The sequence below is a fragment of the Manis pentadactyla genome, chromosome 2 (genome assembly GCF_030020395.1).
Source record: "Manis pentadactyla isolate mManPen7 chromosome 2, mManPen7.hap1, whole genome shotgun sequence".
Taxonomy (NCBI): Eukaryota; Metazoa; Chordata; class Mammalia; order Pholidota; family Manidae; genus Manis; species Manis pentadactyla.
The window spans coordinates 206,651,014-206,795,192 of NC_080020.1; the positions used below are offsets into that span (position 1 = coordinate 206,651,014).

General features: G+C 43.2%; 1 protein-coding gene across 2 annotated transcripts; it reads right to left on the reverse strand.

The window, feature by feature from the left end:
• Positions 1-1,507: 1,507 nt before the first annotated feature.
• VIT (vitrin) lies at positions 1,508-100,771 on the reverse strand. 2 transcript variants are annotated; one of them, XM_036931639.2, is made up of 15 exons: positions 100,542-100,771; positions 82,413-82,482; positions 74,751-74,816; positions 60,059-60,215; positions 54,153-54,286; positions 49,498-49,575; positions 42,658-42,849; positions 38,826-38,882; positions 37,600-37,665; positions 30,555-30,617; positions 25,008-25,155; positions 12,791-12,894; positions 8,890-9,116; positions 5,831-6,344; positions 1,508-2,878 (listed from the first exon to the last, which is right to left on the reverse strand). In XM_036931639.2, exons 2-15 carry the CDS (start codon positions 82,462-82,464, stop codon positions 2,700-2,702), a joined length of 2,037 nt encoding a protein of 678 aa, XP_036787534.1. In that variant the 5' UTR covers positions 82,465-82,482; positions 100,542-100,771; the 3' UTR covers positions 1,508-2,699. The 2 variants fall into 2 exon arrangements, with proteins under 2 accessions (XP_036787534.1, XP_036787535.1); XM_036931640.2 differs by lacking the exon at positions 30,555-30,617.
• Positions 100,772-144,179: the final 43,408 nt, after the last annotated feature.

Sequence of the window (144,179 nt, forward strand, 5' to 3'; positions counted from 1 at the left end):
CAGGAAGGATGATTAGGAGTTTGACAAGAGGATGGGGGGCCCAATGTGTTCAGGGAGCTACAGGGACTATGAACTGTAGATTAGAATCACCCATCATAAGTGAGGGCGGGGTGGCTGTCCAGAGGATCAGGAGGAGCAGAGCAGGAAGTGCAGTTTGCACTGGAAATGTGACAGACTTCCCTTTGTACATCTGCTAGAACTGAAGAGCATACTTTGCAGAATGACATGTATATTTTAAACTGTCAAGCTTCCTAGAGGACCCCCTATGCAGCTACTTTGGTTATTTCATGACCACCAACATAACAAGCAAAGTGGTGAAGTATAGAGACCCTGTGGTCAGATTGTCTGGGTTTAATTCCCAGATCTGCCTTTATCAGCTCTATGAGCTTGGCTAAGTTACTTGACCTCTCCATGCCTTGTCTGTATGATCTGTAAAATGAGAATAATAGTATCTCTCTCAGCGAGTCAAAGGGATAATGAGTTACTACACATGAAGCCTTTCGTACAGTGCCCAGCATGCCACAAACCCTTGCTGTTAGGGACTATTACAATCTTATTTCACATGAGGTTGTTTGCAATCACTAGTCATGCCCTTTGTGCACAATCCCACGATATTAATCATATGATTTTCATTGTTCATCTGTGTGTGGTTTTCACATTGGGCTGTGAATTTCTTAAAGGCTTTAGTTGAATAAATGTGTCTCCACCGTAACTGAAATTCCTGCTTCCAAACATATTTCCCACTTACTACATTTATGTGCTGGTAATCTAAGGGGAGAACTTTTCTTAGGGCTATGACTGGAACAGAACATCATTGGTTAAAAATTCTGTGACGCTGAAAAAATCCTGGGACACTGAAGCATCGTCTTCTTTATTAACCCATGCCAGGCCCTCTGGGCTTGCCTCATGGAGGTTTTGTCCTGCTCAAAATGGTTTAAGGAGCCCAGAGAAACAAGATATAGCTGAGCCCTGAACCCTATTGGTTTGGCTGGAAACTTGTAGCTGAGCTTTGTTGCAAAACATTTAGCAAATAAACCTCTTTCAAAGGGTCCTAACCCCCGGGAGGTGGGAAAATTAAGTTGAGTGGATGTCAGATACCATATGCATCGAGAGAAGCTGGCCCAAAGCTCCTTGTCTGCTTGTTTGGGTTGCCTTAGAGGAGAAAGGGCATGGAAGAGTTGAGACCATGGTATGAAAGATATCTTCCTGGAGAATTTCCTTTTTGAAAATATTTTTGATTTTGAGGTTTATGAAAAATCCTTCCATAATTGTGCTCAAAGTAAAATTTACGGTTAATAAATTTGAAATTGCTGACACCTTTAGTTGGTTCTCCTCTGTGGACCTCAATGTTTTTAATTGATGATATCCTCTCTCCAGGCACTGACAGATTTGGTAAGCTCAGTGAAAATTCTGTCAAATGGACAACATCTTCAGGATTTTATGTACCTATTTTGTCCAAAGTATTGACACAGGAGCTGTCTTTTTGCCTCCATTCAGAGTCTCATTCCCCAACACATATTTTTACAAAACATAGCTTGTCAAGTAAGTCATTTTTATTTATGATTCCTTTGAATGTTCCCCATTTTACATGTATTTCACACCCAAAGAGATGAGTCCTTGGCAGAAGCTGGAAGTAAAACATGGAGTTCAACCAAACCCCATCCTGATTCATTTTAATGTAACTATTAATAATAATATCTATTAACAAATGAAAACTCCAGGATAAATGCTAAACTGGGTGGGACCCAAGAAACAGGTGTAACCAGGGGCTTTCCCAGGAAACAGCTGTTGCACTGACCCCACAGCAGTGGCTCGGTGGTTCTCAATCCGGTACATACCTGTGTCACCAGGGGGCTCTTCTCACATGCCAGGGTCCAGGCTCCATTCCAACAGACTCAGGTGTCACTGGTGTTGGGGTTGGGCCTGGGAATGAGAATTTTAGTCTCCCAAGAGATTCTAGTGTGCAGCGGAGGCTAAGAATGTCTGCACCAGCCTAATGCACTGCCTCTAAGCCAGACCAACTTGGTCCTCCGGGGCTGCTCCCCACCCACCCCTAAAGCTGTGAACTGCAGGTACATAGCATTCAGAGAACAGATAAATGGGAGATAAGTGAGGAGCAGCCATGCGGCTGGTACATTTTCTCCTCATTCCCATGGTGTGTTGTCACCTTGGGCCAGGACTGAGTGCACAGCAGGTCCTCTGGGGAACATGAAGAGCAGAAGGTGGCCCTGCCACACACCCTGTGAGCGCTACCCACAACACAGTCAGAGTGATTACATGTAATCCTGTTAGACAGTTAACTAAGCAACTCCTATATTGTCATGACAAAAATGAAACTTGCTGGGGGTTACAGATTCTGATGAGAAATAAAGATTTTAAAACCTCACCAAAGCTTTAGTTAAGCCTGTCAAAGTACTGCACTCTATGCTGAACATTTATTTTGCAAACACTTCTCAAAATGTAAAATCCTCAGTACCCTCAAAATGATGTCTCATTTTGCTTCATTCTATAAATTTATGATCATCTTTCTAACTCCAAGTTTTGAAGTATGAAGAACCACACCGGCAAAAAATAGCAACAGTGCTTCCATTTCCCGAGCCCCACGTGCTTTGCTGCCCCGTGCACCCCACAGAGCACTCGGGGTTGTCCCAGGGCCAGTCAGGAACACCGCATTCGCTGGTGCTCGGCCTGCTCTGAACTCAGTTCCGAGGTTGGGAGTTGAACTCTGTACAAATGTTCTGGATGACCTTGGGGACAAATTTGTAGAGGTGGTCAAACTCATCCACAAAGAAGGAGTGGTCCTTGGCAGGGTGAGTGGCGATGATATCCAGCTCGTCCAGTGCGGCCCACGCAACGCCGATCGCATAGGTGATCACTCCTGCGGGGACAAGGGTGACATGAAGCAAACGTGCCCAAGAACAGGCACTGCCAATGAATCGTTGTTCTGTTGGCTGTTGCATTTGAATGCAACCAAATCCACAATCAGAAATGTGCCTCAAAGCATGGATGCCTGCTATATGCCAACAGTAACAAAAGTGGTACAGCTGCTATATGCCAACAGTAACAAAAGTGGTACAGCTGCTATCTCTTAGGAGTTTATAGTCTTCAGGGGAAAAAAAATAGACAAAATGGAGTAAATACATGATAAGAAATCCATGTCCAGGAGCAGCGGAGGGGGAGATATTTTGGGACATTTTTGGTGCCATGCAAATCACACCACATGCATGTGTCTGCTCTCCCTGTGTGTAGAGCCAAACAAAATCTCAGGGAGTCTCAAATGTATCAAGATTCAGCTCAAGATCTTTTTAACTAAGCAGTGGAATTGAATCACTGTAGGCTTGAGGGTGACTTTACAAGCTGTAGAGTGCAACCTCATAGCCAGGCAGACACAACCTGGAGAGATGGTCACCCAGCATCTGCTCCATCACCACCCAGGTTTTCAATGCAAGGGAGTGACCAACAGTGCTGAATGCTGCAGGAGGTCATGTAAGATGAAAATGAAAATGTGCTCGTTGGATTTAGAAGAGACAAGGCATGGGTGAGAGCAGTTTCAGGGGAGTAGGTGCCACAGAAACCAAATGAATTGCTGTGAGTTGAGAATGAAAAAGAAGTGAAGCTGTGGGGACAGCACACAGAGCTAATCCTTTCCAGACATTGGGCTGGGAAGAGGAGGAGGCAGGTAGGAACTGGAACAGAACATGGAGTCAAAGGGACTTTGGTTTTTTTTTAGGGAGGGACTGGAGGATGTCGAGATGCAAATGGGAAAGAGTGTAATGGGATTAAAGGTGTTGCCCTCCGCCATGGAGTGAGATGCCCTAGGGAGGAAAGGGCAGATTCAGAGACTAGGCATCTACTGTCAGCGGGAAGACTGGGAGACTGCCTGACGGGTGGTTCTTCATTTGGATTGGAGCAGCTGGTCAGCAGGTACTTGACCTTACTCTACACAAGCCCATTCTCACGCCACCGTCAGGCAGGCCAGAGTAGGGTGAGCAAGATGGCCACGAAAGAGAGGCCTTCCTGCCCAGGCTTCTGTCTCCCAGCTACTGATAGTGGTGTCTCTATCTCCAGCATCTTCTGGATCCCTGTCCTGCTGATCGGACAGCCAGCCACACCTCATATGGTTCTGGTGTAAGCTGCTTTTCATTTGTGGCTCATTAAGCTGCATTTAAGCCGCCAGTCTCTTCTCTAAATATTGTCTACATTGGGAAAAGCCAACTTAGGGCTTTAATATGCTGCCAAGTGGCAGTGGGAACAGCTTTGCTGCAGAATGGGGCTCAGACTGACAAGGCCCCTGTTTTCTGCTCAAAGATGGAAAGGCTGCCCTTCAGTAAAGACAACACAAACAATATCATAAATTAACTTTTTGTATCCTTAAATCCACCGTTGCTATACGGGAGCTTCTACTGGCAGTTCTGACAGACGTCACCCAGCCTGGCGTGGACACTCCCAGGGACACAATGCTCATTGCCGCCAGGTCATTTGCGGCTATTGGTCCTAGTTCTTAAAAGCTGCCCAGAACATGGCAGACCTGATCACCTCCAGGATATCTCCCTCAGTCTTCACTTCTGATGAGGAGGCTGAGGACACCCTCTGGGTGAGGCCCAAAGGAGGTCATTTTAGAAAAATAAGTGGGAGTGGAGCTGGCGCTGGAGTATGAGCTGGAGACAGATGTTTGGAGAAAGCAGGAGAGCCCTAGGCTTGCAGCCAAGAGCTGGTCCACCTGGCTCTGCCCACTTACTTGGGAACTTTGGGTAGGTTGTCTCTGAGTCTTAAACCATCTTCACTCGGCTGACATGTACCCAAGGAACATGGTGATTACTGGCACGCAGGCCATCTGCCATCCAGCCATTGTGACTGCACCCCACGGGCTCCGCAGGATAAATCGCTGGGAAGACTGCCTGAACCTGGTGTCTGGGTACTTTGGTTTCCAGAAGCTAGAACTGCTGGTTTGGGAAGGCTTGTTTATGTTCACCCTTCCTTGTTTGAGGAAGGATTAAAAGCAGCTGTAAAGAACACCCCAAATCCTTCAAACTGACCCAAACTAAGTATTGGCCCCAAAGAAGAAAAAATCCAGGACCCTGAATGTGTCATGCCTGGCAGACCTTATCTATAGGTCTTTGCTGGCCGCTAAGCACTGGGTGTGTCACTATCACCAGGGACTTGCTTCAGGCTGTTGTAGTTTTATGGTATTTTATGGCACTTTTCAAAATTGTGATCAAACATCAATTCTATGAAAAAGGCATAAAATGTGACTGATTTTCTAAACATTTACAAAAACATTTTGTTTATTTTTCACATTTTTAAGCCTCCTGTTGCATTCATGCAACCCTACATATGGAAATATCTCTTTAAATATTTTGAAGGACACTTTCTTTGAGGTCTCTCCAGAATCCTCAACATCTGGTTAGCAGCTGCTTTCAAAAGTAGTGCTTTTTTTTTAAAACATTAGTTTTCTTCATATTTCCAACACAGTTTGGGGATCTTCAGTAGAGATTAAAGTAATGAGTCCAGTTTTCTTTAATGTGTCACACCTTCGTGTGCAACACCTCAGGATGCAGGATGTAAAGGGGAGGGTGAATGTTCCCCATCACCTGCAGGCCTTGGCGTTTGCCATGGCAGTTTGGAAACTACCCAGACGCTCCCCACCGTGTTCCTTTTTCACCACTCGGGGCCTGCAGTGTTTGACTCCACCCCGAATGCTCTCCCTATGGTTTTGAACATTTAAGTGGCAGACAAAACCAGTGCATAAAGACAGCCCCTTTCTTGTCCCCCTGGCCCACCAAGCCTCGGAGAGGTGCTCAGCCCCAGACTAGTCGGGAGATGGGCTCACCCTGGTGATGGGCAGTGATGGCTGGTATTCGGACATCATCGTAGGACCTCCCGTCAGTGATGAGGATCATTAGCTTCCTCTTGTTGGGCTTGGACTTCTTGAAGAGCTGTTCTAGGGCATAATTGATGGCAGCCCCCGTACTGGTGCCCCCGCTCCAGTACCCCACCCTCTTGATGGCGTTGAGGATGTCAGGCTTGGAGCTGTACTGGTCGAACCCAAACTCCAGCCGCTGCTCATAGGTGTACTGCACAGCCCCAATGCGTGTGTCTGTGTCTGAAATCTCAAACTCTCTGCTGAGGTTGGCCACAAACTGGAGAACCGTGCGGAAGTTGCCTGTCCCCACGCTGCTGGAGCCGTCAATGACGAAGCCAATGTCTGCTGAGTTTAGGCAGGTCTTGCTGCAAGCCAGACGGTCGGTGTCACAGACTCGCTTCACCAGGGGCTGCACGGTCTTGTGGAGGCTGAGCCAGCTCTGCACGTTGAGTGAATAAAAGCCGTTTGTTCTGCACACAGCCTGGAAGACAGAGGGGAGGGACACTCGCCAAGTCAGGGTTAAATGCTCCAGTCTACCAACATTACCCTTGACCCTCAGGGCAGGTGGAGAAGCAAACAGACCCTTGTTCTCTGTACTCTTCCTCCTAAAGTTCCTTCTCCATCTCAGTTCACCCAGTCAGGCACTCACTGGGGCAAAGACCCCTCAGGTCATCCCTGGACTCACTCTTACTCCTGCTGGGGTTTCTGTTTGAGCAGAGAGCCATCAGTTAAGCAAATCCAGAGGGGGATGTGAATCACTAGTTTCAGCTTCAGACTTATGCCTCTCTAGGCCCCTCAGTCTTTTTGTCCCAGCAGCCAGCCGTAAGATTGGCCCTGTTGGGTGTCAATATATGTGAAGATTAAGGAAAGCTTTTGTTCTGATTAGGAAAACAAGGCACACATGAGAAATAGCTAAAGCAATGTTTGCAGAGCAGCTCTGCACCTGCCAAGAAGAGGTTCCACACAGGTGTCAGGCTCACGCTGGATGTTTATGGAGAGATTCTCTCCTTAACACCCACCTAGCCCTACAAGGTGGAACCCCCCCCGCCCCACTTCATGAAGGATGAAACAGGCCCAGCTGCGAGGGACATCCCCGAGTCCTTGAGTCTGGAACAAAAACCTCTTTGCCTTCTAAACTTAAGCTCTGTCCTCCAGACAACCCTGCATCCAGGAAAATGAGTATTTATTTACTTGTGCCCAAGATTCTTCCAGAAAAAACTTAAGGCAGCTGCAAATAGACATGGGGCCACCTGGTTGGTGTGTTGCTGGAAGCGAATGGGCTGATTTCCCGAAGTGAAGTGTTTCCTCCTTGCCATCGACTCTGGGGTCACAGAGAGAATCATAGACCTGAAGACTACAGATGAAGCTGTATAATCAGAAATGTATTTTAAAGCAAGAAATGACTTAGAACGGCCTAAGAAATCTTTTTAAATTGGTCTGTAAAAATCGCAAAGGGTTTATAAAACTTTCCACGGTGAGTGTTGAGGTAGAGCTGCATTCTAGCCGACAGTCGGAGAGGAGTGGTCCCTCCAGGCAGCCTGAGGGAGGCCATGGTGGGAGAGAGTGGTGCTGGGCGTGGACAGGAGACCAGCGGGCTGGAGTATGGGGCCCATGGGGGGGTTGCAGTAGATGGGCCACGGAGGTGGTTTAGGACCACATTTCAGAGGCCTCAGGAGTAATGGGGAGTCATAAGGATTTGGAGCAAGGACCCCATAGGACTGGAAGAACTCTTAATAAACATGAGTTGGGCTTCAGTATGAAACCCAAGCTTAACTGGAAGATCAGGGAGGGAAACAGACCAGATGTGGAGTACTGCTTGAACTGGGGAGGGCACACCAGGTGGCAGAGAGTAACAGATGTGACATAGGTGACGGGTGGCTAATGAGGCATCCTGGGATGACACAGGGCCTCTGGGGTGGCAGAGGGCCATTAATGTAAAGTCCAAAGGAGGAACCAATTTAGGTGGGAAAGATGATGATGCACTTGGCTTTGTACATGTAAGATTTAAGGTTCTTAGGGACATCAAGTGGAGAAAGTCAGTTCCCTGGAAACTGACGGCAGTAGAGCTCAAGAGACCAGGGGTGCAGACGGGTGGCGCCGCTGTGCGTGAAGGCAGCAACTGTGTGCCGGCCCGGATTCTGGAGGAGAAAGCCTAGGGGGCAAAGAGGAGAGGGCCAAGATCAAGTCATGCACAAGTCTACCCCAAGGGTGCAAGACAGAAAAGAGGGGAGGGAAAATGGGGTAAGAGCTACACTGTGTCCTGGAAGTCAAGGGAGACTAGAATTTCAAAGGACAATGAAGGGGTCAGCTGTTCAATATGGCGCAGGAGGTTGAGTGCCATCAGATCTAGAAACATTGACTATTTCAGCCGGAAGGGCATCCAGAACAAGCCAGTACATGGCCTTCCTTTTCTTCCCTCCCTTCCTTCCTAAAGCTGAAGTCTTTTCTTTGGAGGAAGGTTTATGTGGAGTCCCAGTGGGTAAAACACATAAAAGGTGGGCTGCTTGGCAGAGTGCACGTGGAGGCCTAGATCCCCATCTGTTCTGCCGCCTTCTCCTGCCAGGCATCTCCACAGAACCCAACAGCAGTGTTTGAAAACCTGATCTCCCTGACCTGATTCAAGACCTTCCTTTTTCTTGTTTATCAGTTCGGTTAATTTGCAGTGTGTGTACATGTGTGTGAGAGTGTGTGTGTGGCCGTGTGCATGCTTGTGTGAAGGCTCCTTCGGCTGCCAGGCTGAGGTACCTGTGGGCTGTGGGAGTTGCCCAGGGAGCCTCTGTGTGAGGCCTGGGGACCCTGCTCCTCCCAAGCTGCTGATCCTGGCCTCAGTTTCCCAGGTGGGTTGGGGTCTTGCTTTGAGAGAGTAATTCCAGGTTCCAGACTTCGTAGACCCTCACTGGAGGCCCTCCTTCTTGGAAGTAGGCTCAACGCCCATTTGAAGGAATGAGAAACAGCCTCGATGGCTGTTCCGCTCTGAAAAGTGCATGGAATCCTTATGTTGGTTGGGTTTCTGGGCAATCACATACCTTGTTTGAAAAGTTGGGCTCCACCACATACTGCTTCTCCTTTTCAGCAGCACCTTCAATGGTGATGAAGAAAATGTTGATTCCTGACTCTCTTGCGAGCCTTGAGGCCTCCTCCACCTTGTCTGTGGGCCAGCCGTCCACCATCACCACGGCCACGTTGGGAGCGGCGCCTCTGTTTCCATTAGCTTTGGAAAAGAAGTTCTTGGTCACAGACGAGATGGCCCGGCCTAGGAGACAAAGAAAACTCACGCTCAGTGATGATGACCATGCCGATTATAAAGAAAGGCCCAGATCACAGCAGCATAAAGAGGTCACAAAAACACTCATTCACTCCCTTTGTTTCTTTTCTTTCTTCTTTCTTTACCACATTAATTCTTTCAGTGCACAATTCAGAGGTACTAAGTGTGTTCCTCATGCTGTGAAATCACCACCACCATCTACTTCCCTCCTCAGTTTCACTCTAAACCTTTAAACTTCTAATTCTGTTGTTGTTTTTTTAAAATGTATTTTAGGCACCAGCAGACAGGTGAGAGAGACTTTCATGCGAGTGAAAGGGTCCCTCTTTGCCTGGGTGCTGGAGCCACACTAAGACCCTTGGCAGCCCCCTTCATTTCTTGGAGCCGTGGGTGGGAGGAGTTAACCTGGGTGCTGGAGCTGCTTCTTGGCCTCCTGCAGTTTCAGAGGAGGCAGGTGCTCCAGGAGCTGCTGGGTGAAGAGGGCTACCTTCTGGGAGCAGTGGTGTATTTTGTCTAGTTCCATGCCAGGGGTACAGGTCTGGCTGGCCACCTGAAACTAAGAAACTGTGTTTTCACCCTGGCTGCATCGCCCACTGGCTGTGTGGGCTCAGGTAGGTCATTGTGTCTAAATTCCCATGACAATGACCTGCTTCAGCTGAGAGTGTCAGTTGTGAGCTATAAGAAGCCTCCCAACATGCCTTTCCCAAGTACATATTTCACACTGTCTAGGGCCTCAGGAAATTTTCGGGACCCAGTAGGGTGACCAACTCTCCCAGTTTGCTGAGACTTCTCCAGTTTTAGCACTGAAAGCTCCACATACCCCTGGGCAAACTGGGGTAACCGGTCACCTTATGTCAGCATAGCTGCATATATTAAGGCTCATAAACTGAGCTCTGTGGTTGCTTGAGACCCTGCTGGTGTGTATCCACAGATCCCCTGAAATTAGACACAGTATTTTGTGTATATAAATATTTATTTGGGTAGAAGGGCCATAGCTTTCAGGAGATTGTCAAAGGGGTCCTCAATCTAAATAAAAGTTAACAATCACCTTCTTAAGATTTTAGGATTAATGTCATTTTTTGGTTTTGGCCAGCATCCTGGCTTCACTGACTAGTATAATCCTATCTGTCAAATGAAAAGGACCAAATGGTTACATACACAGTTGCTGGAGAAACGTCTTAGCCAACCCATGTGAACTGGCTGCATAGAGCACAGTTGCTAAAGGAAAAACCAGGCTTCTGGAAACTGCTTTCATAGCCAAGGGATCATTTTCTCAAGGCCCAAGGCACCCAGCAGTACCCCCTGGCTTAATGTTGGAGCCCAGGGTGGCATAAAATCACCATGGCCTTGTGCCATCTGAAATCGGAGGCCATGGTCGATTGGTGCTCGATGCACATTCTGTCCACCTTCTAGCATGCCTTGAAAGCAGAGGCTACAAGTCTGAAAACCTCATTGTTGAGACGCCCTGGCAACTGCAGCTCTGGATTTGTTTTACTTTCATGAATTGATGCGTGCATGTGAGATTTAGAGGATGCAGATGAGGCAGAGACTGTGTTCTCAGTCCTGCTACTTCTGCTGGCCGGTCCCTGTAGCGCACTGGCTTCTTGGGGGCTGTGCACAGTGCCTGCGTTGGGTCGCTAGCTGTGCTGGTGTTGGGCTAGCAGGGTGCAGGACATTCGGTTGGTGGGTGTGCGTGGAGCAGGCGAGGCGTGGCTTTGGAGTGGGCAGCCGTAGCAGAGGCTTCTGATCACAGCAGCTGCCTGGCTGAAGCAGATTCCTGAAGGGGCTGGGGTGGCAGACTCAAGAACGTGCCCCTGACCTTGGAAGAGGCGGCAGCATGCTGGCTGTCCCGGTTCCAAAGAATGCCTTTAGAGGCCGTCTCTGAACGCTCGGCCTGCAGCTCGTGTCTTTGGCCCTTTCAGTAATTCTCAAAACCATTTAATACCTTGAAATAAACCCCTTTCTGCTTAAATCAGCTGACCTACATTCTGTTCTCTGAACCCCAGCTCTGATTAATATAGGGCAGAGATAGAACATGCTACCCACTAGAAAGATTTGCTGATTTTATTAAGATAACCTCTCTAATCCCATCAAGGAAATAGTGTCTTCTGAAGTTTTTAAGATTTTCTCCATGATACATTACTGGGATGTTACTGATCTAAGTATTAAATTGAAAACAAGTCAGAAATCCACTCTATCATGTTTGTGGTGAGGTAATACAGTTGACCCCTGAACAGCTTGGGGTTGGGGCACCGACCTCCAGCATAGTTGAAAATCCTCCATCATGTAACTTTTGACTCCCCCAAAACTTAACTATTACTAGCTTTTTACTGTCTATAGAATGGGTCAATTAAGTTCAGCTGCAGCAAAGAGTAGACAAGTAGAAAGGAAATGGGAGGGTTGTGGAGTCCAACAGAGAAAAGAGAGCAAGCAGAGCGTGGATTAGCTGCTCTGTTGTCCCTGCCAGAGCGGGTCCGGCCTGGCCAGGAGGGACAGCGGTTTCCTGCCTCCTTCGTCTGAGTTACCCCACCAGGGCCTCAGCTCCTCCCCGTTGCTCAGATCCCAGCATTCTCTCTGGCCCAGGCAGTGGCCAGTCAGCTCAGTTGCTTAGAGCACGTGTTAAGAACCACCAGGTGTCCTTTTTCCTTTTCCATTTCTATTGACCACATCACTTGTGGCATCCTCTGTCTTGCATCCAATGACAAGTGTTGATATATTCATTGAAAAAAATCCACGTATAAGTGGACCCAAGTAGTTCAAACTTGTGTCATTCAAGGGTCAACTGTATTAATTTGGGACCCCAGAGAGCAGTGACATGGCGGGTGTTTATTTAACATTGCTCAAAGATCAAAGGCTCTTCATTTGCCAGATTCTAATGCACTGGTCTATAGAGATTGACACTGAGGTAGGGGAGGAAATAATCAGACTTACTGTAACTTTAAAAGTATTCCTTTGAAGACAGTTCTATATCCTGTATGTGCATCATGCTGAATAACTGTGGCTCACTTCTCTATGTCCTTGGATTTTGATAGTATAAACAGGTTCCCTAAGAAGTAGATAGCCCTTCCAGTGACCCCAAAGCCAGACTACCATTTATAAATTGATACATTGGCACAGGCTCATTGGCATCCTTTGAGCTAGGTTACATGAAACTTGTTTCCTAATGCCTGGGCACCTCCATATCAACTGACAAAATGAGATTTCTGGACCTGTCCCACTGAAGGCTGGGCCTTGAACTTCTGGTAAACTGCCCCCCCGCCAAGGCTCAGACATCACAGGAAACTCAGTGTGACACAAAGAACATGTGTCTCTGCACGGTCCTCACTATAACAGGAGCTGATTGGAAGATGATACCCAAGGGGCGCCGTGGAGCTTCCTGAACAGAACTGGTAACAAAATTTAATGTTAAATAGGTGAGACTTGTAAACAAGTCCTGCTTGTCCTGAAGAAAGCTGCCATCCCAGGAACCAGGCATACTGGAATGCTCCAGAATATGTGCGATAACAATTGTTGGCCCCTAAATCCATGGTAATATTTTTGAAAGAACAGATAGCATGTGAGTCATTTTTTGATGGATTATCATTACATTTTCCTCCTCCTACACTGAATGTTAGAAGACAACCACATAGAAAGTGGTAAGAAGGATTTGAATCTGGATCACTTACCTACATTAGAAAGCCCTCCTCTCTGGGTAATTTTCTCTATGGCTGTCTTCAGATCCCAGGAATTCATGTGAGTCTTGAGGTTAAACTGGGTAGCAGGGTTGTCTCTGAAGAGTCAAAAAGAGAAATAAAAATTAGCTGGAAACTTACTGCCTTTGGATGAAAGCGGAAATCAGAGCTGATTCTTTCATGAACAAATAGAATGGAAGCTGCTTCAAAGCCTTAAGCTATGGTTTATAAAATGCCCCAGTGTGGACAGAAGTAATGGTGAGATAGGAGGGCTGGGGTCCTCCTCGGTGTGGACCTCACCTTCAGTTCCCTCATCTTGATAAAAACAAAGACCGTAACATTCCTATTGCTACTGAGCAGGACTGTTGTCAAGTGGGACTTTGCAAATGTAAGGATGTCCCCAGGCTTCCCCAGACTCTTCTCTCCAGAAAGAAAATCTCGGCTGATAGCCACTCTCTGGGTTGTGCATAGCCCTGGAATGGCATCCTAACAGGGTGTCAAGGCTGTCTTCTGTTTTGTGGCTCTTGTGTCTATGTGAGAATATTCAAATCTTACCCAGAAGGTCAACATCTATTTCACTGAAGCATGGAAAAGGTTAGGTGGAGAGGATTTTGAGTGAATTAAGTGGAGAAATAGAGAATCCTTCTCTAGAGCCGGTCTCCTTGGTTAAGCAGTGTGAACAGGCTTGGGAGCAGCCAAGAGGGTGAGGATGCCTTTGACACCAGGTGGACGGTGTGCTGGGAGGCACGAGGGCTCTGTCAGGAGGAGGTGGGGATGTGCTGAAAAATCACTGTCTCCCGAAGCACTGACCCTCAGCCAGCTGCAGGGCCTCACTCCTTGTGGCCTCGAGGCCCGCAGCCCACACTCCAGAACGGTCCACACTTGCTTCAGTGCTCTGATGCTGATGTCTTGAAATTCTTAATGCTTTTTGAAAACAGGGCCCTGCAAATTATGTAGCTGTGTAATTTGCTGGTCCTGGCCGCAGGTTACCATGTCTTCAAGGAGCAGGAGCAGGAGCAGGAGACGTTTCAAAAGCAGCCTTTCCACAAACACCAGGGAGAGATTCAGGAAGAGGCAGCTTCAGGTGGGAGCGACGAGGGGGTGACAGCAGATTCTCAGTGAGTCCTTCGGGGGACCTGGCAGGGCAGTCACCAGGAAGCTGGCTCCCTAGGACCTGAGAGGAGATACGCTTTGCCTGCCTGGTAAAGAGGCTGGAAGGATGCCTCTCTGTCCTCTGTTCCTTTAGTGAAGGTGAGGGGCATGGGCCGATTCTTACACGACAACAAAGCAAAATGCCCAGAAGTCCTGCCTCTGCCAATGAGAGGGGACCTGAGCTACCTTCAGGGAAGACAAGGATAGTTTAAAACAAGCTCAACCAAGGAGAGTGGTAGGGCACAACACAACCAGGTGAAATTCCATCAGATGAAAACCTAGTTCTAGTTTAGGAATAGAAAAAGGCAATAAAAACATCAACAAAGCCAACTGCAGGATGGGGAACCGTGGATGAGTTAGCTGAGCTCCACCTTATGACCCACCAGCAGCGGAAAAGCCCATGAACCCAGGCTACAGTGACCCAACCTGCGAGCAGGTCACAGGGAGGAGGAACCACAGCCCACGCGCTCCCACCGGTAATCTTTCCCTTTGGGTTTGAGGGCTTATGGGTTTATATTCTTACAAATAGATTGCAGTGAATGCTCTAGTATTTAGACCCCAAACCTTCTGTTTAGCCACGTAGCCTCAAAACCTGGACTCTACCTTTACTTGCTCAGTCCCAGAACCCGTCCCTCCTGTCATTCAAGTTCAGGCAGTTCCTCTATATACAATCACTTGCTGTTATTCTAATGAACAGGATGAGGTGCTCATAATTTCCTGCTTTTCTAGCACTCTGCCTTTGCTCATCAATTTCCTCATTTGGAAAACCCCAATGGTGCCCACCCTCCAAGCTCCAGCTTCCTGTCCCCTTGACCCAAAACGCATAAGCTTCACAATCCTCAAACTCTTGTGACCAAAGAATATGAACTTTTTCAGGGCCTAAAGAAAAAAAAATGAGTTGAAACAAACAAAAATTATTGGCTACCAAATTAAAAATTGTGAAATTGATAATCGATAATATTAAATAAGTGGTTGACTACCAAACACAATGCTATATATGCATGGTTAATTGTAAAAGTTTTAACTCATAAAACTTTACATTTGTAACTGACTTATGGGCTAGATTTCCTAAGTATATCTGATGATTGTGAAGAAATCATAGCTAATTATAAATTAAGTGTTGCTCATAGACAAGTAATTTAAAAAGCAAAAACATAAAATTTTCTTTCAAAAGCTTTTACAGGAAAAAAGAAGTTTTTTAATGTGGAACCTAGTCACCTGGTCGCATCCATGGGGTACCCCTGAAACCCTGCTCAGGAGGCTTAATGACTTAATGGTGATCACTTGTAAACTGATTGGTTTCCTGTTTCTCATACTTCATATACAGTCAAGTCTCATTATTTGCAGCAGTTACATTCTTTATAGTTGTTCTGAACAGCAAATTAGCAAATACTGAGCCATTGCTTCTAGGGGAAATAGAGGGTTAGGTTTCTGTGGGCCTCTGCTCACAACATTTCATCAATAGCTCAATATATAAATTTGTTTTATGTAGGTTTCTGTTTGAAGACACCTAATTTAATGTATGTTTCTTATAAATAATTAACGATATGCAATATTTCTGTTTAAAAAACCCTAGCTGAGGAGGGTTTAGCATTTTCCTGATTGGGTAATGTTACCATAAATTTCTTTGGTTTTCAGGCTTACAGTGCTGTCCGCTATGCTTTTTTTTCCCCAGTCATCATCTCATGAATTCATGAGTTCAATCAGTTTTCCATGTTTTCCATAGCTCCGTCATGCATTATAGATATTACTGAAGCACTTTCCAGAGCAGACTCCCATACGGATTGGCCATTTTCTTCTTTTTCTTAATGTACCAAATCATTGATTCATTAACATGAACTCACGACCAACAGCACTGTAACTCGTCATTGAAGGAAACTTATCTAACACTTGTAGTTTCTCCATAAGCACATCCCAGCCTTCTTGTGCTTAGGACACTAGATAGCATTTCAGCATACACTCAGGGGCCATTTAAAATAGTGAAATCACTAGCGAAAAGCACAAAAACGTGAAAAAGGTGGCATTAAATAGGTGGTGAAATGGATACTTGTTTATAGTATGAGAGCTGAGACAGAGCTTGTCTGACCTCAGCTGGGAATGAGTGTGAAGCAACTCAAATGTCCTCTGGTGCATGTCTGCACATGGCTGCCATGAGTATTGGTTGTGAAGTTACAAATAAATTTTAGTAAGTAGGTGAATTTACAAATATAGAATTCACAAGTCATGAAGATCGACTGTAACCTACTTGAGAATAGGCAAGGTGTCCTAGTATTTCCTATTCCTAGTACTCATTATACAGGGGAGAATAGATAACAATGTGATAAACAAATGAAAGCAAGCAAGTTCAAATGTCCTCTTCTCTCTTGGGTCCCAGAGGAGTTGAACACTCCACCTCCAAGCTCACGCTCATCACTCTCTCCCTCTGTTACATCACAGAGGTGGATGAATTCATCTTCAGAGGCAGACAGATGGGCTATTCATACACGCAATGAATGGATGCTTTTAATTTTGTTTAATGTTATTTATTTTAAAAATATTGCTTCTCTTACTAGATGGTGGAGTCCCAAAGAACAGAGTCTCTATCACATTTATTTGTTTTTAATGGATTGAAAAGTTGGTTGCATCAGAGGACCTCTGAAACTCTTTCCAATTGCTAAAATTATGATTAGAGACAAAGCCACAGAATTCATCCACCAGCAAATGTAATCAAACCACTTAGATGAATTAGCGCTCAGTGCTTAGTGCATGGTAAACACTCAATAAATCTTTGTTAAATTTATTTATGTTAAATGTAATGTAATTAGATCATAGGAATGAATGATAAGTCTTTAACCTGCAGACTGTTGGAGCTCTTGGTACCAGAGGCCCTGGGTGTATGCATCCTTTTTCAGGCTATATGGGCTGTTGCCTGATTCCCTAGCCTGGTTACTTTGCAGAGACGGAGTCTATTTAAAAAGTTCAAAGAGGTATGTCACTGTATTTTTATGTGAGCAATGCTTTAATTTGAAATTTTATTACAAGATCTCATTAAAAGAAAAACTATTTTTCTCAGCAGTATCAAAGATTTGCTTTGAAAATAAAATGAAACAAACAGGTTTATAGCTCAAGGAGGAAATAAATTGTTCTGTGCTTGCAAGAAGAGCAAGGATTAATGGGAAATTATAGGGAGCCAGAATTTGTGCATAGAAAGGGATAACATTCGATAGGAAATGACAACTGCAAGTATTTCAGAAGAATGAAGAGCACCTGTCAGAAGCAGGCACAGGTGATTCCTAGGACAGCTTGGGGCTGGGGGCATGGAATGGGACTGATCATCAGTATTTCCAGACCTCCTTGATGGTAGGCTCACCTAAGGCACTCTTTAAACCATATAGGTTATAAGACTCCTCTGGGCAGAAATTCAGTAGGTTTAGACTGGTACTGGGCATTTTAAAATAAAAAAAAACAAGAGATCCAGGTGACTCTTATCCTCAGGAGAATTTGGGAGGCCCTGGATTCTAGAGTGCTTCTGAGGTCCTTTCAGTCCTAAGACTCCAATTTGTTTCAAGTCCCAGAGTCTACTAGGTCATCCCAGAATACTTGCAGTCTCATGGAGTGAGCCTCTCAGATGAATTTTTTATGCCAGTAGAGACATATTAACTAATCGTATTCCCTGTAGCAAGAACCTTTCAAAACTTTCCTCTGGCAAGGCACAACCTTAAGGTTACAATAAAATAACCTGATGTGGGGAAAAGGGAAGTTCCTATGGCCAGGATCCTTACCTGACCCTAAACTACTTGATGATGTAAGTGGCCTACTGCTAGGCTAATGCTCGCCTCCACACCCTTTAGCAATGAGCTGTTATTGACTGAGTCACTATATAAAGAACTCCATCCAGCTCTCTGGGCAAAGGCAGAGACGGAGGTGGATTATGGACCTGCAGACTGCTGGATGCAGATGTGAATCTGGTGCTCAACCTACTGCTGTGAGAATTCAGCCGGGTATAAACCCTTTTACCTCAAGAATGTTCTGTTGTCATTTCTCCGTCTCACCGAATCTATAGTAAACTTGCCTGGGGCTGAAACCCTCAGGCAAGACACCTGACTATATTTAGCCTTTTAATTTTCTTAGTGCTAAAATGTGATGATTTACGGACTTAAGCACTGAGATGAACCATGCTGTGGAATCAGGAGGATGTTCTCGGGTGACCCTGGTGCGTAAGGACATGCCAGCAGCTGCAGGCTGGGTGGCAGGTTCATCCCTTGAGGTCATTATCTGGCTCCAAATGAAATCATTCTACCCGGCCCCCAAAACACCAAACAGCTATGGCTAACCCAGTGGCCTGGGCCAGCCTGCCAAGGAACTTGATTGGAGATGGGGAGCAGAGTCTTAAAAGAAAAATTTGTTTTTAGATGAGCATTTCTTTGTAGTTAGTATTTCCACTCATCCACCAAAAAGTAGAAAATTAACCAGTATGCCTCTTTCAGCTGGAGGAAGTGTGGACATGCAATCTGCTGATCTGAAAATTACCCTGGAACCAACAGGATCAGGTTCACTGGTCTGTAACCACATCACACGGCTGGAAACATTCAATGTCTTGGCAACAGACAGTTTGGCACTTCTCAAACTCAGCCATGCATCTGATCACCTGGGGATCTTGTTAAAATGTAGATTCTGATTCTGTAGGTCCTGAGTAAGGTCTGAGGTTTTGCCTTTCTAACAACCTCCCAGATGGTACTGTGGGTCATACTGTGAGTATCAATGTCTTAGAGGATGTTGTAAGAATCAAGAAAATAAGTGGTAGGGCTGCCAGTGATGAGGATGGGAGGGCAATAAAAAGTCTGGAGAAGCTCCAAGAAAAGATGATAAGAGGTGAGATGGTGCTCCCACATCCCTCTAAGCTGGTAACCTCGGAGGGGGTGGTGGAAGGGGACAGGGGTCTGGCATTCACCAGATGAGAACACAGGCCCCTGGGAATACTTGTGCTTTCACCTTCTGGTTGCACGATAGAATCACCCAGGGAGCTCTGAAAATTAATCATGCCTCGGGCCCATACTCAGAAATTCTGATTTAATCTGTCTGAGGTTTGGTCTGAACACTGGGATTTCCAAAAACTCCCCAAGTGGTTCTAATTTGCATTGGGGTGACCATCTGCTTCTCTAGAAGAATGATCTAGAGGTGTAGGGGTCTAGGGAGAATGATCTTAGGGGGGCTCTGGGATAAGCCCAGTCAATAGGAGATGGGAGGAACCACTGAGTAGAAGTGGTGAAGTCAAGTGCAGTCTGTGTTTTGTTTGTATATCAGGTAAAATTGTATGTTGGGGAATAAAAAATGCATAAGATTCTTGTGCAAATTGTACTCACAGCTCTCTGAGCCTTGAGACTGTCCCTGAGGAGCCAAGGGCTCCCTGCCTGTCCCTCGGAGGAGCGGAGCAGCATGGTGGGGTCTTTGCAAGTGCCATTAGGCCCTGGAGAGCCCTCCAGGTGGGTGACAGGTGCTGCTCTGGGTGCTGTGAATTTAGTAAAGGCACTGTGGACTGAGGCCCTGGACAGGGGGTGGGGCAGGTGTTGGAGTGACCTGTGTTCTGGCCCGGTGCTGCCCCTCTACCTCCAGGAAGCTGAGCTGTCCTTTCCCCTCTAGTAAGGTTGTGATTCTCAACCTTGGCAACAGATTGGAATTATAGACTAAAATACCAACTTCTTTGTAATTGCCAGATTCCAGTTAAATAGATCTGTGATGGGGCCTGGGCATGAGCATTTGAAAAGCTCTCCAGGTATTGCCAACGTGAGTCAGGGCCCAGGCAGTCTCTCCACTCTCTCCTTCGCTGCAGACTCAAGAGAATGCGACAGAATGATTCTTGTGTTAATTTCCTATTTCTTCTGTAACTAAGGGCCATAAACTCAGTGGTCTAAACAACACATACTTGTTAGGTTACAGCTCTGAAGGTCAGAAGTCTGAAATGGGTCTCCCTGGCAGAGCTGCGTGCTTTTGGGAAGGTGTGGGGAAGTTGGGGTTCCTATGGCCAGGATCTTCACTGAACTTAAACCACCTGATGGTGTACCTGGCCTGTTGCTAGGCTACCGCTTCCACACCTTTAGGCAATAAGCTATTATTGTGCTATATAGAGAGCTCGGCCCAGTGCTCTGGGCAGAGGCAGAGATGCTAGTGCTCCACCTACCACCAGGAGAACAAGCCGGGTAATAAACCCTTTCACCCCAAAGAATGTTTTCCTGTCAATTTCTTTGGTCACATTGAATCCATAGCGAACTTGCCTGGAGCTGAAACCCACTGGCAAGACAGAAGGTTCTAAAGGTGGGTCCATTTCCTTGTCTTCCCCAGTTTCTAGAGGCCACCTGCATCCCTTGTTCATGTCCCCCTCCCTCCATCTCCAAAGCCAGCAGGGGTCCCTCTGACCATTCTTCTGTAGTCACATCTCCCTCTGACTGACAATAGCTGGGAAAGGGAGTCTGCTTTTAAGGACTCATTTGATTAGATCAGGATCACGGATAACTTCCCCATCTTGTGGTCCTTAATTTAATCACACCTACAAAGTCCCTTTGGCCACATGAGGTAAGATATTCACAGGTTCCGAGGATTCAGACATGGACAGCCTCAGGGAGCATTCTTCTGTTCCCCACACAAGATCTGACACCAGGGGCTTCAGTCTGGGGCTGAGATTGGGTTGGCAGAGAAGTAAGGAGAGTAAGGAGACGCAGTTCAACTCAGAGCCACTCCCTAAAACACAGGGCACCTGTCGTAGAGACATGAGCAGAAAAAAAGTCTATTTCATTGGGAAATGAAGACAAACCAACGTTTCACTTTATTCTGTAACTGCTTTCCAATGTTGATATCCCAGGGTTGATTATGAAGTTCAAAAGAACATGTGCAATTCTGTTCCATTTATAGTGAAATTGGGGACTTAAATGAAATCATATTAGCACCTGTGGATCTGGGTGGCAGTAAACATGCAAGCTGCTTGCTTCACTCATTTCCGTTTGCTAGAGTTCATTTACTAGCTCTGTGCTCTGCCTGTTCGTTCATTTAGCCTTTTAGTGTTCCTGTTGATAGTAAGTGCAATCCTGAGCCTGTTGGCTGTGTAATTCTAAATTTAAATACATTTGCAAGACAAGGGCTTGGTCTGTGACTTTGTTCAAGCACAGCGTCTCAGTTTTCAGTTGATGGAAAGCTTCAAGGATTAGAAGCTTTCTGGGTGGATGAGCAAAATCTTTGCTTTGAAGTCCATTTTTTTTGACATTTTAGGGACTAACCCAAGATTTCATATCTACCCTCTTCCAGTGGTCGTTCAGCAGTGTGCTCTTGGGAAAGTCACTCACCCTCTCTGAGGACAATGCCACCTGTCTTACTGGAGGTGTGTGATGATCGTGGAGAGAAGATTAATGAGATTGTGGGTTACCAGTCTCTGCATGTGGAGAAAAGGGTGATGTGGAGGAGGAGGCATGGCAGAACCACAGTGGTTGAGATTCTCCCCCTGACTTGGGCCAGAAGTAGGAACTCAGGCAGAGCAAGTATGGAGGAGCAGAAAGCATGAGCCTGGCAGAGGACAATGCTGGTCTGCTGGGAGGAGAGTGGAGGGGACAAGCAGAGAGACATGGCCATGCCAGGAAAACAGGGCATGACCAACCCCTTGTCAGTCCTGTGACATAAATTTCCCTTCACCTGGGCTACCTGCATTGGTTTTCTGATTCTTGCACCTGAAATATCTTTGTGTGGGAGTCTTCAGAATCAGGATGCAGAATGAGTGCTGTATTTCATAATTAGATCATTTTTATTTCTTATTTGCTTTTTGTTTCCTGTTAATAGTTAGTATGAGTCTTTTAAATTCTAAAAGTCTAGATTAAGATGTATACATCTAAATTCTGACTCAGCCCTGGGGGAGCTGTGGGCCGGCAGCAGCGGTAACGGAGCAGAGGGGAACTGCAGGACCGGAGCCCTCCCGCCTGGCCGGCTGCTTCCCAGGCCAAGCCTCTGCTCTGAGCGCTCGCTCTTGGGGTGGTCATTTCCTTTAGAGCTTCATTTCCTCACTGTAACTCAAGGAGGGGGAACCAGGAGCTTTCTGAGGCCCCGATGCTCTGCTCTGTGGTTCCCCAAGAGAAGGGCCGGTCCCCAGTGTTCTCAAGGCGGCCTTAGAATCTGGTGAAAGCCCAGAATGCCCCGACAGGAATCGGATCCCAACTGGCTAAGCACCAGCCCCTCAGCTTTTTCTTTTCCAAAAAGACAGGTCCCCTGTTGGCATCTACTTCTGCCTTCTTACTTTTTCCTGCCCCATTCCCTCCCTGTCTGTGCACCAAACTGTTTGGTGAAGCAGGGATTGAAGGGAGGCGCCCCAGGTGAGGAAGCCCCGTGTCTGAAATCGCAAGTGAGAGCAGCTGAGTACACGGAGTTCCTCTTCAGCCTCCTCCCACCCTGCTGAGCCACTCTCCAATTTATTTTGTTTGCATATTCCACTGATGGATATATAACATCCATGCAACCCATCACTTTACTACTGACCATCCACCTAATGGAGCCTGTGGATAAAATGAGAGTTCCTGTGGCCAAGATTCTCACCTGGCCCTGGTTGACTAGCTCACTGCACACCTGTGGGCAATACATGGCTGTTGACTCTATAAAAAGAGCTCCGCCCAGTGCTCTGGGCATGGCATGGTGGCAGGGCTGCAAGGCTGCAGACGAGCAGAGCAGAGGCTGGAGTGGTGGCAGCGCTGAGGACAGAGGCCCAGAGGACAGTTGTGCAGATGATTGTGCAGAGAGCCCCAGAGGACGGCTGTGCAGACAGAGGGGCCCTGAGGCAGAGACCCGCTTGCTGCCTGCAGATTTGCTCTGAGTGAAAGGGATTCTAGTGACTGACCTGCCACCTGGAAATAAAGTTGGGTATAACCCTCTCACCCCAAGAACGTTTTGCTGTCAATTTCTTTGGTTACTTTGAATCCATAGCGAACTTGCCTGGGTCTGAGACCCATTGGCAAGATAAGCCTGAGGCTGGAGGGAAGGGAGAAGCAGCCTGTCTCATCTGTTAGCCCAACATTCAGTTATTTGGTGTCTTGGAGGACAGAGCCAGCCACTGACCTGCAGAGCATCAGAGCCCTAATAAATCATCTGGTCTGGCCCCTGTCTCCCATCCTTTATAGATGGCAGCACTCACATGGAGAGGTTAAGTGACTTGCTTATGGTCACACAGCAGAGCTAAGGGCAGAATTCAAGATACCCTGTCTTGGTTCATGGTTCCACTCCACCCTGTGGCCCAAGGAGGGTAAAGATGATAGATGAGCTTCTATAAGCATAAAGAGAAGGAAAACAGACACACATATCCTTTCAGTCCTCCAAATTAATAAGGACCCTGGATGGGAAAGAAAAAGATGAATAGCAAAGGCATTTTTAGAAAGTGAAATCGGAAAGCATGGAGGTAAATGCTTTTCTCCAAGACCACATCAGGAAAACATGGTGAAATATTTCTTTGAAGGGATGGAGTCTTTATGGAATTGTTTTTCCTTCTTTGCTACTTTCATTCTTTAATCCGTGTTCTCATCAGCACACAACACTTTTCTCCTGCCATTTTTCTTCTTGCATCTTTATCACCTTATTTTCATATTATACTATCAACCTTGGTATACAGAGCTTTTAAAGCAGCTATTTTTAATGCAAGATGGCACACCAAGCATCAACCCTCCAGTAAAACTGACTGGGACATCTGGCACTAAAACACTTATGTGCCTTCCCTAAAGAAGCCTGCTAACCCATTTGCTATCTTTAAAAAGTAATGCGGGAATGATAACAGGTTGACATTTTGAAAACAAGAAAACGGTGTCTAAAAAATCTTATTTTCCTATTTCAAATTAAAGTCCTCATGATAGATCATTTGACATGGAAAGCTGGCATTTGCAACAATTGGTGATTTTCATATATTTGACTCTGACTACATACAAATGCCAGTAAACCCATCTACTAATTTTTCTTCACAGGAACAGAAGATAGTACTCAATGTGTTATTGGAATTTAATGCTAAAATATAAATGTTTTAGGTTCTTATGAAAATAAAGTGCTTTTGATGATTTCTTCTGACCATGCAGAAATAAATATTCTAGTGTCTGATGTAACAACTTTGGTTAATATGTTACTCCTGGAGATCCTTGGGGAAATTGTGAAGTGTCTATAGACCCTCTGGATGTTGTCACATATAAATGCTTTTACTTTTCAGGAAGGATCATGGTGTGTCTGAGGGTCCTTTGTGGAAAGTGAGATAATTATCCTGCCCTTCATGGTTCTTGGTCAAAAGTCCACCTACTATATGAGATTTGTGCTTGCTCATTTTTTTTGATTGCTTATTATTCATCAAAATATGTGTTTTAGGGAGAAACCTATTCATATCTGAAATAAGATTGATTTATTATCCCGAATAAGAGAAAAGATTGAGATTGGGTGTCAGTGTGAACCTTCAGTTTCTAACCTAAGAGAATAAAATGGATTGGGGGCAGTCACCTGGATGCCCAGCTGACTGATAGAGTCAGTCCCCATCCCGCCCCGTCTCCTGCACTGGCCTGGTGAACCTTTCCAGTACCAGGGGAGAGGCCTAAGGTTACCCAGAGAAAAGAGAAAGTTCAATCCAAAGCATCATGTTCTATAGGTGTCTGACCTGTAGGTGGATGGGTGGGAGCACAGGACGCTGTCCGTCAAACAAATGCTCTAGTAGTTGAGGTTGGAAGGGGTCCACCTTCTTGATCTACAGATGGAGAAACTGAGGGCCAGAGAGATGAAGGCCTAGCCTGAGGCCACTCTGCTTGGCAGTGGCTGGGCTGAGACTTCAATCCAGCTCTCTCAGTTCCCAAATATTATCCTCTCTACCAATCCGGAGTGCAAATGCCACTTGTTTACAAGTACTTATTAACTGTCCTTCCCTTCTGGAAGACTCGGATTTCTTAAATGGCATCTGGATTGTGTGTTTCTTTCATCTATATTTGTATTAGAGAAAAGAATGGATTTCTGTACTCTGGTGTATTGGTATGATCTGTGGCACAAAAGCAAGCGTGAGACATCACTTGGCTTCTGGATTCCGAGCAGCACTTACCCATATTGAACAACACCCATCAGTGGGCCGGCAGGACCAATGTCAAGAGCTTGGGCAACATCAGTCAGGAACTGTTTCTGGATTCGGAATCGACGTTTGCCAATGCTTGAGCTCCCGTCAATTAGAAATGACAAGTCAACTTTGCAGTCTGAGGAACAGGAAAGGACTCCGTTACTCTGATTATCTCTCCTTACATTCGCTCCCCTCTTTCTCCACCAGAACCCCCTGAGATTCCAATAAAAAGAAAGTAAGAAGTATCAAGATGCACGGTGTATTCATTTATTTATATCAGTAACAGATTTTCACTGGGCACCAAGTTCCTGGTGCTTGGGCCAGGACTCATATCCACAATGGCTTTGGAATTCTCTGTAGCAGCCACAATTATGGACTTCAGAAGCAGTGACCTTCCAGTCCAACTGGGGAAGGCCCTCAGGATGGTTTCCTATGCTCAGACCCCCAGAGGTGGGGATCCACCGAGACTGAGTCTCTGGAGCTTGTGGCTTTTCACTCTTATCCTAACATTTTAGAATTAAGTATTGTGTCTTTGTAAAGGTGGGAAAGGTCAGTGCTGAAGGGAGGGCAGGAATTGTAGAAAGAGGAATTGATACCAATCTTCACCTCCCTGGGTGAGGCAATCATAGAAATTATCTATATGTATCTATAGATATCAGTACTTGTTTATAGCCATCTTAAGATTTTTTTCCCTCTCTTTTAGTTGTGATAAAGATGAGGACAGTTGTTTTGGCTAGGTTCTCTGGATCTCTGCAAATATATGAAGGCTATATTCTCCGTCATTTGGAAGATGGAGGTGGGAGGAATGGTGGGGCTGCAAGCTGCTTTCAACCCTTGACACTAATAAGAATTGGTAGGAAGTCACATTCATGAGTAGAATTTAGTCTCTTCTTTGCTCTTGACTGAAATTATAGCATTTCAGTTTAGAACTGATTATTCAGTGTTGATCAGAAGTTCTTATTAGGAGGTATATATTTCTTTGATTAATAAAAAATGAGGAATGAATTATTTAACAACTGCAATTTGGGAGACAAAAATATTTCAAAACAGAGTTCTATGGAGAAAAAAACAAGAGAGAGACAGTAAAGTTAGGAATTTGTGGTCGGGAGTGTCCTCTATGGGTGGGGGCGCAGCTGCCGAGGTGAGCCCGGATCCCTCTCAGCTGCTGCCCAGTCGTCCCTGAGGCTGCCCCGGGGCTCTGTCCCCTGCACTCAGCTGCGCTGCTGCCATGTGCCTGGGGTCCTCCCGTTCCCCAGGAGGAGAGGGTCCACAGGCAGGGAGGGATTTTTTTTTTTTAATGAAAGCAAGAAATGGACAGACCTTGACAGTTTTAAGTGGAATATTTACTGCAGAGTGATACTATAGAACTGGCAGATAAAGGGGAAAAGTTAAATTTGAGATGTGCTTTATAATCTTGCAGTGGCACGCAGCAATGAAAACCAGAGAAGTAAGCGATGACAAAGACTACTCCGGGCCTGACTGACTGCATCTGGAATGGTGCCTCGGCTCCTTAGCAGATCTGGCAAGCTTTTAACCTCCTGTCTGCCTGGACATTCAGTGTCTACCAACTCTTCCTGTTCCGCTGGCTTTCCCTGTACTTTGTCGCCTTAAAACTGCTACATCCAAACGTGATCCTTGACGTGAAGATTAGAAGAAGCAACTAGAATCAAGAAGTACAGCTTACAGTTGTCACTAAAGCCTCGGATAAAACAAAAGTGAAGCAGAACTGCTCTATGGCTTGTCCTGTTGTACTGCAAACGGCCAACTCATCCTTTCCCAGGCCTAAGCTTGCAATATGAATTGTTGCCAGCAGGTGGCAGTGGTGTTCTTCAGGGCTCGTTGCCCACTGGCACCTGTGCTTGAAATGCTGACCCCAGGTCCCACCCACACCTACAGAATCGGACCCGCATTTTAAGATCTCCAGGTGATGTGTGTGCACATTAAAGTTTGAGAAGCACTCCTGAAGAGGGGTTCTCCCTCCTGATGTCAGTAGTTTAGTTCACTATGCCTTTTAAAATGAAAACTATTGCTTAATATTGTTAATTAGAATAAAGGCCAAAAGGGATTTTCTTTTTAAATGAAGAAAGTACATGGATTTTTGTAGCCTTCTGTGGATAAAATGAAAGTTCCTGTGGCCGGGATTCTCACCTGGTCCTGGTTGACTGGCTCACTACACACGTGTGGGCAATACGTTTCTATTAACTCTATGTAAAGAGCTCCGCCCAGTGCTCTGGGCGACATGGTGGCAGGGCTGCATTTCGAGAGCAGAGCAGAGGCTGGAGTGGTGGCAGCGCCGAGGACAGAGGCCCAGAGGCTGAGACCGGCTTGCTGCACGCAGACTCGCTCTGAGTGAACGGGATTTTAGTGATTCACCTGCCATCGTGGAAATAAACTTGGGTATAACCCTTTCACCCCAAGAACTCTCTACTGTCATTTCTTTAGTCACATTGAATCCATAGTGAATTTGCCCAGGGCTGAAACCCATTAGCAAGACAATTAGCAACAGTTGGCAGGGTTTATTGGTGACCAAGGAAAAAGAACAGGCTGCCCTCATGGAAGGAGTGTTTCAGCGGGCTTTACTTATGGACGGGGAGACGTTCGAGTATCCCCCTGTGGACATGTGTACTGTGAAGGGGTGAAGGACTGGGGTCCACCCCAAGAGAAAGCTGACTGAAATGGCGTCACTACAAAGCGCTGTGGCCTGAGAGAAAGCAGCACGAGAAGAAGCAGTGTGGGAGCGCAGGCTGCCAGGTGCATGCCGTGGGGCAGGTGAAGGATGCAGTGGAGCCGTCAGCCCCAGAAATGGAGGAGCAGAGCCTTGACGAACAGGTCGGGGTGAAGGCCCTGCCAGTGCCAGAGGCATCAGCCCCTCCTCGGTTGAGAACGCCACCTGGTTGAAAGCTGGTGGGAAGCCAGAGGGACTAGGCAACCGCAGGTTCCTCCAGGAGCGGTGCAGCCGCCTCCCTGTGCTCTGCTTCTATCCTCAGGCTCAAGCACAAAAGGAAATACAGTCTGCTTCTCAAAGGAAGAATTTAAAGGGCCTCGTGAAGGTCACAAGGACCCAGATGTATGCTGGTTGGAAAAGGCAGGAGCAGACAGAAATAAATTGGACTGGAGCTGTGGCAGTTGAGACCAGAGCAGCGGTTCCGGCCGCTGAGGAGAAAGCAGAAGACAGAGATAAAGCAACAAGATTGGCCTGTGTGTCTGTAAGACTTTCTGCTGGAGAGGCTAGAGAAGGTGGGTATTGTAAGGCCCACCCACGGTCCTTTTGGTTAACTCCTTTGAGTAGAACTGGTTTGAATACAGCCAGGATGCAATGGATCTCCTCAGGTTTGATGGTCATTATAATTTGTTGTGATTTTTGTTATTTGTATATTGTCATAGCCTCTGTTGCTATGAATTTGGTTACAATGCTCCAGCTTTTTCACACAGGGACCATTGCAGAGGACTGAGGGCACATAGATTGAGAGGAGAGAATCCTGGAGGGGTGGAATGTGGCTAAAATGAAAGTTCCTGTGGCCAGGATTCTCACCTGGCCCTGGTCAGCTAGCTCACTACACACGTGTGGGCAATACGCTGCTACTGACTCTATATAAAGAGCTCCACCAAGTGCTCTGGGCGACTGGGTGGCACGGCTGCAAGGCTGCAAGAGAGCAGAGCAGAGGACAGAGGCCCAGAGGCAGAGACCAGCTTGCTGTACGCAGACTCACTCTGAGTGGACGGGATTTTAGTGATAGAACTGCCACCGTGGGTATAAGCCTTTCACCCCAATAACATTCTACTGTCATTTCTTTGGTCACATTGAATCCATAGTGAACTTGCCCAGGGCTGAAACCCATTGGCAGGACACCTTGATTACGGTTTTCAATGGACAGTTTTTCTCCTTATTTCTTACATCTTGAACTGTGTTCAGGATTGATGTGCTTATTTCATAGCTAGGTTTTAAGAAGGTGAGATGTTTCTCTTTTTGTTTAGTTCTCTTTATCACTAGCCTGGTGGCTGGCATCAGGTCACCTCTGCTCCCCCTTTCCCAGAAGGTTTTAATGACAGTGGTCATGGCTCAGGGCGCATGCTCACTGAGACCTAGTGACTTTCTCATACAGAGACGGAAACATGCTGATTTGAAGATAACATCAGTACCAAAGGGTAGAACTGGGTTATGAAATGCTCAGCCTAAGTGATTTATTTTGGGTCACAGGGAGAGAGGTTGGAGGATGAGGAAGAAAAAGTAAGGTATAGAGTCTGCAGGAATCAGTCTATCAATTTTCTGGATTGCTTTGGTTTTCTCCAACACAGTACAACTGTATAGATCAATGCCTTTGTGTTGTCCGATACATTAAGCCAGTATTTCTTAACTCTGGGTACGTATCAGAGTTGCTTATGCAGCTTCAACCAGTAAAGATGCGTGGGGATCTCTCTGGGCTGTGCTTCTCAAGGGTTAGTGTGCAAAGGAGCCACTTGATTCGGTAGGTCTGGGGTACAGCCTGAGATTTTGCATCTCTGACAAGCTTCCAGGTAATGCTGCTGGTCCTCAGACCACATTTTGTGTAACAAGATCCAGGGATTCACTGAAGATGAGACAGGAACTGGGCATGTTTGTGTCTTTAAAATGCCTTCAGATGCTTCTCATACACACTGACTTGAGGCTCACTGCCCACTGGGTGCTGCCTGGTACTGACTTTCTGAGGGAATTCACAGGCACTCTTCTAAGTTTATCACCCACACTACTCCCCTCTGGTTTTCCTCTTCTCCTGGGGTCCCTCTTTCTGGTATCCTCCGGGGGCTCCTGTCCCACCTATTCAGTATGGAAGTTCTTCAGGGTTAAGTCCTCTGGTTCTTCTTACTCTATCCTGTCTCCCTAGGTCACATCTCTTCTCATAGCCTTGATTTTGAACCATAGCTCATCAACTTCCAACTCTAAATTTCTAGCTAGGATGTTTTTGGTTTTGTTTTTGTTTTCCTTGAATGTCAGATGTGGATAGTCAACTCTTTACTAACCCCAATGTCTCAGGGGAGATGATAGACATAAATGATCTCCCTGTCTCTCCACCTGCTCTGTCCGCAGGCATCCTCATGGCAGTACCGTTTATCCCAGTTGCTCATGTCTTTAACTGCTTCCTCCCTTGCACCTCCACTTCCAGCCCTCTAGAGTCTTCCTTCCCTGTCCCTTGAATCTGCCTATTTCTTGCATTTCCACTTCCAACTCAGAGCTCTGTCTACCACTGTCCCCACTGGACCAGCATCCCTGCTGGCCAGCCAGTCTCCTCCTTTCATCCACCCTTGCCTCCCATTCCATCCCACCCTGTTGCCATAGAGATGTTTTAAAACTCTGATCCCCTCCCCCTCATGCACACAGACAGTTTAAATCCTTCCAAAGTTTCTCTTTCCCTCTTAGAACAAAGTGACAGAGGAGAGGAGATAAATAGACCCAGGGTAGGAGAGAGAAGGATTTGGGTGGGGAGTGAGTGGGTGGAGAGGAGAGAGCAGATAGGATGTCAGAGCCACAGTGGCGTTTCTAGTTGTCAGTTAACTTACTGGGATCTCCCTGGGATACTGGCTCCGAAGACTGTGTGCTTAATTCTTCTTTCGGAACAAATCCTGGGAAGAGCAGTAAAACTTTTGGTGACTCACAAGAACAGGAAGCATCTGGCTTTACCCCAGGGATGGGGACATACTGGATATTCACACCCAGCTCAGGGTCTTGGCTTGCTGCTAACTTGCTCCTCCCCACAGCACCCCCATCATAAGAAACAAGAGTAATTTGCCGAAACCCCACTAAAGACTCAGTACAGTACTCTCCTGGGTGCTCAGACGGATTTGAAGTCAGAGGACTTGAGTTCTGTTCCCTGCTAACTTAGTCCATCTGAGACTTAGTTTCCTTATCTGAAAGCATTAAGCACTCTGCCAGTGTAAAACTCTGAAGTTCTCAAGGTCAGGACATGTGTCTTGCTCATCTTATAAACCCTCACTGTGCCCACCACCTGCAGGTTCTCCGTCAACATTTCGTGGTTGAGTCAATGAACAATGAGTGAGATGCAAGAAGACAATCTAATGAAGGTTGGGTGGAGGTGGCAGAGGAGAGGCAAGATAAAGCGATGCCAACGAGGATGAGTCTCAGATGCAGCCCATCCTCCTCCAGGAACTCCAGGAATTTAGAGGTAAAGATGCAAAAGGGTTTCATTTTTTGAAAGGCACTGTATGTGTGTGTGAAATTTCAGCTTCAAGGGTTTTCTTTAGATCCATTTACGTGGGAGCCAGTTCACAAATATATCATTTAAGAAAATGAACACATAAGAATTAATAAATAAGAATCTTTTTAGGCTTGGTAAGGTCAATAAGTTTCTCAGGCAGATGGAAACTTGCAGCCCCAGAAGAGAGTCTCCTTGTGTCCAGGACGCCCAGCAGAGGAAGGTATGGGGGCTCTCTCTTGCCTGCAGTGGGCTTTCTCCAGGCATGGTAGTGCTTCCAACCTGCAAAGCACATGATTTCCTCTTCCCATGTAAGTTCAGTTTGCTCATCCCTACTTCCTCAAATCATTTACAAGATTCCCTTTGGGTGTCCAAGGGCATTTCTCAGGCAAGCCTCTCAGGGAAGCAGCCCAAGGCTGTACGTGGAGGGAGGGGAAGAAATGCAAGTCCAGGGACCTGAGTTCTTCCTCCGCTCTGCCTCTCGCCTCCCAGTAAAATCTGCTCTTGAACCAAGAGCTGGAACCCAGTGTTTCTTATTGGGTTTCAAACACTTAATGCAGTAAACAGGGAACAACACTCACTCAGGTGGAAAACCCAAACATCATTTTGCAAAGAAGGAAGGATAAATAGAAAGTCAAAGCCTGCTCCTGGAAGGACTGAGTGTCTCAACCTATTTTGGGTGGGGAACTCGCTTCCTCTGGCTCCTTGTCTTCACGCCTCCCTGTGGGGGTTTCAGTGTGGCCCCTCACATGGTCCTCAGACCCTAACACCAGGGGTGAAAGCCCCTGGAAAGGCTGTTCCAGCTGAGCTTGGCCTCTGAACCACCAGCTGTATTATTAGATCCTTCTAGTTCTGTGATCCTATGAAAAGCCTGGTACCTTCATGACCAGGAGGCTGGGCTGTATAATTACCTGTATCTAAAAGAGCCCATCCATGTTTCCACAAGTCAATTGCCCCTGATTGTCAAAATTAAAAAGAAACAAATTTGTTATTTGAATCAAACTAGCAGACCCTCTCAAGTGAACTACCAGGAGGATAAGTGTTCGAACTGTGGCAGTTCAATAAAGGGGCGTGGGACCAGACTTTTGGAAGAAGCAACCTGAAATTTGTGTGATTTTCTCACTTAGAGCTCTTAAAGCCAAAGACATCTTGCCCTTCTCTTTTTTTCATTGTGCACCAAGAATAATGGAATAATAGGGATCCTGGGACTTAGGGGGACCTAAAAGCTCATCCAATCCAAACCAACACCCCCAGCATGCTTCTACAACATCCCTACCAAGTGAGTAGATGGCTGGTGCTTGAACACCTCCAGAGACAGGGAACTCATTACATACCCAACCAAGGTAGCATGCCCCTTCTTAGACTATTGAGACTCTGACAAAATTTTTCACTGGGGTTTGAAGTCTTTCTCCCTCCATCACTCCATCCCTCCATCCCTCCATCCCTCCATCCCTCCATCCCTCCATCCCTCCATCCCTCCATCCCTCCATCCACATTTCATAAGCACCAATATGCACCAACATCATGTAGGTGTAGGCATGTTTGGCTCACCAATCCATTATGTTCTCCTCTGTGGAACTACACAGGACAAATGTGGCGCCTACAGGGACTGGCTGTGCACTCAGTAACTGACATTCTGCTGCTCACTGTGCCTCAAGCAGGATAAAGCAAAGTGGTACCTGGCATTCTATGTAGAGTAATATGTTTACCACCCTCCCTGCACACTGGTGCTGAAGAAGTGGAAGGCAAGATTCTTACCCAATAGTCCCTGATCTTTTCTGAGGAATCACGGTTGGGAGGGGCTCAGAGGCAGCACCAGCATATTAGGAAGCCTCATAAGGATACCAAAATGGCTGTTTCTCTCCATTTCCAGCACAGAAAGCTGAAAACTGAGGGCGTAATCAACTGTTCCTTAAAGGCCATCAGTTTTGCTGCATGCTGGAATTATTAACACACTCAAAAGAAGTGATATTTTTCGTCACATGATTAAGATGCCAGGCTATTTTGAAAGGCAGTCTTGCTCTCTTGCACAATCTGATTTAATGGTGAGAATTGGTTTAATTTGGCTCAGCCATTAACCAGGTGTATGACCTTAAACAAGTCAGATACTCTCTATGAACCTTAATTTCTTTGTGAATAACATTAGCACATGGGTGAAATGACCTCCATGTTCAAAATATTTGTGATTTATATGTTTAAACATTTTGCTTTTTTAGGCCTATTACTCTATTGCCATCTGCTGGTGAAAATCCCCGCTTTGCCCTTTCTCTAGTAAAGCGGGCTGCTGACATCTGTTTTAGGCCAAGGCTTTCAGCACCCTTGAATGTTTTCAAGAATTAGAATGCTGCATGCTCTGTTGCAGGAGATAAATAATGCCTGGACATGAGAGATTTCCAAGCCTCTTCCTCCGGTCTTGGAAGCCTGTCTTTCTATTAATGGCACGTTCATTTGTTTGGGACAACTTTGAAACACATCACTTTTATTCAAAAGCCAAGGGCTGGAAAATATCTGGACAGCTGAGACCTGGTGTTTTTGGACTTGATAGTAATGGGGAGTAAACGTGTGAGCACATTTGTGGAGGAGTTTGGGTGGCATGGGGAAAAGGAAATGGGAAGACATGCCCTGGGTCTACTGAACACAAGGTGGGGGGCTTGTGGGACTTCCCCACCTTCTCTCATCTTAAGTTTTCTCCTGTGTAAAGCGGAGGTCACAAAGCCTTGTCCTGCCTTGTCTCACAGCAAGGTAAATGCATACAAAATCACTCTGAAAAGTGTAAGGCAGTCGAATCACTTTTATGACGATCCTTGCTTGGTCATCTTAGAAAATAGTGTCTAAGAGAACTACTGATTCTGAATGATTTCCATGCTAAAAATGTACATTACCATTTACTGAGCACACGCTTCATGCCAGGCACTGACCACACTTTATCAGGTTACGTCACAATAGCCCTGTGAGTTAGGGACAACTGTGGCCCCATTTTACAGGTGAGAAACTGATGCACAGGGTGGCAGAGCTGATGCTGTGACCCCGACAGGCAGGCTCCAGGGCCTGCACTTAACCACCACTGATCATCACTCACGAGGAGCACAGTTGTGGGAGCTCAGGCCCCCGAAAGGCACGCTCTCTGGACCTCCCATAAAGTGAGGGCCCAGAGCCGTCCCTGCTCTAAGGCACATCTGGGAGACACAGCACAGACCCAAGTGGGCGCTGCCACACACAGCCATTAGGACCCTAAAGTTTTATGGGGCGGCAGCATCGGTGGCCCATCAGCTCCCTGGTTTCTCCCCAGTGGCTTCCCTGAGGTGCAGGTTTTAGGAGGAGGTGGCAGTCTGAGGGGCAGCAGTCCTGGGGGGCTGGAGGAATCCCCACACCTCCCTTCCCTCGGCCTGGCTTCATGCCCCGAGAGCTGCACGTTTCTCATGGAGGGTTCCTCCTGCAGCAGACAGCAGCTGCAGCTGCGCGGAAGCCAGCACACAGGGGCTGCTGGGGGGTGGGGGGCGGCTGAGCACAGGGTGAGGCCCTGGCCGCGAGCCATCTGCCAGAGGAACGATTGCCCCAGGTCCCCAGTGGGTTATCCTCCAAAACTGTGGGTGGGATATTTGGCACCTGGCAGCCTTTTCTCATGGAAACACTAATGCCACAGTTAAATGTCCAGGCCAGCGAAGCTTATTTGATTAAACAGACTCGTGGTACCATGGAGCCAACAGCAAAGGCATGGTGCTGAAGAGAAGTCACCCAGCAATCACTTAAATCGTCAGGAGCACGCCCGCCCTGCCTCTCCCTGGGAGTACGGTTGGAACAGCCATGCTAAGCGGGCCCTGGTAGGAGGGGTGGGGGCCTGGCAGTGGGCCTGGGAGGCAGTGGCGTTGCTGTTGCTCCCGGAGAAGGAGCGTGTGGACCCCTGAGGGCAGAAGTTCTAACAGCAGAATTCTAAACCCTAGAAGTGTCTGATTTGCCTTTGTCATTCTAACACATTACCCAGTGTCAGATATACAGCATGTTCAGTAAATATATACATTTATCAAAGAGCATTCCTCTGCAGTGGGGGCGGTAGCTTAAATTGGGGATGTGTGAAGTTACACCTGTGGGTGAGGGCAGAGGGGAGGGGGTCGCAGGAATCACTCGTGCATTGTAAATCTGGTGTCCCGTGCAGGAAAGGATGAAATACAGAGGCCAATGGCAACATCATTAGATCCGTACATAGCTGCGTGTGCCTGGCAGGGGGGTGCAGTAAACACACATGAAGTGTTTAGTGGGGCTCATGAGACTCAGTCCCATGTGATATATTTTTATTGGTGACTAGAATGGGGACAGGTGCATGTTAATTTCGTGGAAGACAGAAAAGATGGAAGGATAGTTACTATACTCCATGAGAGTTAGGACTCAGGAAGATGGCAACAGACTAGACTACGGGAGAGTTTACTAGAGATAAGTGTGATATAATAAAATGGGTGCAAAGACTCAATCGCACAAAGACAGGACTGGTGTGAGCTGCTTCTGTAGAGTGCAAGAGGAAAAATCCTGGGACTTTAGTTTTTGCCAGTTCAGTAAGAGATGGGCCGATGGTGAGGCAGAGCTTCCCCCAAATGGTACTTGGGATGTCCTAATGGAGGCAGAGCATTTAGAACAAAAGTGGCAATTTCCCCGGCACACAACCCCGTGGCACTGTGTTCTGCTCCAGATGTCCTGTTCCGAGTCATTAACAGACAGAAGTGTAGTTAAGAGAATGCACTGCCAGGTCACGTGAGGAACTGGGGAAATTTATCCTAGAAAAGATGAGCCATACAGGAGGGCATGAAAGCTCCTTTCATATATTTGAAAGTCTCTCAAACTTACATTCTTAAAAATTATTGAAGACCCAGAAGAGCTGTTGTTTGTATGGGTATATCTATTGATTTTTCTCATATTGGAAATTAAAACTGTGCATTCTTCCATTTGAAACAGAATATTAACTAATTCACTATTCATTCATTTAAAAATAAGAATTCTATTTCAGCTTTTTTATGAAGAACAACTGTTTCCAAAACAGGAGTACAGTGAGAAGACAGGCAAATTTCTTCAATGTCTGGTACAATAAAAGGCAGCTCGAATCTTATATCAGTTCCTTCAATCTCTTGTAATTGGTTTTCTTGGTTGAAGTATAGGAAGAAAATCTGGCCTCACACAGGTATGTAGTTGGAGAAGGGAGGGCTTCCCAGAATCCCTGAAAGCAGGGTCCTCGGACCGCACTTTGAGGAGCAGTAGATTAGACGAATTAGCAACAGTGGTTTTAAATTCTAGATAGTTCTAACAATGAATGGGCTTGGGAATCCCCAACCACTCAGAGTTATCTGATATCGAGGAAAAACCTCTATCTGGCATGCCATTAAGGATTCATTTTTTTAGTGAGAAATTAGGTGTACTTTATATGGTTTTTTTCTCATTCCATGATGATGATTTTCCAGCTGATAGGCATGATTATAACTAGGTGAGGGCCAGTTGAAGGATATCCAAGAGGCCCAGACGTCCTGACCTGCCTTTCCTCGTGGTGTGCCAGGGATTCCCCCACCTGGAGGAGCCCACCGGGTTCACAGCCAGGTCTGCGTTCCCTGGGAGTTGGTGGAGGGTCTGAGGCGCTCAGAGCAAAGTTGCAGGGATGATGGTAGAGGGAGAGGAACAGCAGAAATGGGTAGAATTTGAAGGTAAAAAAGTAGCTGGGAGCATCTCTTGGGCCACCAAGAAACAGTGGAGTTATTGGGAGCATGAAGGAGAAACAGAGACTCAGAGCCAGAGACCTGGTGTAACTGCTGCAGGAAAGCGTGTTCCCACCCGGGGCAAATAAGCCTGAAGCTGTAATCAGTCAAGGGGAAAAAACCCCAAACAACTTCTCTCCGCGCCCCTCAGAAACACCTATTGATATGGACATGGACTAAGGCCAGGCAGGAGACTCTGGAAATAGTGCAATTTTACCCACACCTGCAAACAGTGAGGTCAGAAAAGGGGATAGGGTCACATGCTGCAAATACCCTCGAGTTTTTGGGCAGTGGAAAGGTCATGTGCCTTGCTGCGAACCACCCCCAAGCCCCGTCTGAATCATGTGGTGTGCCTGGTATTTGTGCTTTGTCCCAGAGGCGGGTCCTGGGGCGGACAAAGTGGGGACATGGGCTGCCCCCATCTGGGGCCTTCTCAAGCAGACCCAAACCCATGGGAGCCCTTGGATGCCTGGACTGGCAGAAAGTTTCTCTGTGACACCCCCAGGACAGACAAAGAAGAGACATCTTCTAGAGGTTAAAACAAGTTGGCAGCCCCCAGATTCTGGTGCCCCATCGTGGTGCCTCGGAGGACAGTCGTGGGTGGGGCGCGGGGAGGCGTTTGCAGAGCCGCGGGGCAGCAATGTTAAGCAGCAGGCTTACCCAGGCTGACAGGCACTCCGGCAGATTTCTGGAAAGCAGCTCCGGGCGAATCCTGCCTTTGGATTCCTGAGGGGATTCCACAGTGTCAGCTGATTTGCATGCAGTCAGCAATCTGCCTTCTTCCCTTCCCTTTGCCCCCTGATGAAAATGCCCCTTGTTCAGATTCTTCTTGGATGTCACCTAAGCTCTCCGTGGTTGGCTCTACTTTTGGAGGTGGCAGAGGAGGCGAGGATCCTGGCCAACGGGACAAGAGGAGGGAGTGCCCCGTGCTTGGCTGCCTGAACAGTCCCATAGGCCAGCTGAAGCCTAGGATGGCCTTGAGTCCTTGCCCTGCCCAACAATCTGATTCTTAAGCTCTTTGTCCAGGCTGACAGCATGTACATTGGCAAAGGTGCAATTGTGAAGCTCTGGGAAGCTGCTAACCCTGTGCAAGGGACCACGTGGTGCCCTTGCTCCCATCCGGTGTCAAAGCAAACAGTACCTGCAATCACTAGAAATCTTTTAACACATGGAGGACACACAGGTATCCCCCAGCAAGAGTAAGACCTGAACTCTTTCTTTGGAGGCCCAGATCCCCATCCTAGTGCCCTAGGGCTGCAGAGGAAATCATGCACTTCTAATCAAGTGTTTCAGCTCATGGTCCAGGCCCTGAGCAGAGTTTGTGGAAAAGCATCTAACCCTGCCTGATTTTCCTTTCTAATCTCTGCAGGCCTCAACAGCATCGCAGAGAACATTCTTCATCCCTGAGCATTCCCAGTGATTGGGCCAAACCTTTAAGGCAGGGACACAGAAGTGAAGAAAGAGGAGCCAGGGAGTGTCCTAATGCACAGGAGAATTCCTGGGGGAGAAAGTATTTCTATTCCCCATATCATAGGAGTAGCCAAGCACTTCCTGGGAAGTGACGAACATTTCTTCCTTTTACCCTACTTCCTCAGGTATCAACCCCAAAGAGTTCCTTTTCAGCTTTATAAAAGCCTAGTTATTGAATGTTTAGGAATTTCTGTCAACCTCCACAAAAAGGGATTGACGACAGGTGAGCCGTTTGCTTACTTAATGGCTTCCTTACTTTACCTACAACTTTCCTTGAGCAGTATCTTCTGTTGACATCACTGGCTTAATATTTCTATCCAAATCTAAACCAAATGGCAAAGATTTGGAAAGACAAACCCCATGTATACAAGCTTCATTTCCATCAGTAGCTAGAAAAGGGGAGTTCAGGTTCTTACCTGCAGTGGCTCGGGGGTTCTTTTGCCTGCTCACATAGGTGGTGGTGGACCAGCGATCTGTAATAACATACGACTGGTCAGAGCATAAATTTTAAAATAACTGTTTTCATTGTTTCCAAGTTTCTCCTCTCTACTGGACTCCAGGTTCCTATGTCCTGTCAGAGAAGCAGCTGTTTACCTCATTGCAGAGCATGATCCAGTCTGGCAAGACATTACCAAGGTCAGAACTAAGGTAAAACTTTATCCTCAGGCAGTCTGGACCTGCCCTGAGGAGGCACTGAAAGGTTAAAAAAAAATGGATTTAACTCAAAACACTGCCTGGAAATTCCAGGTAATAACAACCCTTGTATTTCAGTTGTTAAATTAAGTGTCTTTTACTAAAGTGCCATATATCTTTACACTACATTATTCTTAGAATAATTCTCCTTAACTGCGCCACTCCTGAGGAGGTCAAAGTAATTCTTCAACAGAAATGTCACTTAACATTTAGCGATTTGCTTGAACTGCATTAACACGGTACTGATGCAAAGTAGCATTAGCTTTCAGTCATTTTTAAAGGTACACAATGGGTTATCCTTAATTACTTTGGGAGAGAATCACGTATACTTCAGCATTCATTATTTACTGGGCAATTCCTGTGAAGCAAGGTCTAAATGGGAGAAGGGGCCTGGAGGATTCTGAAGAGAGATGCAAAGCCCGTTTTAGGGGAAAGGGGCCCATGTAAAAACCAGCTGAGAGGAAGAACCAAGTTTCAAGGAGAGGAAGAGATAAGAGGTCATGAAAAAATACCTGTTTCTCCTACAACCAAATCTGTCATAATCAACTTTTCACTTCTTTTATCTTCGTTCCAATTGTATGGGTACAAACCCTGAGCATCTCTATTTTCTAAAGATGACACATTCTCATTGCACATATTAAGTAAGAAATCACCTGCAATCCCTCTATCCAGCAGTCACCAGTATATAATTTTGGCATAAAGTGTTGTATCCTTTTTTCTATGCCTACCTCCTCTTCGTGGGCTGGGAGAAACCCTGTCTTTTCCTGCTCCAAAGTTTCTCCTCTCTACTGGACTCCAAGTTCCTATGTCCTGTCGGAGAAGCAGCTCTCTACCTCACTGTAGAGCAAAGATAACTCATAGACCCCCAAAACAGCCGCTCCTGTCCGGCCACACACTTCTCAGGTGTCCTGTGCCGGAGTGACCTACTGCAGGGACCTTGTTAGGCTGTGTTCACTAATGTGGCCTAAAATCGTAGAACAGTGCCTGACTCATAGGAGGTACTCAAGAAATATTTGTTGAATAAATAAATGAATTAGGTCTTACTTGATCACCCCATCCACAACCATTTCTGGAATCTTTTGACTATAGTCACATATAAAAGAGAAAAAGAAAACCTTTAATAAATGCAGAAACAGCAACTTATTTGTCTATCAGCAGTCAGAGAGTTGCTGTCTTATAGTTGGAGGAATATTTTCAGCTCATTTGAAGAAAAAAAGACATCTATATACTAAATATTATTTAATATAGTTGGGCTAAAATACCACAGTAAGTATCTGTGGTCATACATTAAGATCAGCATTTGTGATAGTAGATTGGGGTTACCTAGGGCTGGGGGTCGGGGTGAGTTCTTGGGTTGGGTAATGGGGTTTACTTTTAGGGTGATGAACATATTCTGGAGTTGGTCTGGTGATGGTCGGTCTGTGAATATACTAAAAACCATTGAATTGTCCACTTTAAATGGGTGAATTGTATGGTCTGAGGAAAGTATCTCAATAAAGCTGTTATTAAAAAAAAAACACAGGCGTTCAACCATCAGTTCCACTTCTCTTCATTCCTACAGAAAATCCTTTCAGTAGGCAATACTATTTTTTACAGGTCCTCCCTCCCTCCCTCCCTAGTTTGGCTCCTTTCTTGGCAATCTCGGAGCAGCCACCCCAAGTGCTTGCCTGGAGTGTTTGCCCAGCCGCCTGGGCGGCAGCACGGGCGTGGGTGCTGGCCCAGGATGAAGAAGGAGCAGACGGGCTGGGAGGCTGCTGGCCAAGGCCCCTGTCCCCCGGCCAGGAATAACGAAGCTTTGCCAGGGTGGGAGCCACTACTTCAAGTTGCTTGGGGTTTCCACAAGCACAGGCACAACTTGTCACAGGATTTCCAAGCTCCCAGCATAGGCAAATAAATATGCCACGTGTTTACTTATATGCATTATGTAAAAATTGACTCTAAGGAGACACTGGGAGCAAACAACTTAGTTATTCAAAAATCTTGGAAAGAATCGATGTTTCTAGAAGTCAAGAGCCTGAAGTGAAGAAAAATGGAAACTTCTGGCTATTCCTGACACCAGTGTCCCTCCTCACTCTCTCTCTTTTGCCACCAGATGTTGTGTGTCTGTGCTCATATCAGCCTGAGTCGAAGAAGAATAAGATGGTGGTGGTGGTAGTGGTGGGGGCGTCTAATGCATTTCAGAAATTATTTTTATGGTATTTTTAGTTTGGCATTTTCTATCACAGCTGCTTCTATGAGTCATTCATCGGGTGGAATAATATAATCCCTATTCAGCAGAGTGTTGGGAAGAGTAAATAAAAGAATGCATATGCTGTATGCCCGGCCCAGGGAAGGCGTGGACCATGGGTGTTCTGTCATTATTATTAGTCGCGGTGGGAGCTGGCTGGGTCTAACACCCCCTAATCTTGCCACCCCACCCTTGTCAAGGCAGGTCAGGCCTCTGTTTCGGTGATGCCTCGTTAGTGCCCGGGGTGTTCGTGTGGGGCAGAGACTCCTACGAGGGGAGTCGCGGGAGAGCCGGGCTGCCGGGGTCTGGATCTCGGCTCTGCTGCTTCCCAGCAATATGGGGTTACTTTGAGGACTTCATAGGCTAATACTTGTAAGGCGCTCGGAAATGTGTCTAGCACACTGAAAGTGCTTATTCATATTTGTTCAAGAAGAAGATGACTAGAGAGCTGGGCTCTGATACAGAAGGGAGGTAGGCCCGTGCTATGCAGCGGTGAGGCTGAAAGGAACAAGTTCTGGGCACTTCTTCCTAGAACGAAAAAGGGACACCAGGTGGGAAATATTTAGAAAAAGGGGCTGTGACAATAACGGCACTCCAGCTGAGCAGATTTCCACACCTCTGCCGCAAGACCTTTAGAAATGAGATAGGCCCTTATTAGCCCAGGATGGCTTATGTATAAGCCTGTGTAAAAACTGGAAATTGGATTATCAAATGAGCTCTTAATGCTGTATTTGATGTGATGGTGAGATTAATTCCATAAACTGGGCTTTGGTAAAATCTAAAATACAGTTTATGAAATGGATACAAGTGATAAGATAAAAAGTAATCAGAAAAGGAATAAAGATTTTTATTTATCTGACTTTTCCTAAAGGGGTTCTTCTGGGTTTGTTTGCTTCTAATATTTGAAGGTTTCCAGGAATATACAAGTTGTCACTGGAAGCAAAACAAAACTCAGCAATGTTTACATAGGAACCTACTATCCCTTTAACTGAGCCTGTGGAGAAATGAGGAATTTGCGATGAGAGTTTCATGTAATAGCTGACCTTCCAAAGGAAAACAGCAGTCTTATTTTTAAATCTACCTTAAGCCCCTTCTACCTGGTTTGCATAGCTCTTAGCTTGGCCCTGAATTATTATGGGGCTCAAGTTTACTCCTTGAATCTGGGAGGACGCGACCACGTACTCCTGGCCCAATCTCAGGCACCCCCCGTCGCCCACAGCTCAAAAGGTGGTGTGACACTATTCACAGGCATTCAGACAGAGCCATCGCTCTAAAAACCCAGTCTCCCACTCTTCTAGCACATGGCAACACACAGTCTACCTACTGACCCCGCTCCCAGCTTCGGTGGCCCACAGGCTGCGGCCTGAGGCTGCTGGTGGGAGAGCCCGCAGACAGGGACGGCTTTGGCAAGGAGCTCTGGGCGGTTCCGGCTGGGCTGGGCCCCAGCACCTGCATCCGGGTGACCGGCTGTGCGGTTGTCCCTGGAACTGATGGCTTTGGATAGGTTTCTGTGGTCTCACCTGTAAGAAAATGGAATTACACTGGGGCCTGCATAAAGCTGGTAAGCCCTTCAGGGCAGAAAGAAGATAAATGTTTAATGAATATTAGCAATGAGCAAAGACCTATGCTAGCTGCTGTGGAAGGTGAACTCCACCTGCCCTACAAGAATGGAGCAATAAGCCAATAAACAAACCAAAGTTAAAAAAAGAATAAATTTTTAATTGATAGTTCAAAACTATAGCAACATAGACAAAGCAGAACATGATTAACTACCAAATTAATTTGCCGGACACCAGAAGCAATGGTTCATGAACATACATTTTTGCTGTTATGGGGTGCATTGGCCAGAGGCTGGGAGATACTCCTGGGCTTTCACTATGACTTACTTTTAGGGAATGTGTTCTAGATATTCTAGTTTAGGTTGGTTCATGACTAGTCAACCAACCTCCTCTGGACCCCAGTTTCCTCATCTGCAAAATGGGCTAATGCAACTAATTAGATGGTAAGGATCATCTAGGTTCCACTTTAAACTGTGTTCTTCATCCATGTGTGATGATTTAGAATGCTGCCACAGTTTTAAATAAGTCTCAGTTTGTTAGCACTCTGGGTGCCGTGACAGTTTCTCTCAAGGCTTTGGGCATGGGGGCAGGTGGCTACCCACTGAGCATTGGGGCTGGTATTGAGAACTGCAGGTCTGTGCCAGAAGGAGACATAAAATGGCCCCAAAAGTGAATAGCTCCCCAGTGCTGGAAGGAACAACAGCCACCAGTCACAGTGCCTCCTGGGCCCCACGGTGGGTACACCGCAGCTCTGCCTGTGCCTCTGGATTACATTCCTAGGACTGCTGTGCCAAATTACCACCAACCCGAGCCCAGTAAGAATTCAGTGGCTTAAAACAACAGCAATTGATTCTCTCACAGTTCTGGAGGCCAGCAGCTGGCAATCAGTACGCCTGGGCTGAACTCGAGGTGTCGGCGGGGCTGAGCACCCTTGGGGGGGAGCTTCACATCAGCAAAGCCTCCCTGCCTGCCTCCCCCACATCCCCCTACCCTTTGGCATTTTTTTTGCAATTTAAGTGTTCACGTCTCCAGGGATTAGGAAAGGATATGTTTTGCTAGGGAGGTGGGGTGAAGAGGGGTTGCTTTGTAGCCTGCACAGCACTCCACCTCTAGCCTTCACTCTGCTCAGGGATGATGCGCCTTTGGTACATGGGACAGCAGACCAGGGGATAGTGCCTGAAATAAGGAGCTGTGCTCTTTGCAGTAAACACCCAACTTCCTCTGTGCCAGTACAGCCTGCTGGGGAAACAGAGTCAGCACCAGATCCCTGGACCAGCCATGCAGAGAAACCTGTGGTGGGGTGTTCAGAACCCCTGCCCAGCGCTGGCAGCTGCTCATTTCCCCACCCTGCCACTGTCATCTTGTGTGGGGATCACAGCATTGACTGGGGACAGCAGGTCAGCAAACAGCGCCTTGGGTCTGGGGTGGAGCTGGGCCTTTCAGTCTGCTCCTGTAGGCATTAGCCCATCAGAGCAGGAAGCAGCTCCCTCATTTACCCTGTTTCTTGCTAACAGTTGGTCACCTTTAAATCTGCCTATAGACTGTGCCAGACAAATTGCTAGCAAGCTGGCAGCAGCTGTGGAGGTTCAGCCAGTCTTCACACCATCCTTGGGCAAAGCCAAACCTGGGGGATTTATGACATTTCCATTACTTCAAAGGAATTGAGCTTTCATAACAAGTCCTAGGGAAGTTTCTAATTTCTCTAAAGTACTCTTTGTCTTCTACTCTGGTAAATACTACCAAGCATTAATGCCTCATTAGGGAGATGCACACCCAGGTTTGACCTACTTATATAGGGGGAAAAAAAAACCCATTTAATAGAATCACTTGTGTGTTTTATGAAATGGAATACAATTATTGATTTGGAGAGAAATATATAAATAAACTGAGAGTGCATTTTACTGGCAAATTATTTCAATGAACCACAATTAAATTAAAAATAAAACTTCTACTAGCAAATAGTGAATGTTTTTGCTACCTTAAACTTACTAGGTATAGAAAATCTAAATTATCTTTTTCCTATACCTTTGGTTAATTCTGAGGGTTTTTTAATTCATCTTCCTTTGCTAATGTTGATTACTAGAGAGCAGATTAAATATCCAAAGGGCAGCCATTTGTGTTACTTGCTTAGAACACAGATGTTTTCAGGCATATCATAAATTCAACCAACAGAGCCATCCCCCTGGTTTTCCACAGTCTTCCAGGCTGTTCCTGCCTCCTCTCCTTCATGGAAGAGAACCGTCTTTAAGGAGACAGAAAAAAAAACTCTATCCCAAGTGCTCTCAATGCCTTACTGTACATAATGCCTAATGTGACCCAAAGTGAATTCTTCATGGGACCAGGTTCCTTTTAAGCAATTTGAAATGAAACTAGTAAGATACCATCTCAGATACATGAAAGTTTGTCTCTCTCCAAAGATGTTCCTGGGAAACATATTAAAACTTTAAAACTTCCCATAGGCTGTTGACATATTACTCTGGACAAGGTCAAGAACAGCTCCAGACAATCGCTTTCTTTAGCAGCAGGAGGTCCTCGGAGCCTCCCTGCACCTGGCTCCTCATTAGGATTACAGTGGAGGTGTTAAAATGCAGGTTCCAGGGCCCTAATCACTCAGAGATTTGATTCACTGGGTCTGGGGTGGAAATCTGATTTGAGAAGCACAGCCAACCAGGCCGGATTCCTGGCTCCAGCCCGCGTGAGCCTGCCTGGCCGCTAAAGGCTTTTGAGCCTGGCTCCCTTTGCTGACGTGGGGATGGTTAGACCTTCTTGGCAGGAATGTTGTGGCCTGCACAGTGCTTGGTTCATGGTAGGCATTTGACAAACGGCAGGAGCTGACATTTATCATTGTGTTATGCCTCCCCCTCCCGCAGTGAAAAACAGTGCTTTCAGCAGGTGTCAGATGTGAGGTGATGGGAAGGACACTGAAGCCTGGTTGGCAACAATGCCTGGAGGTCAGAGTGATGGGGGAGAATTTGGCCCTTCTCACTGCTAACTCATTACTTGCCTCAGGGTTATAGATGAGGACAGGAAATCTAATATTCATTGATCATCTACTATGCCCCAGACACTATGCAGGCCTCTTGGACATAAGCATTCACATTTGACATTAATCACGCTCCTGGAAGTTGATCCAAGTATTCCCATTTTTAAGTTAAGGAATATATTTTCTGAGAGCCCAGTAATGTGGTTCATGTCACACAGATAATAGGTAGCAGAGCCAGGATTTGGACCCACATTTATTTGATTCCGAAGTTCATACTTTCTTCCTCAAAAGGGGAACAAAGTGGAACACAAGTCACGGGTAGCCTCAAGGTTCCTGAGTTGGTTCCCATGGGAGGGTGGCCTGAGCGCTCTCTAGAGTTCTGGTGGAAGCCGGATGGCGGCAGGGGGTGGCCTCGGTGGGCGCAGGCATAAGGGCAGGAGCTTCCGGGGAAGGCGAACTTACTGCCATAAACTTGGGCTTGATTTAGTTGCAGACTGAGGGGCTGCAGGGGTTTTCCTGACACTGTTGCTCAGCAGCCTTTAATATAAAGAGTTACCTCCCCTTCTCTTGCTGCAGTGCCAGTCCTGTGCCTTCCCAGTTTTTGAAGAAACTCTACAAACCAACATGTCCTTGTTTTTACTTAGCTCAGAGTAGCTTGAGGCTCTAGCCAAAATGACAGCTGCCTGCCTAATGGATGCTAAGGGCCTGGGGAAGCAGCATTTAAATCTCAGGAATGTCAGTCCTCAGCATGAGATGCACAAGGCAAATCAAGATGCTTTCTATTTCCTGAGTGAGATACTTTTCCGAGGAAGAAGGGTGTTACTCTTTGGGGGTCATCCTACCCTGATATACCTGTTCACTCACATTCTTGGGGAGATTAGGAAGCCTTTTGTAGAGGCTTGCTTAGGCCTGAACAACTGGTGGCCCTCACAGCTCCACCTTCTGCTCCCCGCCCAAATTCTGCAGGGATTTTATCACTTAAAGGAAAGTAGCAACAAAGGGGGCCACCCTTTCATTGTTCTCACTGGAATTTTTTGTTGAATCGGTGAAAACTTACTCCTTGATGGGATTATAACTTTAAGGGGAGGTTCCTCTATCCTGAAGCTGGGTAAGACCCCAAGCATCCCTTTGAGGTTGCAATCCTTAGAGTTTAGCTCAGGGTCTGGTCCATAAAAGGTGCTCAGTACGTGGTCATTGAGTGAGTGAAAGAATGAACTTAATTTTTCAGACTCTGACAACAATGGGTGATCTTATAATAGGAGGCTGATTGTAAGGCCTGGTGAGAGTGTCATTGAAAGGTGAGGTGTTTTGGTAGAGAGGACAAGTGACATCAGCAATGAGTAAGTTATGGCCTTTGCTAATTTTTAATTAGCAACAAAGTGTGGGAAAGGTGCCCTGGCTCACCCATGCTCCTCCTGGATGTCAGTGAGTCAGGCCTACGGGACAGGTGCTTGCTGGAGGTGGCAGCGGTGAGCCGGGCCGTGTGCTGGGGGTACGTAGTGACGCTTTAGAAGTGAGCTCTGCTGTGCGGGACCTAGAAACCAAGTGGGTTTTATATTCTACATTGGCTGGAGTTTCTCGCCCCTGCCCTCTCCTCTGGCCTTACCTGCTCTGAGGGGATGCAGTCGGAGTGTGAGTGCTGTATGAGCCAGTGAGAATCGTGCCATTGGGCAAAGTGCTAAACCTCTGCAGAGTCAGCTTCCTTCTCTGGAAACAGGTGGGTTCTCTGCCTCAGTGTCTGTGTGGAGCACAGGGTGTGGCGCAGAGAAAACCCTCGGTGACTGATGGCTGCAGGCCCAGCAGGTTGTATGGGGCTCTACCTGCTGTCCAGATTCCGGCTAAGGCCCAAAGCTGGAGCCAGAAGGCCCAGGCCCTCTCCGCCCCCTTCTAAAAGGGCAGAGGTGCCCTGAACTGCCCACGGGGGCCGTTCCCGTAGAACCTGCACAATCCCCAACCCCACCTGGCCCAGGCTGCTTAGCAGAAGGAAAGGAGAGTAGGGGGTGAGTAGCCACCTTTCGGGAGAGCGGTGTGTAGGATGAAAGGATATTCCTTCTCGTCCTTCATGCTTTGTCCTCCCCAAGCCAAAAGAAGGGGCCTCACAAGAATCTCTCCTCCTGATTGCAGGGGCCTGCAGGGGGGCAGCTGGGCCTCTCGCTCCCCTGACCCACGGTGCCCCCAGGCCCACCAGGCACCCTGCAGGAGTGGGGCTGGCAGAGACAATCTGGGGGAGTCTCCTGGGAGTCCAGAGGTACTCTCCCTCCCTGGGTCACCTACTCAGATCACCGCCAACTGCCAGCCTAGAGGAGACAACTGAGAGGCCAGGACACCCTCCCTCCACCACCGGGTCAGTCCCTTAGGGAGATGTCTGTCCCTCTCCCTCCCCCTGCTCCCACATGGCTAGATGATAGGCTATATCTCAGGAACAGTCCACGAGGCACCACCATCTGCTACCAGCCTGAGGGTGTGGGGTGGGGAGCATTTGTATTTTTGCAATAAAAAAAACAAAACAGGTCTAGATTGCTGGAATAATTAAGAAAGTCAGTAAAAATATAGTTGGAGCAGTAGCTGTGGGAAAAAATGAGAAATAGTCTGTATTTGTATACCAAGGTCCTCAAACCAGGACTCTTCATATGCACTGCTATTAGCATGAGAAAATTCAAGATAATGGTGTAGAGAGGAGTTTCTGAAGCCAGACTGTCTGGGTTTGATTCTTAGCTCTGCTATTTAATAGCTGTGTGGCAAAGAGCAAGTTACTAAACTTCTCTGTGTTGCATTTTCCTTAAACTGTAAATGAGGGCTAAGGATAGTACATACCCACGGTATTGTTAGGGTGATTAAGTTCAATAATCAGGTAAAGCTCATGGAGCAGAGCCTGGCACACAGCAAATGCTCAAAAAATGCTAGCTTTTATTGCTATTTTTAAACCAGGTTCACCTTAAGTATGTGAGCAAAATCAGGTAAGCCCCTCAAGTTTCTGGAAGCAATGCAAAATTCCATTATAAAGCAGCTCACAGCTTCTTTTTGTGTAGGAAATCAAAGTACCCTGAAGACAAGCATGCACAGCACAGTTCTGGCTTTAACACAGAAGCCTTTTAGAAAAAGGCATTTTCCTGGTCTGAGAGCTACCTGTACTCCCTTTGTGGTCCCCACGCAGCTGGGGTGGCACAACTCAGTGTATCTTTGGCCTGGGCGATTCAGATTAGCTGTTGGCTGTTATCACATAAACCACACCATCCTCTTTGCTTCCCTTCAGTTCACCCTAAGTAGAGACAGCCTTTGCCCTTCCAGCTGCCAGGGAACGTTTCCAGACAGAATGTCATGTCATCTTCTAATGCAACAGAACAATAATATTCAAGGCAACAGTCATTCTGAGTTAAAATGATGGAAACACAGAGATAATCTTGGAAATGCAAAAACCAAAACTAAAAAATAAAACCTCACTCTTCAGCCCCAGCCATCTGATCCCATTGAGTTATGTGCCCGTGTTCCTGGCATTTGTTAAAATATTGCTGGGCTCAGTGAAGCGTGACCAGTTAAGAAGTTAATTTCTACACTATCTCCTAAAACACAATATTGTGTGTTTAAGGACCCAAAAGATTTCGATGAAATCACACATGAACACTTGCCTGCCTTGGCAGCCGGGCTTTTAGATGATGAATATGTAAGAGCTGATGGGTAGGTTACACCCTTTTGGGGTTTACCTTCTGCAAAAAAAAGAAGGAAAAAAAGATTTACTTCTTTAGCCAGAGGTTTTAGATGGTTCTGTTCTGATAAGTTAATTCCCTCCCTCCAGTACATCTCTCATGTTCAATAAAATCAGAGTCCCCCAAGCTGAATTGTTGATTACAATGAGAAAGTCAAGTGACATTTTGTTTTCCTGTGTGGCCTGTGTTTTATTAATATTAGAAGAGAAGCAATAAAATCTCTGACTCGGATTTAATGTTAGCAACCCTTATTTTGCCCATGAAGATGTGACATGTAAGCTGAGGTTTTCATATATGTGCCTTTGAATGTTTCATTAACTCAGCAGATGAATTCAAAACACCCCCATGCTCTCCTTCTGGATGTTGGAGGGTTCTGGTCCCAGGCTGGCCCTGCATAAATGGCTGCCTCTCACTTTCACGGACCCTGTGGGATCCATTTGAATTCCATGGCACTAGAGAAACCTGAAAGTAGGTAAATATAGATCAGCCTGGAAAATAACCATTTGTTGCCCACCCAGGGAAAAGTTTAGATGCCAGCCTAGGAGAAGGAATGTTAATATGTTACAGGGAAACCATGTAGGCATAAAAAAGAAAAATAATCAGGTGATTGGGGCTGGGTAAGCAAGTACCAAGCCTGTTATGACTGAAAATCAACTGAAAGGCTACTGCCTGTGAAGCCTTCCTCTGCCAGTAGTTGATCCTTGAAATTCCACCGTAGGAGCTTTGTTTCACAATGAAATTGGAGAGAGTCACTGGAATGTAGAAGCCCCTAGAAGGCAGGTAGTTTGTCTCACTTGGTAACTGTTGAGTCCCCAGTACCTAGAGCAGTGTCTGCCATATAGTAGATGCTCAATAAATATTTATTAAGTAAGGTAATATCCTTAGATCTCTGTTAAAATTCAAATACCCTTGGGAAGGGTCTCACCTATTATCTAATATTTACACTTGATAATGAAAGCATTTTAACTCTCAACTTGAAGGAATATTTTTATAGGATGAGCTTAGGGAGGAGACAGCAAACAGTGTCCAATGGACAGCCTAAGGGTAGAACAGAACCTAGAGCAAGATTTTGCCAAAGGTGCTATTGGCACAAGGGACTCTAGTCATAAAACAGACAGAGCAACAGGGTCTCAGGAAGGCCCTGGGATTGGGGAATAAGAGGACCTAGCTTTCTGTTTCTATTTTGCCAATGATTGACTGCCTCAATCTCTGAGACTCATTTTTCTCAGTTAGAAAACATGGACTATGATTTGGCCAATTTACTACACAAAGTTATAGGGATCTAATCGAAAAACATTAAAATGTTTTAGAACTAGATATCACCATAAAGATGCAAAACATTTATTCTGCTATAGCCTATAAATGTCACTCAAGGTGGGGATGAGGCAAAATGTTTGGGTTTACTTGAATTACTTCATCTCACTAAAGTCACCTGGGAGCAGAGCTTGGCATTTCCAGGTCCCCCACCCTTGTCTGGGCCTCTCCAAATAGACAATGACTGAGGTTACTTCAACCCAAGGAGGGCCCCTTGGCTGTGGGTCTCACTTCATCAACAGAAACACCGACTCCCTCTATTAGCTATTATTCTCGCATCTAAAATCTGAAGGTTCTTTCTTATTCTATTCATAAGGAAAAGGAGCATGAGCTCAGTTTTCTGAAATGTGGATCAAAGAATAAATGGGCGGGATTAGGAGGCTCCTCTCTGAACTTCCCCATCTCTGGACTGTCCAAAGATCCAAAGTTCATGCTGACCTAAAATGCATGTCACCCCCTCCCCTCCACCCTGCCAGCCTGCCAAAGTGAATTAATTAAAGGAGCATAGCAGCATGTGAAAATTAGAAATAAAAGCCTAGAGAAAGGTCATGGATGCATCTAAACCTTCAGAGGAGGATCCTGATGTGATCCAGCTAACTGCTGGCTGTGAGCCTCTGCATAAAGGGGAGTGTGCCTTGGCCTCTAGTCAGTTATTACCCTTATGCCGCAGTGTGCTCCCCTAACTCATGCATTCGAGAGAGACTCCTAGCCACCGCAGAGCACAAATGTTTATTATCATTGGCAAAAAGTGTTTTCGGTAAATGTCACTAGGTGGACTGAAGGGACATGGGAGTTGAGATTTATAGGGAATCATCTCAGCAGATTGATTTTCATTTAAAAACCCAAAACTTCTGTACTCTCATGGAATTAATTTTCTTTTAAACCTCTGTTGGGATTCTTGGATTGCAGGCTAAGCATTTAAGATTGCAACACTATTATTTAGCCAGGAGCTGCTTTGTAAACACCTGTGTGGAGATTATATTTCTCTCTATGCTTGACAAATTTATATTCTAGATATTAACATTTTCATATGGCCCCTATTCTGAATTCTTTTACCTAGGCAGACCTCACAGTACTGTGGTTGATGACTTTCCACTATCTGACATAGAAACCAGTTTAATTTGAACCCTAGGTATGCAGAATTCCACAGGCCATAGGCTATTGATCAAGTTGAGAAGAATCCTAAAAAGTCTGGTTGTAGTTCTGTTAAAACTCCAATCAATGGAGGATAGTAGGGATTGGGGCATAGGATGCCAAATAGACTGGAAGACCTATTATATTATGAGACATTTTCCTCTCTTTTTTGCTTCAGTTGGTCTTCAATATGTGGTTCCTTCTTGAGAGTTGATCACTCCTAATCTTGTTGGGATGCCAGGAAGGTTTGCAAGAATCTAGTTTAAGATCATATGAAGCATCTTTGGAGAAAAATGGGAGATTCAAAGCCCCGAGTAGAGTAAATATAGGTAAGGAAAGAACATTGTGTTGTGCTCAAACACTAATGAGGACATGTCAAGAGTTTGAAGGGCTCCCACTGACCAAACTTGGAAAATGTGAGTAATTGAAAGAGTAAATGATGATAATGGATCATATTGTATTTTTAAAAACAATCCATGAGTCTATAGTGGTAAAAGGGGGGAAAAGCCTTACTTTTTATAAAAATACTAGCCAGCAAATGTGGGAGAAATGACAGAATTATAACAATCATAATTTTGCAATTTCTAAAGTAATTCTTGCTATACAAAGACCATCAATGCATGTTAAAACCACTGAGTGGAATTTGTTGGGGAACAAGTTATTCATACGGTTTAAAATTGTCACTCTACAGCTTTTGTATTAATTACAAGGAATCGTTACCACGGAGAGATATCATAAGGTATCCAAAAAATCCAGTTTAGAATCACCCAACAATTGGATAGACTGAGATTATGTGTCTCCTGATAGGACCATTGTGATATACACAGTGGATATGCTATGATAGTACCTCTTTAGTATCCTTACCAAAATACTTAGCCTGAATCTATTTGTGAGGAAATAGTTGGACATGTTTGTGGCCCAGGTTGTGGGATGTAGTACTAGACAACTAGCTGGGATTTCAAAATGTCATTGTCATTCATGACCAGAAAAGGTACTGTAGTGGTAAATAGTTTTAGGCTAAATGATACTAAATAGGTATGACAACTAAATGCAATGGATGATATTTGATTGGACTGTGGATAAAAAAACAGAGAAGAAGGAGAAGAAAAAGAAGAAGGAGAAATTACTATGAAGAATATTTTAGGGTAATTGGATATAATTGAATAAGAATAATTTATTAGATAATGTTATTATATCAATGTTAATTTTTTAGGTGTGGTATTGATATTGTGGTTGTTTAGAAAACATTCTTGTTCTTAGGAGATGTATGCTGGAGTACTGAGGGATCAAGTGTCCTGATGCCTGTAGCTTATTTTCACACGGTTCAGAACAAAATACAGATAGATGGTAGGGAGGTAGACAGATACAGCAAATGTAGCAAAATATTACCAGCTGGTGTATCTAGGTGGAAGGAATATGGGTAGTCATCAAACTATTTACAATTTTCTGTAAATTAAAAAATTTTCAGAATGAAAGGTTAGGATGGGTAAATTCACAGAAATAGAAAGAAGGGAGAGGGCGGGTCATGATAATACAAAGATACTTGATGACCTTTTCATTGTGAAATCCTACTAGTTATTAGCTCACCAACATTACCTCTTTGGAAGAGGGGAAAAAAGACTCAAAATGATTATCTAAAAAATCCTATGCAGCTACATAGGGAGAATGGACTGACTATGGAAGTAATTAACTAAATAAAAACAAATCTCAGGTGAAACTGTAGAACTGTGCTACATTTACCAGAAATCTCTGGGAATAAGGTTCTAGATATGAGGCACATTTGGCCCAACTAAAGAGTTGGTTGAAAAACCCAAATTATTAAATGCAATTCCCCTAATTAAAAGTGTGATTGGACCTGCAGATAGCTACAGTGAGTTGAAAATGAGCAATTGAAGCCTTTTAGTAGTTCCAGACTTTGTAGTGGTTTATCACTGTAATTATAATTCATTATTTCATTATAATCATCCAAATCATCCTAATCATCCAAAGAACTAATGCTTTAGATTTTTATGAAATAAGTTGAGCCATAAACTAAAACCAACAGCATGTTGAAAAGAGCACATTTCCACTGTGGGGTCACTTCACCCAAGTGCCCGTGCAGGGCAGCCTTTCTCCAAGCGTGTGCATACCTGAGACGACAAAGGATTCTCTCCACCGTGGTAGGGATAATGATTGGACGCCGTTGGAATAACTCCCTTTATAGCCAGACTGTCCAGCCACTTTCCGAACGAGTATTTTCCCTCCTGAATTATCAAGCACGCCACTATGAAGAAGAAAGCAAAAATTTTTTTGAAGAAAGAACAAAAATATTTATTGATACAATCAATAGACTATCAAACCAGGCTCCTTCTTCATTTAGAGAGATGAAAGCAGTGAGATTAAGACAAGGTTTTCCTTCCACAGTGAGATATCACCTCACACCAGTTAGGATGGGCAGTATCGAAAAGACTAAGAACAAGAAATGCTGGCGAGGATGTGGAGAAAGGGGAGCCCTCCTACACTGCTGGTGGGAATGTAAGCTAGTTCAACCATTGTAGAAAGCAATATGGAGGTTCCTCAAAAAGCTAAAAATAGAAATACCATTTGACCCGGGAATCCCACTCCTAGGAATTACTCAAAGAATATAATTTCTCAGATTCAAAAAGACATATGCACTCTACATGGATGGTGCTGGAGGATATTATGCTGAGTGAAATAAGCCAGACAGAAAAAGAGAAGTATCAAATGATTTCCCTCATTTGTGGAGTATAACAATGAAATAAAACTGAAGGAACAAAACAGCAACAGACACTCAGACTTCAAGTAGGGACTAGCAGTTACCAAAGGGGAGGGGTGGGAGAGGGCGGGTGGGGAGGTGGGGAGAAGGGGATTGAGGGGTATTATGATTGGCACACATGGTGTGTGTGGGGGGTCATGGGGAAGACAGTGTAGCACAGAGAAGGCAAATAGTGACTCTGTGGCATCTTACTACACTGATGGACAGGGACTACAATGGGATATGGGGGGGGGACATGATAATATGGGTGAGTGTAATAACCACATTGTTTTTTCATGTGAAACCTTCATAAGAGCGTATATAAATAATACCTTAATAAAAAAAAAAAAAGAAGGTTCTCCTTGACCTGCCTCCCACCCTCCAGGAGGGGCGCTTCCATCCCGCGGCCTGGCAGCTGACCTCCCAGGCTGAATGGCCACCTCTCTCCCATCACAGGGTCTGATTGTTCTGTTTGCCGGGAATCTCTCTTTGCCACCGTGCCTCAAGTTTCTTTTCCTTGGTTTCCTCATTCCCACCAGTTCTTTTAAATAAAACTTCTTTTCTAACAGTTTCCAATTTGGTTTTGTGACATCACAGAATAACTCCAGTTATTTCAAAAGGTGACATGACATTTTTAAAAGCAAGTTATTCCGTTACTTTTGGCCCAGGGAAGGAATGCATGCAGCTAAATTACATTCATTAGAAAGAGTTCCTGAAAGACTGGACATTGTTTCTTTAATTTCTAGGATTTTGAAGGTTTTAGATCCTGATTTGACAGCACCTGACTTACCTACCTTTTTGGTTCGATGTGAAGCAGGGGCTCCATTCTGGCTCCTGAAAACCACTTTCACATTGTTCTTTTCTTGCCCCAGAGCCTAAAATTGCTCCTCTGGGTATCTGCAATTTTACGGCACAGGGGAGCTAAAAAAGTGCTTAGATTTGTCTCATGAACACCTTTCCTTCCCTCCATTTGCCATTTCCTGCCCTCCTGCCTTTGTGGTGAGTCACAACTTTCAACATTTCAATTTCCAGTGACCCAGAAGGGAAGAAAGTAATAGTAAAAACTGACATGTAAAGCACTTAACTGTTTTACAATCATTCCCACATACCGTTTCTTCTTGGGTTCTCCCAGCAAACCTATGATGTGTGGAGGGAATGCTGTTTCCATTTCCTAGAAACAGGCTTAGCCGGGTGGACTGACTCGAGACTTTGTAACTAGTATATTGCAAAGCAGGGCTTTAAACCCAGTTCTACCTGACCTGGAATCCTGGGCTTGTCCCACTGGTCAGAGTTGCCTCTCAGGGTACAAAAAAAGCACAAGACTCCAGCTCCTCTTGGCGGCCCTGCCCTGTCTCTGCTGGGGAGCTCTGAGAGTCCGTGACCTCGTTTCTTCCTGCTGTAGTGGGGTTGGTCTTGGCTCCCCTGGCAGACTGCACGATTCCCACTCACAGGTCTCTGTTCACGCTGCATTTAGCTCTGGAAAACCTGGTTCCACTCCTGCCTGACATGCCTTGTGTCGCCCAGTGCCCCATATCTCCCTTCCAAAAAATGTTCTTTTTTGGGGGGCAGGTACCAAATTTCTTAATTTGAGGGAATGGTACAAATGAAGACTTAAGTAGATGTTTGGGGACAACTTATTAAGGTAAAGGAACCCCAACATCCCTTGGCGGCCAGGGAAGTTCCACAGAGACTAATGTGACTGGACTACACCCCTTCCTAACAACACCCAAAAATCTTTTCTCACAACTGAGACTCTGATTTTATTTGGTTTTGTGCTATTTCCTACACATTTCTTGAGTTAATTTTTGTCTCCCACCTAGACTGGAAATATTCTTATGAAAAAGGCAATGTTTTGTGCTCCTGCAGAGGGAAGCCTGTCCGTGGGGTGTGGGTACCAGCTATACTGGCTTGCGAAAGCCAATGGCTAAGTTCTCAGGATTTTGCCCACTGATTCTTGCACTGCCACTCACAGTGAAGGATGGGGCCTGTGCTGAAGGGCCCGGGGAGGGCCCAGGGTGTTCTCCAGCTGACTGGGCTGCTCATGTTCTTCGTGAAGATTAGGCAAGACTGAAAACCCAGGCTGTGGGAATCGTACAGATGCAGAACTGTTGTGCCTCATCTTGTGGGGGGACTTAATTTGAGGGTGTGGATATTCACAGACATTCTAGATGAGGGGCACCCTGGGGAGGCCAGTGGTCTGTAAACTACAGGAGGTGACAGCAGTCCACAGCTGTGGGGTAGGGATAACTGAGGAGGGGGTGAGCCTGAAGGAGCCTGTGCTTCCACTCATGAAGCAGATGGGGGCTCAGAGCCAGGGTAATTTTGAGGACTTACGCACATGTGACATCATTTGTACCCTCGCTCAGAGGCAGGCACTTCCTATGTATTCTCCAAAAGAGCAAAACCAATTCTACTTCTTTGCATTCTTCAGATGCTCTGCATGATGCCGATCAGGGCCTTCAGGTTCCCTGCCCCCCACCCCCGACCCTGGGACGAGGGACTGAGAGAAACTGAGGGTCAGCTTCTTGGTTGGGAGAAAAGGGACTGCCCACCATGAGATGTGGTTTTGAATGGCTGCCATTCTCAGGGTGGGTAACCAGTCAGAAACCAGTCAGTCAGAAACCAGTGTGAAGTGTCCTCTGCTTGGAAATGGCCTCTTCATTGCCCCATCTCAGAGAAATCTGCCCTCTCCCCAGTACTTGGTACCATTTTACATACAGAGGTTAGTTCTGGACAACACTGAGCCAAAATATGATGCCTCAGATATGTGCATTATCCCTTTGGTTGGAAAGAATCAAGAGATTCACTCAAAACAGGACATCTGATTACGATATGCTATATGAACATTAAACCCTCTAAGCTAAATCTGAATTTCTAAACCAAAGTATGCTCTCTGCAGTTCTTACGGGGGGTTGGGGGTCTGGGGGTGGGGGTGGAACTCCGACAGGACAATGACAGGAGGCCCCTCATGTACTTTCTACGCATGTTCTCTGTCTTAAATCCTGCCTTCTGAAAACGGACTTGTTCTGTTTGTGAAAAATGAAACAGTATCCAAAATCCCTCTCTCCTTCCCCTCAGGACCTCTATTGTCCTTCCCACGGACCGTGACATTTCCTTCCAAGTAGAGGTTCCCGCCGCATCAGGCACTGGTCCAGGAGCTACAATGGCTCTTGGTTGCTCAAGAGCAAACCTTGTTTTGGAAACATTCAAGTTCTTCTCCTGTGTCCCTCTCCCCTCATCTGTGTTCTTCCCAGTCAGCTCCTACGCTCCAGCCCAAACACTGGGTCCTAGTCCTGGTCCTTGTCAATGTCCTTATTTTCTACTCACAGGCGTGCCTATCCATCATAAGGCCTTTCTCAGCTCTTACTGCTTGAAAGTTTACATCCCCCTCACATCCTCACTTGTACATTAAGCGGTGCTGGGACCCCCCTGTTCTCATGCACATGTATCACCTTGTCTTTGGGCTAAAAGGCAGGGGACACAAGTTCTAATCTTAGATGTGCAACTAACAAGCAATTTAATTAACCCCTATTTCTCAGTTCCTCTTCCAATCAGTGGAAATGCTAACAGCATCATTTTGGGTTTATATGATGTTAGGCGAGAATCACTGTGTAAGGGATTACTGTCACGATGACATCTTTCATGAGGTCAAATTAATTTGAGCAGCTCTGTCCTACATAGGAAACATAGGAAGGCAAGAGACAGCCAGAAAATGCCAGAGGGAGCAAGTGTCAACCCTATCAGGTCACAGCTGGAAAAATACAGGCAACCTGAAAACAGGTCTAGCTTCTGCAGCAAATGTCAGTGACTCCACAGACACAGACTGGAGGGTGCTGGTGGTCATGGTCTACGGGCATGCACATGTGTGTGTAAGGATGTTTGTGAGCATGCACAAGTGGACAAGCACGTGTGGAGGCATACACATGTGTGCAAGCCCATGCACACACCCATGTATATAGATTTGTATACCTTTTCCCTCTTTGCATGAAATTGACTTTAGAGACAAGCAAAATATTTTTTTTCCATAGCCTGGAGTTAAGAACCAGCATTTGGGGTCATTTTTCTTTAATATTCCGTTACTTATCCTTAAATAGCCTTCGTAGTTCTGCCCCCTTTGAAAAATCAGTTAGCTCGACATCCCTCTGTGGGTGGAGGGCGGGGAGGAAAGGAGTATAGCCAACAAAATCTGCTAGTAATTCTTAAATCTTGTTGGACACACAGCTTTTTTCTTACTGTTCCCCAAATTTCAGAGAAGCTACTAACTAGACACCTTAAGAGGGAATGAATTTTGTATCTTTTCTCTCTGGGAAACACCAGTGATTGATCAACTGACCCACATGCAGATAAAAAAAAGGAAAAAGATGCCAGAAGCCTGAATAACTCAGAAACTTCCTCTAGTATCTGGTAGCCGAGCAGTGACTCAGGGGCCACGTCTCAAGGCAGTGCTGGGTGGTGGTTCGGAGTGTGGGTGCTGGGCTTAGGTCTGAGTCCCCGCCCTGATACAGTGCGGCTTTGGAGAGGCTGCTCATACCAGAACGTGGTATCTGGGGGCTTCATGTTTAAGATGTGAATAATAGTGGTGAATACTGCTTAAGGGGATGGTGAGGATTCAATTAGGTAACATAGGGGAGGTGCGTGGTACACACACCTTGGCTTTATTGTCAGAGATACTAAGTAAACACACATTTCCCTGTGTTTTGACTCCAAGCCTCAGCAAAAGAGGCACAAGGACTGTGTGAAGGTCACTCTCCTGATATAGGCAGTGACTTAGTCCAAGGTAAGTCATGCCTTCTGTCCCCCTTTCTGGATCCCAAGCTCACAGCTGACCAAGCAGGGCCACCTGTCACCCTTCTCCTCACTTTTCCTGTTCCATTTGTTTCTAGGCCATCAGCACAGCTGTGACATTTCACCTCCAAACTTCTGGGCCTTCCTTAGTCACATACCTGTTATTTCCTTGCGTAGCACATAGAGGTTAGAAAAAAAATGCTTTACATCATCAAGAACTTGTTTTTCTTGTCATGAACATGAAGGAGTAGAATCCTCCTCCCCTCCAAATAAGGTGTAAAGAGAAGTCAGCCCTCCTTTCCACAGAGTGCTGCGAGAGGCGACCCAGGACCGCGCTCGGCTTCTGCATAAGCCCATGGGATAAAGTTGCCAGATGAAATACAGGATGCTCAGTTAAATGCCTGCATTTTTGCTTGCCAAATCAGGAAACCCTGCACTGGGGGCTCCCTGCTCACACCCTGCTTGCTGGTTATTAAGTAGCTTAGAGTTACCCACCTGTGAACCGCAGCGCCACACACGCTGGAGTAGGAAGCATAGACGTCCGTGCCATAAACATGGTATCTGGGGTCTTGACATCCTGCTGGACATTTCACAACGAACTCAGGATTGATTATCTTTCCAGCTTTGACATCACAGTTGATCTGAGGCACAGCTGGGAATGCAAAATGAGGTCAAAATTACACCTTGTGGTATCAGCTAATAATATATGTGGTGACTCTGTTAGGTCATAACTGTCCATTTACTTAATCTCTAAAAGCCAGATCCTGGGCTGACCCTGGATCCCCTCCATATAATCAAAGCAAAGATGTAATGAGGACATCCCTCAGACCAACAGTACAACAATGACCATCCATTGCATCTCACCTGCCAAGAACAAAAATAAAAGGCTCATTCCTGTGCTTACTCAGAAAATCAATTCATTGAAGAAGAGAACTCTGGGAAAAGACCCACCTCCAGTGGCCAGAAAAGTCATCGTGAGTCCACGGCCGGTCGGCACTGGCCCTTCAGGTGCTCTGGAGCCAGCCCGGGAAAAGAGGAGACTCTCAGACAACATCACAGGAGGAAGAGAAGGTGTTGGAGGAAGGGCCCGTGAGGGGGCGTGAGCATTGCGGTGGGGTAGGCCGGACAAGGTTGGCCCCCTGCAGCAGGGAGGGGATGCTGGAGCCTGGGCGTGGGTAGGGGTGGGCCCTGTGAGGCAGGCTTGAGGGCTTGTGTTCTGTGCAGGAGGCGAGATACAGTGGAAGGGTTTCAGACAAGGGAGATAGATAACAGATACCATCTTTTTTTTTGTCTTAGTCCTAGATGATGGCTCCTAGACTCAGGGCCAAGGTGGCAGTGATCTCTTCTCATCAGCCTTCACCCTTGGTGGAAAGCTAGGAACTTCCCTGCTGAGCATCCAGGGGAGGCTCATTCATTCCTTCCTCCCTCTTTTCTGGCTTTGTTCCTGCCATTGCCAGGCTAGCTCTGTCCAGTCGGCGAGTCTTATGGAGCTGGAAAACAATTTCCCCCAAAACTCCTCAAGGAGAACGTCTCCTAGATGATACTCTGCAGGTGCCACTGGAGCTGAGAATGTATTCTATTCTGGGCCCTGCTCTTCCGAAGGGACTTGGAAACATGCACACAGTTCAGAGAGTATGCAGGCTCACGAGGTGTTGGGAGACCACCAGACAGGAGGGCAGGCTGGCAGAAAGAGGTTGTTTGGCTGTAAGAAGGTGAGAATTTGGAGGCAAGTGATAGTTGTCTTCGTAAGACTGTGTGATTTGACACCAGAGAAGACAGAACTAGGACAAAAGGGGAGACTTTTTATAGAGGCAAATTTTGCTAAGCAGTTTCCAGTAACTGAAGTTCACTTTTGAAGTAATGAGTTACCTCATGAAGCAGTGAATGAGCCGGGAGTACATAAGCAGGAAGTGACCAGGGAAGAGGGGATTTCTACATTGGGTGGGAGGTAGAAACAAAGCCCCACCCGTGCCGAGTCTGTGGTTACATGCAGGGACTCAGGATCCCTGCCAGGCCACCCACCCTCTAACTGGGTTACTGAGATGGTCTCAGGGTTGTTAATGGCTTCCAGCTGTAGCCAACACGCACACTCTTTTTTGTTTAACCCTTATGTACCAGAGTTGCATTTCCTCCAGGCTGGAGAGAGAACTTCCTGCTCTTTCCCTAAACACCCTCCCAGATAATCTGCCACTCAGGGTCAGGCCAGCATGGAAGTCCTCTTGGGAGCCCGGGGGCTGAGTCTGATCTCAGGCTAGAACAATTTGTGGTCTACATTAAGAAGTGGAGCACTGTGCTTAGAACAGTCTGTGGTTCGCTTCTGCGCGCCACAGGTTGTTGCCTCCTCTCCAGAGCTGTTTTCTTTTCATCTTTCATTCATTTAAACCCTGATACTCAAGGCTGCATTTACTCTTTTGAGACTTACAGAGTATATTTTTGAAAAGCAATTTGGGGGCTGAGGGTGCCAGTGTGCAGTCTGTCTCTAAATTAGTTGTTTGGACTGGGGTGTAACTGAATGTGTCCAGCTCTCCTCCCTTCTGCAGGTTACTCCCCCATTCCCAAGTGCATCTCCTCCCTTAGATATAAAGAAAATGAACCCATTCCTTCTTGGTTCTTAGCTATTTGAAATAGGAGGTGACAAGACGAGGGACTGGGATTCAATTTGGATGTGACTTTGGCAACCTGAGGTTTTGGATCTCCTGGCAGCCAACCCCATCTTCTGGAATTAAGTAAATGAGGCTGTATCTAGAAGCTTATTGAATGAGTATTTATAATGACCAAACCTACTGAAAGACTTCACGGTCCCCACAGCACACGCAGTAGACTTTTCCATGAAATAGTTGGTTTAAAAGGCAAAGGAGAAAAATGTCACATGGGAATATTTTGTTTCCTGCTAATCAATTTCCCCCCATTTGTTTTTTTGTTTGTACTTTTGTCTTCCTTTTACAAAGGCCTGGGAAATACTTTAAATAAGATCTGCTTGATCTGCACCCAATCTGATTAGCAAAATTGGTGAACTGACTTGTCCTGCAGCAGGGAAAAATGAAATCAAGCATATATGCTCATGAGCTTTGGAGAACCAGGGTGCAATGTAAAGTGTGGCTAAAGGTCAAGTATCTGTTAAATTGTATTGCAAATTAAACTGGAGAGAGTGAGCTAATTGAATATTTCAGAGTAATTGCCAAAATCACTGGAAAGTATAATGTCTTAAGTCCAGCTGAGAAGGCACGGCCATTTGCATCTTTTCAGCAGCTCTCCTTTGAGGAGATGGGAACCATGTTTACTTTTTTTTTTTACAGTGTTTTCCCAGTTATTTGTGAAGTAGTCTGCTTTCTTGTGACCTTCCAAGATTTTTCATCCATCCATTTAAGGCCCAAATGAAATTCTTTATTTTTTCATTTCCTCTGAATACTTTTGAACAATTGAATCTTACAGTTAAGATTTTCCTTTTTTCTTTCTTTCTCTTTTGTTTTTTAGGTTCATTTTTTGTATCTTCTTTCCTCCTCTCTGGGTTTTATCTCCAAAGTACAGAAATAAGACTTCCTTAAGAAGACAAGTCAAAATTCAAGTAGCTCAAGAGTTATCATTCTCAGGTCTAAAGGTAGAAGGAAGACATTGGGCAAAAGTCCAAACTGAGAGTTGGCCGGGAATGCTGCATCCCCACTATTAGCCTCAGGTTACTCCCAGGAGCATTTGGAGAAAGGAAGAGGAGTGCCTCTCCCATTCCTCCCCCAGTGGACAGTCACTGGTAGCAGTGAGCAAATCCTGGGCTAAAGTCACAGGGTGGAGCAGCCCAGAAGCGTTTACAAGGAACCTTTGCACAGAGACCTGTCCCCTAGCCATCGGCCCTGCTTCTCCCTCATGTGGTTCTGTAAGGTTACCTTGCCTCCTAAGGGCCACCATCTCTTTCATGGCAGACCTCCCATTAGAGCATCTCAGACTCTGCCAAGGATTTCATCCCAGAGGCCTTTGGCACCAGCCACAGGGAAAAGAGAACCACTCGCCACCCAGATGGTCACACCTAATAGATAACCTTTAGGTGCTGCTCACTGAGGTCATGTGTTTGCTGTGTCCATCACCAGAGTTGTTCCTGGGCAAAACTAGTACTATCTGAGCCACTGTTTTCATGCAACATTGGAATCTTAGAGGCAGAACTGCACATTTTCGGCTGTGGGTTGGGTTTCCTGTCAGACCTAATAACAGTGATTATTGGGTGATGTCATATACAAAAGCTGATGACATAGCAGAACAAATCAAACTGTATGCTCTACTTATTTTTCATTCATCTTTCCAGTGATCCTGGGCAAGCCGCATTGCTTCTGGAAAACAAATTTACTAATCAATTAGAGAAGGCTATTTATTGTAAGCCTGCCTCCTGGCTATTTACGAGGAAGAATTATTTATACTTACGCATGAACAGTTTTGATCTGAAACTTGATTTTGTTGGACTGTGGTATTCAACTAGAGTAAAATCCTCTTTTTAAGATAATTATTTAAAAGATGTTAATTTAATAAAATAAAAATGACCATTAAATAAAATTTGAAGATGGATGCTTCTTTTTCCTTGATCCTGATACCCAGTGGCCAGATCCTTCTTTTGGAGCTCTTTTGCAAAGCATTCTTTTCCATTTTCCTTAGTCTTTGACTATGTTGAATCTTTTGTCAAAAACTATCAATACCTTTTGGCTGCCTCGAGGAAACATTCCAAAATCCTCAAGACTTATCCACAGTCCCTTCCATGGAACTTTTCTGGCTTGTCAGTACTGCCCCTTATGGTACTTTTCAAGTCACCTTACGAAGTGGCTTTATCATGTCTCACCCCTGGAAGGCTTTTTCCTTTTATCTGCTTAAATGCTACTATTTTTCAAGGCTCCTATTTCAGTTATATCTTCACTCATCTACTAGAATATACATTCCATGTGGGTAAGGATTTTTGTCTATTTGGTTCACTGCTGATCCACAGAATGTCTGCTGCATGAGTGAGTGAATGAAACCAATCCATTAGCAAATCCTTTTAGTCTTATTTCTACCAATCTCCACCTTGGTCTAAGTCACCTGTCTGGATTATTAACATAATAGCCTCCTAAATTGTCTTCTTCGTTCATGTTGCTCATTCATTGCCTCAATGTCCTCTCTTTAGTGTGATATAAAAAATGTGATCATATTTCATCACTTTTGGGCTTAAAACATTCATTGCCTTCCTATTGCCCTTAGGGTAATGTCCAAGCTCCTTAAGATGGTCTACAAAGCCCTTAGGAATTTGGTTCTTGTTCCCCTCTCTGCTTAATATCCTACCACGGTTACTTGGCTAATGAGAAGGTTCCAGGCAGCAAAGGCCTAGAAGAAGAATCTTCCAGGCAGAAAGGAGAACCAGGGCAAAACCCTGATTTCAGAAAGGGTTTGGTGCTTTGAAGAACACAGAGAAGGCCTAGAGACGGTGAGGGGGAGAGTGGTCTGTAATGAGGTGAGAGGTCAGCGGGCATCAGATCAAATTTCTTGACAAGCCTTCTTGGGATGGACAGAGCTTCCATGGGCTAGTGTGTGGACTGAGCTGAAGGCAAGGAGAGGAGGCTACCTGTAAAATGAGTTTGTTACATGGGAGAGGAGGGGTGCGGCAGGAGATGGTAAGGGAGACTGTGAGGGTGGAGTGAGGGGCTGGTGAGTGAGGATGGTGTACTGCCTGAGGCGACCCTTCTATTGACTCTTGGAAATCTGTAATAAAGACTCCAAAATATGGTAAAATGTCAGATGCAGTAAAGTAGCTAAATCATAGGGCAGAGCGAAACAGGAAGGCCATGGGAACACAGGCACGACTACGCACAGACGAGCATAAGCACATTGCAGATTTTCCAGAAATCATGGGGAGAGCTCCAGATTTTAAAAAAGGTTGTAGAATTTATATTCATACAGGTTTAATCTGACATCTGAGGTGGCCAAGCTAACTGGGATGACATCACTCTAGACAATGAAATTACAGCTTTAGTCCACTGTGGGGCTGGATTTGAACCCAGATATGTGATTTCAATTTCTGTCACACTCTCACCTGAGCCAAGGTTGGCCAAGAAGGTATCCAGCATTGGGGGTTAAAGAAATATTTTCCCTTGGTGCTAAAAGATTTCTCAAGAATAATACATTAAGCAACAGTTGAGGGAAACATAGGGCATGCATTGGAAATTGTTTATAAAGGCAAGCTTAGTGAAAGACACTTGCCTCAACAGATAATTTCAAGCTCAAGTTTTAAGCATTTTGAAAAGTCTATAAAACTTGGTCCTCCTAACCCATGTTTTGCTAGGCCTGAGAAAATGCCTTCATCCATACACCGTGGAAGGACAGTGATTAAGTGTTTGGGTAACAGAGGTTAACTTACCCGTAGCAGCACAGCTTTTGGACAGCTGCAGAAGTCTGTGTCTCTAAAAACAACCTCTTTTTACTTTACAAAGGATTCTAATATACATTTTTTTACTTGACTCTTATACCATTCTGAGAGGCATATTGTCTTCATTTTCCAGAGAGGTAAGTTGATTTGCTCAAGCTCAGGTACCAAGAAAGTGGCAAAGTCAGGACCTGCCCTCAGGCCCTGTGATTCTAAACCCAAAGCTTTGCCAGCTCCGCCTGGTTGCTTCCTCTGTAACTGAAGAGGAGTTAAATTGCTGCTTCCATATTCTAATCCTCAGGGCTTCTCTGAACACTGACAACCAGCAATGGGTGAATGTAGGATATACATTACAAATAGGATGTGTGCGTGTGTGTGTGTGTGTGTGTTTGTGTGTGTACGTACGCACATCTGTGCTTTTATCCCACATACCTACAAGGCAACTCCTCTAGCATATGTTTCCTCACATTGTTTTCCTGTTATTTCTGAAAATTGCCATGGTAGAGTTTACTCCACGAAAAATCTGCCAACACAGAGCATCCACCCCCCTTCTTACCCACACATGAGAAGGAGGGCTAGAAAGTTAATCGTCTCCCTTTTTCATGGTTTGAGAAATGGCACACACACCAGTCCGTGTGGAGACCACACTGGTGTTGGCACCAGGTGTCTAAGAAGCCAGCAAACACTGGGGATTACTTTTAAGTTGCTAAAGCTAACAACATATGAACTTCCTCAAGAAGCTGTGTGAATGTTATACCAAAATCCTGCAAACAGAGCTGGGTATCTCTTTATCAGTGTCCAATGTACTAAATAACCAAGTCCCAGAACAATTACCTCTTCATGCCTGAGGCAGTACCTCTGGGAATCATCAACCTTTCAAGGTTGATTGCAAAAATCTTTCCATGCCTTACAAGGTATTAAGGTTAATTTACTGGAGAGAACTATTTAAATTAAAGGTTGTACATTTCATTCCAAGTTAAGACGATTTCAACAGACTCCAATGTAATGGAAATATTTCAGAATGTAGAGATAGAAAATGACGGTAGACTCCAAAATCTTACAACTACAGACTATTTACTGTTAAAAGAACATAAGGGATGTGAACATTCCCCAGGAATGGGTTGTTTTAATTTGTCTGATTTCTCTCAGACTGTTCAAGTTCAGTTGGACAATATCCACCATATCATAGATAAGTTTTCACAAATGCCTAAGGTGCCTAACTGGTTTTCTTGGTTTCACTGGAGATGGCTGGTAATTACAGATATGCTTTGGTTATGTAACTATACTCCTATTATGTTAATGTGTGTGCGCAATTTAAGTAGTAGCTTAAAACCTATACATGCTGAAGTTACTCTACAAGAAGATACGTCAAAGAAATAATCAATCTTCCCATGTTTTCTTCTGCCTGCTACTTCTATAGCTTTTCTTCTTCCTTCCCAATTACAACCCTTAAATAGAATTCATGCCTCCTATCAAATTTACCGAGTATCATGATTCTTCCAAGTGGTAAAGATACCTCAAGACAAATGCTGGGCATAGAAGCCACAGGCATAAATATGCAAAGAAGTAAAAAGCTAACCTTTTCAAACAATAAGGCTTCTCTCTCACTTACCAACTTTACATTTCCCTGTATGGCCCCGGAAGATGACTGGTTAGCCAGAGACGGGTAAGATTCCTCAAGGGAGGAACAACCTAAGACAGGCACAGTCGCAGGGGGGCCATCAGGTGAGAAATTGGGGATCAACAGAGGTGAGGCTTAGAGCATCACCCCCTCTGTTCTGAGAGAAATCTTCTGAATACGTGGATGTTTTATTGCCCGTGTCTAGCTTGGATTAACACATAGTCTACAGGCACACACCTGATCATCTACATGTGCTCTCTTACAACACTAAGCTATGTTTTCTACCTTTATCTTGTATCTACCTACCAATTCAGCATTTTATTAAAAATAATAATAATAAAGAGAGAAATGTGGTATCCACATATAAATCAAGTATAAAAACCAAATGAGTATTCATATTTGAACTGACTGTTTATAGTTCATAATGCATGAGCAAAACCGAAGGTTTCTGTGATGGCTGCCCTTGTACTGTTCACCATGTAAGAACTTATTCACTATGTAAGAATTTGTTCTCCATGTAAGAACTTGTTTGTTATGCCTCAGAAGATTGGAGACTGACGAAAATTAGGCTTGGGGTGGATTAATGATTGTGCATTGAGCATTGACTCCCCTATACAGAATTTTATTGTTGTTAACAACCATTTGATCAATAAATATGAGAGATGCCCTCACGAAAAAAAAAAAAAAAAGTATACACTTCCAATGGTAAAATAATAAGTAACCGGGATGTAATGAATATAGTCAAGATATTGTAACAGCTTGGTATGGTGATAGCTGGTACCTAGAATTGTCATGTATATAAATGTTGAATCACTATGTTGTACACCTGAAACTAATGTAATGTAATACTGTGTGTCAACTACCCTTCAATAAAAAAATAATTATCTAAAAAAAAAAAGAAAATGACGGTAGAGAATATCTTGCTGTTTTTATCTGGCTGATTGTTATCTTTACATGTTGATTTCCTGCTCAGAAAACTTTCTGATTTCCTGCTCAGAAAACTTTCAGGGGTTGACTTTCAGGTCCCCACCCTCTAAAAATGTCAAAAAACAAAGCTTCTCAAACTGACATCGTCTGGTCCTAACCCACCTTCCAGCTGCATCTCCCATGGCTCCCTGCCACTGAAACCCAACCATACCACCTCCTGTTTCCTGGCCTCATCCTTCACTTTCTCTCCATTATATCTGGGCTTAGTCCACCCAGAAAACCCTCCCATTTACCTCTGCCTGTTAAATTCTACTTATTTTTCATGTCCTATCTGAAATGCTCCTTCATGAAACCAGTATGAACCCAATTGTAGATCCCTGGGAATTCATATATAGCATATACCACAGTTTGCTTTGTTTTATAGTGGTTTCTTATTGTTATTCATTTGTCTGTCCATCCAACCAGCAAATACCCAGTGAGCACTAATTATGTCTTCTTGGTGTGTTTGGCCTAGTTAGAAAGAAAGACTATAAAAAAGGTTCTTATAAATAATGTGCACTAAGGATATAGCAGAGGCAGGGTAGCATGCACAGGAGCCACCTTAACTAGCTTGTGTATGTGTTGACAAGAGAATTGGGACCAGGAAGCCTTTCCTTTGAATAATTTTATTTTACCTTATATAAGATTAGGCGGTCACTGAACTCAGAGACTTTGCAGGGTGGACAGCCAGTAACATGATACATGGAGTTAACCATCATGGTGCTCATGTGCGTAACATTCTCTCACCTGAACCCACTTTAGACTAAAGCCATTGCTTCTGGGGCTCCCTTATATGTAGACAAGATATTGGGGGAGATTTTAGAACTTAAAAGCTTTTCTTCCTCTGAACAGATACTCTTCCAGGCAGGGATTGTTCTAGAATTATTGGTGGGCATAGCTTATGGGGAAATATATAATGTGTTTATTGCAGTGTGTGCTGAAAGCTTCATACCTTGAAGAGGAGGCCTTTTTTGAATGTGGAATATACACATTAAGTTAATCCTTAAAATCCTTAAGGTGTCATGACTGCTTCAGGAGAAGAGTTACATACCTAAACTCTTCAATCATTATTTGTAACCTTCAACAATCAAGACAAATGCCAGCACATTTTGATCATTTGTTAGAAACTGCTTGAGTAGGTTTGTGCTGAATTAATCTACCACTGAGGTGCCCCTGGGTAAGGTCACATCTATGGCTCCAAAATGTATTAGGAAAATGAGTGGCTTGAAAAAGTCACCTCTAAAAATTAACTTGGTAAAACTCTTATTTCAGACAGTATGGTAACCTTTACAATGGACTGTATAGCTGGTTAACTTATTAAGACATTAACTTATACTTATTCTCTTTGTAATTTCCCCCCTTCCTATTTTAAGGAGGTTGTCAGGCTCATGCATTGCTCACCTCTGGAGCTCAAGGTTGCAAGAGAGAAGACAGGGTTGCCTGAAGACAGCTCTTCCTCAAGGTGTTGGGAACTAGTCTCTCAAATCCCGCTTGACTGAGGGGATAGGGCTTGGTCAGTTGGAAGAGGGATGCAGAAGGAATGATCCTCAAGGCTAGGAAGGTGGAAGTGGGTGGGAGGTCCAGGAAGGGAAATACCCCTGTTGCCAGCAATTGGTTTGGGGGAGCATCACCTCCAAATGGTACCTGGTGTGGTGCCTCCTGTGGTGGAGCATGGGGATTGCCCACCTTTGCCAACATCCCACCACTCAGGAAACTGGAGCTTCCCAACTTCCAGAGATACCATGGGCTGGGACACTGAGCAAAGCAAGTGACCTCCCAGAATGTTGTAGGTTATGTAACACTTCCAGAGGCAGGAACAGGGTGAGAGGAAGCCCCTGTAAGGATGGGATTTTAATTTCCCAGCCCTTGGCAATTGGCAGTTTGGAGTCAGACTTGATTTGATTTAGAAGATAAGGCGATGTGATAATCTGAGGGTGGTGGCGTAAAATTGTCACCAATACAGCTGTGTAAGACAGCAGCAAAATATTAGGTGGAATGAAAGGTCGTGTATAGGTGGGAGCAGTAGGGCCATAAGAACTTGTCCCATTTCTTGTTTCATCTTTCTTTTGTAAAACCCCCATATTGGCTTATCTTGAACACCTATCACCTTCTTGGTCCAAAGGACCCTCACGGTAGCTAAGCAATGTCCGTGACGGCTACTAGGGGCCATGGCAGACCAAAGAAATGGGAAGAAGGAAAAGGAGATTAGAATAAGAAGACATAAAAAAAAAAAAGATGAAGTAAGAAGGCAAGAAAGTGACTATAAGCGAAGTAGCAGTCACCCTGTGTGTACACGGCGTAGACACATTGGTCTGGCATATGGTCTCAGGCGAAAGGCAAGGGAAGATACTCAGGCTGGGTTTTCCGTTTCCTGTTTTCCCACATCTCTTCTACTTTATTTCCCCTCTGGTCAGCCTTTGGTCATCCAACCCTCCGATCTGCCTCCAGGCAACAGATACTTCATTCCTAAATCCCAGCTAATTTGGGAGGAGGCATTGGGAAGGTGTCTGGGGTTAAGCCTCACACAGACCCAAGTTTCACATCCGGCTCTGCCAGCTCCTATCCTGTGTCTTGGGCACTAGGTCCTCAAGAGTCAAGAGCAATGTCACATGTATAGGGGTCAGCAAATTGTCCACTGACCCAAACTCTCAAATTACCTCCTTCAGTCCTGAAGGTGGTGAAAATTTTCAGTTTTGAGCAAACGCTAGTGAAAATTGAGGACAGGCTACAGGACAGGTCAGAGGGCACTGAAGAGAATGTGTGATTTCCCATTCCTATCTGTAAGCAGCGCTGGCTGTGGCTGGCTGTGGCTGGCTGTCTAGGCCACCAGTTCCTAAATAGTGCCAGGGATCAGAACCACCTGATGAGCTTGTTCAAACATAGACTGCAGGGTAGAGTTTGCACTGATTTGGGCAGTCTGGAGGGGGCACGGCAGAAGGCCCCAGGCGGTGCTGGTACTGCTGGTCTAGGAACACACTTTGAGAACCACTGACCTAGTCCGTTTTCACGCTGAAACCCAAATGATCTGTTTAAAGCCCTGCTTCTATGATTTCCCTTTTCCACTTAAAACCCTTCAGCAGCTCCCTGTAGGAAATGTTTTGACATATCAGCTATAAAAGCAAAATGATCAAGCTTTCTTTGGTGAAGAGGAAGGAGGCCATTTGCTCCCTGCCTTCTCCTCTTAGGGCGTCTCCTTGAAATATAATAGGCCAATAAAAGGCCCACCATTTGATCTTTACAATGCAAGGTCACTGTCCTGCAATGCTTGGATCCATAAATACATACCTCCAGAAGGAGCTGAGAGGACTCCAGATTCATGAGACAACCACGAGTGTATGCTTTTATCTCTCATGGAGATAAAAGAAGTTTTAATTGTTTTGTCTTCCACTTTGCTGTATAAATTTGTGTGACATTCTGTCTGGAGTTCGTAGACACCTTAGTCCTACCTGTCCATGCCTGGAACTCTGTAATGCACACTCTCAAATAAATTGTGTTCTCCCTCTTCTTTCTTCATAAGTTTGCGCAAAAGGGTGTTTTGTTAGTGGGATTCTTTTACTTCCCTGACACAAACCTAACCATCTTACTCTTCTCTGAGAACCACCCTGCCAGCCTAGGCTGATGCAATGTGATTCTCTCTCCCAGGACCTGGGGAATCAGGACTGAGAGACACTGCTGCAGAGAGAACAGGACAAGGTGAGGCAGACACACAGAGAAGCACAGGTACCAATTCTTGAGGTCTTTCCATCTGGGGATAGTCCCATGGAGTTGCAGATGCCCTCCCTGCCTTGAGTTCTGCAATATAACCCAGGTCCTGACAAAATCCCTTCTTTGCTTTAACAAATTGGCTATGGATTTTGCTAATTGCACCAAAAATACTCTGCATTGAGCTACTGCCCTTCCAGATTCCTGGACATAGTAGCAAAGCTCTTCATGGTCTGGCACCTCCTTACCCCTCCATCTGTTGCCTCAACATGTTCTCCACCTTCTCTATATTTCAGTCACATTGAACTGCTTTTTAGCTTTTCTACTCTTTAGGCCTTAGGCATGCTCTTTTCTCTCTGCTTGTAACACTCTTGTCTCCTCGTCTTTGTCTGGCCAACCCCTATTTGGCCTTCAGATATCAGTGTAGGTATATGTCACTTCCTCCAGGAAGCCCTCCCAGATACACCAGCTTCTCCATATTCTCACAGTACCTTTAGCTCCCAAGTCCTAGCACTTATTTAAGACATCATAATTGTCTGGTGGGTTGTCTTTTTTTTTCCTCCCTAGACTTTGAGTTCTTTGAGGGCAAAGACTGAATCTCAATTGCTGTTGTATCTGGGTTTCTAAAACTGTGCTTGGCTGGCGCCCAATAAATACTTGTCAAATGAATGAATGATGGGCCTCTTTGCTCTCAGTCACCTACCTCAGTGGCAGATTGACAACACTGAACAGCAAAAATGAAAATTACCTTGGCCTCAAGCTGCAAACTATAATTTGAATATACTCCTGAGGTAAAGAATCAGATGTCGCCATGGTCTGGGAATATTCTATTACCTTCATTGGGTCTTTTTTCCTCCCTTATTTAATGATTGTGCCAGAGTTTCTAATTAGAGGAAAGGCCTCATGCATTTATTGATTCAAATGTGCTGCATCGCTAGGGAGATTTTGAAAATAAGGTTAGAATTTAGCATATCAGAAATTCAGTCCATTTGAGAGCTCTCAAAGGGGTTTGCCCTTGGGTCATTTAGCACAGACTTTCATAGTCACAGAAAACTGTTGTCATGGAAATCATGGAACCTTTCATGATTTTTGTGTATGAGTTAATGAAGATACTGGAAACAGCCCAGAGGAATTCAAACTTGGGTGTGCATTTGTCTCCATATTAACCCAATCATTGTTTTGAACACACATCTGCCCCTGGGCTGATTCTCTTGGCTCTTGGTACTGACAGGAATAAATAAACAATGGATTCCTTTTTAGTATTTCAGGGTAGGAGGCTGTGGATCGCTGCCCTTTTGGTCTCATTTCAACAGGAAATCCCACATGGAGGGTTTAAAAGAGAAGAAAAAAAAGAATGGTGTGTGAAGCAAACCTCTCTCTTCTACTTTAAACTATTAATGTGGCTGATTTCAAGTCATCTAACTTTAATGCCTATAAAGAAATTTCAATTGTGGAGAGCACAGAACACTGACTATACCTAAAGCCTTTCCTATTTAGTCCTCGATCAATATACCTTACCTTGACCCTCCAGCGAGTCTACAGATTTGATACGGATTTCTGAGGATGCTCAGAACATTTGAGAGTGAGATTTCCCATCTATGTCCTAGCCTGCTAGTTATTCCCAACATCCATTTTCCTTTCTTTCCTAGTAATAGAACCCCTTACTTTTAGTGAGGCTTATGGATGTTTGGCATAAAGGCATTTCTCCTTCTGCCTTAATGCTGGCCAATGTTAGTTAAGTAGTAGTGGTATATTTGACTTCCTGGATTTATCTTTAAAGGGAGTGGGTATGTGTCTTTCTTCATCCCTTTCTACTGACTGGAATATGGACATGATGGATGGAGCTGGGGCACTCATTTTGGACAATGAGTAGGGAGACACATTGAGAAAAGCAGAATAAGACAGAAAGAGTCTGGGTCCTGAAGATTGTGAAGTTTCCCTAAAAGCCTACCCTGACTGAGTCTACAGCAGAGAGAAAGAAAACTCAGTCTTATTTAAACAACTGTTATTTTGAACTTCCTGTCATTCATCTATCTTAACTGATCTACCCGGCAAAAATGAAATTTATTTTTCCTCTTTCTACTGATTAGGTATGAAACCTCATGGGATTTTCAGTGAGATTTACCTTCTGATCCCAGAGCATGATGAACAGTGGGAAGATTTGCTGGATCTTTGCATTAGCCAGGCCAAATTTTCTTGTCTAGGGAATTAAAAGAGCATTTTACCGCAGAAAATACCCACTGTAGCTTAGCCTCGGGGACGTGGCGTGCCTGAGCTTCAAATGTGCATTTTGGTTTTTCTTGTACAGTGGAACTTTCACCCTAAAATCAAGAACCCTTTATTTCCCAAATGCTTTTTTGGAATGAAGTAAGTGATAAATAAGAATCATTACTAACTGGTCTGAGTGTCAAGTAATAGAGATAAGACAGAAAAACCCCAAACCTTGTGAATTATCAGGAACATGTGTAACAGCCTTCCGCATGGGAGACACAAGCCTTATACTAGTGAGGAACTGCAATTTTACTTACTGAACTTGGGCCTCTTAATCTTCTTTGTCATTTCTTTATTTGACTGTACTCCAGTCACCAGCAAAACTACAGGAAGAAAATACAAAAAAAAATCTAATCAATATTATTTTACCTAAGCTCTTTTGACCCTTATATTTGCTTCAGTTGCATGTTGAAGTATTCTCATTGGTGGAACTCATTTTCCCTTATACTAATGTTGGGGAAATAAGATGTATGGTTTGTGTCCTTTTTTTACCCTCTGCTGAAGGAGCCTTTCAAAAGCACCTCTTGAATACCTGTCCTTTGTTTTGCTGCGTTTAAATCTCTCTACACCAACTCAGCCATCTCCATGTTCCAAAGGAGGGAATGTGGGCCTGGAGAATTCCATTAATTTGCTTGGTCCCAGGAATAAATGATGGAGGAAGGATGGCACTCAGGCTCTTCTTGCACTCTTTCTCCTGTTCCACACTGAGTTTCCAAACGGCCTGTTTCCAAATGGTTAGAGAACTGCATGTATGTGTGCATGTGTGTAGCTGTGCATTTATGTATGTGCATGGGTGTGTGCATGCAAGGGTGGGGTGTCAAATGGAGGGAATATGTTAAAAGCTTCAGAGGAGGGCTGTCTGGGAAAGGAAGACAAGGGGAGAGGGGATTGTGGAGAAGAGAGCGACTGGTCACAAGGTCTGAGGTGTGACTGGAGTGTCCCCAGGTGTTCCCTTCTAGCGGTGCCTGGTTCTGCACCCCACTGGATATGGTACTCTTCCCATACTGGGAAGTGGGACAATATAAGGAAAAGGGGATAGGGTATGTCCTTTTAATTTAACTATATCCTTTATAATTTAAAGTCACATTATCAGTTTGAGCCTCATGTGTTTAAAAAGACACTGCCTGATTTTTTTTTCTTATTACCAAAGTACTACAAATTTAGTGTAGAAAAATGTAAAGAAAACCCAGAAAGTACAAAAAAACACATGAACACAAAAATATAATATTTTCAGTCTTTTTCTATATGTACATATGTATTCATATGAGCACTCTTAAACATTTGATCATGCTCACACTGTTTACAAAGTTTTATAACTTATTTCTACTTCAGGATATATACAAACATTTTTTCTTGCCATTAAATGTTCTTCTCACAGCAATTTAAACTGCCTGCAAAATACTACACTGTATGGATATATCATAGTTCAGCCAATTCCTGATTTAACATAAATAGCTTCATTTATGTGCTGATCCTTTATTTCAATAAATTTCCAAGTAGGATTGCTTATCTGAAAGATACACCTACTTACATTTTTTATGTATATTGTGGAATTTCTCACAGTAATTTTTACTAGCATATCTGAAAATGCTCACTTCTCTAGACCTGCACTAATACTACTTATAGATACAAAAGCGATGTTTTTCCTTTCAGAGGGCTGGTCAATCCTCTGTTCCTCCTTCCTCTCCAGGCATTCTTCGACCTTATCCACCCAAAGATGGTAGTGCATTAACTTACCTCCACTTTATCCACTTTTTTGAGAAACCCACTTTCTGGATGGAGTTGGGACTGAGGTGAACATGAGGCAGTAGAGTAATCAAAACAGGGCTTTTTACCTCCTACTTTATGCTTTTGTCTTTGTAACAGAACACGGATGTTCAATTTGGGCACAAACAGACTTAGGAAATTTGGAATTAGCAACTATCTTTAAAGGAACAACTGGCAATGTCCCCAAGTATTTAAGAAAACTTTTTCTTTACCAAAACATTTTTATTTATGATTATCTAGCTAATCTATGCCAATGATACTGCTTCTGAATTATCCCCACTTCTGACTGTTAGCATTAGTTGAGGCCTGGGCAGTGACATGCCATGTCCTGTAAGAACAGAAACATGAAAGAGAACTGAGTGAGAACGAAGAGTCTAGCCTGTAGACTGAAGGCAGACTTTTTTAGGTGTTATTTACTTCTGAGGTTTGGACTGGTGTGAGTGTCCTGGAGGTCTAAATTTTATAGTGATCTTCCTGTCATTTAACTCTGTGCAATGAGCACATCTTCATAATATTGTATGCAAAAATAAGTAACTAGAATCCTAGAATGTTTTTTAAAACAAACACTAAAAAAAATATTTAAAATTTTAGCAAGTAAATGCAGAGGGATTAAATGAAATAGTAATAAATTTAGGTATCAATTCTTGTGGAAAACCAAACACTGTCCTTCTGGGCCTGTGTGCCTTTGGCAAAGTGGTTTATATGTCTTCGTATCATTAGGACTATATTTATTTCAGTAAGACCACCCCATCACTCGAATTTGCTCACCCAAGAACCTCCAGGCTGAAAACATTCATAGCTGGGTTTGGTTTTACAGCAGTGGTTAATAAAGTCCTTATTTTCAATGGTACACAGAGGCCCTCCCTACAGCTTGGACGCTTGTTAATTAAAGCTCTTCAGAAATCACTCCTCATGGGAAGGGCTAGTCAATAAGGCTGCAAATGAGCTTGTGCCCTGAAGCAAGTCCTCCTCATCAGCAGGACCTCTCTTGCTACACTGGAACCGGGGAACTGCACGTTGAATGTGGGTAAAGGAAAAATCAGTCTTACGTTCGTTTTCTTAGGAAGCCAGGCAGAGCACTATGATGGATAGCTGATGCTCACTTAAAAGTACAAAGCAGAACACAAGTCTGAAAGCCAGTCCCTTCTGTGGGTTAGTTGGTTACTTAGCTAATGAGGCTATCAGTGTTTAGAAGCCTTGCAAAAATTAAGTCTAGAGTCCAAAGTTCCAAGACAATCATGATTTACCAAACTCTGCACCAATACTTCTCAATTAAAAACAAAATCCAAGGTTCCCTTTGAATAACATGAAAAGTTCTCAACTTTTGTCAGTAGCGCTTGAAACTTCAAAACAAATTAAATATTGAAATTACTTTTTCAAAATTAAAATTCCCCCCCACTTCTTGCTCTTATGTGACAATCACATGTCAGTAAGGTAGCTGAGGCATAAGTGTTTAAAAATTTCGATTAAATAAATTATCACCCAGATAATTCATAGAGAAAATACAAATGAATTAGCTTGGAATAGTGTTCAATCTCATTAGTGATTAAGAAAAGCAAGCTAAAGGAAAACAGCAGAATGTTTCCCCATATCACGTCAGTAAGTATTGAACACGAGATTATACTTCATCCTGGCATGGATTTGGGATTAGGGAGTTCCGGTATACTATTGGTAAACCCCAAGCAAGTAGAATCATTCTGGGAAGCCAATTGGTAATATATTTCAATAGACTTCAACACATTTATATTCTTTGTCCTAGAAAATATGCCCTTTAGGAATATGACCCAAGTTATAATTAGAGATATGCACAATGATTTATGTTAAAAAAATGTTCATTACAGCATATTTCTAATGGCAATCTGGAAATAATGAAATGTTGGAAATGTCCCAACGATAGGGGAATCCGAAGCATTTGTTACAAATGATGTGTAGAAGAATATTTAATGACCTGGCAAGTGCTCAGCTCCAACCTTAAGAATGATCCTGACAAAATTAGAATGTATGCAGAGAGAATAACCGGAATACACCAAAATATTCATAACAGTGGAATTATAATTTCTATTTTATATTTTCTGTATTTTCCCATCTTATAGTAGTTTCCTTATATGTAGTCTACATTTTATATAACACTATGTTGATTTTACAGTTAGAAAAGGGCAACATAATTATTTAATTTGATCAAATTGAAATCACACAGACTAGCAACAATGAAGAGTGTTTTCTAAAATCGTCGGTATGGTCGATACGCACTTGTGTCATGGTTTTCCTGTCAGTAATGAATTGTAATCAGAATCCATTTGCTTTCAAGAAAAGATATGACGTGCCAGAGCATCTAATCAATGATCGAATCAGTAAGTACCTACTGAATACTTAACCTGTGTCTAGAATTTCTAAAGAAATGCCTCATTCTAGGCTATCAACGTCTTATTCGATCCTTCCAGAGCCCCTGAGATACTGACTCCTTGTTGACTCTCTCCTTGACCACACTTCAGTCAGCCTCCTCAGCCCTCTTCTCGGTCAAGTTTCAACTTGGGTCTTCAGTGTCCACCCCTGTTGGCCTTGCATTGCCTGTTTACCTGGAATCCTGCTTACAGAGACTCCCCCACCTTTGATCTCTGATCATCCTGGTCTGCCTTTATCAAGAATCCTGTCAGGTCGGTTTAGCAAGAATCCCCCTACCCTTGAGGTCTCTTCTTAGTAATATCCATCCACTGACCCCAGCAACCTGCCTCTTGGATATAAACCCCACTTGCCTGGTTGTGTTTAGAATTGAGCCCCATCCCATACTGAGGTGTACAACTTCCTTTCTCCTATTGCAATAGTTCCTCATTAAAATATGTTTTACTACCTTAAATACCATTCAGCTCTGGTTCTCTTTAGCAATATCCACAAAGCCTTCTGAAAAATGATTTATAGAGCAGATTATTTTAAAGCAGTTCAAATTTCCCTGATGCTTTAATTTGGGATTACGTACTCAATGAAACATGTAGCATCAAATAAATCAGAGCTTCTCAGCAATGACAGGACAATTTATTCTCTACAATCTCATATATCATAAAATTATGCACCAAATCATAAAATATTAAAGCTGGGAGGAGCTTTGGAGGTCATCCCTTTAATTTTATAGACAGGAAACCAGGGTCAAGGTTAATACCTTGGCTAAAGCTGCCGTTCTTTGGAGGCAGACGTTGGAACCAGAATGCAAGTTTGCTGGCCGCAGTCCGAGCCCCTTTATTCCCCTTGCCCCCTCTAAGTGCAGCTGCTGGTCATCTGTGGTGTTCCATGACAATGGGCAGCACAGAACTCACTGTACCATAAATTTAAGCTTACCTAAAACACACATGCTGGCTCTGATACTTGTATTAGTTACACACTAATTAGTTTAGAGGTCTTCTAAGGTATCATTGGCTGGCTCTGTGTGATATTATAATTCATAATAAATATGTATTTTGGTCTTTGAGTCACAGTTCCTGGCTCACTGATACCAAAACCCTCGGAATTTCCTGAGCAGTAAGAGCAATGGGAGCATGTTTTAAAATAATAATTAGCTTCTTGTCCTCAGTTCCTGAAATTGCCTCAAAGCCATAAAGGTAGAATGGGTATCTTGTTATTCATAACAAGCCCCTTCCAATCATAGCTGGGTTTATGTTAATGCGTTGACTTCTGGGAATCTCCTAAAGATGAGGGAGCTGGTTGCTGGGAAGCCAGCCTTGCCTAGAGGGTTGGAACTTTCCTCTGGAGGGGAAAGGGCTGGAAGTTGAATCAATCACCAATGGCCAATGATTTAATCAATTGTGCCTATGCAGGGAGGCCTCCATTGGGTCACCTGTGTAAAAACCTGAAAGGCTGGGGTTCAGAGGGCTTGGGTGGTTGGTGACCAGAACGCCTCCATGTGTCGCCGTGCTGGGCCCCAAGCTCCATGGGGACATGTGTTCCTTTGCTCGGGACCTCGCCTCATGTATCTCTTTATCTGGTTGTTGATTCATATCTTTTAATAATCTTTGTAATGAACTGGTAATCTGAGTTCTGTGAGCCACTCTGGCAATTAATTGAACCCAAAGAGGGATTGTGGGAACTCCTGATTTATCGCCAGACAGTAAGAAGCACAAGTGAAAACCTGGACTTTTGGTTGGCATCTGAGGAGGGGTGTAGGTTGGTGACAGTGTTGTGGGACTGAGCCCTTAACCTGTGGAATCTGATATCTCCAGGGAGATGGTGTCAGAACTGAGTTGAATTGTAGGACACCCAGCTAGTGTCAAGGAATTGCTTACTGTGGAGAGAAAACCCACAGAATTGAGTGCAGAATTGGACTCTGATTCCTTAAAAATCCAGCATTCCCAAAGAGAATAATTTATTTAGCAGTATTTTTTGAGTGCCTGTGAGGTGTGCCAAGCACCGGAAATGCAGTGAGTGGGACACAGCTCCTGGTCTCGGTGAGTCTGCCCTTCTGCGGGAGCCGGACTAGTGGCAAGATGAGCGCCATGCAGCTCTGAGGAGAATTGATGCAGGGCACCAGGGCAGCACAGGACAAGGGCCTTCTCAGATGGGGGCGGAGGACAGACAGGGTTTGGGGAGAGAACAGGATGAGAGAAAGAGCGTTCCAGGAAGGGGAAGCAGCACAGTCAAAGGCCCAGGAGTGTGCGAGATGGTGTGGTTCTCAGGGGGATGAGGACGTCCATACGTCCTGGGTCCCCAGAAGCCAGCCTGGGCTCCGTGGTGAGAGAGGGGTGCAGGCGACAGCAAGAGCCTTATTAGGAAGGCCTCGCCAGCAAGTAGGGCACTTTAAGGGATGATGGCTTCATCCTGAGGATGAAGGGAAAACACTGAGGAGGTGAAAGCCAGATGGTGATCAGACGGAGGCTTCAGGGAGATTGTTCAGGGTGTGGTGGGGAACCAGCTAGAGGGGGAGGATTTGGGGGAAGGAGGCTGTCCCAGTGCTGAGAAGGGCCGCAGGGGCTTCAGGAAATGGCCCTGAGGTGGAGACAAGCAAATGGATGAGAGAGGCAGACGTGGGAGGACATAGAGAGAGGAGTTTGGGATAGGACTCTCCTTTTCCTGTTTTGATTTCTTGCTTTCTGGATGAGTCACCCTGAAAAGAGTTTTGCCAAAAGACAGACAGAGAGGCTGGGGACAAGGCAGGACAGTCAAGTCCCCCTTTTTGGTGCTGTGATGCTGGGACAACACAGTGTGAAATGACCTCAGGGTTTGTTTGTTTAGTTCTGTTTGTTTTACAGCAGCTAAATTCTCCTATTCCTAACTCCCCACCCCAACCCATGTAAGAAACCTACTAACCTGTTTTAGAATGGGTAGTGTTATGGAAAATACTGGAAAACCTTCACTGACGGAAGAACCAGGCGGCACTCGGAGGTCTTGGAGTGCTGAGGTTTATGGTGCACCGGTGGGCTCAGAGGGGAGTGATCTCCCAAGGTCTGAGCCCTGAGCACAGGCAAGGGGAGCAATTTATATTATTTTGATATGTGGCGTTTCGGCATGCGCAGGGCAAAAGAGGAGCCTAGAGGAGGGGAGGGGAGAGCTGGGAGCGCTTTGCCAACTGGAGGGAAAAAGTGGTTTGCTGACCTTGACGGCTGTGTTGAATATTTTCCTTACCAGTAGGGGGACAGCCTCCCAAACGGGCAAAGTAGAAATGAAGGACCCTGTGCCTCCAAGGTGAATATTCCTTAGCAAACTGGTGGTGGACTCAGAACCAGAGCCCGTATCCTCTCTGACTCCCAGTCCAGTCTCCTTCCCCCGTGCCCAGAGCCCCCTTGCTTGTTGTATTGGTTTTTTTTTGAGAAATTAAAAAACAAGAAGATTCTTATATTCAGAATCAGTAAATATGTTCTATCTGAAATATTTGGTGGTTGCTGAAGAATACACACACAGATATGTGTGTATAATGTGTAATATATAGACTGAGGCACACATATGTAATCCGTACATTTGGCTTAAATAAAAATATGTATACACATGCATCCTGAATTTGGTCTACACTTAACATTCTCACTTAAGCTTTTCTCCAAAATGTTTATCGTAAAAAGATACACTGTACTGTTTATATGCTTTGTCTTGGTTTACATCTTTTCTTGGAGGGATTCTTTGGACCTTAGGAAAATGTTAAAAGTGTATCCAGATACACATATAAAAGTACTTACCAAGGAACATTTCAATAACAGATGCCTTCATAGTGAGGACAACACTCCCCATAAATATCAAAACAGCACCCTGGAGAGGGAGAAACAATAACAGCGTCATATTTCAGGCAAGAGCTCCAAACTGGATGCTCTGAGTGTAGGGATGGGCTGCTTCGTTTGGCATTGCTCTCTGGAGCCTTGACTCCAAGCTGCGGCTTCCTGTAAAGAGCTCAGGGAGATGGCAGCGGCCAGCCGCGCCGGTATCCAGAGAGGCTCTTCTCCGTTAGAAAACCCATTCTGGTCAGCAGCCTCCTGTTCTTCAGAGATTTGGTTTTACTGAGAATTGACGAGGAAATAACTGCATAATTTCGAGAATATGTTCAACTAGTCTTCAAATGAGAACAAAAGCCATACTTACTGTATTGATAGAACATTTTTAGGTTGCAAATCAACAATTTATTCATCATTCATTCAATAAATATTTATTAAACTCCTATTGTATGGCTAGGTACTATTAAGGAGGATGTGATAAAAATTGAATTGAACAACAGTTCTTGGCTCTTAAAAGACTTAGAGTTTAATAAAGTAGGAAAACATACAGGGACACAAATACCATAATGTTAGGGAGTGTTCAGGCTCCATAAGGGAATATAGGAGGAGTTTATAGACCAGTGGTTGTCCAACATTGTTGCATATTAGTATCATCTGGGAGTATAAAAAGACCAGGCCGTCCCTCAGACCAACTGACTCAGAATCTCTCAGGGTGAGGTCAAGGCATTGAGTTTTTTAAAACTCCTCGGTGAATTCCAGTGTGCAGACAAGTTTGAGATCCAGCGATTTAGAGGAAGGCCTCTTTAATCTTAATGTGCATAGGAATCACCTGGGGATCTTGTTAAAAATGCAGATTCTAATCCAGTAGGTCTGGGAGAGTGCCAGAGATTCCCCAAGAGGCCAGGGAATTTTAGAGGAAGGAGAGATTATGTCAGCTGTGGGAATAAGAAAAAACCTCACAGAGGTGGTGGCAATTGGGCCGACTCTGAAAGGTGACCAGAGAGATTGATCGTGTGGGAACCGGGGAGAAGCAACACCACATGGGCGGACACTCCCCAGAGGCTCCGAGGTCAGAAAGCGCAGTGCATGTGAAGGTGCTTCTGAGCTATAAGGGGTTATCCTCCTTTCTTGTAAAGCTAGGAGGAAGTTCTAGAAGGTTTATTCGTATTATTGTTAATAGAGCATATAGTGCACACTGTGTATTGTCTCAAATCCTCCCCAAAAGCCAATGTGGTAGATTTTAGGATCCCCTCAGGAAACTAAGGCTTAGAAAGGTTATATGTCATATCCATGGTGACCTGACAGTAAGTAAGACCAGAACAGAGGTAGGAGTAGGTGGGAAGGCGTTGCCCTGGGCACAGGTGGTAAGAAAGAACATTGCAGAGAATCTAAAGACTTAGAAGTTGGTTTACTTTTGACTCACAGATTCCAAGAAGGGACTAGTGGTTACCAAAGGTGAGGGGTGGAGGAGGGTGGGTGGGGAGGGAGGGAGAAGGGGATTGAGGAGTATTATGATTAGTACACATGGTGTGTGTGTGTGGGGGGTTCATGGGGAAGACAGTGTAGCACAGAAAAGTAGTGACTCTGTAGCATGTTAACAGTGATGGAGAGTGACTTCAGTGGGGTGTGGGGGGGACTTGATAATATGGGCAAATGTAGTAACCACAATGTTTTTCATGCGAAATCTTCATAAGAGTGTTTATCAATGATACCTTAGTAAAAAAAAAATGTCCCCCCCAAAAAAAGTTGGTCTGCTTTTTATTATCCTTATAAGCCAGTGATTCTAAAGAAGGTCAATCAAAAAACACCTCTCCCCTCTGGGGCAGATGGTTCCCACTACATCCTTTCTCCCCAGTGCCACTGCCGAATGGCTTAAAGCTGGCATTCATAACCCGACACTGGTGTGCCTGGTGGAGTGCTGGTAAACCTGTTCTCTGAGAAACAAACAACAATAATCCAGACCCTGACTTGTAGCATTTCTTGATTTCTGTGGTATAAATTTTCCTACTGTGGCTGATTTTGAAGCCATCAAAGTGATGTCAGTGAATGGAGACTTGAAAAGAGAGAAACACAATCTGGAACCAGCTAGGTCCAAAACAAGCTTATATCCAATATTTAGAGATGGGATAAAAGACGATGCCATTATTAACAAAAATCAGTTATTAAATTATGCTTGAGGTAATAACATAAGTATCTGGTGCAATTAATTTCAATAAAACTGTTTAGTATATGAAAGGTTTTATTACAATCAAATGAGACAGCAAGAGAAACCCTAAACAGAACTGATCACTTTGCTAATTTCCAGCAACAATTGCAGTGCATTATATATACTTCCCAGCTAAGGTGGTTGACCACTGGTTAAGTAATAGGCTGATAATGGTATTTAGCTTCAAAATAGAAATAAAATCATACATACAATCTATTTGGCAATTTGATGCTTGAATAGCTGGGTCATATTTTGGAAATAGTGTCATAACAACTAAATTTTTTTTTTGTCTTTTACTAATGTGAGAAGCTCCAGAACTGCTTACATGTTTTCAGGCCTAAATATTTAGCTTTCTTATGGGACAAATACAGTTAGTCAAGCTGTCCTACTAGATACCCCCACCCAGTCCCACCTGGGTTTAGCATCACAGGCTCACCTGAGAGTCCTCTTTGACTTTGCTTTCTGTCATTCCTCCTATTTTATCCATCAGCCGGAACTGTTGCCTCCACACTTATAGTATATCCAGAATCTGTCCATTTCTCATCACCCATTGCCACCTGCTCCTGGCCATGCCTCCTCTCACAAGGATTATTGCAGTTAGCCTCCTAATGTGGCCGCCTCCTTCCCCTGTGCTCTACAGTCTGCACAGGTGACAGCAGGATCCTGTGCAAAGTAAGCCATTCATAGCATTCCTCAGATCAAAACTGAACCGTGCCTCCCCACCTTACTCAGAACAAAAGGCAAAGTCTTGACAAGTGTGATCTGGCCACCACTGGCCTCTCTGAACTCATTTCCTGCTATTGCCTCACTCACTTATTAAACTCCAGGCACACAGGTCTCCTGGCTGCTTCTAGAACACACCTCTTACCTTAGAGTCTTTGCTCTTAGTGTTTCCTCTACATGGTTGCCCTTCCCTCAGATAAGAACATGATTCTCTTCTTCATTTCTTTCAAGTCTGTTTAAAGGTGACCTTCTCTTGGGACATTCCCTAACCACTCAATTTAAAATTATAATCCCTCTCCCACCCATCACCAACTGGTACACCCTTTTTTCCTATTAACTTATTTTCCGTGTTATTTATCACCACTGGCATACTCTATAGTTTACTTATTTTTTTTGTTTATTGTTTGTGTTCTCCACCGGAATGCAAGTTCCACGAGGGCAGGGATTTTTATTTGATTTTTTATGTGCTCAATAAATATATGTTGAATTGATGAGTGAGTAAGTAGGCCTCTCTCCCTTCTCTAGGAAATGAAAAAGGAAACAAAACAAAGAGAAGAACAAAACAGTTGTGAATATCCTAAAAACTACTGAATCGTACACTTTCAAAGGTGTATTTTATGGTTTGTGAATTATATCTCAATAAGCATTATTGAGAGTCAACAAATAAACGCAAGGGAAGATGAACTGCAAAGAGAAATGCTCTTGAATTTGTCCGACAACTTTAGAAGAAGGCACGGATGGACCTGACCTTTGCACAGTGGAATGGATGGATAAAAACAAACAGCATTCCAGGAAGCACTCTAACCCTGGAGGAATTACCACCCAAGAACTGACTCATCATTCATGGAACCCTACCAGGATTGCTCTGGCCTCTTGCAATCAGAATGTTTTGAGGCTACTTTCTTACCACTGTAATCCCTCTCCTTGCTCAGTTCATTTACTCATACACTTAAAATGTAAATGTGCCTTTTGAAACATGCAAAAAAAAAAAAAAACTCAAACCCTCACTCAGCCATCCCAGAGGCTGGGGATGAGGTCGGCCCCTGGCACCGTTATGCCGTCTCTGCAGGCAGCCTAATGTCACGCATTGCATGGTAATGTTAGGTCTTCAGTCTTCATGGGCTCACTAGGGGTCTAACAAAAATGGAACAACTGGGCTTTCCAAAAGAATGTGCTGTTCATTCATACATCTGTAGATTGTGCTGTGAGATGTGATATAAGGAGCCCTGAATATGAAGTTCTGGTGAGGCAAGGAAGCCTGACCGTGAAGTACAAACGTACGTTAGTGTAAGTAGAGTAGCCAGTTAATTTAGTTAGATCTCTCATTGTTCAGAGTTAGAAAAGAACAAATTGGTAATAAATAATAATAACACCTTTTTAAAATTTGGCTTTTCAGGTTATTTTTTCCAATTTTTTTCATTGTGGTGAAATACACAAATGTAAAATTTACTATCTTAACTATTTTTACCTGTGTAGTTCAACAGTCTTATATACATTCATGATTTGCTATCATCACCACCGTCCATCTCCAGAACCCTTTTTGTCTTGTAAACCGGAAACTCTATGCCCATTAGACAGTGATTCCCCATTCACCAACCCCCCACCCAGCCCCCCAGGCTCCCCCGAGTCCCTGGCAACTTGTACTTCCGTTCTCTATAATTTTGACTTAAGTACTTCACATAAGTGGGCACATACAGTTTTTGTCTTTTTGTGGCTGACCGATTTCAAATAGTATTATGTTGTCAAATTTCATCCATGTTGCAGCCTATGTCAGAATTTCTTTCATTTTTCAGGCTGAGTGATATTCCATTCTTCAGTTGTACGTATATACCATATTTGGCTTACCCATTCATCTGTTGATAGACACTTGGGTTGCTACCATATTGTAGTTATTGTGAATAATGCTGCTATGAACATGGGTGTACAAATATCTCTTTGAGGCCCTGCTTTCAATTTTTTTGTGTATACACCCAGAAGTGGAATTGCTGGATCATACGATAATTTGATTGTAAACTTTTTGAGGACCCTCCATACTGTTTTCTGCAGCAGCTGTACCATCTGACATTCCCATGAACAGTGCACGAGGGTTCCAATGTCTCTACATCCTTGCCAACTCTTGTCATGATCTGTTACTTTTGCTTGTAGCCATCCTAATGGGTGGGAGGGACGTCTCATTGTAGTTTTGATCTGCAGTTCCCTAGTGACTGGTGATGAATCCTTTTATGTGCTTGTTGGCCATTTGTGTATCTTCTTTAGAAGTTTGTGATTACTGATTCAATCTCCCTACTAGTTACAGGTCTATTCAGATTTTTCTGTTTCTTCATGATTTACTCTCAGTAGGTCTGCATTTCTAGGAATTTGCTCATGTTATCTAGATCATCCACTACTTTGTTGGCACACAATTGTTTCACAGTACTTTCTGATAATCCTTTGTATTTCAATAACAGTGGTTGCCTCAGGAAAAAAAGACTGGGTAAGTAGTGATCAGAACGTCTTACGGTTTCGTTCCATTTAAATCTTTACCCTTTGCATGTATGTTAATAAGTCAGAAATTAATAAAATGGTTCCCTGGGGGTACTTAACTTATACAGACAATGTTGATATCAAATGAGAAGCTGCAGTGATCTCCTAACCCACTCCTTGCTCCTTGCTTTCTTTGATCCAGTTCTTTTCCCTCCAGTTGGGAAGGATTAGCTTCCTAAAGCGTGGGTTCAATTGTATAGTCATCCTCTCAGAATTCTTCTTCACAGTCCACTCATTCTCTACAAAATAAAGCTCATATTCCTTAGTGAGACATTACAAACCCTTCATGAACTAGCCCAACTTTCCTTTCAATCCATCTCCCTGCAATTCTCACCTGTAATCCTTCCCTCTGACCTCAGCACACCCCAGGCTTCTGATCTTGTCTTTACACCCTGCCCATCAATGTCTTGGCACATCTGTCCTATTACTATTCTATCTGGAATACCTTCCCACCCTTCACCTGCCTACCATTAAGCCAGTTGATCTTTCAAGGTTGAGTTCATGGGCCCCTCTCCTGTGTAAATCTTCCTGATCTCTTACAGTCAAAATTCATCTCCATTCATGCATCCATTTAATCATTTAAAAAAGAAATTTGTGTGTATACTCCATGTTAGGCAGAGAAGAGAAGATGCTGGTCCTAACATCAACTTGCTTTGAGTCCTCTAGACGGAGTCTGATGTGCTCTCATCACAACTAACCGTGACAGAGCACAGACTAAGTGTCATTGATAACTCATTTAATCTCTACAACAACAGGAAGGAGCTATTTCTTGTCTTAATTTTAGTGGTAAGGAATTGGAGACATGCAGGAGTTAGGTACTTTGCTCAAGGTCACAAGGCTGGGAAGAAGAGGAGCTGGTATTCACACCTAGCATCCTGAGTCCACAGAATGTTCATCTTCATTTCACCCCTTGCCTTAGCTGTTTCATAATAAGCAAGCACACTTCCCTCGTTTACATTCTGATTTAATTGGTCTGAGTTGCTATCAGTATTGTTTTAAAGCTCTCCAGGTGACTGACTCCAGTGTGTAGCCAAAATTGAGAACCTCTGCTGTGGAGGCAAAAGGGTGGTGAAATAAGCCCCAGGGCATAGGGCTTGGAAGAGCTTGAACCAGTTTGTTTAACTGGCAGGTTGTAAAACAATGAATGGTGAGGACAGAGAGGACATGGGGATGGAGCAGTTTCAGGAACTGGGAGCTGCTTTGCCAGGCTGGGACAGGAATCAGACCATTAGAGAGGAAAGAAGGGGCCATCTTGGCCTTGAATGTCATTCCTAAAGAATGTGGAATTGATCCTTTAGGCAGTAGGAAGACATGGAAGGCTTAAGAATTATTTTTGCATTCATCATTTTTAATAAGCCCCCAGGAGGCTCACTGAAGCCCCTCACTTGCATAAAATCTGCCCTAGCGGACACTTAAGATTTATGCAATGTGGTGTTTGTCTGATCTATGATGCTACATGGGGGAGCACCTAACAATACTCTTTGTCCATGAGGCAGAAAGAGCCGGTGTCCATCTGGAAATGTTTAATAGTTATGAGAGACTTGGGCTATATTTCCAAAATGCCAAAACTCCCTTGAGGACAGATGTTTCTAAAGGGGGAGCCACATCTGCAGCCTGACATAGGGCCTCAGCCGCTTGCTGGTGGCTGTGGGCGGGTCTAGTGAGGATGGCAAAAGGAAAGCTGGTAGAGGAGGGACCTTGACATGTGGGGGGCCTTGGTCTGCATGTTAACCTTCCTGTAGATCAGAGTAGTCTGGGCTGGGCCTGAAACACTGCATTTCTGCTGCCCTGACACCAGTGGTCCCTATTACAATTCCCCAGGATTCTGTGAAGGACAGAGAGAGAGAAAGGGAATGTGCCAGAGTGGACAGTAGTTTTTCTTTTAAAAGCCTGGTTATATCTATTAATTTAATCTCACAAGGCCCCTGAAGTTAGTATCTCAGATACCATGCTCAGATGCATTAATAGCACTTGCTGAAATTAAGTGACTCATCTGGTCCACAGCCTATGGTCTGGCAAGCAAAGATAACTTAGGCCAGTCAAGGTCTCCCTTGCGACTTTGGAATTGGGACCCGGAAAGCCTTGAAGCTGAGGGAGTCAAGCTGAAGGCCTTGGGGCCCGGAGGGAGATGCAGAAGATGGGGACAGACAGAGACGGAGCAGGGAGAGTGCAGCCCTGGGGGGAGCAGGGAGGGCAGGCACCTTGGTTTCTGCCCACTTCCCTTGCCCATTTCCAGTCTGAGAAGTCCAGGTGGACTCGGTCTCCTGTGTACGGCATGGATGTTTCCGGGCCCTTGTGCTCCGGCCAGTTTGAGTTGGTTTCTGTTCCTTGAAGCTTTGATTAAAACCCTTTTCATCTCTGTTGTTTTCACTGTTTCCTGTTCCCCTGAAGTGATTAGTAATAAAATGAAAACACCTGATGAGAAGGGCTTGTCTTTTGGTAGCTTCAAAGCAGGGGTCTGAGAGTCCACACCCAGCTCTGGAGCCAGGCTCTGGGAGGAGGTGTGACAAAGAATCCCCTGAGCTGTTCCAGCTGCTGGGAAGGAGGAACACGGCCTACATACCTGGGATGCTCTGGGGGGAAATAAATGGGAGTGGGTGACCTGAAAACTATGCTGTCAGAATGACACTGTGGAGTTCCTGGTCTATTTATGACTGTGGTTCACAAGCAGAGGTCATTTTGCACCCCCGGAAAGACTTAGCAATGCTTGAAGGCATTTTTGGTTGTCACAGCTTATGGTGTGTGTGGGGGTGCTGTTGGCATCTTGTGGGTAGAGGCCCTGGAAGCTGCTGAACATTTACAGTGTACAGGATGCCCCAACGATAAAGAAGGAGCCAGCGCGAAATGCCAGTAGTGTCAGGGTTGAGAAACTCTGATTTAGAGAATCTCTATTTCCCGATGTATTTATAAAATGTTATCTTACTGACATTCCAGTCTAGGAATTTTCTATAAACATTACAGGCAATGTTTTTGATGACTGAGGTGTGAGCAAGGATCACTTTTGATCTCCACATAGAGTCAGGGCAAATCTTAAAGCAGAGATTTTTCACTCCCGGGCAGTTGGGTGGATGGCAGCTCCGCCTATACATACGTTCAATGAGATAGATGCCTACGCCTGTTAGATTCACTGATCCATGTGGCATGTTTCTACATGTCAGAAAACCAAAAAGGGAAGGCCCTTTTTGGAACGTGTGTTTCAGACCATCATTGTGTACCTTGTTAAGAACCTGGCATATGGTAATGCTTATGACAGTCACACAGGCTTCAGCCAATAGTGATTTCCAGTGGGGTTGTAAACAGTAATTACATTTCTGAAGTGGTAGTTTAGGTCTTATGTTGCCAGTGGGAAAAAATACTGGTTTGCAGGCAGGCCCCCAAATGAGCTCTAAAAAACTCCTTCCAAGAGTTACTTATCCTCTGTGGTAGAAGGGGGCACAAAGAGCAGTAAATCTGGGGAGGGGGTGAGGACCCCAGGAAAGGGCAAGGTGGGCCATGACCGCTCCTCTTAGTTGCTCTGGAAACTGCAGTTTAAAGAGTTTCATGGAGCTTCAGAGGACAGGTTTCTCTCATCAGAGGCTTCTTCACCTAACATGCTTGACACTGCGGATTAGTCCTGCGTCCTCCAGTGAGCTTCTCTGGGCTTTGAGGTCCGTGGTTGCCAAGGGGCCTTCTGCTGTGGATCGGGAGCTGGGTATTTGGTTCAGTCCGGCCGTGATCCCCAGAGCCTCTGCTGGCCTGAACACTCTGTGCTCTTTGGTCCGCCTTCAATTCTGAGCCACAGAGACATCCTCAGGTCTGGCATAGCCTTCCAGCTGGGATAGGAGGGGAGATGAGGGTGTGTCTGCAGGACCCAGGGTGTCTTCCTGGCTGCCTTGGGGTAAAGGGTGTGTTTATCTCAGATGATGGGACCCCGGTTGCTGAGCAGCAGGTATGAGGCTGTGGGTCAAAGTGCATTCTTGAAACTAGCAGCCAGAGGCTTAGGGAAAATGGAGGGTATGGGCCAGGGCAGCGACTGCGGCTGAGCAGTTGAGGGCTATGGAGGATTAAGTCCTGGGAATTGCCAGGACCAGCAGAAAGAGAGGCATTTTAAAGAAGGGGACCCCAATCTCCAAAGGGAGCCGCACAGCTTCATGCTGCAGAGGCCTCCTCCAGACTTTCCCCAGCTCTGGTGGAGTCTTCAAGCCCTCCTACAAGTCCCTCCCGACAGTTCTGGCCCAGCTGGCTAGTGACCTGTTACACAAGACAGGTTAGGTGCTTTGGTTCTTCTTTGTGGAAAGTTTTAGGAGTTTAGAGTCCACCCCAATAATAGTAACTACCATTCGTTGGGTACACACCATGAGCCCACCCTGCTCACGTGCGATCTTACCTGTCATGGTGACCCCACCAGGTAAGTGCTATTATGCCCATTTTGCTGAGTTGAGTTGGAAATTGAGGCCTGGAGAACTTTAGTGAGCTGCCCACGGTTACAGCATGAATATATAGCAGGGCCAGAATTCCATTCCAGGCCCCCAAACATTTAACCCCGCTCACTACCCTGTTTTATCACCCTACAGGATGGTTTCACCTTCCTTTTTGCTCTGACATACATTCTAGGCTTTTTGGAATATTCTGCTAATAATAGTTAAAATGCACACTTTAAAATAGTTGTCTTAGTTACAAGGTCAAAAGGTTTTTTTCCGAGTCATTTTTGGGCCTGAATTCACACACAGCTTTCTCTCATAAATGTTATTTAGGGTAAAGTGATGCAGCAGGCTATTTTTAAGTTTAACCAGGCAGAACACACCCATCTAAATAAACATCGGAGTGTACTGCAATTGACCGCGGAGTGGGATGTTAAAGGGGACGTTCCTTTGTCTTTGCTTCAGCTGAGCCCAAGCGCCAGCTCCTCCCTCGGGGCTTCTGTGGCCACTGACTGAAGACGGTAGGAGTGGGAGACTCCCTGCACCTTCCTTTATCTGCGGAGGGGGAGGAACAGGGAAATGCCAGCAACTTTTCCTAAAGTACCTCCTTCTCTCCAGTCTGCAGCTGCCCATGCTGCCTCTATGGACCCTGGTGTGGTCTAGAGGGAGGCCGTCAGCCGAGGGTCCCCGTTCTTGGGTCCCTCTGCTGAATGTCCAGCATAGATGTCCAGTAACCCTGCTTGAAGTGACTGAGTAGTTGTGTCCCTTGGGCTAGGGAGTGCAGGGGACGGGTGTCTGACTCGTGATTAAGAGCTCTACAGAAGAGGACACAGCTTGTGGCGAACGAGACTACCTGTGTGAGAGTGTGCTGGGGTCACTCTAGGTCCTCCCCAAGCTGGGGCACAGAGGGCTGAGGGGAGCACACAGCAGAAAATGGCGGGAGATCGCCAGTCGCTCAGGGGCTGTGCAAGGAACGATAACCCCCCAGCCAGGGCAGAGTCCTCTGTAATGGCATCCAGGGAACTGCAGGGGGGACCCCACAAAGTGGGAGCATCTCTGAAGAACCTGCGAAGTGCCCAATGGCAACAAGACGCAGCTGTACATGCCTGCCAAGCCCGGGGAGCCTGAATCCCAGCCTGCAGCAGCACCCACTAGTAAGGTCCTTCTGGCCCCTCTACTTTTCCTCTCTGCACCCACTTCAACTCTGGACATGAAGAGACTACCAGCAGCAGCCACGGGAAGAGTGGCAAAGGGACCAGGCAGAGAGCGAGAGAATCCGGTCGCGTCCCCTTTCCCATTACAGACGGCAAACCTGTGATGGGGGATGAAACTTTCAACTGTGAATGCCATTTTAAAGGATTACCTAAGTATTACATCTACATTAATGACCAAACTGAGATTATCTTGGGGTTTAGTTCTTTTTAAAAAATCTCTGAGTGTGGCCTGAAATATTAAAAGACCTGTTCAGATTGCACCCAGGGCAGAGGCAAGAACGGCCCCACAGAGAGTCTTAGTGGGCAGTCGGGGTATCTGGGAGACGCTGAGGAGCGTCAGGGTGGAGCGCTCGGTGTCTGCTGGTCCAAAGCGCACCTGGATCTCACCTCCTGTCTTCCTTGCTCAGACTGCTCCAGCCAGCCCGGCCTCCCAAGCGTGGTCCAGCCTCAGGGATTCCAATGTGCTTGTCCCTCCGCTCAGAATGTCCTACACTCAAGTATCCACACAGGTTGTTCTCTGGTTCCCTCACCTCTCTCTCTGTTTAAATGTCCCTTTATCAGACATTTATCTACCCATGCAACACGAATCATCACCCATATCACACTGTGCTGTCCAGTCCCCACATCTGCTTTCTTATGCTGTTGACAGCCCGTGTCACCACCAGACCTCTCGTGGGTATTTGTATATCGGGTGCCCCCAGACTGGCGGCTCTAGGAGAATAGAGATGATTTTGTTCACTTCTTCCCAAGCACAGAGAATTATGGATGGCACATAGCTGTGGCCCAATAAATATTTGTTGTTGCTATTGTTGATTGATCTGATTCCCCAAATGCTCCAGCTTTTTGGACTGCAGCTTTACTCGCTGTATTATTTATACAAGCAAAGCCAGTCTGGGCAAGTTGACTTGCACCTTTACGTCCAAAGTGTGTTTCTTCTGTCTGTGACACAAAGGAATCCAGATGAAGGAATTCACATAGTGCTGAGATGCCAGTGACCTGATTCCTTGGAAACTACACTGGGTTCCCACAAAGGAATAGATATTTTTTTTTCTTTTTGAATTGGAGGAGAAAGAATGCAGAAACAGAGTCTCTTTTCACTATAGCCTGAGGGGCGATTTTTATGAATTTTTACCACATGTCCGCACAAAACTTTAGCCTTTCTCTGACTGAAGGAAAGAATTCAAGAAATTTTTACTAGAGGCTTGTCAACGTAGAGACCCTTATCAGGGAAAGTGATTTTTCTGAATCTGGGAGGAAGTAAGGCTCTTTCTGTGACTCACTGCTAACTTAACCCTCGAGTGAAGATAAAGGACACTTTTTGGGGAGTGGCTCCTCAGAGGGCTTGCTAATGAGTCAGGTCTTCCCAGCACACCTGAAAAGCAATTCTTAAATCAGGAGATTCTCTGAGAATGACAGGAATATAACCTCCCTTCTTAGCAGCTCTTCTCCCATGAGGTCCTTACCTCTACCTCGTTCGTCATCATTACTGCACTGTCTACTTTTGTGGTGAGCAATTTTTTTTTTTGAACATCTGACTCGGCTTGAAAACACTGTTTTCAAGGATGGCAAAGATTAATTTGGTGCAGTGATAGGAAAACCAGGGCCATGTGTGATTGGTGCCTGGTAGGTTAAGAATGTGAATTCTGAAATTATACTGCATGGGTTTACAGTTGAGCTCCATCACTTACTAGCTGTGTGGCCTTGGACAACTTACTTAACTTCTCAGTGCCTCAGATTTTTTATCTGCATAATAGGAAGAGTAGCAGCCTACCTCATAAGGCTGCTGTTAGGATTAAGTGAGTTAATATATAAATATATATAAAAGGGCTTAGAAGGGTGTCTGGCAAGTAAGACTGGGGTGGTGGGTAATCATGATTACCCTGGTCATTCTCATCACCATCCTTTTGCAAAATGTGGCTCAATTAGACTCTAGTTTAGGACTTAACAGAGGTAGAGCAACCAGTTGAATCTCTCCCTGTAAGCCACCACCCAGGGTTAGCCATGGCTTGATTTTTGGACTTCTTGATGAAGGAGCCACATGGGCTGTGACTTCCATTGAACAATGTTCTTCTAGAGCCCCAGAACTGGAGCAATTCTGTAGTTTTGCCCCTTCTTTGCTTAGAGATTTGTAAGGATCTTTAGTCCATTCTCATGAAAATCTTCTAGATGGTTGTAGGACAGTTAGACCAATCAACTGGCTGAAGAATGACATCTAGCATTTTTAAAAGCATTGAAAAAAAGTTATCTACTCATGTCATATGAAGCAGAAATGGACCTCAGCATTTTTGAAAATTATACAGCCACGATAAAATACAAACAACAAAGTATTTTCTAAACCAGATCTAAACCCAACAAATATCTCTTCTGTTCCAAGACCGTGACTTGTAGATTTGACTCAGGAAAGGATTTTGGCATCCATCATCTAGATCAGTTCACCTTCCTCCCGCAGGACATAAGCCCTGGAATGCGGCAATGGATTCCAGCTGAGTCCCAACATCTTCTGGGTGTGGAATTTGCCCTTTGCAAGTTGCCGCACGATGTGCAGCTTTTGTAGGTCTCAGCTGAGAGCCTCAGCTCGTGTCTGCTTTGTGCACAGCCCAGGCAGCCCCAAGCCTTCCAGATAGGCAGTTCCTGAGGATTTCCATAAGGTTTGCAGTCTGTTGAAGTGGAGAAGTTTTCTAGTTGATTAGAAACAAATTCTAAATCCAGTTACCGCAACTGTTTGTTTCACAGATGAGGTAACCATAGGAAAAGGCAATCAACAAAACTGAAAAGAGTCTTTGCTCCACTGTGAACATGGCGCTCCTGGAATCTCGCTGGAGTTTGCCCCTTCACATCTTGGTCTGTAAACAGCAACTCACCTAGATGATCTCAGACTGACTTAAATTTGTGTGTGTGCATTTTAAAAAAATTAATGTTTTATTCTTCAGCTCCAGAATTTCCATTTGGGTCTTTTTTGTGTTGTCTGTCTCCTAGTTGAACTCATTTTGTCCTTGTTTCATTTTCCAGATCTCCCCGACTTGTTCATCTGTGTTCTCGTGTAGCTCTCTGAGCACCTTTTGAACAATTATTTTGAGTTCTTTGACAGGCAGTTCACGTATCTCCATTCCTTGGAGCCGCTGGAGGTTTACGGTGCTCCTCTGGTGTTGTTGTGCTTCCCTGATTCTTTAGGGTCCCTGTAGCTTTGCATAGGTGTCTGCATATTTAAAGAGGCAGTCACCTCTTCTAGACTTCACAGACTGACTGTGGGTCAGGTCCTGCTGGGGTGCTCCGTGACCCTGGGCCTAATGGTGCAGAGCACCAAGTATGGGGGCTGTGGCTGCTCCAGCTCCAGGGAAGGGTGATGGCTCGACAGCTCAGGCTGCTGGGGTCCACAACATCAACAACAGTGTAGTGCTTGGTGAGGGTGGTGAGGGATCCGAAGTGGCTGCTAGCGCTGTTGGGATCCTCAGTGATGCTTCCGGGTCCAGGGGCTAAGGACCAGGGCAGGCAGGGGTGATGGCTGGAGCTGGTGGTATGTGTGCTCTAGGCTGCAGGGCCATCTCCAGGGGACTATGTAGTGGTAGGAGCCAGGTGCAGGCACACACGCAGGGATGAGGGCCAGGCCAGCAGCAAGGGCCCTGGCAAGGGCAGGGCCCCCTGATGGTGAGTGTGCACTACTGTGGCCACAGGCCCTCACCATGGGCTATGCACAGCAGTGGACATGGTGGCGGGAGATGGGCCGGTGGGTGCAGGTGCACAGCTGGAGGGGCTAGCTGCAGGTGAGCCCAGGGATGCAGGCCAGTGACAGGAGTCAGGGCCGGGATCAGGCCTGCAAATGGCTGTGGAGGCCCTGGCAGCAGCATCACACACCCCTGCTGCTTAATTACAATTTAACAACCAGCACTATCAAAAAGCCATTTCCGATGCCTAGCCTAAATTTGCCCTGGTCTGTTTGCTCCTCTCTTGACCTATTCTCTGTACTAATAAATGCTGCTCACTGCCACTTGCACAAGGACCTTTTTCATTCCCGTACAAAGTAGCAGGTTTGCTTTGCAGTTTCTCTCACTCACTCTATGTGTGTTCAGGGGGCAGGCATTCCACCACTTCTGCAAACCACAGAGACACATTTTTAGGCAGCCGCAAGGGGCCTTTGGGGTTTCTCAAACTGCAGATGTCCGGAAGTTACTTCTCCTGTTTGTCATTTGCTGATTGATTGATTAGCTCAGATATTCAAGATGAAAAGATGGCAACACTTTTCAAATAATTATATAAATACCACATTACCTCACAAATCTATTTGCTTACTACATCCAAAGAATTCATGTTTAAAAGTTTGGTGATAATGACAATTGATTTGTTTCAGAGCTGACCTGATTTTTTCATTCTAGTCACATAGAATAAAGAAAATACTTGCTAACACTTGAGTTCTGACAGTGTGCCAAGCATTGATAGAAGTTTTTGCCATAATTCCATGAAGTAGGCATTAATAATAGACCCCTTTTACAGATGAGAGAACTGAGGCCCAGAGAGCTTGCATGATTTGTCCAGGTTCGCACATTTAAGAAGTGGCAGAGCCTCCTGCCTGACAAACTTCTACCAGGGCCATTGCCCAGGAGGGCCACCTGGCCTTGGCCGTGCATGAAAGGCCTTACATTTAGATGTTTGACCTTATTCTCACATGAGGTTATACAGACAGTCACAGAAAAACACCAGAGAACTGAAAGAAGTCTGTCATACAACTTGGACCACACTGTCTTCAGTACACTATGGAGATGCATGCACACACATACATTATATTACATTTCATTTTTATATATGTTAGAGTTTTTAGTTAAGTAAACATAAACATTTTAAATATGCCATAGGTTCCAAAACCCCATTTTGATACTACCTCATTTTGTGATATACAGAGACTCAACAATAAAATTGACCAGGTCGAGTCTTGACTCTGGGGAGGTCCCAGTGCCTAGAACCACAGGATTCAGGATTGTGAGGTAAACTCAGAGATGATCTTGTCCAATTTCGTCATTTAATAAATGAGGAAAGGGAGACACAGAGAAGTTGAGTAACCTACCCAAGGTCACACAGCCAGAATGCTCTTCTACTGACAGACAGGCTAGTGTGCTCTGTCCTGCACCCACTGCTGTGGATACCTGGCTCATGCTTCCAAACAAACAAGGAGAGACATTGCACATGTGGGCACCAGTAACAGGAATATCCTGGAGGTCATGAAGCATTTCTTTTATGGCCATTGACTCCTTCCAGTTAATCTTTTTTTTTTTAATATGTTGCGGGGGCAGGGGGAGATTACATTTCTAAAGAACTTTTCACAGTTCAAAATGCTTTTGGAACTGAGAATGAATATTGAACTCTATGACTCCCTGGGAGGGGGGTATGCACAGGCATTGATATTTCTGTTTTTCGGTAGGGGAACAAAAGTCAAGAAATGTCACCTTTCCCAAGGTAACACAGCCAGGTTGTGTGGCAGAGCAGTTACTGTAATTTAGGACTCCTGGCTTGAGACATTGCGCTGAAAAACACACTGCTTTCCTGTACACAATATGACTTACAGGAATTACAGATGAGAACAGCACAGGCATTTTTGTTCTCCTAATGCTATTCATAAACCATTTTCAAACCCAGTGGATTTTCTCTGAAAGAAACTATTCTTCATGTGATCAGGAACTTGGCAAAAAAGATAATTAGGTCTTCTAACCAATATTCATAAAGTAAACGCTATTTCAGGGCAGATACTAAGCATTTCCAATGTTCCTAAGGTGTTTTCCTTTCATTGGTGAGGTGTTAAATATGTTTAAATGAAGCTTAGTCTGGGAGACCAGCATTTTGCGATTAAAAATGCAGCCCTTGTCGCCTTGCAATTGTTTGTCTAAAGCCCTTTTACAAAAGATGGTATTTTAATTCAATATATAAAAGACAGGCACTTCCAGCTTCCTGGGTTTGGGGAGGGAACACGTAGCTACCACTTGCAGCTATTACATACAACAGAGAAAATACCCAAACAAATATAATTTGATCTTGCTCTGCTGAAAGATGTTTTCATCTTTCAAAAGACAGAGGGAAAAACAACCTCAGAACTTTACCACCAAAACTGCCAAATTTATTGCAACACAACTTAATGGCAAAATGCTATTTTCTCAGTGCTCACATTTTTGAATAACCAACCACCATGGCCAAGAATGCCTAGTTTTACAATAAACTCAAAGAAAACTTTGCATTCTCCCTTGATTTGAGTGTGGCAAAGATACTGTGGGTTGTTCAGAGCAAACCATGGAGTCTAATTATTCAGTCTTTTCCTCTCTGTTTAACCTGTGCTGGAGGCATTTATTTCATGTTTATACTGGTTTGGCATAAATCATGCTTAAAAGAAATTTCATATCCTGTTTCCCTGTGCAAAGTTGAGCTACAATAGTAGACTTAACAATGGCCAGTTCTTTCTTGGGCTTATCAGTTAAAGAAGATTCAGCCTAAGAAAACACTTCCAGTGTAAGCAAGATACAGAATTGCACATCTAGAAACATTCCACTGAGATCTGTCAAAGAGAGAGAAGTATAGACACACACTAAATAATTTCTCTTTTAATTTAGCATCTTTGTGCCCACTTCTCATACTGCTTTTTGTGTATTATTACAAGCAATTTGCTACATTGTTATTTAGTCTACATAGGGAAATGAGATATAACAAAGAGCAAGATAATAGAGATACTTAAATGTACTTTGTAAAGTTCTACACAAATGGCATATATTTCAACTTATCTTAACCATTTATTAAGTTGACTTAAAGATAGAGTAAAAATCTTTTTCTAAATCTTATCTCAGTACAATTTATGTAGAGTTGATATGCATAGCATTAGTTGTTTATGAGGATGTCAACTACCACCCACTGTGATACTCCTGATACTGAAATTTGTACAGCCTGATTACTTGGTCAAGGTATGTATTATAATTTCTTAATGATAAATACATTTTAATATTTTTATAATAAGGAATGGAAATCAAACTATCTACATAGCTTAGTAATTTGTCAGACATACCTTGTTTGAAGAAAGCAATTTTTTTCAAAAATTTTCCACCACACAGAATGGATATCCTTTTTTCCTTAAGCTTTTCTGCATCACAAATCCCATCCAAATTATTCTACAGAAGAAACAAAAAGAGGTCCAAGCAACTTTTCTCTTTTCTCTGAGGAGCTAATCAAACATTCCCATCAACCTCTCAGCACTTTGAAAAGCACATTTCACACCACACACACACTCACACACACAGACACTGCTTCTTACACTGGTTTTAGTGCTGAATTAGGCGGTCCTCTTTCAAATTTCCACTCCCACTTGCTGGCTTTTTTTTGCAGGGGGGGGTTGTAAGGATTTCTAAATATTCTTTTCTAGCCCAAAGCACACATTTTTAGTAAGCAAATTCTATGATTAGAAATTCTAAGAAGTAGAAGAGAGGCACCTAGATAAAATGGAAAATAAAAAATATACTTTAAATGACTTAAACAGGGAAATTACAGTTTCTCTTTCTTTTTAAAATGGTAGTGACCAGCTGATTCAACTGTATAAAGAAAGAAAACTGTGCAAACACCACCAAGCTGATTCTACTGGACTCCCACTTCTGGAGTGAAAATACTTATTTTCCTACATGTTAATGCTCTTTTGTTGTTTAGTTCGCTTGGGTCCCTTCTGCACTTTGGCGAGCGTAAAGGAACGACTGCAGTCTATGCTGCTAGATCACAAGATAATGATAGTGGGAAGCAAAACCTGACTCATGTTTCAAAAAAACTAATGTTGGATATCATAACTGAAATCTGCTGATTTTAATTATTTACATGGTGATGTCCTCAATTAAGTTGAAGGGATTCAGACCTCAAACATGCATTAACCTATCACAGCGTTATAAAAAGCACACCGTTCATCCGGCAGTCCCGGCAATTCAGACGTCTGTTGGTAGGACTGAGCATCTTCTCTCCAGCAGGGCAGGAGGTAGCAAAGAACCATTCCTCCTCCTGCTGGGGATATGTGCACACTCAGGCACCCAGGAGGGGAACCACCGCCCTAGCAGCCCTCCCGCCTTCATCCGCTGGCCCTGACATTGCTCCTTATTCAACATTATGGTCTGAATGTTATTTAAGCTTTTCCCTCCTCCATTTGGCTTTGCATTTACATTGTTTCTCAATCCTGTTTCTTCTTCCACCAAATCCTGAGTCTAGGTCCATTGGAGGTAAGAATGTTTGCTGTCTCTGGACGGTGGCCCATCCCACCATTTGGGTCAGAGAAGGTTCAGATGAAATGGCAGCCCAAGCTTAATAAAATTAATAATAACAATAATAAATATATAATAAAAATAATAAATGTCTCTTCATCAAATACTTACTTTTGCTAGAAATGGTGATGTGCCCTCTACATATATCACCTCACTTAATACCTAGAAGAATCTAGAGGGGTCAGTATGTTGCTTCTATTATACAGGTAAGAGAACTGAATCTCAGAGACTGAGTCCCTTTGCCCCAGTCGCCTGGACAGAAAGGCAAGACCTGGGATTCAAATTCACGGCTGTCTGACTCAGTAACAGTGCTGTGTCAGCAATTAGAGCTTCTTCTCTTTCATTAGTTTAATTTGTTTTCTTATGGTGAATAAGGCAGAATCAAATGTAAATGTATTGACAAGTTTATGAAGAGATGCTCAAAGAGAAATGCAAATTAAAAAACAGTGATGCTTGCAGTGATGAAAACTTTTGGAGACAATGATAGCTGCATATTATCCATGTAATTAATGCTAATGAGTTAAATTAAAAATGGCAAATTTCTTGTTATACATATTTACCACAATAAAAAATAGTGTAGAGAGAGAGAGAGAGATTCCTTTTTAAAAAAGGCAATGAAAAATCACTTTATTTTCATCTTATTGGCAAAAATTAGAAAGCTGAAAATGCCCATGAAAGTTATTTCATGACACTGATGGGCTGCTGGTGATGTGGACAAATGTGACTATTCTAGAGAGCCACCCAGAAGCACTCAGTCACATTACATGTGTACCCTAGGGCCCACGAACACCCTTGTGAGATACATTCTTTGGTGAACTTCTTGCACAGGGCCATAAAACTTCCATCCTTGGAGAATTAATGAGTTAAGCATGGGCAGTGCACAGTATGAAATGTTATACAGCAGCTAGAATTAAAGGACTAGATATGGGGTTTGAAAATTGATCCCCAAGCCAGATTACCTAAGTCTGCTAGTTGGTTTAGCACCTAACATTTGGCAAGTAACCTAACCTCTCTGTTTTTTAGTTTCTTCATCTGTAAAATGGGAAAAATAATAAAACCTATATCGCAGAGGTATAGAATTAAAGGAGTTAATGCTTGTAAAGTTCTTGGAATCTTGCCTCAGGTGAAGCAAATACTATTATGTTTTTTAACTAAATGAAATGTACACCAACACTACTGTATGCATTTTCTATTGCAATGTAACAAATTACCATGAATTTAGTGTCTTAAAACAACATCCCTTTACTATCTTGCAGTTTTTTAGGTCAGAAGTCCAGGTGTAATGTGACTGGGTTCTCTGCTAAGGTTTTCACACAGCTGAAATTGAGTGTTGGCCGGACTGGGTTCTTATCTAGGAACTCTGGGAAAGAATCCACTTTAAACTCATTCAGGTCATTGGCAGAATTCAGTTCCTTGTAGCTTTAAGACTGAGGGCTCTATTTTCTTTCCAGCTGCCAGCCAGCGGCTGAATCCTGGAGGTCACCCCTCCCCTCCCCACACAGCCTCCATCATCTTTAAGACAGCCAAGGCATGCTGAATCCTTTTTAAGCTTGCGTTCTCTCTGACTTCCTCTTCTGCAACAAGCCAGAGAAAACTGCTTCTAAAGGGCTTGTGTGATTCAGTTAGGCCCACTGGGATGAATCCTCTTAACTTAATATCAGCTGATTAGTAACTATAATTATTATCTGCAACATTGCTTAGCTATGTCATATGACATAACCATGCCCTGGCAAATAGCATGCGACCGTTCCAGAATTCTGCCTACCACAGTTATGCATCTTAAAAACTTTGGTCTAAGGGAAACTAAGGCACTGAATGAGAAGTATAATACAATACTGGGAGAGTTAATTTTATGTTTCAACTTGACTGTGCTCCCAGGTGCTCAGATATTAGGTTAAACATGATTTCTGGGCATGTCTTTGAGGACACTTCTGGATGAGATTAGCATATGAATCATTAGGCTGAGTAAAGCAGATTGCTTTCTCTGATGTGGGTGGACTTCATCCAGTCAGTAACAGGCTTGAATAGAAAAAAATACTGAAAAAGACAGGATTTTTTCTCTCTTTCTGACTATCTTCAAGTTGAGACTTTGGTCTTCTTCTGCATTTGGACTTGGACTTGGACTAGAAATACACCATCAGCTATCCTGAGTCTTCTTGCTGATTGCAGATCTTGGACTTCTCAGCTTCCATAATCATGTTGGCTAATTCCTTATACTAAGTCTCTTTGTGTATATTATCTCCTGTTTGTTCTGTTTCTCTGGAGAACCCAAAGTGTTACAAATATGACTATGAGAATTAAAATTATGCACATAAAACAACAATATGCATTTTGCAAGAACACTTATAAATGAGTATGTACTCACCAGGTCCACAGTGCCCCAAAGCCTTGTAACCGCTGCTCCTGAGGGCTTCTCTTGGATACCTGCATGGACCCCTTGCTTATCTATCACGTCGTCGTTACTCGAGTGTCACTTCCTGAGGAAGTTCTTGCTTGGGCACCCTGTTTAAAATGGCATTCCCATCCCCAGCACTTCCTTTCCTTCTCTGCTTTATTTTTCCCCATAGTACTTATTACCCTTTAATAATGATTACTTGTTTTTCCACTGGGCATTCCCCGCTAGAATGTAGGCTCCATGAAAGCAGATATTTTTTTCTGTTTGGGTCATTGATGTATTCTTAGCCCTTTGAACTGACACATAAGAGGCATACAATAAGTGTTAAGTAAATGAATGATTACAAATACATTAATTAGAAGCCTTTCCTGTGGGAATGGGATCAAATAGAATAAAAAACATTAAAGCAGAGGTCCTGGGATCTTATATGGACCAGTGTTTATGGTGCTGAGGATTGACTCAACCCTCTACAGCCATGACTGCCTGCAACAATACCTACAAAAGAGTCAAGCTAGAAGCCTCAGGGAAATCTAACTTCTTTACACTGAAACAAAGCCACAGCTTCATGGTAAGTGGCCTTGAGCTTGCCACTAGGCATAAACTGAACTTCTAGATTATCTCTAGTTGAGAACAGAAATTGTGAGGTTCAGTTTTTCCTTCATTATTACTTCTTGAGATTTGGCTTTGCTTATAAATCACATATGGTTGCTTCAAAGCATTGATTCTTTCCTAAATGTTTGCTGCTACATAAATATAGTGTCCCAGTGTTGTATTGTACACAGTGCAAAAACTCAAATCTCTTTTAGAACATTCTCTATTAAAAGTTTTTATTATTGTCATAAACGTTGAACTTGACAGCTCTTTAAAATACTGCCTCATTTTTTCTTTTTCACTCCAGAGGTAAAACTCAGGGAAATCAATGCACTCGTCATATCGCAAATCCATTCTTTTATGTGACTTTTAAAAATGCAGGATGGCAATTTAAGAGTCTAAGTAATGAGGTAGCCCTTTCAGACACTCCTGATACTTTCACTGTGTGTGGGTATAAGACAGAAGAGTTATGCCTTTTATAATGCAAGCTCACTGGTATGTCTAAGGCTACATCATGTTTGATGCTCCATCAATTTTTCATAGAAATATGATTTTCCTTGAACAACTCCTTTACAACAGTTTTGAGATTTTTTCTCCCTGCACTTAGTAAAGCTTATTGCAATGATCAGGTGTTATTTCAGTTTCGTGGACACTATTGAATATTACTGTTCAGTACACATTTTGTGTGGTGTCAATGTGAATGGAAAATATGTTAACATGATTAACTTCTGTTAAATTTATGTTATTATTATCTTTCAGAAGCAGAGAGGTTATTACAAGAAAAACATCTTTTAAAAACTTGAAGGTGTTAAATTGACAGCATGGATAACTTACAAACAGGTAAGTATAGGTAGCCAAAGAGATTTTGCCAAGGAATGTAAAAGAGCCTTCAAAACAAGAAGGAAGAGCCCTTAAGAACATATCAGAGAGGAAAGTGATTAGAGATTAGATAGGAATTGTTGATGATAATGCAGAAGATAAACTTGGTGGTGCAAAGGAGCAAGTGAATTCAGCTTCTTCCATAGGCTATTTTTTAAAAAGGATGTTAGTAACATTACTACTCCCAAATGCTTCCCCAGAAGAAATGAGCTGGAACCACTGTATCAAATTTGGACAACACCCACAGCATTCTAGGTCAAACCAACAACAAAAAAATGCAGATAAATCACTCTGATTGCAACAGGAGAAAAGAGATTCACAGACCTAAAGGATGATATTGGAACTGGAGGCTCTAACGTAGATCCTAGTATTACAAAACATGGCTGGTCTGGCAGATTAGCAAATATAAAAGTCCCTTATTCAAAACAAGGGCTTAAAATAGTTGGCAAGAGAGTAGAGGCCTTATATCACCTTTTTATGTCAAGTAAGCAAATAGAGTCTGAAATAAAGGATTGGTTCAATGAACACTGGTCAGCTGGGGGCTCTGATGATCTAAGCTGCATTGTGCTGTGCTGTGCAGTTCTACTTCTCACTATAGGTCTGTGGGTTGGCTGGCGAATCTCTGTTCTATGTGTTTATTTTGGTGCCCATACTGCAAGGCAATAGCTGTACAGGGGATGGGCTTCTCAAGGCAAAGGCAAAGTCATAAGAAGACAGTAGGAAATATGTGAGGTCTATTAAGGCCTCGTTAAACTGACACACTGTCATTTCTGGCCCATTTCATTGGCCAAAACAAGTTTCATGACAATGCCCAAAGTCCAGGGACAGGTAATGAAACTCTACCCATAAAGAGGCAATGGCAGGGTGTGGCTGCAGAGAGGAGTAAAGATTGTTATAGTTAATACACTGGTTTTATTTTTTTTAGTGTCCATGTTTGCCATTGTGTCATTCTTCCCATTCTTCCCATGCCTCTGTTTAGATTCAGATTTCTTCTTGCTGATAAAAATAGTCAAGAAAATAGGAATTGATGGATACTTTAACATAATAGAGCATAATAAAGCATATATATCTTAGCCTTAGAATCCATCATCTTAATGGAGAAACTAGAGGCAACTAAGATCAGAAACTCAGCAAGGATACCTATTATGTATATTACTATTCAACATTGACCTAGTGATGTTAGCCAATGCAACTGAATAAGAGAAGTATATTAAAAGAAAAAGAATTAGTAAAGAAAGAATAACGCTATCTCTATTTACCAATATAGAAATCTATATAGATGTGTGTGCCTATATACATATATTTCTTAGCTTTGCTTGATGAGAATGCCTAGAAACAATGAAACCTCACTACTAATGAGCATATGTAGAATAAAAGCTTGGTTTCTAGATATCATTCTTCAATAAATAGAAACAGATATACTTAGAAAATACCTGATTCTAAGGCAAGAGATGGTAAAGTATAAGATGTGTGTGGAACATTTTGGAGCTGGTAAATGAAGAAAATGACAGTAACATGTCCAAGGAATGCAGGAGCCGACTTGACACTCTCAATAGCCACCCCGGGGATAATAGGAACAACAAACCAAATAATGATATTAATGGATTAAAACACATACAATAACATAATTATTTGAGGGCTTGTACTGATATAAACAAATGAATAAATAAATAAATAAGTGGGGGAGAGGAATGGTTTTTCTTTATAAAGATTTCCAACTAAAGAATGGAGAAAGTTTGATGGAAGTAGAAAATTACTGTTCAGCAAATAACACAGTAGTGGGTGAAAGATGATGAGAAACAGGATAATTTATGTAGTATCAAAATATCTCCCAAGAAGATACTTATTAATTAAATAGGGAAAAATAAAATCTTTACAGTGGAAAAACCTGGAAGACACCACTTAACCTAGTGATCACAATTTATATCACCAATAATTAAATAAATTGACATCATGTGCCTTTTAATATGATGAATAATATATTCATATTTTAATATGAATATATGCAAAAATGCATAACTGACTTTATGAGGACACATCAGACAAACCCAAATAGAGGAACAGTCTACAAATGAACTGGCCGGTACTTTTCAAGTGTCAAGGTTTTGAAACACCTTGACTAGACTTTGATGGTGAAGGAAAGACAAAGACTAAGGAACTGTTAGGAGACTAAGGAGATATGAAAATGCAACAAGTGATCTTAGATTACATCTTAAACCAGAAAAAGGATGTTTATGGGAAAATTGGTGAAATTTAAATAAAGTCTGAAGATTAGGTGGTGATGTTATATCAGTGTTAACTTTCTGATTTTGAGGATTGCCATTGTAGTTATGTGAAATGTAGTATTTGGGGAAGCTCGGTGATGAGTATACAACAATTTTTGGTACTGTTTTTCCATTTTTGTAAATCTGAAGTTTTTTCGATATAAAAAGATAAATTTCTAAAAAGGAAAATGAAAAAGGTTATGTAATGAATGGAAATTTGGATTAGAAATAGGTAACAAGTTTTAGTAGAAATAACATCAGATTTGTGTTGGGAAACTGATATTCATCTTTTGAGTCTTCACCCTCTATAGGTCACTTGAACACTCGGGTTCTTCATTTGTAAAATGAGAAAAATAATTTACTTGAACATTTTGAGTATCAGATAAGGTAAAGTTGATTTTTAAAAAAACACCCTGGAATCTGTTAATTGCTGCACAAATTGTTATTACTAGTGAAAATTATTTTATGGTCTTGTTCTAGATAAGGTCAGGGTATTCAGATCCTTTTAAAAGTATTTATAGCTGCTCTGGAGGAGGACATAGCAAATTTAAAGTTTTCATATAGCACCCAACTGTGCTGGCTTGTAAATCTATGCAAATGAAAAGCAAATGGAAGCCAAGCCTTGAGGGAACAATGCAAGGCGATACACCCAGAGATAAACCAAATTCCTGCCACATGCACACAACAAGGGCTCAGAGTGCCCTTACAACCGTGCAGTAAAAGGGCCTGGATCTCTTTATAGAAGAGACCCCAGGAATGACTGCACAAAGCCCACGTAACACAGATTCAATATATTTGTCATAATGTTTGGGTCCTAATGTAGAAAAAAATGGCAGATTACCATTTGGAAAAGCATGTGTAGGTGGTTTGCTTCTGGATGGTGTGGCTGGAGCAGTGGTAATTAATGCTGTGGGAAGGTGGCCCCAAGAGTTCTCTTCAGCACTACAATGAACAGAATTTCTGCTCTAAAGGGCAAAGTCTGAGTTGGGACAGGACTCAGATAGCATAAAAGCCATGGAAGAAATCACAAAGGATCGATAGGTGTAATAGCATTACCAATAAAACTGTAATATGGTTTTAAAAAAAAATCCTCCATATACCATGAAGGAATTAAAAGGCAAATGACCAAATAGGAGAACGTATTTGTGATAAATATGACAATGGGTTAATATTCGTAAAACAAAGAAATATAAAATCAATAAGTAAACCTCAAAATAACCACCGAATGAAATAAGCAGGCCAAAGACACACACACACACACACACACACACACACACACACACACACACGGGCAATAAACACATGGGAAAAACCATGTAACCTATCTGGACATTCAATAAGTACAAATTAAAATAACAATGAAACACTATTTTCAGCCTGTTGATCGACACAGATTTGTTAAAGGAAATATTCAACACTGGTCAGGGGGAAGATGAGCTTCCTGGGTACCACTCTTAGCAAACAGTAGAAATTGGTATAACGAAATTTGTTGTATCAGTTTCAGAAAGCAATGTGGCAAAACTGTACCATGAAACCAAAAACCCTGTTGTAATATTTGACCCAACAACCCCTCTTCCTGACGTCTATGCTAAAGAGAAAACCAGGCATGTGCTCGACTCTACCTAGGCACAAGACAAACAGCACTGTTTATGCTGCATCCCTGAGCTTGACTCTCACCGGAATATTCAGGAATCACAGCGGGGTAGCGGCGAGGGCCAGGCATTTCCACCCTGGTCACAGAGTGCAGACGTGGTTTGGCATCACCCCGCATCCTCCCGGGTGTTCACTCAGGTACTGTCCCTAAAGCCCTATATGCTGTTGGCACAGTGGCGGAACAAAAAGCATCCGAACTCATAGATGGGGACAGGAGTCCACGTTCTGCTGTGTGTCATTTGAGTGGCTTTGTCATTCATGTGTCATTTTGGGCCTTGGGAAACATTGATAATAAGGGTGACTACTATATGAATTGTGTTTATTGAGAATGTACTCTAGAATGCACAGTTCTGAGCATTTTGCATATATGAATTCATTTAATCTTCAGCAACCCCATGAGTATCAATCATTGTAGGAATGAGAAAACATAGGCAGAGAGATAGAGTGACTGTCACACTTGGGGCCAAATAGCTAGTGAAATGGAGTCAGGGTTTAAACCCAAGTGTCTTCACTCCTGACCTGCTGTTTCAATGACTTCATTCATTCAACCCCAGGTTGCTGTGAGGATCAGGACAGAAAATAAATGGGAAAGAGATTGTTTAAAATCATAAGGCAGGACTTACATGTAAAGCCCACTTCCTGCTTGAAAGGTAATGATAAGGACATAATCTGGAGTACCTGCCTTGCCAGCATTTGCCAATAACTCCACATTTACAATTCGAATAAAGAAATCCAGGTTAGATATAAAAGTGAGTATTGAAAATCTTTTTATTTTTTAAAACCGTAAGCTAGTGGAGAAGAGATGCCTTGCTAATGGAGAAAAATGGGAAAAGGTATGGTTAGGCTTTTCTTCCCATTTTCTGAAGGTAAAATTTAATGCAGACTGGAGAGTCAGTTTTTTAGCAAAGGGAGGTTTTCTTGGTCCTATTTGTCTAGCTATATTTCCTTCCACCCTGCTTTTAGGTTGAAGAAGCTTAGTTTAATTTGCTAGTAAGAAAAATGTTTTGCTTTCATGTTTCATGATGTATTAATGTATAAAAAGATTAATTAGCATAAAAGATTAATTACAAAGCACTTGAACTAAATAAATGCTAATTATGGTGGAAGCTAAACATAATCACTTCATTAGCAGAACAGGGAAAACGAAAATGGCATGGGAAGACTATGAAGTTCTCAGTGACCTGACGGGTGAATGAAAGCGGGTAAGCACAGACGCCGGTGGTGCTGTCCAGGTAATGGGCTGAACCACGGAGCAATGGCTGTCATACAGAGTGCAGGATGGGTGCACTTGACCACCAGATTCCCTCATTTAGCAAAATGGTGTTTAGAGATGCTCCTGAGTATTTCAATACACAGAGTTAGTGACATGGCTGGACTCAGTGGGTGTTTATTTATCTCCGTGCTTTTTGACAGCTATTCGCTCTCCTTGGAGGACGTCTTTTCTCTGTGATCCTCCAACGTGACTTTCCTTAGTGGTGAAGCTCAGGCCTCTCCTCACCCTGTGTGCCCTCCTCAGTTTGGTGTACCTACTTCCACAGATTTCAGTATAAAGTATTTGCCAAATTCTTTCAAATCCTATCTCTGGGCTTTGCCTCATAAGTTCTGTTAGCTATTTCTCATCACCTTCGTGTTCACAGGCGCCTCACGCCAGAACGTCCAGAGGAGCTTGTCATCCTTCTGAACCCCTGTCCTGGTTCGTGGCGGCCACATCCACCCGGCTCTGCAGGTCAGAGTCAGAGAGCTGTCGCCATGCTCATTCCCACCTCTTGCTTCTCTTTAAAAATTTGTTTTTTTATTGAGATGTAATCCACATATCATAAAATTTACCCTTTTAAAGTTTACACTTCAGTGGCTTTTAGTATATTCCCAGAGTCATGCATCTATTACCACAGTCAATTCTAGAATATTTTCATATCCCATAAAGAGTGTCCCTTAGCCATTCTCCCAGTCCCTCCTCCTCCCAGCTCCTGCCAACCACTAATGGGCTTTCTATCACTATAGATTTGCCAATCATGGACACTTCATATGAATGGAATCATACAATACATGGGTTGTTGTGATTGGCTCCTGTCACTTAGCATAACGTTTTCGAGGTCCATCCATGCTGTAGCGTATCCCAGTATATGTTGCTTTATGACTAAGTAATATTCCACGGTGATCAACATTTCTTATCTGAACAGTTGTATAAATTCCTAACTTCTTCCTTTGCTCCAGTCTTTTCCCTTCTAGTTCATTCTCTTCACTGTTTCCAGAGACATCTGTAAACATAATCTGATTATGTCCTGCTTAAATCTTCTGGTGCCTCCCACTCCTTGCAGAATGAGGTCCAAACTCCTGGACCCAGTACATGAGTTCTAGGGTGCTTGCACTGACCTGTGCAGCCTCTTTCGCCTTCTTCTCCTCCTGTATGCTGGGCACAGCCCCTCTGGCTGCTCAGTTCATTTTGTGTGTGTGACCAGCTCCTCTGCCAGGAAGGTCCTTCCTTCCAGATTCTGCCCAGAATATTCCTGCTCATCCTTCTCTACTTATATGTCACCTCCTCTTTGAGTTTCCATGGGAACTTGAAGGCAATTCGAATATGGTATGTGTCCCTGGCTGTGATTTTTTTGGAATATCTATGAACTTGAATCCATGGACTAAGTTTTGCTTCTCTCTCTAGTCTCAGGGCCTAGTACAGACCTTGGAATACAGACAGAAATTGCTAAAGGTCTGTCAAATAAATAAATGCTTAGTAATAGAAAGAAATATAATATTTTAAACATTCTTGTCAGTAGCTTACAAAATAATAAACAATGTGAATATTTTTGTCTGAGTACAGGTGTACTAACAGGGATATCAGAGTGTTGTGGGCAACAAAAAAAAAGGAGCAAAGCTACCATTAAAAAGAATAGACATTTTATTGCCTGGGAATGGCTTGATTATTATCAAACATTCACTAGACATTTGCTGACCACTCTATTTCACTCTGACACTAATAGCACAAGGATCTCAGTAAATAACTGGTTCATAGAAAGAATCTGCTCTTGAATTTTAATGTGCAAAATGTCTTGCACCCATACACCCTGAATTTTTGACATGAAGTTCTTGTAGTAACCAAAGTTGTGATCCATAAAAGTAGGTATCAAAGGGCTCTGTAGTCACACACTAAACCTAAGAAGCCAAAATAGAATATTTCTTCTTTTTAGGAAGTGAGTGGTTGTTTCTCACTGAACTGATCAGCCATGTGTACTTTCTTCTGATACTGAAGTTAATCTTGTGGTTTGTGTTTGAAATTTTTGAGGATTTAAAAATGATTCCTGTTATGTAGAGTTCTTGCTTTTTAATTCCTACCAACAGTATGAGACCGTCCTTTTGGAATTCTCAATTGACAGTGGAGCTGTAAAAGTTAATTGACTTGGCAAACAGGTTCACAAGGGATGTAATATTCAAAGGCAAATCATAGTCTTTTTGTGCAGAAGCACATAAGAAGTCTAGGGGAAACAGTGATCTCCAACATCAAGTCAGTAAAATCCAACATAGGTAAGCTACCCAAATATTTTTTCACCTTCTGTGCCTTTCTCCTCTCTTGATGAAAAATTACTTGAATTAGCTACCTGGAATCCTCAAACTCAAATTCTAATTAGTGAAGCACTACCCATTTCCCTCAACCCCACTCCCCAGGACTACCCTCAGTTCTCCCAAATGTTTGCTTGGTGATTTTCAAAAGTGGAAAGCTCAGAGGCAGAAAGAAGGATAATGAATTTCTGCAAAGAACTTTGTTTCCAGTGTTATAGCCAAGGGTAGGCCTTCATGCACATTATCAACAAGATTATTGTCTGACAGTGTATCATTAGTCTATCTCAAAACCCTAGTTCTCTGGCACCTGAGAAATATCATTGCACTCAACTTCTGGAAAACCTGGTCTTGCGTATATTCTATGCCAAACAGAATTTTCAAGAAAAGTGTTTGGGTGATGTCACAGAACCTTAATGTTCATGTATGAAAATGTCTTTGATTAAATCCCTTTCTTCTCTGAATTCTTAAGGCCCTGGTTGATTGTACTGCCCAGTTCAGATTAAGTCATATATTGTCTTTTTTATTCTCTAGTTGTTTCAAATGTTAATCTTTTCTTTTCAACTGGATTTTTTAAATGCTGAGAGCAGAGTCTGGGATTCAGACTTTTCATTTTCCGGTAGTCTGGCCAATGTAGTCAGTGCTGGGCAAGACTTTGGTACTTGTTTTGGACTAACGTTCCTACTGATAAACTCTCCAAAAAATGTCAGAAGTTACTCTTTGACTGTATCAAATTCCCAGCAAGTTATTCTGTGGATATTAACAAACTGATCCTAAAGTTTATATGGAGAGGCAAAGAACCAGAATGGCCAACACAACCTTGAAAGAGAAGATTTTGTTTCAGAAATTGTATCTGCCCCTCTCCCATCCCCTGCTCACTGTCTCAGATACTCTGGTCTTGGAATTATACGCTCTTTGTCTTGAGGTATCAATTTCTCCTCTTCTCACAGCATACTAACTGGCTCTAAAATCTTCCACCTTGAAAAACAGATTTAAAAAAATGTGTTTCCCCCATGGCTCAATATTCCCATCTAGCTACTGCTTTACATTTTTGCTCCCCCTGATATACAGACTTCTTGAAAGTTGTCCATATTCACAGTCCCCACTTTCTTATTCTCTCTCCCACTTTTCCTATTGGGACTCTGGTCCTCTCTGAAACTGCTCCTGCCAAGGTCACCTATTACTTCCACAAGGCCAGGGGCAAAGGCCACTTTTCTGTTCACTTCTTGACATTTCAGCACATTTGACATGTCCTCCTTCTTGAAACACTCTGTTCTGTGGCTGCCCCGATGACATGATGGTGCCCTTTCTGGCTTTGTCCCACCTCACTGACTACTCCTCCATCTCCTCTGCTGGCATTTCCTCCTTTGCTTTCCCTCTATTTATTGGTGACCTCAGGGCTCAGTCCTGGGCTCTTTTCTCTATTTGACTCTTTTCCTAGGTAAACCATTGATTCCCATGGTTTCCCCTCACCCCCGTGCCCACAACCCCTCTTTTGCATGTGAGTGCCTCTAACTGCAAGGTCTAGACCTCTCCTGCCAGTGTGAGAGAGGGTCAGTTGGAGTGTGGGCTTTTCCCTTTTCCTGCAACAATGGCTAGCCTGCCTGGTTAGCAAATTAAGATCTGTCTTGAGACCAAAAGATGAAGTAAAATTTATGATTTGGAAAGATTATTACTTATCATTAAGGAAGATTTCTTATGGTAAATCATTTTATGATTTCATCATAGGAAAGTTCATTTCTTACCACCCATAACCAAATGCATTGCAGTTTGTTTTAGTTTCAAGCTTCCTGGCTCTAAAGTTAAAAGTGAACTCAAATCAACCAGAGTGCACATTTTCGTGTGTGGCCTGCCCTCCGCTTTCCCCTAATTTTGTAGTTGGAAACACCTTAAAAGGAAAAGTAACTCCCCTTTGGGCAAAGTGAAGCAAAAATGTAAACCGCTGCTTATGCTATCTTGAATGAATGTATGCATGTTTCCCATCATTACCCTTTGTGGTTTTGAGTAGGATTTGAGAGGAAATAGGGAAAAGAAATAGAAAAATATCAAAGCACATGCATAAAGCCATAAAAATGGAAGAGATGGCTGTGTGAGAGCTTACTGAAAGAAAAAAAGGTGGTGGGGGTGGGGGTGGGGTGGGGAGGAGAACTGATATGTTTAGTTCTCATGCCAGCTGAATTCTTAGCATCTCTAAGAATAGGTTGCTAAGAATAAGAAATGGGCTTTCTCCATCAAGCTTCCCAGTCTTCACAGAATTCAGGTTCCTGTTTACTTTCCTTCTCTTCGGACAGCTGGTTCAACCCTGATTCGGTCCTCCTGTCTAGGACTTCTTCTTCAACAAAGTCTCCCTCCACTCCCTGCAGTATGGTTGCCACTCTGCCCACCCAAGCCAAAGGAGATGTTCTCTCCCCGCCCCCATCCCACCCCTGCATCGCCCAAATGCCCAGTTAATACTCCAGCAATTTCTGCAGAAAGATCTGTACGTAGAAACTCACATTTTAGAAGAGCTGTAATTGAGAGTCCTCATGGGGTTGCTAGAAAATTTGGGAAGGAGAAGCAAGGAAGGACAGTGTTGTGAAAGTTAACCCTGGGGAGGAGACACTGATGTACTTTTAAAAACTCTGGTTTTTATACTTTTTTCTGTAAAATATCTCCATTATGCCTGCTTCCCAGTTGCAGAGGCAAGTCTGGGGGTGAAGAAGTGAAGGAAAGGGTATTTCTTAAGTATGATCATATAATATGTGTTTCATTGTCTCTGAAACAACTGGTCACATCAGTTTATCACTGAAGCCACAATCTGTGAGATTTGAACGTTTGAACTATATGCAAAGGCACAGGAATACATCCTGTAAGGATAGAAACTTCTCTCTCCGTACTCTCAAAGACTTTTGCAGAGAGGCAGGCCTTATAAAGGAAGAGGTAATGAAACAATAAAAGCCTAAGAGCACAATGTAGTAAATTTCTCCATAGAGCAAATGGTGCATGATTGGAAAATAGGGTAATGAATAAGGTTGAGAACGGGTAAATCAATGCTGAAGCCAACAGCAGTAAAAAAAAAAGAGGTAGGGGGGAAAGTTAGGGTGCCCTCAGCTCTTTATAAGCTCTAGTAATTTGGAGGAAGTGTCAAACTATTGGTGAGCCAATGGGAAAAATTTGACCATGCCTAGGAATGGTGATTACTGGAAGGTGGAGTCTTACAAGAAGGATAAGTCGCAGTTCAGATCTCTTCCTTTCTTTCCTCTTTTTTTAAAAATAGCTTTATTGAAACATAACTTACAGACCTTAAAGTTCATTCATTTAAAGTATATAATTTGATGGTTTTTAACAGAATTGGGTAACCATCACCATGATCTAATTTTAGAACATTTTCATCATCCCCCCAAAGAACCCTAGTACTAATTAACAGTCACTCCCATTCTTTCCTCCCTCTAGTTCCTATCTCCATAGGTTTTCCTATTCTGGGCATTTTACATAAATGGATTCATACAATATATGGTCTTCCGTGACTGGCTTCTTTCACTAGGTATAATGTTTACAAGGTTCATTTATGTTGTAGCATGTATCAGTTCTCCATTCCTTTTATGGACAAATCATATTCCATTGTATGGATATGCCACATCTTGTTTATTCTGTTAACAGTTGGTGGACTGTTTCCACTTTCAGGCTATTATGAATAATGCTGCTATGAACATTTATGTACATGTTTTTATGTGGACATATTTTCCTGGGTAAATACCCAGGAATGGAATTGCTAGGTCATTGGTAACTCTGTGTTTAACATTTTGAGGGACTGCCAAACTATTTTCCAAAGTGACTGCACTATTTTACATTTTCACCAGCAAGGCATAAAAGTTCCAATTACTTTTATAACTTTGACAACACTTGTTATTGTCTGCTTTTGATTTTAGTCATTCTAGTGGGTATGAAGTGGTGTTTATTGTGGTTTAATTGGCATTTCTATAATGACTAGTGAAATTGAGCATTCTTTCACATTCTGATTAGCCATTTTCCCTGTCTCTCTTGCCACTATATATTCATTCATCAGTCTTCAGTCTTCTATTCTCTCCTCTCCTCTTTCTAGCCTAAAATCTAAGTAGGCAGGACCCACAATCAGAGGCCATTTTCTGTGCTGAAGCTATTTCTCAAGGAAACTCAAGGACAAATTCATTACATTGATTCTGAATCACCAAAATTACTGATTTTTGTTTAGTTCAAGCCAATAGATTTTTATTAAGTGCTTTGGAGGAATATAATGGACTTACCATCAGATTTGTAGAGACTGCAAGTCCATCAGTAAGTATAAAAATAAGGAAGAATTAAGTAAATATCATAAGAAAAGTACAAAAGTGTGCTATCTATGTGTGAAGTGAAAACCTTCAAAATGTACTTACCCTTTGACTCAGCAATTCATTACTAGAAATCTCTCCCAGGGAAATATTTACATATTTCCACTAAAGTTTAGGTGCAGAGAATGTTTACCTAAGTGTTATTTCTAATTGTGAAAAATCAAACAGTTTAATAGATAGGTAAATAAATTATGATACATCCATACAATAATTATGCATTTATGTAAAATGATTTATAAATATGTTTATGATATAGCATGCAGAAAGTATGAGAAATCACCAGGTGCTAGAAGTGGTAAATAGGTGAGCTAGTGCTATAAGGAGTGGTTAGTTTCAGTTATCTAGGGACTTAGGGGTTTGACATTTGCATGGAGACAGGAGACAAGAGTTAGATCTACTAAAGGGTCCTGACGGCCCAACAGAGTCAGGTCTGCCAGACTTCTTAAAGGACTGCAGCTTCTGGAGGGGGTGGATTAGGGAAAATCCCACTCAGCTGTGGAAGTGACATGGCACTCTCTGTCTTGGTCAGTCTCTAGTAGAAAAATTAATTTATTTTGAGAAATCATAACCACGTGTTTTGCTGTGGATAAAATGAAGGTTCCTGTGGCCAGGATTCTCACCTGGCCTTGGTCAGCTAGCTCACCACACACATGTGGGCAATACTTTGCTACTGACTCTATATAAAGGGCTCCATCCAGTGCTCTGGGTGACACGTGGCACGGCTGCAAGGCTGCAGGAGAGCAGAGACGAGGCTGGAGTGGCGGCAGCGCCGAGGACAGAGGCCCTGAGGTAGAGACCGGCTTGCTGCATGCAGACTTGCTCTGAGTAGATGAGATTCTAGTGATTAACCTACCACCATGGAAATAAAGTTGGGTATAACCCTTTCACCCGAGAATGTTCTACTGTCATTTCTTTGGTCACATTGAATCCATAGTGAACTTGCAAGGGGCTGAAACCCATTGGCAAGTGTCTTGCTGGGTGGAGCTCTTTATAGAGTCAATAACCACGTATTGCCCACGCATGTGTAGTTAGTGAGCCAACCAGGGCCAGGTGAGCATCCTGGCCACAGGAAACTTCACCTTCTCCACCCCATGGATCTGTAACTCATGTAGGACTGGGGTCCAAGTTGTAGCACCTGAGTTCGAGAGGACCCCTGAGGTAGGAAATTTTTTAAAATCGTCACCTAGCCCCAGGCCCTAGGCACCTGTAGAAGCAAAGCGAACTCTGCTCGGGACTCACGGCCACAGTGCAGACGGTGCAAGTCGCCACAGATCAGTTTCAAGGAAGGTAAGCACAGAAGCCACAAGCAAGGTCAGTTTCTTCCACTTCACAGATTTTTTTTTTCTACAAGATCTGAGAAGAAGATCCAGATTCATTCTTATCACTTTCACCTTTAAATGTTCCTTCTTGTTCCTTTCTGGCAGCCTGGAAAAGTTTGCCATAGTTACCGTGCAAAATCGTGACAAGTATATGTGAGTGAGGATGACTTCTGAGTGGAAATGAATGGGCTCTTTTAATTTGCGGAGTAAGAACACGCTGAAATTATCCTTCAGATCGGGAGACAGTTCTTTGTTTTTACAATTTCCCTTCTTATGTTTCCGTCATTGTTGGCATTTTGTGATTACCCCATTAGTTGTAGCTGTCGGTATTCCTATTTTTTTGAATCAGTTTCTTTGAAATGGTGTCATATTATTTGATTGATGGCTGCAGTTTGCTTTGAAAACGCACCGCCAGTATGTCTTTAATGCGTTGCTTTGCCGGCTTTTTCAATGGCTCCTTCTGTGCTTTAAGTGTCTCCTTAGTGTCGACAAATGGTGCACATTCTTCAGGTAGCATAGCACATCCCGCTTCAGCCGCCATTATTTAATCTCTTCAAGGAGTTAGTGCTATTTACTTCAGGACTTGTGAAAAACGTGTTGTTATTGTTGGGACGAGATTGTCACCGCTTTTGGAATATTCTGCTCAAGGTTTCTGCTGACGTTCATGACGGCATATCATATTTTAATAGAAACTCAATTTTTCTGAAGACTAGCTCATAGCTCAGAAACTCATCTGTCTGGATATTCTTGTCTTTGTTCTTTCAGATGATTTTACTTTTAAGTTTTAGTTTAAGCTTGGAAGTGGTGTCCTCTGCAACACTCGTCCTCTAGATTGCAAGGAGGAGAGAGGGAAGCAGGGAAATGATGTCTTGTGAGGGAGGGTTAAGGTCGTGGCGTTCATTCACTTGAGAAACAGAAAGACCCAGGAAAGTGGTAAGGGCTGTGCCCAAATATAGGGTAACAGAGGAGAGGGGGATAATCAAGGAAGAAACCAGATAGACGGCATCGCAGGGGTGCTTTCTGCTAGTGAGGTTTAAAGATCAGGCACAACCATGGACATACAATGGCGAAATGACAGTCTCTTCAACAGGTGGTGCTGGCAAAACTGGACAGCTACATGTAGGAGAATGAAACTGGACCATTGTCTAACCCCATATACAAAAGTAAACTCAAAATGGATCAAAGACCTGAATGTAAGTCATGAAACCATTAAACTCTTGGAAGAAAACATAGGCGAAAACCTCTTAGACATAAACATGAGTGACCTCTTCTTGAACATATCTCCCCGGGCAAGGAAAACAACAGCAAAAATGAGTAAGTGGGACTATATTAAGCTGAAAAGCTTCTGTACAGCAAAAGACACCATCAATAGAACAAGAAGGATCCCTACAGTATGGGAGAATATATTTGAAAATGACACATCCGATAAAGGCTTGACGTCCAGAATATATAAGGAGCTCACACGCCTCAACAAACAAAAAACAAATAACCCAATTAAAAAATGGGCAGAGGAACTGAACAGACAGTTCTCCAAAAAAGAAATACAGATGGCCAACAGACACATGAAAAGATGCTCCACATCGCTAATTATCAGAGAAATGCAAATTAAAACTACAATGAGGTATCACCTCACACCAGTAAGGATGGCTGCCATCCAAAAGACAAACAACAACAAATGTTGGCGAGGCTGTGGAGAAAGGGGAACCCTCCTACACTGCTGGTGGGAATGTAAGTTAGTTCAACCATTGTGGAAAGCAGTATGGAGGTACATCAAAATGCTCAAAACAGACTTACCATTTGACCCAGGAATTCCACTCCTAGGAATTTACCCTAAGAACGCAGCAATCAAGTTTGAGAAAGACAGATGCACCCCTATGTTTATCGCAGCACTATTTACAATAGCCAAGAATTGGAAGCAACCTAAATGTCCATCAATAGATGAATGGATAAAGAAGATGTGGTACATATACACAATGGAATACTACTCAGCCATAAGAAAAGGGCAAATCCAATCATTTGCAGCAACATGGATGGAGCTGGAGGGTATTATGCTCAGTGAAACAAGCCAAGCGGAGAAAGAGAAATACCAAATGATTTCACTTATCTGTGGAATATAAGAACAAAGGAAAAACTGAAGGAACAAAACAGCAGCAGAATCACAGAACTCAAGAATGGACTAACAGGTACCAAAGGGAAAGGGACTGGGGAGGATGGGTGGGTAGGGAGGGATAAGGGGGGGAGAAGTAGGGGGGTATTAAGATTAACATACATGGGGGGGTAGGAGAAAAGGGAGGGCTGTACAACACAGAGAAGGCAAGTAGTGATTCTACAACATTTTGCTATGCTGATGGACAGTGACTGTAAAGGGGTTTATAGGGGAGACCTGGTATAGGGGAGAGCCTAGTAAACATAATATTCGTCATGTAAGTGTAGATTAGTGATACCAAAAACAAAGCAAAAAAAAAAAAAATTGGGCAGTTCCTGTGTGGTAACCTCCAATGAGTTCTACACAAGGGTATAAAGGGCATATAAAAGTGTAGGCAAAGGGTCTGTTTGTGTTTATACAGAGGATCAAAGCCTAATTGGGCTACCCCGAAAATGAACTAAGATACGATATGAAAAAGAACTTCCAACATCTGCACTCTCTGGAAGACTCATGCCAGAAGATGATCATCAAAAAACCCCAACAAAGATCCACGCACTGCTACAGCTGTGGATGCACTCATCCCACCAGTTCCTGGACTTGCCATGGGAATGAGGAAGGAGATATCTAAGCTGGCCTGTGCATACAGTAAAACAACAAAATTGGACTGGATCTATACTGTGGGAACTCAACCAAGAATTTGGAGAGGTGCAAATTGTAGCGCTCCAAGGTCTTACAACTACAGACTATTTACTGTTAAGAGAACATATGGCATGTGAACAGTCCCCAGGAATGGGTTGTTTTAATTTGTCTGATTTCTCTCAGACTGTTCAAGTTCAGTTGGACAATATCCACCATATCATAGATAAGTTTTCACAAATGCCTAGGGTGCCTTAATGGTTTTCTTGGTTTCACTGGAGATGGCTGGTAATTACAGATATGCTTTGGTTATGTAACTATACTCCTATTATGTTAATGTGTGTGCGCAATTTAAGTAGTAGCTTAAAACCTATATATGCTGAAGTTACTCTACAAGAAGATATGTCAAAGAAATAATCAATCTTCCCATGTTTTCTTCCGTCTGCTACTTCTATAGCTTTTCTTCTTCCTTCCTAATTACAACCCTTAAATGGAATTGGTGCCTCATATCAAATTTACCGAGTATCATAACTCCTCCAAGTGGTAAAGATACCTCAAGACAAATGCTGGGCATAGAAGCCACAGGGCATAAATATGCAAAGAAGTAAAAAGCTAACCTTTTCAAACAATAAGGCTTCCCTCTCACTTACCAACTTCACATTTCCCTGTATGGCCCCGGAAGATGACTGGTTAGCCAGAGACGGGTAAGATTCCTCAAGGGAGGAACAACCTAAGACAGGCACAGTCGCAGGGGGGCCATCAGGTGAGAAATTGGGGATCAACAGAGGTGAGGCTTAGAACCTCACCCCCCCTGTTCTGAGAGAAATCTTCTGCATACGTGGATGTCTTATTGCCCTGGTCTAGCTTGGATTAGCACATAGTCTACAGGCACACACCTGATCATCTACATTTGCTCTCTTACAACACTAAACTATGATTTCTACCTTTATCTTGTATCTACCTACCACTTCAGCATTTTATTAAAAATGATAATAATAAAGAGAGAAATGTGGTATCCACATATAAATCAAGTATAAAAACCAAATGAGTATTCATATTTGAACTGACTGTTTATAGTTCATAATGCATGAGCAAAACCGAAGGTTTCTGTGATGACTCCTCTTGTACTGTTCACTATGTAACTTATTTATTGTGTAGGAATTTGTTCTACATGTAAGAACTTGTTTGTTATGCCTCAGAGGATTGGAGACTGACGAAAATTAGGCTTGGGGTGGATTAATGATTGTGCATTGAGCATTGACTCCCCTATACAGAATTTTATTGTCGTTAACAACCATTTGATCAATAAATATGAGAGATGCCCTCACAAAAAAAAAAAAAAAAAAAAAAAAAAGGACAGACTTCCAATGGTAAAATAAATAAGTAACCGGGATGTAATGTATAGCATAAAGAATATAGTCAAGATATTGTAACAGCTTGGTAGGGTGATAGCTGGAACCTAGAATTATGTATATAAATGTTCTACCACTGTGTTGTACACTTGAAACTAATGTAATGTAATACTGTGCGTCAACTACCCTTCAATAAAAAATAATTATTTAAAAAAAAAAAAAAAAAAAAAAGATCAGGCACAAGCTTCAAACCCAGACCCGAGGCTTCGCGCTGTTAGACCTGCGCAGTGCACAGTCCACGGTAGGAAGGAAAAGAAATGTGTGACTCCTGTACCCAGTTCTTTTAAAATTTAATTGATTTAATTATGAGATGAAGCTTGGAAATAGGGTGCCATTATATTTTATGCCCCCTTTTGTCTCTTACCTTTAGGGAAAGAGGATTTTCTATGATGTCTGTAATATTCTTTTTATGATTTAAATGTCCTTGCCTTTGGGGTATCGTGTGGAAAAATAAGACAGCACTTTGGACAAGTAGGTTTTATTTTCTCTTTATTGTTTGGAATTGTTTGTCATTAAAGTACACAAGTTAAGAAATATGAAGGTATTTTGTTTCTAAGAAGTGTAAATTCATCTATAAAACATATATTAATGCACTCATGGGTATGATCAGTTCTTTGTTTTTGTCACCTCCTAAATAAATTTAATTATAGTTTCTAAACTAGAGAAAGTTTCTTTTATAAAGAGAAACCCTTATAAGGAAAGACAAAACAAAGCGGAAAGAAAAATAGCAAAAGCCTAATTAGAAGTCGATTGTCCCATAGTTCCACCATGGGGCACTATTGAGTTTTGCAAGTTGCCCTTTCAGCGGGCAGGGAGGGAACCTTGATACAAATGATCACCTAAAAGGCAATGCTCTGGTTTTCCTATAAATGAATTATGTAATATGTATTTTTCTTAAGTGAGGATACCAAATCCTCACCAAAAAGCTGAAGTTACGTTTGTATAATCTCACTTCAAGAGTGCCACAATTTCCTGTTGAGTGGTGTTAGTTGGGTCTGAATTCTTTGCAGATGTAAACAAGCATAAAGGAAATTAAAAATATGCACGTGGTGTATGTACTATATTTAAAATTTTCTTCTAGGCTTTACCTTTGTGAACATGGAAAGAATTGTTTCACTCATTAGATTATTTCTAAGTATATTCTAAAAATCCTACAGTCCCATCAACTTCTAGTCTTTTCAGATAAAATGCTGTGTACCAATATTAGGTTGAGATGATGTGATATGTAAATACCCTACGAATTCAGGTAATCTGGTGAAGTCAGCAAACTGGTTGTTTGGCATTGCTTTTGAGACCGAATGATTGATTTATTGGTTCTGTTTTTGTTTGAAATTGTTCTTTTGTTATTAATGAATGTATTTAGGCATGTGTTTTTGTTACTAATGTTTTTGTTTCCTTTTGGATGAAAGATCTTGCATAAGAGAGCAATTTTGAAAAGAAAGGAGAAAAATGAATATATTATGCAAAAAAGTTTTCATCTCTATGTATTACCTCAAAGAGAGGAGGCAGGTACTCCGGCGGCTTCTTGTGCTGTCCGTCTTAGCCTGTTGGTAAACTCTCATCCCCAGGGACCAGCACTTTGGAGAAGTACGTGGTATTCAGGTAGGAAGAGAAAACAAATTAAAATTCACCATACTAAGAGGGAGTGTAAACATTTAGTAAGTCTCACTTCCTCTGAGCTGCTTCCTGACTCTCTCAGTCCTATGGATCTTAGAGAAGGATGGTATTTAGAGACACAAGAACTTTCAGAGGACACGCGATCCAAACTTGGATCTAGTGGGATTTTAAGTGTCCAGGAAAGAAAGCCATTTGGCTTCTGCTTACCTACACTCAGGGAAAGACAAGGCTTTACCTCCCAGGGAAACCTCTTTAAATGGTAAATTATTAAAGGTCTTGTCCCTATGGCTTTGAAAGGCTCTATGTCATTTTTATGTTGCTTCAGATAATGCTGACTTCTGAGTGCCATCATAGCTGCAACAGCTCTTACCATCTATCTCCCCTCTGGAATGTGCCCTCCTAGAAGGCAGGACAATGCCTTAGTTATTTTCATATCTCCAGCACTATACCTGGAAAATAACAGCCATTGAAGAAATGTTGGCTGCTGCATTAATATATCTGGGGATGAGAGTGGCCTGTGATCCCAGAGTCCGCATCACTGCTCTGTTGCTGTTCTCACCTGAGCACAGTGGGACAGCTGCTGAAGGAACATCACATGCATACACCACTAGAGCTGATTTAATGGGTAGACAGAGAACCAGAAACCCTCTTAAGTTTGCTACTTAATTTTTAATTTTTTTCTCTGATCATAAAAGTAAAATGGTTCACTGGCAAATATTTGGAAAATACAGAAGAGTACTGAGGACAAAACAAAGAATTTGTATTTGTGTTATTCCTCAGAGGATTCCATTTTGTGTTTTAATGTGTGTGTGAGTTTGTGTATGTGTATGTGTGTGTAAGTCCTGAGAACACGCCTCACACCTCTTCTTGAGTGCGTACCTTTGTCTTTCTCTCTGGGGGGAGATCACAGAATATGAGGCAGCATAAAAAGTCTCACTTATTCTGTATTCATGTAAATATGTATAATCTATGTATAATTTAATAGAATGATATTTTGAAGTAATGATTTATTTTTTTTCTCCCCACACTTCCTTTTATTTCTGTAACCTTTCTTCAGATAGATCAGGAGATAGGAGGTCTCCTTTGCTTCAAGGGAAGCTCTCATGGTAGAACCAGACAACAAAGGCTGTAAATTCTCGATTTTTAAATTCAAAAACTATAATCTAGGTGTGAGACTGAGAGATCAGAGAAAAAACACATGCTCAACTCAATTGTCCCAATATTTTTTCCTCTTTCCACTGCAAATGTGGCAAAAATTATGTTAGGAAGTATAAAGGAAGATCTCAGTCTACCTATAAAAATAACACAAATTATCAAGAAATTAACTTCAAAAGAAATGTACATATAAAAATTATTATGAAAGTAACTGCTGCAGGTCAGAAAATAAAACAGGAATAAATGTAGAGACATGTCTTGTTATTGGATGATAGGAAGATGACACTTAATATTACAAAGATGTTCATGCTCCCAAAATTAATTTGTAAAGTTAATGCAATCCCAATCCAAATCTCAGTGTGATTATTTATAGAATTTGACAATATGATCACAAAGATTAAATGGCAGAATAAACATGCAGGAATATTTAAGAAATTCTGAGCTGGGAAGGATGAGAAAACGTGTTCTCCTACCAATTAAAATGTATTATGAAGCTATAGGAATGTTTTCAGGGTGCAGCAGGTGGGGGAGAAAACAGCAGAGTGATGGAACAGAATGGAGAGCTGAAATAGACTCTAAGGTATATGCAAGTTTCGGTTCCCCAAATTTACCTCAATGATTTCCCAAGTTTATTGTAGTCCTCCTCCTTCTTTTATTAGCCTCCTTCTCTCCCTTCTCCTCAAAACATCCAGAGTCATCACCTAAAAGCATAATAGAATATGTAAACCTTGTCTTAAAAGCATTCAGAGTTTCCACGCAATTGGAATTAAGTCCATGTTCCTACCCTGAATATGAGCATCCTCTAGTCCAGCCAACCTCGTCTCAAACACACATGCCCAGACGCAGTATGTCTCAGCCACACTGGCCAGTTTTCCTTCCTGCAAAGAGCCAAGTTCTTTGCACACAACTCCTTGCATGTGGCGTGCTTATCCCCTGGCTCTTTGCGAGGGTGGCTCATGCTCATTCTTTGAGCTCCAGATTAAATTCAATGGGACATCCTTCAAGCAGTCTGTAAGAGGAAGCTGCCCTGCAGCTCCACCCCATCATCCTCTCTCTGCACCGTGTTTGTTTCCATCATAGCACTGTGCCAAGCTGTAATTACTTGTTTGGCTGCTCATTATTGTCTCTTCCACCAAACGGTGTGCTGCCCTCCATGGCACTGTAGGGCAGCAGCTGTGCTTCCCTCATCACTGCCCTTCCAGCGTCTAGCACAGTGCCTAGCACAGTAGGCATTCCATTGATTATTTGTTGAGTGAACAAAAGCAGGCATGCATAAATGAATAATAAAAGCAGATCTTCAAACAAGTGGGTTATTGAAGAAATGAAGTTTGGGCAACAGGTTAGCGCTTTGGAACAAAAACAATAGCACTAACTCCTTATTTTCTTACACAAAAATTAATTTAAGGTTGATCAAGGTTTTAAATTTAAATTGTGAAATCATAACATGTTATAAAGAAAACAAGTGAATTTTTTTCTATCTTGCAAGATAACACATGAGTATGATTCTTGGTAAATACATGATCATGAGATATCTTGGTTACAACTAAGAGATTGCTTGTATATTATGAAAATTTTAAAATGACTCTATCTTATGTTAAAACAATTTTTTTGCATTGATGTATGTAAATCTAATACCATAAGCATCATCATTGTCCCCTTATCTTCCAATGTAAGTTGTTGTAACAGAGACCATCCAAAAGACGATGGCTTAAACAAGGTAGGAACTTATTTTGCTCTTAAAAAAGTTACTGACCTAAGCAGTTCAATGTTGGCAGGGTGACTGTAGTCCCAAACTGCAGCTTCTGTCTCCCATGGGGGAAGCCAATGGGGAGAGGAAGGAAGATTAAAGGGAAACACAGGCTGTTTCATTGTATGCGCAGCCTGGAAGTTAGGCACCAGACATGGCATGCATCTTTTTGTTCATATTCCACTCACCAGAACGTGGCCATGCCTAGCTTCAATGCAGGCTGGGAAATGTGGTCTCTAGTTGGATAGCCTTCTTCCAAGCTCAAACCCAGAAATCCCATTATTAAAAGATGGGGAGCATGATTATTGATGGACATCTTGGAGTGCATGCCACAAAAAGACACTTGGCCCCAATACCACTGGGCTTATTCTTTTCTTCTTACTCATGTATTACCTTTTATTAGTTTTTAAAATTGGTTTTATCTGGATTTTTCCCCTTCCAAAAACTAAACTCAAGATTCAACATTCACAGGGAGGGTTATGCTTTTCTTGCCAGTATCACTTCACTCAGGCTTTCCAAAAGTTCATTCACTTCACCTCTTTTTAAGAAACCCATTGGCCTTGTCATATGGACAGATTCAGAAGCCGAACCAGTTGTTTCAGCACTGTGTATGTTCCACTTATTCATTTCAACACCATTTTCCCTAGCCCAAAGTCATATGCATTAACCTGGTTTTGTAGAGCAGGGGTCAACAAACTTTCCTGTAACGGGCCGAATAACATATTTATGCTTCGTGGGCCACATATGGCCTGGTGCAAAATTTTTTTGTTTCACATCTCTTTAAGATGTGATCATTATTGTTAGCTTTCAGACTATTCGAAAACAGATTGCTGGACTGCTTCGGTGCACTTGCCATAGTTTACTGACCCCTCTTGTAGAGCAATGAACAGTGATGTGTGTCTATATATTTCTCTTGAACAGTGAGGAAGTGGCAGTTACCTTGTTCCTGTACCAGATGGTGTATATGTGTCAGAAGGAACTACAAGGAACATCTTGCTACATCTGGACAATGACTATAGCTCTGTAGTAGTAGTCATATGATACAGATATGTTTGCTACTAGACACTGAGTCCGAAGCTGAAAATTATGATATAGTCAGTATCATAAAGCTTTATGGTCTACATATATTACGTCCCCAGGGTGAAAATTATAGTTTGTCCTAAGTATATCAGTGCCTTTTTAAATGTTATAGATACCAACCCATCTACACATACCTTTGTTAGAAGAATGCAGATGATATCTTCATAGCTCAGACAATATATAGCTAAATGATTTCTAATTCCCAACTTAAAAATACCTACAGATTGCATTCTTTCTGAATACAATTAAATCATTGACTACATGATTACTCAGCGAGTATTTCTTGAACACCAGGCTCTGTACCAGACTCTGGGACTGCAGCAGTGAACCAAGTCCTTACTCTCCACTAGAGGTCGCTCACATTCTAGAAGAGAGACAAACAATAATAAGCACACTCATTTAAAACATGTAAAGTACTGACAAGTGCTGTGAAGGGAAATAAAGCAGGGAGGTAAGGGAATAGATACTGTTTGAAGGGGCTATCTTAGAAAGGTTAGCAGTCTCTAAAATGAGGTAAGAGTTGCACTAAGTCAAGAATGCAATTAGGGAACACGTTATGTAGTTGTCTAGGGACCAGGCGCAAACGCTTCAGTCAGGAGTGCTCAGAATCAGGAAAGGGCCAGCTGACCGGCGAGGAGAGAGTGTAAGGGGAGGGTGTTACAGGGAAAGTCAGAGGGCTAGTGAAGCCAGATAGTTCTGGGTTTTATTTTGAGTGAGGTGAGACACCTTTGGAGGGTTTTGATCAAAGAAGGTTTTCGATCTGACTTAGGTTTCAAAAGTCCCACTCCAGTTGCTGTGTAGAAAATGGATAAAGGGCAAGGGTAGTCAGAGACACTGGGTGGGAGATTATTGTAATTGGGCAGGTGAGAAATGACAGTGGTTGGACTGGGTGGTGGTAGGTAATGTGACTTTTCATGCGGCTCAGCACACAAGTAGGTTTGTCTATCATTGTATGTATTTCTAATCCTGGAGAGATCCAGTAACACCTGTGTTTATCCCAGAATAGGTGCTGCTATTCAAGGCTTCTTTCAATGGAAAGTACAGGCTAATTAAATGAGGATTTATAGTATGATCTCCTTTTATATCTCTAAATCTAGATAATGCCATGTTATTCTTACTAGTAGAGAGTCCTGGCTATAAATTGGGATGAGCTCATGAGGCCATGCTTCCTTTAATATTGAAAAGTTGATGGAACTCTATTTGGAGCTGAGTTATGTGGAACACTAATCTTTCAGCAATGGCTTGATTCTCAATCCTCTATTTACATCATTGGATTGCTTTGTGGCAATAAGAAATGGACACAAACAAATGTATCTCTATGCCTGACAGTGCAGGGTAACAACTGCATACAAACAAAGCTAAGCTCACAGTGGATTCTCAATTAATTGTTCTGAATGGCAGCTGATTGGCATATTCAAGTGCTGAGGACACCATAGTCAATTAGAGGACTATGAATACCCACCATGTTAACTTTTTTTCTATTTGCTAACCAAGGAGTGGTTTAGGTGCGGAGTAAGTGAACCTTATTATATTATCTCTGCTTTCCATTTCTCTGTCACTTTTGAAGTTCACTTCAGTGCTAAGCTTGGAATTTTTTTTTTTCCTGTCTAAATTACATTCCCTAAACTTACTTAGTCATTGATTTTTGGATGGTTGTTTCTCTTGTAAAAAAGGGGGGTTGTATTTTATCAATGCAAATGGATTCTTTTGTTAAGACTAATTTTCTTTTACTTTTTTGATAGGTGTAGCTTCTATAAAGGAAAAGTGTGCAGATTTAAATATTCTGCTTCATGAATTTTCATACATGTATACATTCATGTAACTAGTACCCAGATGGAGACATATATTTAACCTCTGAATACCCTACCAGTCTATATACCCTGTGACTGGAAATCATACTTTGACCTCCAGGGCTAGAGGGTTGTTGTTTTTTTTAACTTCATACAAATGAAAGCATATAGTATGTATTCTTTTGAATCTCATTCTTTTACTCAATACTGTGTACATGAAATTTGCCCAAGTTATCATATGTAGCAGAAGTTCCGTTTTTTCACTGCTGTTTAGCATCCTATTATGTAAATATATGTACATATACCACAAACATATTTAACCATTGTACTGTTGATGAACCTCGGTAGTCTCTAGATTTGGACTATTATGAATAAAGCAGCTATGAACATTCTCACACGTGTCTGATAATGGACATACGTGTTCATTTATGTTGACTCTATACCTAGGTTTGGAACGCTGTGGCAGAGGGTCCGTGTTTGCTGACTACTTTTTGTATCAAACTGTGCTTTATATTATGGACCAAGAACAGATTAGTGCCAGAGAGACAATAGTGTTTGATGATCACATACAAAGAATTTGATAGAATGTTTGATTGAATTATTTGGAATCGTTTACTTGGTTATTATTTTTCTTTTTACAAAGGTAGTGAGGAACCACATCGAGATATCCCCCCACACTCGTTAGGATGGTGAATACTGTTGCAAGTAGCTTCTTTTCATTCAACCTCCTCTGCATTGAGGACAGAAATTGGGATGTCTGATTAAACTGATAATAAAGTTTATTTCTAGTTACTAAAAAAGCAGTAAATAACAACTGTGGCAAGGCTGTGGAGACATTGGAACACTTGTGTACTGTTGGTGGGAGTGTTAAATGGTACATGTGCTCTGGAAAACAATATGGAGGTTCCTCAAAAAATTTAAAGTAGAGTTATTATATGGCCCAGTGTCTCCACTTCTGGATATATTCCCCCCAAAATTGAGAGCAGGACCTCAGGAAAATATTTACACACCTATGTTCATTGCAGTATTATTCACAATAGCCAAGAGGTAGAAGCAACCAAAATGTCCATTGACAGATGAATGGATAAAGAAAATGTGGTAGTGTAAGCATAATGGAATATTATTCAGCCTCAAAAAAAGAAGGAAATCCAGTCAAATGCTACAACATGGATGAACTTTGAAGATATTATGCTAAGTGAAATAAGTCAGTTACAAAAACACAAATAAAGCATGATTCCACTTAAATAAGGTATTTGAGAATCGTCAAAGTCACAGAGAGAAAATGTGGAAGCCAGGGCCTAGGGAGAGTGAGAGAAGGCGAGTTATTTGTTCAGTGGATATAGAGTTTCAGTTTTGCAAGATGAAAAAGTTGTAGTGATCTGCATAGCAATGTGCATATAGTTAATACTGCTGCACTGTACACTTAAAAATGGTCAAAAGGGTAAACAAAAAAGATGTTATTTTTTAAAAAACAACCTTATAGCACTGGTTGAAAAATATTCCTCTCTAGTTTTAGGCAAACGTGTCTTAAGGAAATGAGATACCAAGCGGTGCCTACTAGATTTACATGTTTCACAAGCTTTTGTAGAACATAAACGTATTTGTTCACACAGGCTTCTCTGCTCCCTTAGAACCATGTGGATGGTTTGGGGGGAAATAAGATCATGGATATTCAATAAAATTATATAAGTAATTTTTAAAAAGGTAGTGAGAAGTAGCTGCCGATCTGTGGCCATTACAAATTTACAAGTACAAGAGTTATTCTCCAGTTTTCTCTGACTAAATGAATCTATTTTTGTACTTCTGATCTTTGCATGAAACAAAAAACCCTGAAGTTACAGTGACTCATAAATAACCTCAGTGAAGCATTTAGTCCATGACCTGGCAGGTTGCAGGTTGTCAATAGATGTGATGGAGTGTAGAGACCTCTTAGCAACAGCTGTGCTGGAACTAAAGTCCTGCCCCTACAAACAGATGCTGCCTCTGCAGGGGAACCACTGCCTGCAACTCCTCTGTGGGCACCAGAACTTGATGAGCAAAGCTGACGCTTCAGCGAGACATCATACCTTTCCCAAAATGGTCATGAATTTATGTAAGCCAGAGAGCATCAGAGGCACGCAATTGTTGATGAGGACAGACTTTCCAGCCAAGAATATTATTGGCCCTTCGTTGTCCTAAGCTTCCTGAGCTGACCTTGCTTGAAAATAGAATGGGTTATTCAGATGCTTGGAAAGAGTCACCATTTAATGTTAGGGAATTTGTGAATTAGTTTCTATCTCTATCCCAGCATGAGCCTTTGGGTTGGTTTTGTGCAGTCCTTGACCTTGGGCCACATGCCACCTGCCTCACCCTTGCCATAGGGCCCAGGATCCAATTTCAGAGAAAAGGGTCGGAATGCTGCCTCCATTTTGGTACTTTGTCAGTAGATCTGGAAAACAACATCGTAATGGCTAAAATCACAAGTACAAGTACTGTTTTTTCTCATTGGTACTCTGGTTTTCAATAAAGCAGATAAATTGTCAAACTATATATTTTCCATGGGACTAAATACATTTATTTTTATTTAGTATTTTTTTTAAGTGTGTTTTAAATTTTTTCCCTAAATTTAATTTTTTTCCTTTCCCTTTCCCTCCTTTCTCCCTTCCGTCCTTCCTTCCCTCTCCCTCTCCTTTCTCTCTCTCTTTTCTTTTTCTTTTTGTCCCCCTTTCTTTAGATACCAAGTGAGGCAGTTCAGAATAGAGGTCTAGATTTTGAGCCCTAGAATCAGATAGTCCCTACGGGATTCTCACTAGCTGTTTAACTCATACTCCCTCAGTGCATTCGCTTCTCCTTGTATAAGATGAAGATGAAACTAGTGTATCCTTTGGTTGCTGTGGTGATCGCCTGAAATGTGTTGTGCCTAGCCTATAGTAAGCACTTGATAAACAGTGATCACTATATGTTGTTAATATGCTGGGGCCATGTAGCATATGCAACATCAGGAACATTGAGCTGGAGTAAGGAAAAAAGGGAAAAGCTTGTTACAGTAGTCAAAAAGCTGAAGATCGTGGCAAAATTCTTAAGAGAGATCTTGAAACTTTGAACATTAGATACACAGGAAGAAAGAAGAAAAATACATAACTTTAGTAAGTGAAATAACAACAATAAGACTGTTGCATTAAATGAACAAAAATTAGTTCAGGCCATAAGCCATGAAGGGGAACTTTCCTAATCACGAGCAGCATTTATGCTGGTAGAACTGGTTTAGGAGACAGCATTTCTTTGAATTGCATGAGTCAAATGTTGAGCTGACAGATCACCTGGTCCAACTCCATCATTTCACGGATGAACAGACTGGGGTCCCAAGAGCTTAAGCCCCTCGCCTCAGGTCACACGTCTGATGGCAGAGCTGGGCCCGAGCGCGGGTCCCCTGATTGGAGCCATCCTCGGCGCTCACAGCTTTCGAATTGTCACAAGATCAGAAAGCCCAGAGAACTTTCATGCTGGAGTGAGAACAGCTTTGCATTCCCATCGGGGATCATTTTTCACACATGGAATTCAAAACATCTGAAAACAGATATAATTATACCCATATTACAAACAGAAAAATAGGAACAGAGACAGGCTCTAGGTTGAATGGCATCATTGCCCAGCTTCAGGCTCCATAAATATGCCCATCAGGCCCATGCAAGCTGGTTCATTAACCTGTGCCTGCCTCAGTTCTGGAACACCTTCCAGCTTGCTTTCTATTGCCCACTTCGACAGCCTTTTGTCCTTGTCTCCTCCCTACACATGTAAGACTCCCAAAGGAAGAATGTTTTTGTTGTTCACAGATAAATCTTGAATAGGGCCTGGTGTGTATTTGAATTTCAATGACTATTTCTTGAATGAATGAAATACAAAATTAATACTCTGAGTTTCTCCACTTGGATTAGCAGATGAACTTTGGGACATGTGTGTAGGCTCTGGTTTTGAAACCTCTACCATGATTGGCCAGTTCCATGCTCTGCAACCTTGGGTAAAACAAGCCTGACCTTTGACCACACCCTGGATTCCAAGACAACCTGATGGGCACATTCCTTGCTCCACCCAAGACTGACAGGAAAGAGGGTGAGACACGGTGTTCACTAGAAGATTGGACTTCTGTATTTCAGAGGTGTAACAGGAATCCTCCAAACCCCATATGCATTGTGAGCACTCTGTTAATGCTTTATTAGTGAAGTCAGTGAATTCACCCTTCGGGAAGAAGTACTAGACCCAACACCTACACACGTAAACCCAGTGAATCCAAGAAGGGCCTCCCTCTGTTGAACTCATCCAACCACCATTATCAAAGGCTAACTCACCATTCAGACTGGTGTGTGAGGTTTCTTTTAGCCTGAAGTTAACCTTGATGTCCATTTGAAGCATACCTCACCAGCACAAACAAGCTGCTTAATCACTGCTCTCACAAAGATTTGGACAGCAAAACAGCTTTAAACTTTTGCTTTGTTTCTTAAAGCAAAACAGTTCCAGTCTCCCTGATGAAGCAGTCCTCCAGCCAACAACCTATATGTATAAATAGAAAACCCTCCACAAGGCTGCCTTATGCAGAACTGCTACACCTCCTGACCCCAGAATTTGCAGAATTCCCCAGTGGGGTCTGAGGGTCCACACTGACTTAATTGATGTGGTCACCTTACTAGATGGCATTTTACCCTCCAAGTTTTCCTGAGACCCACCACTTTGGAGGGTTCATAACACTTTGGGAGTCATGCCAAAGTTAGGCTGAGTATGACCTTCTTCTCTGGTATATGCCAGCAGAAGATCTAATTATAGGGTGTTGGCACTGCTTATGATAAAAACACTTCAGAGTGGATATTGTTATTTTCATTTCTCACTTAGCAGGAGAAAACCTTATCAACATCAGCTACAGCTGAAATCGGTTGATCAAGATCGAAAATTGACCGTCTTCAAGCTGAGACAAACCACATTGGTGGACACAGGTGACTGGTGGCAACATGCTGCTTCTAGGGAAAAGGATGGACAGGCCATCCGATGGGTCTTCAAGATGGGCAAGTACCTCCAGGCCTTGAGGACTTTCTTAATGTCTTCTTCAGCCCTAGTTGCTCCTAGCTTTATACTGTCATGTGACCAAAAGTAAGCTAAGAGCTTTAGAAGGAAAGATTATAATAAGTCAGTTGAAATGAGAAACAAGCAGCATCTGTAATGGGAGTGACTCCATGCACATACCTGACCAGGTCTTCTGATGGCCAGACTCCATTTATTGCTGCACAGGTCACCTGTACCACCCAACTGGCAGACCCATCAAAACGCCTTCTTGTCAAATCCTTAAAAATACAAACCTTAATTTATGACCTCTACAAAGATAATTATGCAGCCTTAAAGACAGTTAAAATAGGTGTGGATATCAGGGGAGCCAAGATGGCGGCGTGAGTAGAGCAGCGGAAATCTCCTCCCAAAACCACATATATCTATGAAAATAGAACAAAGACAACTCTTCCTAGAATAGAGACCAGAGGACACAGGACAACATCTAGACCACATCCACACCTGCGAGAACCCAGTGCCTCGTGAAGGGGGTAAGACACAAGCCCCACCCCACGGGACCCAAGCGCCCCTCCCCAGCTCCTGGTGGGAGAAGAGGAGACGGAGCGGGGAAGGAGAGGGAGCCCAGGACTGCTGAACACCCAGCCCCAGCCATCTGCACCAGAGCGCAGACACAGTGCATGCGTGGGGCCCTGGATACTAGGGAAACAGGGCAGCAAGAACGGGGAGCAGGTACCGGAGTCCTGGCGCTGGAGGACATAAGAAAAGGGAGCAGCCATTTTTTTTTTTTTTTGCTGTTTTGTTTTGGCAAGCGCTTTTTGGAAGTCTTAAAGGGAGAGGGACCCCAATACTAGGGAAACAGGGTGGCAAGAACGGTGAGCAGATGCCTGAGGTTGGCACCGGAGAATAAAGAAAAACGAGGGGCCATTTTATATTTTTATTTTTTTTAATTAAAAAAAATTTTTTTTTTGGGGGTCGTTGTTTTGTTTGGCGGGTGCTTTTTGGAAGACTTAAAAGGGCAGGGCGGGACACTTAATCGAGAGGTAGGGAATCCGGGGATCTCTGGGCACCGTAATAAACTCCATAGCAGCCGGGCAGGAAGCAGAAACCCTGTCTGTGCGCAGCTGCGCAGCACAAGCCACTAGAGGTCGCTGTTCTCCCAGGAGAGGAGGGCCACAAACCAACAAGAAAGGAAGTCCTTCCAGCCGTCAATCGTCCCAGCTCTGCAAACTATTCCTATCACCATGAAAAGGCAAAGCTACAGGCAGACAAAGATCACAGAGACAACACCAGATAAGGAGACAGACCTAACCAGTCTTCCTGACAAAGAATTCAAAATAAAAATCATAAACATGCTGACAGAGATGCAGAGAAATACGCAAGAGATATGGGATGAAGTCCGGAGGGAGATCACAGATGCCAGAAAGGAGATTACAGAAATGAAACAAACTCTGGAAGGGTTTATAAGCAGAATGGATAGGATGCAAGAGGCCATTGATGGAATTGAAACCAGAGAACAGGAACGCATAGAAGCTGACATAGAGAGAGATAAAAGGATCTCCAGGAATGAAACAATATTAAGAGAACTGTGTGACCAATCCAAAAGGAACAATATCCGTATTATACGGGTTCCAGAAGAAGAAGAGAGAGGAAAAGGGATGGAAAGTATCTTGGAAGAAATAATTGCTGAAAACTACCCCAAACTGGGGGAGGAAATAATCAAACAGACCACGGAAATACACAGAACCCCCAACAGAAAGGATCCAAGGAGGACAACACCAAGACACATAATAATTAAAATGGCAAAGATCAAGGACAAGGAAAGAGTTTTAAAGGCAGCTAGAGAGAAAAAGGTCACCTATAAAGGAAAACCCATCAGGCTAACATCAGACTTCTCAACAGAAACCCTACAGGCCAGAAGAGAATGGCATGATATATTTAATGCAATGAAACAGAAGGGCCTTGAACCAAGGATACTGTATCCAGCACGACTATCATTCAAATATGATGGTGGGATTAAACAGTTCCCAGACAAACAAAAGCTGAGGGAATTTGCTTCCCACAAACCACCACTGCAGGATATCTTACAGGGACTGCTCTAGATGGGAGCACTCCTAGAAAGAGCACAGAACAAAACACCCAACATATGAAGAATGGAGGAGGAGGAATAAGAAGGGAGAGAAGAAAATAATCTCCAGACAGTGTATATAACAGCTCAATAAGCGAGCTAAGTTAGGCAGTAAGATACTAAAGAGGCTAACCTTGAACCTTTGGTAACCACGAATTTAAAGCCTGCAATGGCAATAAGTACATATCTTTCAATAGTCACCCTAAATGTAAATGGACTGAATGCACTGATCAAAAGACACAGAGTAATAGAATGGATAAAAAAGCAAGACCCATCTATATGCTGCTTACAAGAAACTCACGTCAAACCCAAAGACATGTACAGACTAAAAGTCAAGGGATGGAAAAACATATTTCAGGCAAACAACAGCAAGAAGAAAGCAGGGGTTTCAGTACTAATATCAGACAAGATAGACTTCAAAACAAAGAAGGTAACAAGAACTAAAGAAGGACACTACATAATGATAAAGGGCTCAGTACAACAAGAGGATATAACCATTCTAAATATATATGCACCCAACACAGGAGCACCAGCATATGTGAAACAAATACTAACAGAACTAAAGGGGGAAATAGACTGCAATGCATTCATTCTAGGAGACTTCAACACACTGCTCACCACAAAGGATAGATCCACTGGGCAGAAAATAAGTAAGGACACGGAAGCACTGAACAACACAGTAGAGCAGATGGACCTAATAGACATCTATAGAACTCTACATCCAAAAGCAACAGGATACACATTCTTCTCAAGTGCACATGGAACATTCTCCAGAATAGACCACATACTAGGCCACAAAAAGAGCCTCAGTAAGTCCAAAAGATTGAAATCCTACCAACCAACTTTTCAGACCACAAAGGTATAAAACTAGAAATAAACTGTACAAAGAAAGCAAAAAGGCTCACAAACACATGGAGGTTAACAACATGCTCCTAAATAATCAATGGATCAATGACCAAATCAAAATGGAGATCCAGCAATATATGGAAACAATGACAACAACAACACTAAGCTCCAACTTCTGTGGGACACAGCAAAAGCAGTCTTAAGAGGAAAGTATATAGCAATCCAAGCATATTTAAAAAAGGAAGAGCAATCCCAAATGAATGGTCTAATGTCACAATTATCGAAATTGGAAAAAAGAAGAACAGATGAGGCCTAAGGTCAGCAGAAGGAGGGACATAATAAAGATCAGAGAAGAAATAAATAAAATTGAGAAGAATAAAACAATAGCAAAAATCAATGAAACCAAGAGCTGGTTCTTTGAGAAAATAAACAAAATAGATAAGCCTCTAGCCAGACTTATTAAGAGGAAAAGAGAGTCAACACAAATCAACAGTATCAGAAATGAGAAAGGAAAAGTCACGACGGACCCCACAGAAATACAAAGAATTATTAGAGAATACTATGAAAACCTATATGCTAACAAGCTGGGAAACCTAGGAGAAATGGACAACTTCCTAGAAAAATACAACCTTCCAAGACTGACCCAGAAAGAAACAGAAAATCTAAACAGACCAATTACCAGAAACGAAATTGAAGCGGTAATCAAAAAACTACCAAAGAACAAAACCCCCGGGCCAGATGGATTTACCTCGGAATTTTATCAGACATACAGGGAAGACATAATACCCATTCTCCTTAAAGTTTTCGAAAAAATAGAGGAGGAGAGGATACTCCCAAACTCATTCTATGGAGCTAACATCACCTTAATACCAAAACCAGGCAAAGACCCCACCAAAAAAGAAAACTACAGACCAATATCCCTGATGAACGTAGATGCAAAAATACTCAACAAAATATTAGCAAAGGGAATTCAAAAATACATCAAAAGGATCATACACCATGACCAAGTGGGATTCATCCCAGGAATGCAAGGATGGTACAACATTCGAAAGTCCATCAACATCATCCATCACATCAATAAAAAGAAAGACAAAAACCACATGATCATCTCCATAGATGCTGAAAAAGCATTTGACAAAGTTCAACATCCATTCATGATAAAAACTCTCAGCAAAATGGGAATAGAGGGCAAGTACCTCAACATAATAAAGGCCATCTATGATAAACCCACAGCCAACATTATATTGAACAGCGAGAAGCTGAAAGCATTTCCGCTGAGATTGGGAACTAGACAGGGATGCCCACTCTCTCCACTGTTATTTAACATAGTACTGGAGGTCCTAGCCATGGCAATCAGACAAAACAAAAACATACAAGGAATCCAGATTGGTAAAGAAGAAGTTAAACTGTCACTATTTGCAGATGACATGATTCTGTACATAAAAAACCGTAAAGACTCCACCCCAAAACTACTAGAACTGATATCGGAATACAGCAAAGTTGCAGGATACAAAATCAACACACAGAAATCTGTGGCTTTCCTATACACTAACAATGAACCAACAGAAAGAGAAATCAGGAAAACAACTCCATTCACAATTGCATCAAAAAAAATAAAATACCTAGGAATAAACCTAACCAAAGAGGTGAAAGACTTATACTCTGAAAACTACAAGTCACTCTTAAGAGAAATTAAAGGGGACACTAACAGATGGAAACTCATCCCATGCTCGTGGCTAGGAAGAATTAATATTGTCAAAATGGCCATCCTGCCCAAAGCAATATACAGATTTGATGTAATCCCTATGAAACTACCAGCAACATTCTTCAATGAACTGGAACAAATAATTCAAAAATTCATATGGAAACACCAAAGACCCCGAATAGCCAAAGCATTCCTGAGGAAAGAAGAATAAAGTAGGGGGGATCTCACTCCCTAACTTCAAGCTCTACTATAAAGCCATAGTAATCAAGACAATTTGGTACTGGCACAAGAGCAGAGCCACAGACCAATGGAACAGACTAGAGAATCCAGACATTAACCCAGACATATATGGTCAATTAATATTTGATAAAGGAGCCATGGACATACAATGGCGAAATGACAGTCTCTTCAACAGGTGGTGCTGGCAAAACTGGACAGCTACATGTAGGAGAATGAAACTGGACCATTGTCTAACCCCATATACAAAAGTAAACTCAAAATGGATCAAAGACCTGAATGTAAGTCATGAAACCATTAAACTCTTGGAAGAAAACATAGGCAAAAACCTCTTAGACATAAACATGAGTGACCTCTTCTTGAACATATCTCCCTGGGCAAGGAAAACAACAGCAAAAATGAACAAGTGGGACTATATTAAGCTGAATAGCTTCTGTACAGCAAAAGACACCATCAATAGAACAAAAAGGAACCCTACAGTATGGGAGAATATATTTGAAAATGACACATCTGATAAAGGCTTGATGTCCAGAATATATAAAGAGCTCACACACCTCAACAAACAAAAAACAAATAACCCAATTAAAAAATGGGCAGAGGAACTGAACAGACAGTTCTCCAAAAAAGAAATACAGATGGCCAACAGACACATGAAAAGATGCTCCACATCGCTAATTATCAGAGAAATGCAAATCAAAACTACAATGAGGTATCACCTCACACCAGTAAGGATGGCTGCCATCCAAAAGACAAACAACAACAAATGTTGGCGAGGCTGTGGAGAAAGGGGAACCCTCCTACACTGCTGGTGGGAATGTAAATTAGTTCAACCATTGTGGAAAGCAGTATGGAGGTACATCAAAATGCTCAAAACAGACTTACCATTTGACCCAGGAATTGCACTCCTAGGAATTTACCCTAAGAACGCAGCAATCAAGTTTGAGAAAGACAGATGCACCCCTATGTTTATCGCAGCACTATTTACAATAGCCAAGAATTGGAAGCAACCTAAATGTCCATCGATAGATGAATGGATAAAGAAGGTGTGGTACATATACACAATGGAATACTACTCAGCCATAAGAAAAGGGAAAATCCAATCATTTGCAGCAACATGGATGGAGCTGGAGGGTATTATGCTCAGTGAAACAAGCCAAGCGGAGAAAGAGAAATACCAAATGATTTCACTCATCTGTGGAGTATAAGAACAAAGGAAAAACTGAAGGAACAAAACAGCAGCAGAATCACAGAACTCAAGAATGGACTAACAGGTACCAAAGGGAAAGGGACTGGGGAGGATGGGTGGGTAGGGAGGGATAAGGGGGGGGAGAAGTATGGGGGTATTAAGATTAACATGCATGGTGAGGGGTAGGAGAAAAGGGAGGGCTGTACAACACAGAGAAGGCAAGTAGTGATTCTTCAACATTTTGTTATGCTGATGGACAGTGGTTGTAAAGGGGTTTATAGGGGGGACCTGGTATAGGGGAGAGCCTAGTAAACATAATATTCATCATGTAAGTGTAGATTAATGATAAAAACAACAACAAAAAAAAGGCAGTTCCTGTGTGGTGACCTCCAAGGGTATAAAGGGCATATAAAAGTGTTGGCAAAGGGTCTGTTTGTGTTTATACAGAGGATCAAAGCCTAATTGGGCTACCCCGAAAATGAACTAAGATACAATATGAAAATGAACTTCCAACATCAGCACTCTCTGGAAGAATTATGCCAGAAGATGCCAACAAAGATCCACACACTGCTACAGGTGTAGATGCACTCATCCCACCAGTTCCTGGACTTGCCATGGAAATGAAGAAGGAGATATCTAAGCTGGCCTGTGCATACAGTAAAAGAACAAATTTGACTGGATCTATACTGTTGGAACTCAACCAAGAATTAGGAGAAGTGCAAATTGTAGCACTCCAAAATCTTACAGCTACAGACTATTTACTGTTAAAAGAACATATGGGATGTGAACATTCCCCAGGAATGGGTTGTTTTAATTTGTCTGATTTCTCTCAGACTGTTCAAGTTCAGTTGGACAATATCCACCATATCATAGATAAGTTTTCACAAATGCCTAAGGTGCCTAACTGGTTTTCTCGGTTTCACTGGAGATGGCTGGTAATTACAGATATGCTTTGGTTATGTAACTATACTCCTACTATGTTAATGTGTGTGTGCAATTTAAGTAGTAGTTTAAAACCTATACATGCTGAAGTTACTCTACAAGAAGATATGTCAAAGACATAATCAATCTTCCCATGTTTTCTTCCGCCTACTACTTCTATAGCTTTTCTTCTTCCTTCCTAATTACAACCCTTAAATAGAATTCGTGCCTCATATCAAATTTACCGAGTATCATAATTCTTCCAAGTGGTAAAGATACCTCAAGACAAATGCTGGGCATAGAAGCCACAGGGCATAAATATGCAAAGAAGTAAAAAGCTAACCTTTTCAAACAATAAGGCTTCTCTCTCACTTACCAACTTTACATTTCCCTGTATGGCCCCAGAAGATGACTGGTTAGCCAGAGACGGGTAAGATTCCTCAAGGGAGGAACAACCTAAGACAGGCACAGTCGCAGGGGGGTCATCAGGTGAGATATTGGGGATCAACAGAGGTGAGGCTTAGAACCGCATTCCCCCTGTTCTGAGAGAAATCTTCTGCATACGTGGATGTTTTATTGCCCTTGTCTAGCTTGGATTAACACATAGTCTACAGGCACACACCTGATCATCTACATTTGCTCTCTTACAACACTAAACTATGTTTTCTACCTTTATCTTGTATCTACCTACCACTTCAGCATTTTATTAAAAATAGTAATAATAAAGAGAGAAATGTGGTATCCACATATAAATCAAGTATAAAAATCAAATGAGTATTCATATTTGAACTGACTGTTTATAGGTCATAATGCATGAGCAAAACTGAAAGTTTCTGTGATGACTGCCCTTGTACTGTTCACCATGTAACTTATTCACTATGTAAGAATTTGTTCTCCATTTAAGAACTTGTTTATTATGCTTCAGAAGATTGGAGACTGATGAAAATTAGGCTTGGGGTGGATTAATGATTGTGCATTGAGCATTGACTCCCCTATACAGAATTTTATTGTTGTTAATAACCATTTGATTAATAAATATGAGAGATGCCCTTACAAAAAAAAAAAAAAAAAAAGTACACACTTCCAATGGTAAAATAAATAAGTAACCGGGATGTAATGTATAGCATAAGGAATATAGTCAAAATATTGTAACAACTTGGTATGGTGATAGCTGGTACTTATAGTTATCATGTATATAAATGTTGAATCACTGTGTTGTACACCTGAAACTAATGTAATGTAATACTGTGTGTCAACTACCCTTCAATAAAAAATAATTATCTATTATCTACAAAAAAAAAAAATAAATAAGTGTGGATAGTATGGTGTTACTGGAACACCTATTGATTGAAGAAAACCGTCTGTGTCCTCAGAGCATTGGGACAGTATTTGTGAGGGACATAGTCATTATTAGAGAAGGCAGTAGATGTGTCCTCTTGTGGCTTTGGTGAGGTTCCTTCCCATTCTGTACCTATTTCTCTGGTGAATGGTTCTGTCCTACACTTCACTTTTCAGGAATCTGAAGTGGGTGGGCTGTGGATGAGCCTTTAAGAGAAGACCAGTGTGACTTTCCCTTATTCTACCTGGCCCCCACTAACACACACAAAAAAAATTAGATTATTTTACAGGTCATCAGGCTGTCGATTTAAGACAGGAAGTCTCAAAAAGTGTTTTGCCAACAGCTTATTATCAGAGGAAATGTCAGCTGAGTCAGGAGCATTGTTCTGCAAATGGACCTGGGTGTTGAGAGATTTAATTAGGGTGAATAATTGAAGCA

Bases quoted from the DNA above. Each gene is read 5' to 3' on its own strand.
- VIT (XM_036931639.2), bottom strand. From the start codon at position 82,464: ATGGGGAGTGTTGTCCTCACTATGAAGGCATCTGTTATTGAAATGTTC. The intron at 42,850-49,497 runs GCAAGTGTTCAT...ATTTTCTTACAG, and splicing joins AAGCCCGGCTGCCAAGGCAG to GTGAGACCACAGAAACCTAT. The intron at 9,117-12,790 runs GTAAGTGATCCA...TTTGTCTCCTAG, and splicing joins AGGAGGGCTTTCTAATGTAG to GCCGGGCCATCTCGTCTGTG.